Raw genomic sequence first — 144179 nt, forward strand, 5'->3', positions numbered from 1 at the left:
ATATATGTTGTCAAGACAGTCTCCTTTTGTACATCATTTTCTACCACAGCAATTTTACTTGCTTTCATGTAAGTTTCTATCATTTTTGATGCCATGCTTTCAATTCCTATACTCTATAGCCAGACAATGTTATGTTACAAATTTGGATGTTTCTGAACAGCACATCTTTATTTGAAGATACTTTTGCCACAGCTGCTATAGAACATCTGAGAGTTTAGCTCTACTAATGTAAGCTCACCTGCCTAATTTGCTCAGTCCTGTATTTCAGGATACGAATGTAGTAGAAGCTTCTCTGTAAATTTGATCCTTTTCCTATTAAACATGTGGGGTTTGCACTAAAGTGCTAGCTGTACCATCACAGCTGAATCTATTTGCTTTCCTCCTTGCCACGCCTGGCTATCTGATAAAATATTTTAAATGTAAAGTTCAGGTTTTATACTATATTCCTCTTTTCTTGACTCGAGCATATAAAAGTTGAGAGTATTTCATGCTTTGTAAATGCTTAAAATGTTTTGGGGAAACTAAGAGGTATTATTACAAGTACTCAAAACACCAATTCATGGTGGACTAATTCAAGATGATTTACAATAAATTAAGAGCCTTTTCTTTACATACATCCCTGAAAATTAGTTTAGAACTTGTAATGCAAGCAGACGTATTTCCAATTAATTGTGCTCTGTTTCTATTCTCTGACCTGAAAAATATGTTAGTCTAAGTAAATAATTCCTTTCTCAACACATAGTCTATAAGTTTGGTGTTTTTTTCTTCTGATTAATTAATTTTATTATTGTTTGTTCAATAAAGACTTGGAAGGGCATATGAAAAAACTATTTCCTCAATATTTATACTTTTTCTATTTTACTTCCCTCACACACATGCCTTTATACTGCAACACATTTGTTTAGATCTTACTTTTTCCCCCACCTAACACAAAATTCAGAAATCAAACACACACCTTGAGACAGTCTTACGTGAAGTTTGACTCAAAACTGACTGACAGCCATTCCCTAAGCAGAATAAAGTGTCAATATACACAGGAGTTTACTTTCACAAAGGAATGCACTCTGTCACATGCTCTCCAAATCTGGATCCACACTGTTTCATTACTATTCATGAGATTTCTCTGCAGATTTCCACATCTTTGATCATTTTGGTGCATGTCCAAGCTCTTAACTGGACTGAACCTAAATTCTTTTTCAACCTTAATAGATAAAGGCAAAACAACCACTTTGAAGGTAAGCACAGAGGACATAGAGGAGAAGAGTACGTGCTTAGAGAGGCAGATTCTCTCCTTCATCCTTATTCCTCAAATCACATCTTTATACTTCTATCTGCCACATGCAAGTGCATCACCTTGGTCAACAATGTCACTGCAGGTATCCTATGTGAAAATTTAACACCTTAAGGCACACTGGAAACAGTTCTTCATAGGACTGAAATTTTGGAAAGATATTCTTCACATTTTCTACATGAAGACTTCTTCTGAAAAGTCTAATAGAAAATTGAGTTTGAGGTACACAGACTAGTTCCTTTGAAGTCATTTATATAGGGAATAACAATCTTTTTTAAAAAAGAAAAAAACAAAAACCACAACAAACAAACAAAAACAAAACCATCCCTTACTACTTTGATTTTTTCTCTTGTTTACATATTAATAAAATTGGATAACTTGCCAAGGAAAAGTGGAAATTTTGTGATAGACAAGACTGGTTCGTAACTGCACATTAATTCTTGCTTATATGACGTCATCCAGCATGAAGAAATCCTGGGCAGCTTTCACTTGACTGAGTTGCAGATTTTTAATAATACAGACATCTCCGTTTAAGATACTCATCTAAGATCACTTTAAAAAAAACAAAAACGTTACCTCTGGGCACAATTTATCTAGCTCTAAATAAATGGCTGAAACAGGTCAGATGAATCATGCTTTATTTTTCTTCACTCACTATATAAATAGACTATAATAATTTGCATGATATGGTCTTTCACTGTAGACATACAACATCAGAGAAAAAAAGTCCACCTTTTGATTACTTTTAACAAAATCAATGGAAATGTATGGGATAATCCACTATTATGCAATCAAATTGGGAGAAATAACATTACATCAAGCTACTTCATAATACAAAAACAGTACTACAACCAAATGGTTTGAACTCTGTCAGCTTGTTTTCTGAGAAGAGTAATATTCATGTTGTTTTTTGGATATAATTACTATAAATTATGGCAGAGAAAAGAGGAATAAGTGGTAGGTTTTCTTTCAGTTAACTTTCCAACTCATGAACACCAGAACAGAGACAAATGTGCCACACAAACAAAAGAAACAAAGAAACAAAACAAAACAGGTCTTTCCTTTAGTCTTTCAGATACACAGAATTTTTTATCCCATGTATTAATTACTAATTTCAATCTCTTAGTTCCTTAAAAGATGTAGCATTTTTGTTAAATTCTAACTGAAATGCAGTGATGAAAATAAAAAAGAAACAAAACTGTTAAAACAGAGAGACAATAAGAATATGCTAAACTGTATTTGTTAAACAAAATCTTCTAACAGTTTTCATATACTGATTATTTCAAACATAAATTTACTAAATATGCTTATCTAACAATACACAATATTGTAAACAACAAACTGAATCTTATGAAAAGTGAATAATATGCTAAATAGGGGGAAAATATATTAAGGAAAGTTATGTTGCAAATAAGAGAAAGTTAAAACAAAAAAGGGCTTTCCGCTCCCTATTCCATTTCTTTATACCTTATTTTTAACCAAGACAGACCTTCAAGTATCTCTTTTTAGATCCTTTCACTGAGGATATAGAGATTTAATACCAGCCAGTGGGAAGTCAATAAAAAAAAAAAAATCTACAAATTTTTGTGGCTTATAGTATGTTAATGCATACCAGAAATATAATTTTGTAGCAAAGGAATCAAAATAGAGTGTAAAAAGATTGCCAATTAATTATTTCCCATACTATCACTAGAATTGTTTTTCATGAAGAACAGCATGGTACTACTTACCTGTGTCTTGACTTACAAAAGACTATTTGTGGAGTAAGCAGCTGTAGATAGTCATTGTAGATAGCTATGCAAGAGTATCAGTGCACATATATTTTATTAAACAATTTGCAAACTGCTTATGACAATGAATTCATAAACTAATATTTTTCCTATTTTTAATTTCGTATAATTTATTATGTAATTAGCTTGTATAATTTTAACAAATCAGCTTTTCTCTTTGTTGTATTTACTTCATTGAAGGTACACAGAATTAGTGAAAGTATTTTGTCATAAATCTATCTCCATATATATAATGTATGATTTCCTCCAATTCTTCATAAATGTTTGTACACTCAGAACATATCTGACTTTCTACTGTTTCTTTGCCTATAGTCCACAGTTCTTACCAGGACATTTAAATAGCATCATATCAAAAAATGTCTGTCCAGTGCAAGCACACCCAGAAGTTGATGAGTTTATCAATAAAATCAGACTTTTTGAATAAGATTATATGGAAAAATTTAACCAGCTCAAATAAACCACGTTAAATATTAAGAGAATAATAAGGCAGTATTGAACAATACTGTTATACAATTAAATTTTCAGTATGGCTATTATGTCCAAACATTGTAGTTATTGAAGGACTTAATTCTGAAAAGTGTTATTTATGCACATCTTTCCATTGACTTGAATAAACCTACTCATGTGTGCTTAACGTAGTATGGGGATTCTGCTTTAGATTCAATAGATTTGATTTCATGCTCTAATAACATTGCTGATTTATTTCTTCCATTAAGTAATCCTCTTGACTTTCTGTAATAATTAAATTCTGAGTTGTTTTCCAGAAGAGATGAAAGTGAAGCTATTTTGCAAAAAGGACTAGGAAAAAAACTTGGTCATTATACTTGTATATCAACACTTTATTAATTTATCACAGACACTTTCATTTAAAATGAAGAATTAAGACATTCAGCAGCTATACTTGCAGAGATAAACAAATTTATCAGATATCAAGTTTTTCTGCTAGCTTTATTTAAATCAAATTAATAAGTCTGTTTCATTCCCAGTCGTATGCTTATCATTCAATGATGCTTCTTTGTGGCGTTCTACTGTGATATTAAGAAAAGATTCTTCCTAGCAGTCTTATAGGCTTCTGACTATACATATACATATTCATACTTACATATCCTAACAATTTAGTAAGAATAATTAATTTCATTATGCATTGCAAAACAGCACTTCAGATTTGAAAATTAGAAGTAATTACATAGCCATTCAACAACACTTAGTTTCTGTTCATACACCATGTAACTTTGAATTATGATGATAGTTTAAGAGAATGCATACATCTGAATTTCTTCCCTTCAAGTGGCTTACCAGAAATGTGTCCCTGTTCCTTTCCCCTCCTCTGATCTCTGAACTGTACATATTTATAAATTTTCACATATTCTGTTCTTTTAATCTGGGTTAATTTTCTGATGCTTCCAGGACTCACTGAGATTCACGTGAAACCTTTCAAGTCTGCAACTAAGCTAGTTATATTCTTGAACTGACTTCCCTCATACCTATCAGAAGTAAAAAATTCCACAACTGAGCTCTTCTTTCAGTGTTCCACTCAAGTGTACAAACTTCATTCATTTTATTATCTAATAATAAGATCTGAAACATCTTAGCTGAAGCTATTTTCATGAAGAAAAAGATATCTTCTGATTCTCTAAATAAAAACTGAAGGGAAATATAGGAAAGTTTTGAAAAGAACACTATTTTTAAACTTCAGTTGCACTTAAAGGCTGAAATAAGGATCAATACACAAAGATAGGAGAAAGGATATGAAAAAAAAAAAGTGCTTCTATAAGTAAATTGTATGTCACAGAATCACAAAATGATAGACGTTGGAAAGGAACCCTAAAGATCATCTAGTTCAACCCCACTGCTCAAACTGGTGCATCTTGATCTGGTCACTTAGGAACACGTCCAAGAGGGTTTTGAAAACCTCCAGAAAAAAGACTCGACATCTCCCTGGGCAGTCTGTGCCAGTGCTCTCTTACCCTTACAGTAAAGTAGTTTTTCTTTATTCTTTCCGATATCTCTACTTTTCTTTTTCTCCTAGTATTAAAAATACCCCAAAATGTAGTAGAAGAACAGAAAGAAAAATATGAAACTAATCCGAATGGGGTTTATACTTATTCTATAATCATTCTGGAGATAGCAGACTGCATTTCTCTAATCCTTGTATTTTCTACATGACTTTAAGGTCAGAACACATATGTGTATGCATGTCTCTGATACAAGAAGTTCAAAATTACCATGCCTAAATTTATTTATGCAAAATATGTGTCCCCACTATGTGTGGTTTCCCAGAGTGGTGTTACTGCTACACAGGAAAGGCTTATACTTAAAACCAGGAGGATGCCTATGAGCGTGCTTGGACCAAGTCGCTCCTTTATGAAAACAGAAGGCAGGAAAAGGAACTGTGACTGCAGCACACACAGAGATCAGGAGTTGTCTCAGAAGTACAGGCTGCAGGCATGCAGAAAAATCCCTGTCATCATGAAAAATATCACCACAAACTTTCAGAGAATGTTATGTAATTAATTTACAGTTTTAACAGTTACGGAAAGTTGCTGGTTTGAGAGTAAGCACAATACAATATCCAAAGTATGTAGTGGGTGGGAGGAAAGTTTCTTTATTATTCCATTTATTTTAAACCCATTACACTCATTAGATTTCAGAAATTACCTAATTCCTATGTTCTTCATAAAAATCTAATCACTTTGGAGTGTCAACTTTAAGGAAGAGATGGCATTTGCACACCTCATTAGACTCACTAAACGAGATGCAACAGAATTGTTCTCTCTTCCATCTTTTCTTCTCTTTTCTCTTTCCTGCTCATCTTTTTTCCTTCCCTTTTGAAAACAGAAGTCAGTTCCTCTCATGGAGCTGAACCAGTCAGCCACACAATTTAAATATAATATTCAGTGGAGGAAAAGTAGTATTTTTTCCTCTTATAGTGGTAAAAAACCACTATTTTACCATTAATCATGTGGAAGTTATGTAGGTATATGTGTAAAAATCCCAATGGTCTCCAGTGGCCAAAGGAAATGAAACATTATTCTCCCATATGCATTGCTTTATATAACAGCAATTTATGCAGCAGGCATTAATTTTTATCTAGTCTGTTGCCTCATATCCCTGCCAGAAATTACGAAAGATCTCAAGAAATCATAAATGTCTCAGTTTGTCATTATGTCTCATTCCTAATCCCGTGTCACTAAATGTTAAGCTGCAGTCAAGGTCAAATTCTTTCTGACTGCAGAATTTTGTTGTTTTTTAGTTATAGTCAGTTCTCCCTCTTTTTTTTTTATTCTTTGTTTTTGGAATAAGACATGCTTAGCTTGCTTGCTAAGAAGCCTTTAAACTTTGTAGTGTCTTGACACAAGGATTTCTTTGGAAGTTAACAGAATTTTAAACTTGATGTCATCAGAAGAAATTTATCTTTTAAACAAAATCTTATCCTGCATAGTGTAGCAAGTGTTCAGCTAAGCTTGAGAAGGTCAGTAAAATAAGAGGAGCTAAGAGGAACAAAGGAAAAGAAATCCTGACACTGCTAGTATCAAAATCCATGGAGCACAACATCCACTGCCATCAATACTGCATGTAGTTATGGTCATTACCCCACAAAACAGGTCAAGTAAAAATGGAGGAAAAAAAAGTTTGAGAAAGATAATAGAATGGACAGATACAGAACAGTTTCTGTATTTAGAAATGACTAAATAAATTGCATTTCTTCAGTTTTGGATGAAAAAATAAGGGATTGTGGAGGGATTGAACAGATGCCTAGAACATCACAGTTGATATAGAGAAAGGTAAACAGTGAACAACTATGATTTAGCTTTTGATAACACAGAAGAGGGAATTCATGATACCACCACAGTCAGCAAATCAAAATCAACAGAAGGAATTACATTCTCCACACAAAATGTGATTAAATAATGAAACTCACAAGAGACTGAAAGTAAAAATCACTTCATAAGAGGATAAGATCATGGAAGGGATATCAATTCACAGACACTAAATACAGTGGTTTGGTGTAGTCTCTGCTTAATAAAGTCATTAATCTACTTATTGCTGAAAATTGGAGGGGGAAGAGCTTCTCCAGTTTACTATGGTGTTACATGCTTCATCTGTCTTCTGCTAGTGGGTATTTTGGGGGACAATTCATTGAGCTAGATGGAGAATCATCTCCCTCAATACAGTAATTCCAAGTTTAAAGAAAAAGAAGCAGTAAAGACCCAATTTTCAAAACCACTGTGGAATAATTTTACGACAAATGTTTTGTAAATCTGAACAGTTAGGAATGCTTATCTAAGTACGTATTTATATGACCAATATTCATCAGGGCAAAATGTTTTCAACATTTTGAATGCAGAACAAACAACAACATACATTTTACCCCACTATAACAGACATGAAAGGGCTAACTAAACTATATTAGTAAGAACACAGAATTGAATATGTATATTCAATTGAATATGTATTGAAGGGTATTGAATATTAATATTATCACTCAACACCTTTGTCCAGATCATTGGTAAAGATATTCAAAACAACAGATCCCAACAGTGAGCCCTGGGGAACATCACTCATGACCAGCCACCAAATGAACTTAACTTTATTCACCGGTAGTCATTGAAACATTATTTTCACCCAGGAAAGAGTACGTCCATCCAAGCCATGAGCAGGCAGTTTTGCCAGGAAAATTTTGTGGGAAATATTGTCAGATAACAAATATAAAGTCAAAGACAACATCCATAGCCTTTGCATCATCCGCTAAGTGGATAATCTTGTCACAGAAAGAGATCAGGTTAGTCAAGCATGATCTGCCTTTCGTAAATCCATAGTTTCATAAACCCATGCTGACTGGGCCTGATCACGTGGTTGTCCTATATGTGATATGTGATGGTAGTCAGGATGATCCACAGCCTTCTTAAGCATCCATGTCAAGCTGACAGGCCTGTGTTTACCCAGGTCCTCTTTCTGGTCCTTCTTGTAGAAGGATAGTACATTTGCAAAATCTTGTCAACTAGTACCTCCTCCTCCTCAGTTAGCCAGCACTGTTGATTAATGATTGAAAGTGGCTTGTTAAGCACTTTCACAATTCACTCAGTACCATTGAGTGGATCCCATCTGGCCCCATAGAACTGTGTATGTTTAAGTGGAACAGCAGGTCACACACCATTTCCCCATGGACTAAGGGAGTTTCATTCTGTTCCCCATCCCTGTCTTCCAGCTTAGGGAGATGGGTACTTGGACAACAGCTGGTTTTACCATTAGAGACTGAGGCAAACAAGACATTAAATACCTCAGTGTTTCTTCAACTGTTGTCATTATGTTTCCCTCTGCATAAAATAAAGCATGGAGACTTTCCTTACCTATCCTTTTATTGCTAATATATTTATAACAGCATTTAGACTTGTCTTTTATGGTAATAATCAGATTAAATTTGACCCTTCTAATTTTCTCCTTGCATAACCTCACAACAGCCTTGCAGTCTCCTGAGTTGTCTGATCTTACTTGATCCTTCTTCCAAATATCACTAACTTTTTTTTTTCTCGCTTGAGTTCCAGCCAAAACACTCTGTTCAACCAGTCCAGTTTTCTTCCCTGCCAGCTTGTCTTTTAGCACATGAAGACAGTCTGCTCCTGCACCTTTAAGATTTCCTTCTTAAAGAAAGTCCAGGGTTTATGAGCTCCTTTGCCCTTCTGGACTACCTCCAAAGAGACTCTTTCAACCAGGCTCCTAAATGAAACAGTAGTTCCGTTAAATCCCCTTTTTAATTCTCTAAGAATTGAAAAATCTATCATTTAATGGTCTGTATGTCCAAAACAGCCTCCAACCATCACATCACCCAGAAGTTCTTCTCTGTTCACAAACAACAGGTCCAATGGGGCAGCTTCCCTGGTTGACTCCCTCACCAGCTCTATCAAAGAGTTATTTTCCACACACTCCAAGAACCTCTCTCCTAGACTATTTCCTCTCTGCTGTATTGTATTTCCAGCAGACATTGGATAAGTTGAAGTGCCCCATAAGAAAAAGGGCTCGTAATTGTGACATTTTGCCTAGCTGCTTATAGAATATTTCATCTTCCTCTTCATCCTGATTGGGTGGTTCATGACAGACTCCCACCAGAATATCTTCCTTGCTGGACTTCCCCCTGATTCTTACCTATAAACACTCAACCCTATCATCACCATCATGAAGCTCTAGTCAGTCAAAATACTTCCTGACATATAGGCTTACCCACCACCTCTCCTTCCTTGCCTACCTCTTCTGAAGATTTCATAGCTATGAACTATGAACTCAAGTCATAGTTGTGTAAGTCATTCTACCATGTTTCCATGCTGGCAACTATATAAGAGTTTTCCTTCAGTACAGTGTCTTCCAGCTCCTCCTGTTTGCTGTCCATGCTGTGCACATTGGTGTAGATTGCACTTCAGCTGGGCTACTGATCCTATCATCTTTTCTATTTTTTTGGAAAAACCTTAACTCCTATGCAACTGTTCTCAGATACTTTCATGGTTTCTACCATACTAATATAACCTTTGTGTCTTTGTCACTGTATGGATCTCTATCCCTTACCTCCATGGAGATGGCAGAGGAAAGGCCCTCATTAGCATATCATCTCTTTAACTTTGATATGCTGCCTGCAGGTTTCTCTCTAGTGAGTCTGCTTTTATCCCTGTCCCCCTTACAGTCTAGCTTAAAGCTATTTCTATCTAACTCTTGTGCAAAGATCTTTTTTTTCCCCCTTAAGACAGGTGTATTTCATCTGTTACAAGAAGATCTGGTGTTGTGTAGATTGACTCATGATCAAAAAATCCCAAAATTCAGTTGGTGACACCAGTCTGTTAGCCAGGTATTGATCTGTTGGTCTTCCCATTTCTTCACTCATCATTACTTGCAAGTGGAAGGTTAGAGGAAAACACTGCTAATCTCTTAACCAGTTGATCCAGGGCCCCGAAGACTCTCTTGATTGCCTTTGGTCTTTCTTGTTGTGACTTCATCATTGCATACCAGAAAAAACAGAGTGATAATGTGAGGGCCTTACCTCAGATAGGAAGCTTCCTTAACTCAGACCTCAGGGAGAGAGTAAACTTCCCTAAGAAGTGGATACAGTCTGCACATTGGGCCATTTGTTCCCATCTGGAGGGAGTCTCCTACAACATTGACCATCTTTTATTTTTCATGGAATTGGTTTTGATGCTGAGCTTAGGTTGACTTAACCTTGGTGACACGTCCAAGCCAGATGAATCATCGTCCTTATTGTTTTGTTCCACTTATAAAGCCTCTCAACTATTATTTAAGGGTACTTGAGAAGGTGGGACAGTCACAGAGAAGATGCACTGGGCAGGAACTTGTCAACATTTTTCCCTATCTATTAAGTCACTGTGTTCAGACAGGCAAAGAGAGGACAGAGACTCCTCCATATTATGCATCCTGTCTGCCTATTGGGAATGTCAAGGGAGGGGACAGTAGTCACTCTCTTACATTTTGCGATGCTTCTCAACCTACACAGCTCATTCCGGAGCTCTGTCACTAAGCAGAGGAGTTCCCCTCCCTGCGCACACCTCCCACAGTGTGCTCACTGCTGCCCTCCAATACTGGCACAGAACAGGGCACAGCCTTCAGTCTGGCATCTCTTTGGCAGTATCTTCTCATTGGAGCTCTATCTGGGATATTGCATCACTAGTGGCAGGTGCAGAGCTTAGACAGGCCATGTCTTTCTTCCAAATGGATAGCATTTCTCTCTGGTTCAGCTGTCAGAGCTTCAACATCCTTCCTGCATGGCCCTCTGCATGAACTCCTATGCAAACTGCTGTGTCATGCCCTTGAACATGACACACCCCGTTTGTCCCTCCTTTTTGTAGCACTCCTAGTTGCTAGCATTCCCTAAGGCATACTCACTAGCCTGATTAAGGCATCCAAGTTAACAAGCTTTTTAAGATCTTCAGTGGCCAAAACCAATGAAACTTCCAGATTGGATGGCTCAAGGATAGATTATACCATAGGCCTGCCTGAAGCAAAGATTTGAGTCTTCTGGCTTCTAATTGATAGCTTGAAAAAAACTGTGAGTTAAGATGTGTAGAGGAACTTTCAAGTTGGTAGAAAAAGATATCAAATTTGGAGTCTTCTTCAAAAATGAAATTCTTTTTTTCTGTTCACCTCTAGTCCTTGTGATACATCATCATCTGCATATATACAACCAAGTGTTCATACCACTCAATCAGCATCTGGCTTTGAAGTATCAATGCCCTCAAGCCATGCAGGAAAAAAATACTAAACAATAATGACTTAGCAGTATTATCAGAAATAATTTCCTGATTATATCTTGTGCATACACTGCTATTACTTTCTTTTCTGGTTCTTTGCTTTCTTCTCAAATAATTTTTGTAGTATTATGGTTTCCTGGTCAAATTTCATTTCAGCATGTAATGTCAAATCAGAGACACAGATGTAGATGTTCTGGGTTGAATATTATGTCCTTTTATATCTGACATTCAAGGCACTAATGAAAACTCTGTGAAAAGCAAAACATTTGGCAAAATAAGAGCTGTTGCTCTTATGACCAAAAATCTTATGGCCAAAATGCCACATTTTTGGTGAAACAGAGAATCACAAAACAAACTATGAAAAAGGTAACTCATTCTCCAAAAAGGGAGTGTAAAGAATAGCTAGCAATTTTTAAGGGTATTAAGTGTTACTTCACCTCTTGTCGTGAACTCTCTTAGTTGTCCCCAAGAATTTCTAAATTCCTCAACTAAACTAATTAATTAAATACAGCCCTATTTGCCCTAACATGTAAACTACTCACCATCCACTACATTGCAGTATAGCTCTCTCTTAAAGTTAGTTTTCCCTGATTTAGAGCAAAAATCTGAATGAAGCCTGAGCATTATGGAAGTAAGAAAGGAAGTATGTCATACTGTGTCCTAATCTTGAATGTCTTTTGGTTTTCCTTCTTTTCTTAATGTTACACTGAAACTGAGTTGTCTTGCAATCTCATCTAAGCCATCTTGTCCACAGAAGAAAACAACATACTTGTAAAGCCCCTTTTCAACCAGAGAACCGTATTAGCAGAAGCAATTAAAGCTTTTTATCTAATTTAAGAAATCATAGATTTTTTTAAAAAAGAATAAACTAGTAATGAATATATAAACATGTGTCTATGCACATATACATATCTTTTTCAGATTTCTTAAAGTTATTCTCTGACTCAGTATTGAAAGATAGCATAGAGCAGTTCACAAAACTAGGGACAAAAATATTAAGCCTAAAAATGTGTTACCTAATAGAAGCAGAAATAGAATAGGGCTTTTCTGAAATATGATGATTTGAATAACATAGTTAAAAATCTGGAGAAAGATGTTCAGATACAGAAGTACTGTATCTGTTTATGTAACTGAATAATTAAAAAAAGGAACAGGAATGTGACACAATTTAACAAGATATGTTACTATATTATAAACTGTAACATCAGCAACTATAAATCTGACCTATAATTATAGGATATCACCGAGTGCAACTTGCAGAACTACAGAAGAGTATTTAAAATGAAGAGTGAATATTACACAAAGGTTAAAAAGTAGAATGATAAAAAAAAGTATTTTTTCATTTTCTTTTTTTTTTTTTTTTTAGCCTTGTCTGACATCTAGAATGTACAGTAGAAACAGGAGTTTTTTCCTTTTAATCTTAATCGCAAAACATAATACAGTACTTTCATATGCTTGAGCTCATAATTTTGGAAGAAAAGCACTCTGTCACACATTGACATTTACACATGGCATCTAATGATCAAGTTTCCAAAACTACTTCCTTCTAACACAGTTTTGCTGGCCACTCATGAACTAATCACTTGGACAAGGCAGCACGTAACTCATGGGTATCTTTTTCACTTTTTGTTTGTTTTATACCATTACCTTTTTAAACTCTTAAAGAAGCATCTTGCTTAAGATCACACATAAAACCGATGTCAGAGCTCAAAGTGACACTGTATGTCCTGAATTGTTTTGAAGATTTTTTTATTTTTTTACAGCCTCATTCATTTCTAGTGTAAGCCAGACTAATTTTATTACCATTTATCAAGTCTATATTTATCTTTACTGTAGTTTGCATGCTTCATCAATAAACATCAACCACTGCACAGTTACTATTCTTAATGTAAAGAAACACTAAGGTCAGTAGTTTAAATGTTGTACTGTAGGACAACCTGTCACTAGGGCTGGAAGTAAATAATACCATATCAAATAAAATGCTGGGTTTTCTCCCTTTTAAAAAAAAAATCTGCATCCTGAGATAAGTGTATTTGAGTTCACCAAATAAAAAAAAAATCACTTCTTTTCATGTACATGCATACATATAGGAAGAAAAACAAAGCCCTTGCATGTATTTAGTACTATGACTAGTTTTCAGTGTATTTAAAAGCATAGACAAACTAGAGTTTTAAGTATTACTTCATTAAAGTCTACTTAAAGTGGAATTCAAATCACACATACACACACAAAGAAAAAAAACCTCAACACCAATGAAGTCAAATAGGTACTCTCTGGTACTTAATAACCATCTCTTTAACTAGTTGCTTTTCCCTTTGTTTATACAAGAACGTGGACAGAACTTGAAGCCCAGGCTATACAAACAGGGTGATTTATATATTAGAGGTCTTGTCAATACAAAATCAATCCGGTTTGGTCCAAGACAAGAACTGTATTTTCAAGCAAGATCATAGAATCATAAGATCTTCTTGCAACCTAGAAAAAAGTATCTATAAAATGTTTAATGTTGTAACAGCAATTAGTTCTACTTTTCAGATAACTCAATATTTGTTCCAGTTCAGATATAGATATCTCCCCATCTAAAGTTTCAGGGGACTGGAACATCTTTCTTATGAAGAAAGGCTGTGGGAACTGGGGCTGTTAAGTCTAGAGAAGAGGAGACTGAGGAGATATCTTATTAACATTTACAAATACATTAATGGTGGGTGTCAGGAGTTTGGGACATCCCTTTTTTCTATTGTATCTAGCAACAGGACAAGGGGTAATGGAATGAAGCTGGAACACAAAAAGTTCCATTTAAATATAAGAAAAAAACTATTTCTCTGTGAAGGTGAAGGAGCCCTGGCATAGGCTGCCCAGAGGGGTTGTGGAGTCTCCTTCCTTGGAGGTCTTCAAGACTCACCTGGACATATTCCTATGCAACCTATCTAGGTTGTCCTGCTTCTGCAAGGGGTGTAGGCACAAATGTGGCTTGGACCAGCCAGCTTGAATAAAGATGGTAGGGACAAGTTACTGCAGCTGGAAAGCTACTTCCAATTATCAGAAACAGGTGCTGCAAGTTAATCAATTAGGCCCTGGGTGATCACATGTGTGGAAGCAGCATATAAGGAAGCAGCAAGCAAAGAAGGGTGGTTTTGAGACAACTCTGTTGGTTGTACTGTGTTGCCTATGTATGTCTCTGCATGTGCATTGCCTAGATTGTCTACATCTTTGAATGAGTATTGATTGCACTCCTACAGCATTTGGTGACCCCAATGTGATCAGCTGAATTTGTTGGATTAAGAACCCTCGGCAGAAAATCGCCTGAATTCCTGTTTGAAAAGACAAGTGAACCAATTACACTGGTATAATGGGAAAGATGATGAGCAAAGAGGAAAACCCTATTGACACCCTCCAGCATATCCTTGCTGAGAAAGGATTCAATTATGAAAGAGGGGATTTGTTAAGGCTTGTAAGATGGGGACAGGAAGTAGGTTTCTTCGTCTCCCCACAGGAAGTATATGAAATGGGTCATTGGCAAAATCTAGGAGATGTGTTGAATAATGCTATTGGCCTGTGTAACCTAGTATCATCCATTCTACAACAAAGGAGATAGGATTAGATGATATCTAAAGGTCCCTTTGAACCTCTATGATTCTAAAGTTAGACTTGAACCAAAATACTTAAAAGAGCAAGTGACAGCATAAAATTAATTCCTGTTGTAACTAAGTAAAAGTCACTATTAAATTAATTTCTTTCATTTTTCCCATTTAACCAGACATATTTGGAATTGTCATTCACATTTACAAAACATTCAGTGAACTAAAACTTACTAGTCTAACTCCAAACTGAAAAGGAAATTGCATATTTTAGACGTTAGGGCCATGATAGTCCTATGATAGTAGTCTAAAATACCAAATTATTGATGTCTTTTTCTTGATCAGCCTACTTAAGGTATTATAGTTTCACCTTTTATTTACAGAAAGATCTCTATGTTAGAGAAAGTAAGATCCGGTAAATCCTATGGAGAAAGAACCAGAAAAATGTCATAAGGCGATGCATCTTAGTACATGTCATGACAAAATGAGGCTGTGTTGAATGTGAAATTGCTGTTGACTAGTACTCACTTGAAGACTGACTGGTCAAATCAAACCCCTAATTGTAGTTAGCAGGTCACTTCAGCAAGTAAGTGATACCTCTCCATTTTCAAGACAGTAATTAAAAAAAAAAAAAAAAGGAAAGAAAAACTTATGGATAATGTATTGGAAAAACTTCCTCCCTTTCTATTCCACTCATTGCCCTAGTTACTTTGTATTTTTATGCACAGTAGAATTAGTAAGCATTTCTCTTTTTAGAGATAGCTTTTAAACAGTATCAACATTTCTCCTTTTTTTAATGGAATTTCAGGTAATCAATCTCTCAGCCAGCTTCAAAAGCTAGACATAATAAAACCCTATAGTTGACTACAAGTAAGAAAAAGTGCTATTTCAGTTCTCAACAGCAATGACAGAAAATAATATAGTATTTGTTTCAAAATATTAGCCTTTGTCAGTGGGTGGGTTGATACAGTCTAGACATCAGTTGCCCACCAAAGCTGCTCTATCACTCTCACTCCTCAGCTGGACAGGGGAAAGAAAATATAACAAAAAACTTATGAGTCAAGATAGGCACACGGAGATCACTCAGCAATTCCTGTCATGGCAAAAACAGATTCCACTTGAGAAATTAATTTAATGTATTACCAATCAAATCAGAGTAAGGTAATAAGAAATAAAACTCAAATCTTAAAACACCTGTCCTTCACTCCTCCCTTCTTTCCAAGCTCAACTTCACTCCCAGTTTCTCTCTTTTCTCTCCCTCCTCCTTCCTCCAGGGAAGGAAATAGACGTTGTAGTCACTTTATCACGTTATCTCTGCCACTCCTTCCTCCTCACAGGGAGAGGACTCCTCACAGTCTTCTGCTCCATTGTGGGTTCCCTCTGATGAGAGACAGTCCTTCATGAACTTCTCCAATGTAAGTCCTTCCCATGGGCTGCAGTTCTTCATGGACTGCTGCATCATGGGTGTCCCACAAGGTCACAAGTCCTGACAGCTCACCTACTCCAGTGTGGGCTTCCCATGAGGTCCTAGCTGCTTTGGGTGCATCTATATGCTCTGGTGTGGGATCCTCTCTGGGCTGCAGAGGGATCCCTGTTCCACCATGGACCTTTCATGGCTGCAGGGGCATAGCCTGTCTCACCATGGGCTGCACCATGGGTTGCCCATGAATCTCTGCTTTGGCACCTTAAGCATCTTCTCTTCCTCCTTCTTCACTGACCTTGGTGGCTGCATACTTGTTTCTCTAATGTGTTCACAGTCTTATCTTCTGACTGCTTATGGTATTGTGCAGGTTTTTTTCCCATTCTTTTTAAATACGTTGTCACAGAGGTGTTAATACTGTTGGCCATTGTCTCAGTCTTGGTCAGCAATGGGTCTGTCTTGTAGCTAACTGGCATTGGCTCTGTCAGACATGGGGGAAACTTCTAGCAGCTTCTGACTGAAATCACCCCTGTAGCTCCTCTGTGTCCAAAACCTTACTACTTACACTCAATACAGTTGCTAGGGCTAGATAAATTCTGCTTTCCTTGACATTCATTGTACATTTTAGTTACTTGGGCTACATGTGTTAACACATTTATTTTAATTAGATTTATCTGTAGTAATAATACATGATAAGATCATAGCCTTGGAATTATGTTCTAAAATTAATATTCTTCCATCAAATTTTATGTATGGAACAATATTTTTATTTTATATCTGAAGGAAGAGGTGAAATTCCAAAAAAAATATACACATTCTGTAGATTTTTTTTTTTCTATATGCATACCATTTTAATCTTCAGTGCCTTCAAAACAGAATGACAAGGTATTGCCTGAGGTATTCCAAGAGAGGAACAAACAAGATAGTGAGTTTTACCCAATTTAGAAGCTTCATTAAGTAAGGACTAATTACAACTGCTCTAAAGATTTATGTCTTCCAGAACATAAAAGATATCTTGAGATTCTGAATATTAAAAATTTTAGGTAGTTTTAATAATATACTTAAAAAGAGTAGAATAAAAAAATAGAGACTGATTAGCTGTGTTTCTCACTGTAGAAAATTCAGAGCAGCTATAATGTAATGAAAGGCTTTTAACTACTATTAGATGAGTTTTCTTGAGGATTAACTTTTTTTTTTTTTTCATTCTCACTTGAGGATAATTCACTATCAATAATCCATTAAGGATGAAAAAGAAAACTGAAGTTTGCAATGGAAAGCTTTCAAATCAGTATCAGCAAAACATTTTTTGCATATACTACTCCGTATTTCAAAGGAATTTCTCATTTTTACATCACTACATTTTAAACATTTTATGAAAATTTACTGTCCTAAAAAATAAGTAAATAACTCTAAGTCATTTTATGAACAAATGTTTGTTAAGCTTTAATATTCAGTTAGGCTGACAGGTACATATTCACCAATTTCCCTGCTACCAACATATTGGCAGATGTGTGTTTAAGAGATGCAGAAGATGCTCAGAGTTTATCATATAAAAGAGTATATCAAATACATCACTGAAACAGAAAATTAAACAGTGTGGAGAAACTAAAAAGGCCAGTTTTGACCCCTTTCCACTATAAATGAATAAAATAAATCTTGCATATGTTTTCCAGTCATTCTTCTGACAGGCTCTATCGTAGTCTAGGTTTTGTATGGTTATCATCTGTTTATACATTTATCTTAAAAAAAAAAAAAACAAAAAACAAATCCATAGTCAAATGTCACATATTTTGCAGTTTAATCCCTATTTTAAGTTTCTTACACATATAATTGTTTATGAAAGGCTGAGGGAGCTGGAACTCTTTAGCTTGGAGGAGAGTGATGAATGATCTCAGCATTATTTACAAATACATAAAGAGTAGGTGTCGGAAGGCTGGAGCCAGGCTATTCTCAATGATAGGACAAGGGGCAATGGGTACAAGCTGGGGCATAAGATGTTCCAAAGAACTGCAAGGAAAAATTTCTTCACTGTGAGAGTGATGGAACAAGGGAACAAGCTGCCCAGATGGGTTGTTGAGTCTCCTCTGGGGACATTCAAAACCCATCTCAATGAGTTCCTGTGTGAGCTACTCTAGGTGATCCTGCTCTGGCAGAGGAGTCGGACTAGGTGATATTTTTAAGTCTCTTCCAAAGATTTCCAAAGATGTTTAGAACGGGATAAACTAAGGCTAATATTTTCTTCAGAAATTTGCAAGTAAATCCAATCAAACCAGAATCCAAAACAAAATTAAGATTTCTCAAATTAGTAGAAAACATTAGTTATTAGTCCTCATTTCCTATGAGAAAGCACATTAGAAAAGAGGAGACAGCTGAAGGGAGATATGATCACTTTCTACAACTACCTGAAAGACTGTGTTGAAGTGGGGGTCAGTCTCTTCTCCCAAGTAATGAATTATAGGAAATATCCTCAAATTGCACCAGGAGAGAACTTTTTCACTGAGAGAGCTGTTAGACACTGGCACGGGCTGTCCAGGAAGGTGATGGAGTCTCCATTCCTGGAGATATTTAAAAGACCTGTAGATAAGGTGCTGAGTGACATAGTTTAGCAGTGGGCTTGGCAGTGTAAGTGGTTAAACTTGATGATCTCAAAGATCTTTTCCAACGAAACAATTCTATGATCCTACAAGGATGCTGAAGTCAGTATAGTGTTGTTAAAACATCATAAAGTAGACACTTCAGTTTTCCCTAAAGTGACAAATCTTCTCAAGTTCTCCAAAGGAATCATTTGTTCCTTTAATGGAAAAAAAAGAGTCGGCAATGTGCCCTCGTGGCTAAGAAGGCCAATGGCATCCTGGGACGCATCAAGAAGAGTGTGGCCAGTAGGTCAAGGGAGGTTCTTCTCCCTTTCTACTCTGCCCTCGTGAGGCCTCATCTAGAGTCCTGTGTCCAGTTCTGGGCTCCTCAGCTGAAGAAGGACATGGAAGTGCTGGAGAGAGTCCAGCGCAGGGCCACCAAGATGATCAGGGGAATGGAATATCTTTCATATGAGGAAAGGCTGCGGGAACTGGGGCTGTTTAGTCTGGAGAAGAGGAGATTGAGGGGTGATTTTATTAACATTTATAAATATCTAAAGAATGAGTGTCAGGAGGTTGGGGCATCCCTTTTTTCTATAGCAGCTATCAACAAGACAAGGGGTAATGGGATGAAGCTGGAGCACAAAAAGTTCCACTTAAACATAAGAAGAAACTATTTCACTGTGAGGGTGAGGGAGCAGTGGAACAGGCTGCCCGGAGGGGTTATGGAGTCTCCTTCCTTGGAGGTCTTCAAGACCCACCTGGACATGTTCCTATGTGACCTGATCTAGGTGAACCTGCTCCTGCAGGGGGGTTGGACTAGATGATCTCTAAAGGTCCCTTCCAACTCCTACCATTCTATGATTCTATGATTCTATGATTTATTATAAGGACAGATTAAAATGGGAAAGAAAGTTAAGATGTTCAAGGGGACACCGAGTACCTCAGAAGGCTTTAAATATGTTAACTATCTTCATTTAAATGAAAATATGTAAACTATCACTTTCAGATTTCCATAATAAAAAGGAATTTTAAGTAACTTAAAATGTCAAACAATACATGCACCAAAATAGTCTAAGGGAAATAAGAGTTGTTTCATTTTACAAAGCCATTTTGCTGGTACAAGAGCCCCTGTAGTATCTTAACTCAAGGAATCTGTAGGGAGGACACCTTCAGAAATTCCAGAAATAATTATTTTTAATCCAACACAGAAAGCTATCAGTAGGACCCTCTATCTTCACCAAATAATTTTTAAAGTAGACTGGAAGTATAGTACGAATGCATTCACTGTGACAGTTACATTTTAGTTGCATGTATCTGCTGAAATCTGTACAATCAGAATCAACAGAAGAGGACCTCAGAGTGTTGGTCAAGTGCCAACTGAATATGAATCAGCAATGTGCCCAGATGGCCAAGGCAATGGCATCCTGTCTGGTACCAGCAATCATGTGGCCAGTAGGACTAGGGAAGTGATTGTCCCTTTAAACTCATCACTGGTTGGAGACACATCTGAAGTATTGTGTACAGTTCTGGGCCTTTCAGTAAAGGAGGGACATTGTGCTACTGCAATGTGTCAAAAGAAAGTTAATGAAGCTGATGAAAGGTCTGGATAACAAGTCCAGAGTGGTTGGGGTTGTATAATCTGTAGAAGAGGAGGCTGAGGGGAGACATGATCACACTCTACAACTACCTGACAGGGGCTGTAGCAAGATGTGTGTTGGTCTCTTTTCCTAGGTAAGAAGTGACAAGAGGAGAGGAAACACCCTCAAATTGCTCCAGAAGAGGTATAGGTTGGATATTAGGAAAAATTTCTTCACCAAAAGAGTTGTCAAGCAGTGGAAGAGGCTGCCCAGAAAAGTTACTGGGTCTTCATTCCTGAAGGTATTGAAACGACATATAGACATGGCACTTAGGGACATAGTTTACTGGTAGGCTTGGCAGTGTTAACTTTTGGTTAATGATTGGACTTGACGATCTTAAGGGTCTTTTCCAACTTAAATGATTTTATGATTCTATAACTCTGTGATTCTAAAATACAGTCTTTTGGAGATTCAACAAAACTGAAGCTAATAAATACAAAATTCTGCTATATATTCTCCATTCTCTTTGCATGTAAAAGTAACAAATAACATCTGGTCCTTAAGACTTTAACAAGTATTTTTTTTCCCAATATGAGTGAAAATATTAGGCAACAAAATACCATTGAGATTTTCTATAAGCAGATATGTCTCATCCTTGCTAAATTAAATTAATTCCTAGCACTGTGTTGTTTCCTTCACAATTCAGTACCGTGAGGAAGTACCAAACCTGATATAGATCCTGCTTTTTGCAGAGTATCACTATATTCAGCCCTTGGAGCACTTTCACAGTGCAATTTCAAGCCAAGGTGCCAGTAAGGGCTGGGAGAAGTTACAGTGTGGAGTGAATCCAGATTGCTTAACAACTCACTCATTGCAGAGTAGTTATCAACAGCATAAATATTCCAAGAGTTCCCCTCCTCCTTTTGTTACTTTTTCACTGGAAAGGAATGATTGCTGCTGCTACTGCAACTTTATAACCCTTGCAATTGCTGTTATTATTTTTATGGAAGAAAATGACAAAACATTAGGTATTCTAGATAGAAAAAGGATACACGCTTTAAAGGTCAAGGGAAGTCTTACTTTTCTCACTACTCAAGAAAATGATTTTTCCTTTTACTAGTTCAGCTATCAACCAGAGAGAAGGAAGAAAAAAATAATCAGGTTAATTTACTCGTTCTATATATTTTTCTTTTAAGGAAAAAAAAAATATCTTGCAAGACGGAGAGTTGGGTTTTTAAATTTTCTTTTACACATTTCAGTTTGGAGAAAATATAACAAATATAAAGAGAGCAAGGTTGAATTTTGGCATAAACTGAGGAGGCACACAATTTTTTTTTTTTTTTAAATTAAATAACATGAATCTTTTGGTGTTCACTTAGCTTTAGAAGCTCAAATTCAGTTACCTCCGCTTTTGGAGAAAATATGATTTCATATCTTTCATGTTCCTGGAGGATTCCCAAACTGTAAAGCTACAGGAGATTTCAGAATAAGCCCTGTATAACTCATTACCCTGTTCAACCTAACTGTTGAATACAATAGTAGATGCAACAGTCTCTTACCAAGCCCTTTTTATCTCCTAGCAACATGTGGTAAATTAAAATAACTTCATGTATCAAAATTAGTTTTTAGTGCAGTAATTGCTATAATAGAATAATGCAAGTTCATTATTGATGACAGACATTGGTAGAAATTCTTAGGATGTCACTTCAATCTATTTTGAAAAACAGTTGGTTGACCAGTGAGCTTCCCTGTACAACTTTCTAATGCAAAGCAAAATACAGTTGTCATAGTACATGTTGTAGTCCAGCTGTAAGTTGTCATGCTCACATTTTCTCAGGCATGATGAATACTTAAGTAATTCACCTCAAGTAAAGCCATCTCTATAGGGAAATGGAGATTCTCATTCACTATAGCTCTCAAAATCAAAACTTTTTAAGTGAAAGAGAAGAACTAATTGTGCACCTCCAGCATCCCTGGAGTAAGAAGTAATCACAGATAACTTGGGAAAATGCTGCAGTATTGGTCTGTGAATGATGCAAACCCCAAATGTCTTATTCAACATAAAACTAGTAAATTATCTGTCAGTTGAAACTTACCTTTTTCATCAGAGAAACTACTTTTCAAAATATTTTTTTTCATTCCTATTCTCATTTCTTTGATTGCCAGAGTCTTCATAGATTTGTAAATAGAAAACAAAATAAGTATAAAAGACATTAAATATTGTCTTAGTATTTCTTCAAACTAGTACGTCTTTAATGCAATATCAGGTAGTATACATTCTCATATAATTCTCATTCTGAGAATTAGAACTTGACAAAATTAAAGGTGCACTTAAAAATCCAAGGTAATATAAATTGAAAAACCTTCAAAGGATATTTTTCTTAAGCTTTAATTCTCAAATTGGACCTAATGTGTTGGTCATGATAAAAACAATAAATAATCCTTAACATATAGCATTTTCATTTAGGTAGACAAGAGTCATGTTACTGATTATAGCATTGTAACAACGTGTTAAAACACATGCTATGCTAATTTGAGAGTTCTATTCTGTTTTAAGTCTAATTTTCACCAATATAATCATGTCCTTATATGATTAATATTAACACGAATTTTAGAAGGAAACAAGAAAGCCAGTCAGAAAACTCCAACACTGTGATATATCAAACTTCAAATTAGACCTCAACTTTATGCACAACTTGGGAAAAAGGAGAAAAAAAGTGATTCCTGTGCCTATAGTCATTCCACCAAGCAGTTGCAATAATTAGTTTATTTTCTGGTCCTGCCTATCACACTGACTAGGTGATAAGGAACATGTGACAAAATGCTGTCAAAGAAAAAATGTAGAATTGCAACTATTTAAGATTATCAGGAATACTGAATAGTATAAACCTCATAATCAGCTTCTCCTTACCCCATTCCTTCTACCTCAGCAACATTTTCTCCCCTATGATGCCTTCTGAAGAAGAAAAGAATAATACATGACTATTATAAATCTCCTCCTATTAGAATGTTAGGAAAAGCTCCTCCTGGAGTACTCAGCATATCATTATATTCACAGTAGGAAGTTCCTCCAGCACTCCAGCAAATCTGAGTATCAATCAAAATACATAAAGTAACATGTAGAAATGCTGTAATAGCTTTCATTCCAAGTACTCCTGGAATGTAAAAGCAGCATAGCGCCTTTGCTGCTCACCTCTATTACACATTTCACTGCACAGAAAACCCCAATGTCCACTTTCTACTGCTAGTTAGCTCTACAAAAAAATCCCACATCTGATTTCATTATACATTAGTCATTATATATTATTTCATTCATATATATGAGAATAGATTCATATATGTATATATGCATGTGTGTATATACATATATATATATATATATATATATATACACACACACACATGTAATATACAAACAATTATTTCTAAGAGGACTTTTGTTGCCTGGGGTGACCTGATGGCATATTTAGATACCTTCTGTCTGTGGATGATGTTTAAAATTGAGGCATATTTCTATGATTAAATCAGTATAGAAGGTTATAGGATTGTTTATCTTCCTTTACTTCTGATTTTTTTCCTGGTAATAATCATGTTGATAAGCACAGAAATTGTTACCACTGTTTTAAGCTGATAAAGTTCAAGGGCAAAATGATGTATACTCATAAAAAAGTGCCCAGTTAACTTATCACAAAGTGTGAACTCTGGAAAAATATGACACTGCTTACTACACCTAGATATTGTCTGAAACTACTTAAAGGTTTCAGGATCAGGTGTTTTGTTTTGTTTTGTTTTGTTTTTCTTTTACAACAACTTGCAGAATTTTATGATTGCTTTTACTAAAATCTTATAGTTGGATTTTACTATGGTTTAATGCCTTAATTTTTCTGCTATTTACTTCTTAAACAGTTTTCTACATGTCTATGTATTCATCTTGCATCATTATAAAAATAATTTGTTTTGCTGAAATCCTTCAGACAGTATTTTATTTAGTATATAGGAACTTGTGTAGTGGTTTTGCCTGGGCCAGGTTTTTAGTAGTGGGGGGGCTACAGGGGTGACTTCTTTAAACAAAGAGTTGCCAGAAGTTTACCCTGTAGTTCATATGTTAGGATCAGTCAATTCTAAGCTGGACTCTGCACCTGACCCAGGCCTGGCCAATTAGTGATGGAGGTAATGTCTCTGTGAATAACATATTTGAGAAGTTGCTGCACAGTTGCAACACTGCATCAGCAACAGGGAGTGAGAATGCGAAAATATCTATACTTACACCAAGGTCAATGGAGAAGAGAGAGGAGGGCACTTGGACATTGAAAAGACTCCCCTGTGACCTGTGGTGAGAACCATGCTAAAGCGAGTCGTCTCCCTGCAGTCCATGGAGGCCATCGGAAAGCAGAGACTTATTTGCAGCCTGTGGAGGATCCCATGCTGGAGCAGGTGGATGCCTGAAGGAGGCTGTGACTCTGTGGGAAGCTCACCCTAGAGCAAGTTTCTGGCAGGACCTGGGAGCTTGTGGGGAGAGAGGAGTCCACACCAGAGCAGGTTTGCTGTCAGGAGTTGTGCACGTGTGAGAGACTCAGGCTGGAGCAGTCGGTACCTGAAGGACTGTTGTCCTGGTGGATGACCCACATTTGGGTAGGGTGTGAGGAGCTGCCCCCATGGGAGGCCCCATGCTGGAGCAGTGGGAAATGAGATGAGGCATCATCCTGAGAAGAAGCAGCAGCAAAGTCCATCTGTAACAAACTGACCGTAACCCCCATCCTCCATACTCTGCACTGCTGGGGGGAGAAGGAAGGGGAACCCTGGGAAGAGGGAGGGGTGGGGAAAGGTGTTTTTAAGACAATTTTTAGTTCTCATCTCTCTGCTCTTATTGTTTCTAAATTAAATCAAACCTTTTTCTCCCTGAGTGTTTTGCCTGTGACGCTGATTGCTGAGTGATCTCTCCATTGCTATGTCCTTATTTCAGTTCACAAGCCATTTGTTATATTTCTCTCCTGTCTAGTTTGGGAGGGGGAGTGGTTGTATGACTTCATGGACACCGAGCTAAACCACCACAACTTATTTCTATAGATGCTAGCCAAAAGCTACTTCCCAACAGAATCAAAAGGGTGTGCAAGTAGAATATTTTTTTTCACTGAGAAGAAAATTATCACTAAAGGGAAAAAAACAGTACTAATGAATCCCAGCTACATAGGAATTCCTTCCTTTTCTCAGTCTCACTAACCCTACCTCTCTACCAACTAAATGTGATACTGTTTCTAAAACACATTAGATATTAATTTTTTACTTTCAGGTTCATCCTTAAAAATCTATATGAAGTATGTGTGAACATATAGCTTTAACACAAGAGAAAAAATATTTTAATTTCTTCCCTCAGAGTACTGCTTTTTGCTCAATGCTCTTCACTGATATTGTATCTCTTAGATATGGTGTCTGAAAATTGACATAGTGATCAAAGACGATAAAACATAAAGAGGAGAATTTCATTAAAGCCTTGTTTAAAGAAATAATCCCCACTAATTATGGAATTTGGACCACTATTTGTCACTGATTGATTCAAATCTAGCTCAGAAGTTAATTCCAATCATTACAAGCTTTCATTTTGTAATTCAGGCACAAAGAAGTTGCTGATTCCAGTCCAGCATCTAGTGGACAGGTTTCCAAATCATGAAAGCTACTGTTACAAAAGAAACTAGTTCTTCCTGTACTCAGAAATGTTTATGCCCATTTATGAGGCACAGTAGGAAGCATTCTCATGATGCTTATGCTGTACTCAGCTGATTAATTTTAATAACTGTTCCTCATAGCATAAACTGAAAAAAGCATAGAGGGGAAGAGAGGGAAAAAGAAGACAATGACTTTAGGTTCAAGAGTGCATCTTTGTAGCAATTTTCATAAACACCTAAAGTTAAAAAATAATCCATAGTAATCCTGACTACTGGAATATTTATTATATATTATTATATCTTGAGAATATAAGGAGCACAATAAATACACTTTGACTTTCATAATTTGGAGTAAGGAAAGTACTCTAGTTTGAAAAAAAAAAAAAGAAAAAATAAGAAAAAAGAGAAAGAAACTCAGTCTATTAAAAGACAAACCCTTGAACATGTGTCTTCAACAAAAGAGGAAATAATGCACTGTTAAAGATATAACAGTGGCTGTTGATCTTCCTTCTCTTTCATGAAATGTTTATTACTACATGGAGCAAAAAAGCAAATCAATATTCTGAGCAAGTTACACTAATTTTTCAGAGAGCACATTCTTTGAAAGACTCGTTTATAAAAAGTCACCAGAGTGAAGACATTTGGAAGAATTTCCCAGATCATCCAAAGAATAACATTTTTTTTTTAAATTCCAATACACACACAAAAGGCAAGATAAATGTTTAATCCAGAGAATTTATGATTCATCAGTTACAGTAAGCTTTGGATGATTTGGAGTATATGTCATATAAGGAACAGCTGAAGGATCTGGGACTGTTTAGGCTCGAGAAAAAGAAGGCTCAGTGAAGACCTTATCGCTCTCTACAACTACCTGAAAGGAAGTTGTAGCGAGCAGGGGGTCAGCCTGTTCTCCCTAGTAATAAGCGATAGAGAAAGAGGAAACAGCCTTAGGTTTTACCAGGGGAGATTCATGCTGGATATTAGGAGTAATTTCTTTACTGAGAGAGTTGTCAGGCATTGGAACAGCCTCCCCAGGGAGGTAGTGGAGTCACTGTCCTTGGAATTGTTTAAAAGACAATGTTGCACTTAGGGAAATGGTCTAGTGGTTGATAGGACTGGGACAAAGGCTGGACTCAATGATCTTAAAGGTCTCTTCCAGATGAAATGATTCTATGAATCTATGATAAACCCTGATTTTTACTTTTTCTTTACTTGTTTCCTTCAAAACAATTCATTTGCAAAAATCATGGCATGACAGAAAATGATGAATTATGGATACATTTAGCTAGTTCTACAAACTTACCTCATTCAGTTACTACCCTATTGTAAGTATTATCCTCATTATCAGCATAAAACCTTACCTTGGTGAAGCTCTAGTCTCTCTTTTTTCATTTTCAATAACATAAGTAAATAAAAATGTGAGCTCCAGCAGCATGTGACTGTACAGGAGCTGTATGTGACAGAAATTCCCTGCCAAAAAACAAAGAAGAACTTTTTAAAAATTCTCAGATATTTTACTTCCAGAGAAAGGAGGGATGCATCACAGAGTTGCTAAGACTGTAATGGCAAGGATATATGGGCCACTGTAGAAACAAGTGTTTGAATCTGAACAAATTAAATAGAGAAGTCATTGAAATTAGACTACATCTTACTAAGAGCATGATCCTCCAAGTGACACACTATTGCACCTATTAAAAATTTTAATTGCATACCATGTTTTACAGCAAAAATATTGGAACTGTTAATCATGGAAATCCAATAATGATTTCTATTTCTTATTGTAATATAACTGCTTTTTCATTCTGTTTTTCTATCAATAAGTTATAGTTGTCCACAATTCTGTACTGACTCCATTCTACTATCATCATCTTTATACATTTAAGCACTATTACCTATTTTTTGTGTTGTTTTTAATTATACAGACATATAAATTTTCTACTTTCAAATGAAAATACAGTTATTTCTGCAGAAATATTATTCTTCTTTCCTGACAAAGCAAAGGAGTTTCTATTAGCAAGACCACAAAGCTCCAGGTTGAATACAAGCCTGATTTGTTTAATGACTCAGTCTTACTATTCATATTTCATAATGCATGCTTTTGACATCTTGACTGTATTTAATTCTTTCTCATTAGTGATACACACAGGTCTCTTATCCCTCTTAGCAAAGATCAATTATTGATCTGCATTAATGTGACTGATGTAGCTCTCCCCTATCTATTAACCATGTGTTTTCAACCATGTAATTTAACTGAATTCTTTCCTCCTATTACAGTTCCTCTGTCACTTATTTCTGTAAAACAGTGTACTTGTTTTTATTCTGTATTCTTTGTGTTTCATTTTATCAGAAGAAACCCACCCTGTGCTCATGTTATGTTAGTCATTGCTATTAACTGTAGTAAAGGGAACTTATTAGATGTCATAAAGCAGTTTTCCAGCACATTATTGCAATTCAACAAATGTCACCATATTGGTTCATTCTAGCTTGTCTGAGCAACACCCATGATCCTGTAACTGATGCAAGAGAGTAATATTTTTCCTAAAACAATCAAGACCAAAAACCTGAGAGCTAAAACTGAAGTCCATGAGGAGAAAGCCCTGGTGGTGTTTGACGCATCTACCTAGACTGAGCTGGATAGTTAGGACACCTCAGTATAGGTAGACTGCAGTGGATGTCCAAACTTATCTCCATCTTTAAAGGTAAGCATCTGTGAAAGGTGTGCACAGGTTCAGGAGTGCATGAGTTGCAAAAAAAAAAGTCAAAAGGCTCTACAGTATTTGAGGAGCTGAGATGGAGATCAATAGGTGGTTTTGAAATCAAGTACCTCTAGCAGACACCATTGACGATGAGGCACCTTGGACTCCAATTACCTGAAAAAGCAGGACACTGCTTCATACTCCACCCTCCAGTGTCCTAATCAAAACCAAATACAAAGCAGTAATATCTGTTGATATTCACAAGCAAAGTCTACAAGATGAAACTTTAACAACTTCATCATCAACAGACATCAGACACTGTAAAAGTAAGTGACGAGTGCTCATAGTGAGTGGCTCCCTGTTAAAAGGCATTGAGAGATCAATTTGTCAACCAGATAAGGAGTTACAAGGGGTATCCTGCTTGTTGGGAGCCAAGATTCGGGATGTTGCTGAGACAGTTCCACGACTTGTCAAGAACAAGTCTTGTAGGCTACTCTGTATGACTGCTCTTCCATGCAGGTGGTGGAACACTCCTTTCTAGGAAGGGTAAGGAAATCCTTGGGACTAGGTTGGCAATCTTGTTAAAGTGGGCTTTAAACTGAAGGACTCGAAAGGCAGGGTGTAAAATGGCACTCATGTCAACCTATCCAACTGGGAAATACGTCAGGGCAACAAAAGCAGTGACAAATGCACCTCAGGTATATGCCAAGATGAGAGTCCAGAAGGCTAACCACACCAAGCAAAATTCTGACTGTGAAGGATCCTCTTGTCCAGGGAAATCTGTACACTAGAGTAAAACTCTGCAATGTCTGTATAGCAAGGCACACCATCTGGGGAATAAGCAGAAGGAACTGGAGATGTGAATATGGCATGACCTCATTGCAGTTACAGAGGAATGGTAGGATAGTTTGCATGGCTGGAGTACTGTCATGGATGGCTACGCACTCTTCAGAAAAGTCAGGCCAGCAAGGTGAGATGGTAGAGTTGATCTTCATATGAGAGAGCAACTGGAATGCATTGAGCTCAGCCTAGACAGAGATGAAAAGTGTGTTGGAAGTTTATGAGTGAGAATTAAGGGACAGGGTAATGTGAGTGACACTGTTGTGGGAGTTACTACAGGCCACCTGGTCAGGAAGAGGAAGTGAATGAGGCCTTTTAGAGACATCTGAAAGTAGACTCACAATTTTAGGCCTTGATTTCCCTGGGGGAATTCAATCGTCCTGATATTTGCTGACTAAGTCATAGAGTCAACCACGCGCAGTCTAAGAAGTTCCTTCAGTTGATGACAACTTGAAGAGCCAACAAGGAGGGATGTGCTGCTGAAGTTTGTACTGACAAATAAAGAAGGCCTGGTAAAATATGTGAAAGTTGAGGGCAGCCTTGGATACAATGATCATGAGATGATGAAGTTCAGGACCCTGCATGGAAGAAGCAGGAAGTAAGCAGAATTGTGACCTTGGACTTCAGGAGAGAGAACTTTGATCTCTTCAAAGATCTACTTAGACGAATCTCATGGGCTAGAACTCTAGAAGGTAGAGGTGCCCATGAAACCTGGTTAATCTTCAAGTGCTACTACCTCCAAGGAAGATTTTGTTGTATCCTGAACAGTAAAATATCAGGTAAAGTATATAACAGGACTGCATGAATGAAGAAGGAGCTTCATTTGAGCTTCCAACTCGAATGGAAAAAGAAAGTCTGTGGAAGGTGGAAAAAGGGACTGCTCACTTGGGAAGAGTATAGGAAGGTTGTCAGAGTATGCAAGGATGTAATAAGGATAGCTAAAGCCTTCCTGGAATTAAACCTGGAAAGGAATGTAAAGGATATCAAGAACTGCTTCAAACATTGGCAGCAAAAGGAAAAATAGGAAGATTTTGAGCCTACTGATGAATGAGGTGGATGTCTTGGTGATATAAGATACAGAGAAGGCAGAATTACTGCATGCCTTCTTTGCTTCAGTCTTTAGTGCTCAAAGCTGGCCCTGAGGAAGCCCTGTCCCTGGAAGATAAAAAGAAAGTCCATAGAAAGAGTTCAGCACAGGGCCACCAAGATGATTAAGGGAGTGGAGCATCTCCCTTATGATGAAAGGCTGAGGGAGCTGGGACTCTTTAGCTTGGAGAAGAGGAGACTGAGAGGTGACCTCATTAATGCTTACAAATATGTAAAGAATGAGTGTCAGGAGGATAGAGCCCGGCTCTTCTCAATAATGCCTAATGATAGGACAAAGGGCAATGGGTATAATGGATTCTTTGGAACAAGAGGTTCCAAAAAAATACAAGGAATAATTTCTTCACTGTGAGGGTGATAGACCACTTGATCAGGCTACCCAGATGGGTTGTTCAGTCTCCTTCTTTGAGTTCCTGTGTGACCTACTCTAGGTGATCCTGCTCTGTCAGGGGTATTTGGACTGGATGATTTTTCAATGTCCCTTCAAACCCTTAAAATTCTGTGTTTCTGTGAAAGGAAGACCTTCCCTTGGTTGATGTGGATTGGGTTAGGGATCTACTAGGCAAGCTGGACATGCACAAATCCCTGGGCCCAGGTGGGATGAACCCAGCAGTGCTGAGGGAGCTGATGTGATCAAAAAGCTAATTTTTGAATGACTGTGGAGCACTGGTGAGATGCTTAAGGTTGGAGGAAGGTCAATGTCACTCTAGTCTTCAAAAAGGGCAAGAAGGAGGACCCAGGAAATTACAAGTCAGTCAGCCTCACCTCCATCCTTGGAAAGGTGATGGAACAGCTCCTGGATGTAATTTGTAAGCATATGAAGGAAAGGAAAGGAAGGAAAGCATATTGTGGGCAGCTGATACGGATTCACCAAGGAGAAATCCTGCTTGACCTGCAGGAAATCCTGCTTTCTATGATGGCATGATTGGCTGGGTAGATAAGGATAGAGCAGTGGATGTCATCTACCTTGGCTTCAGCAAGGATTTTGACACTGTCTCCCATAACATCCTCATAGGTAAACTCAGAAAATGTGGATTGGATGAGTGAACATTGAGATGGATTGAGAACTAGCTAAATGACAAAGTCAAGAGGGTAGTGATCAATGACGTTGACTTGAGCTGGAGGCCTGTGGCCACAGGAGTTGGTTCTGGGGCCGTCTTCAACATATTCATCAAGAACCTGGATGAGAGGACAGAGTGTACCTCTAGCAAGTTCCCTGATGACACTAAACTGGGATGACTGTCTGATTCACCAGAGGCTGTGCTGCCATTCAGTGAGGTCTTGACCAGCTTGAGAGTTGGTCAGAGAAGAACCTCCTGAGGTCCAACAAGGGCAAATGCAGAGTCCTGCACCTGGGAAAGAACAACCCCATGCTCTAACACAGGCTGGGGGGTGACCTGCTGGAGAGTAGCTCTGTGGAGAGAGACCTGGGAGTCCTGGTTGATAATAAACTGAATATGAGCCAGCAGTGTGCCCTCATAGCCAATGGCATCCTGGAGCGTATTAAGAAGAGTGTGGACAGAAGATTGAGAGAGGTTATCCTTTCCCTTTTCTCTGTCTTGGTCATGCCACTCTGGAGTACCACATCCATTTCTGAGCTCCCCAGTTCAAGAGAGACAAGGAACTTCTAGAGAGAGTACACTGGAGTGCCACCAGGATGAATAGGAAACTGCTATATATCTCTTACAAAGAAAGGCTGAGAGCCTTGGGGATGTTTAGCCTGGAGAAGACTGAGAGGTGACCTCATTGTTTCTAAATACCTAAAGGATTAATCTCAGGAGAATGAGATGAGTCTTTTTTCTGTAGTGCCCAGTGAGAGGACAAGGGGTAATGGACACAATCTGGAACACAAGAAGTTCCACTTGAACTTGAAGAAAAATTTCTTAACTGTGAAGGTAACTGGCTCAGGCTGCCCAGAGAATTTCTGGAGTCTCCTTTGGAGGTTTTCAAACTGCACAGCAACTCCTGGATGTGTTTCTGTGCAACCTGATTGAAGTTAGCTTGCTTTAGCAGGGCAATTGGACTAGATAATATCTGGAGGACCCTTCTAACATCTACCATTCTGGGATTCTGTGATCAGTAGCAGGCTTTTCACCATCTAGACCATGACATGGAAGTTACCATTACTGCTGGAAGTTATAGTAGTGGGAGATAAATATACCAATTGCATACTAATAGTTAAACTTCCTTGCCAAAATGCAAAAATACCTCTTCACTACCATATAGGCAATGAGAAGTTACTTAAATTAAGTACCATTGCATTGTGACCCACCAGACCATTGAATTATTTAAGTTGCCTTTTTTGTATCTTTGTAAATGTCCAGACATTTTAGACAAAGACATCACTTGCATTTGGCATTTTCTTCTCTTGAACCAATTTGACCTTAAGCATTACATAGACAGAACACCTTCACATCATTTCAGTATCTGACAAATGAGAAGATATTCCCAAGAAAGACAGTTAGTCACGAAACAAGAAAATGAAAAATTTACCATGCCTCTTAGTAATCTGTTCCAATGGGTGCTTGCCCTCACTGCCAGTAGTTTTCATCATCTTCCCAGTTGGGACTTTACTGACTTAAATTTCCAGCTGTTGGATCTTGTTATGTCTTTGCTTTGCTCGAAGACCACTATTATCAAGTAATAGCATCATTCCCCTATGCAGTCAATTCCTCCTTTGCAAGCAGTAATTCAACATAATTTTTATATGCAGATTAACAACTCTGTGAGAAAGGCAAGCAGAAATACATTCAGTACATTCAAGTGGTTTCATTCCTTTTCACAATAATACTGAATTAATAGCTATGTTATTATTTAGATTATTAGTCCATAAATTGCAATCTATTCATATCCCACAGCTAAGCCGCATGTAAAAACACCAGGTGGCAAAAATCTGTATTTTTTCCAATTAAAATACATAAACATGCACAAAAGCTATAAGAATACTAAAATATGGAGCACCACTTTCAAAGGTTCACTGATTAGCCAAATTATTCTCAGGTAATATGTTATCTCTCTAGGAATCCTCATTTTATACTTTCCTGTGAGCAAAGTTCAATTTTTGCATTACTATTTTCCTAAATTAAGTCTACATTACTCTTCTATTCAGAAAGTTTCCTTTTAGCAATCAGCACAGGAAGGTAATCAGAACCCATTTACACAGAAAGACAAGTTAAAATCCATTAGTACTTGTTGCTCTGTACCAAACTTTGGTGTTGAATCTAAGTCATATTTCAATTTAACAAAATGAATGAGTGGTGAGATGCAAGTAGTGCATTAGGTTGCAATGATCATGTTCTGAATGTATTAGTTTTCTTTCAAGGAGACAGAATACTACAAGTTGACAAATCTGACTGGCTTCAAGACCCAAGCTGAATTGTCCAACTGCAGCTGATTTGAGGCTGCAGTGGTTCCAAGTCCCCAGATGGAGTTAGTAGTAAGGCTGCATATGTGTTCCCAGACAGACAGTCACACATTATACATATGCAATTGCACATGTATTTATATACACACATGGAAAGCCACACAGATCAGCATAAATGGAATAAAGCCTTTACCAGTGTTTATAAAAAACCCACAACTCTCTCACAAGCAGGAATAGCATAGATGGCCCGAACCTTCTCCTCCCTGACTGATCAGAATCAAGTTCACCACTAGAACAGACAAACACATATACACTGCCTTCCTCTCCATTAGTTGGTTATGGACATTTAGTCTGGTGAGTAGCTGACTCCCACACTGTAAGACTCCTCTAGCAACTGATACCTCAAGTTTTCAAGGTTTGTGCTGACTGCAGTTGCTGGCCTCTTACCCTACTTGAGGGCTAGTCTGACTTGTGGTTTGCTGAAATTCACCCCTACACAGAACAGAGATTGCACAATCCATATGGAGGTTGGATAGAAATAGGATTTAAGAACATAGAATAAATATAGAATCATAGAATCGATTAGTCTGGAAGAGATCTTTAAGATCAAGTCCAGCCTTTGTCCCAGACCTATCAACCACTAGACCATTTCCCTAAGTGCAACATCCACCCATTTCTTAAACACCTCCAGGGACAGTGACTCTACCACCTCCCTGGGCAGGCTATTCCATTGCCATACAACCCTTTCAGTAAAATATTCCCCGTAACACCCAGCCTGGACCTTCACTGGCACTACTTGAGGCCATTTCCTCTTGTTGTATTTCTTGTCACTTAGGGAGAGCAGACCAACTTCCTCCTTGCTACAACTTCCTTTCAGGTAGTTGTAGAAAGCAATAAGATCTTCACTGAGACTTCTTTTCTCCAGGCTAAACAATCCCACATCCCTCATACTCCAAATCCTTTACTAGCTTGGTAGCCCGCATCTGGATCCTCTCCAGCACCTCAAAGTCCTTCTTGTAGAGAGGGGCTCAAAACTGGACACAGTATTTGAGGTGCAGCTTCACCAAAGCCAAGTACAGTGGTAATCAATCTCAGTCAGGTATTTGTATTAGCCAGTAACCTGCATGCACTCAATCAACCTCTTTTACCTCATTCATCTCTCTATTTTCCTCACACTTGTTCAAGATAGACTTGTTCTCTCCTCACCTTCTATCCAGTGGCAAAGTTTCACACTCCACCATAATTCCATTAAAACATTGCATGTTTTACATAGTCCCCAAATTGTCTTCTCTTTACAAGTTCTATGTCCCTAAGAGGTAGTAAACTTTTTCTTTTCATAGTCTTTCAGGAATTTTCCTTCTTAACTCACTCTTGTGCTTTCACATCAACTACAATGATCTAAATAATTTGCCCTTGATAGTTTTATTGAGGGGCAAATTCAGTCTGCTGCTTTCAGTTTTTATTGTTTATACTAGGTTATCCCAATTTGTTCCTCTGATCCTTACTGGGTCTTTTTATGTATTGTGATTAGCCTTTAACCAGATTACCCAACAATGTATCTTGATACTGATGTCAAAATATCAAAAGAAAAAAAAACAGCTTTGTTAGAAATAGTGTAGGAACAACAATTACGCCTGAAAGAATTCAGTATCTTATATGCACGTTAAACACAGGTGGAAAGCAGAGTCAGGAGACTGTGATGAAACACCTATGTCTGCCAGACTGCGAAGAAATTAGTTGGAAGGTAATTCTGATAGGAGAAGATGGTGACAACCAACTCATGGATCAACAGCTCCAGATACACTCCAGACTCAAAAGAAGAAGATGGAGAAAGAGAAGTGAGCATGTGTGCTAATTTACATTCTAGATCAAGAAATTTTGACCAATCATTGTAAATGGCGGTGTATAACCTTATAACTTTCATGTATAGATACAGTGCAGAAATTTGTCTTGGGTTTACTTGATTTGTGGAAATACCTGGGTATGGGCAAACTTGAAATAAATAAGCAATGTCTCTCCTGGGTATGTGATTATTGGCCAGTTGCACACTGGGTAATGAATACACTTTTTGGACAATAACACTTGCTAATACAGAATTGTGTTACTCAATTACATGTAACCACAAAATCGCCGTGACTGCATTTTGGTGGTAGCATATAATGGTATTACTGTCTCTTTAGAAAATTATTTTTCTATCAAAAAAATACCCACTTGACTTGTGTAAACGTGCTTGATACATTCTTGAAAACTGTAATGGCTTATTATTTGAATTGGAAGGTAAAAAAAAATGAGATTGATTTGCAACAAGTACAATTCCAGATGTCTACAAAAAAACTTGATCACTGGAACAGCCTTCACGTATAACAAAGCTGTTGGAGCTGTCAGGAGAAATAAACTATTCCCACTGGATGCAAGACCCTAAGAGAGGTGAGGCTTCTGCAGCTCCATATCTGATGTCCAGCCAGCAACAAGTAAGTCTGAAGAAACATTCTCATCAGGAAAACACACAAAAGCATACAGATACATACACACACACTCACACAGAGTTGGTGGCACAGGTCACAGGCACACAAACCACTCATATAAACATACCATCAGCACCCTCATCCTAATCCCCTCTGGCTAGACAGGATGGAGGTCTACTAGTGAAAAAATATATATGTATATATAAAAGGTGAATCCCTCTAGCAACTGGACTCAGACACACAGTGTACCCAGTGGTGGGGCCCTGGAGCCCAAGGTATCCGGTTGCTTGCATCAGTATAAATGGATCCCAGAAGCTGCAGCCCTACTGTACAGAGCACAGAGCATCACACATACATAGAGCTGGGTCAGGACTTTCCAGATCCCGTTCCCCACTCCCCACCCTAGGTACTCTTGCTTCTAGAGGTGTCCGTGTGTTCTCACACTAAGAATCGGACCTAGATAGCTGCTCACTATCTTACTTTCGGGTCATTTCTACTACTAACCAACTCATCTGACTTGATCTTCACGGTTGTTCACACACATGCTCACAGATCTGCATTTGTTCCAGTCACTGGCACCACGGACACACGGGCCCTCCACTTTGTGCTCTGATTCCACTTACTGCACTCAGACCTCACTTCACACACAAAAGAGAAAGCCTCTATATAGGAAAGAGCTGGAAAGAAATTTCCATAATGATTAGGTGCAGGGCAAGAGCAGGCAAGACTACTGACCATACTGCATGCCATGATCCCTTTTAATCCCTCATCCTTCACTTGTTTTACCAATAATTCCTGCCCTAAAAAAACTAAATCCTGTGTAATATACAGAAACTGCTTTGCCCCTGCATCCTTGTAGTGGTTTTGCCTGGGCTAGGTTTTTGGTAGCAGGGGGAGCTACAGGGGTGGCTTCTTTAAACAAAGAGCTTCAAGAAGCCTCCCCTGTAGATGATAGGGTTAATGTCAGTTCTAAGATGGACCCCTCTGATGACCCAAGCCTGGCCAATTAGTGACTAAGATAACACCTCTGTGAATAATGTATTTGAGAAGGGGAAGAAGTTGTTGCATGATTGCTAAACTGCAGCAGCAACAGGGAAGGAGTGAGAATTTGAAAAAATCTACGCAGACACCAAGGTCAATGGAGAAGAAGAGGGAGGAGGATGCTTGGGCCCTGAAAGATAGATTCCCCTGTAACTTGTGGTGAGGACCATGGTGAGGCAGCTGTGCCCCTGCAGTCCATGGAGGCCACTGGGGAGCAGACATCCACTCGCAGGCCTTGGAGGAGCCCACGTGGGACCAGGTGGATGCCTGAAGGAGGCTGTGACTCTATGTGAAGCCCACCCTTGTGTAATTTCCTGGCAGGACCTGGAAGCCTGTGGGGAGAGAGGAGACCACATGAGAGCAGGTTTGCTGTCAGGAGTTGTGCTCGTGTGAGGGACTCAGGCTGGAGCAGTCGGTACCTGAAGAACTATTTTCCCAGTGGATGACCCACGATGGGGCAAGGTGTGAGGAGCTGCCCCCACGGGAGGCCCCATGCCAGAGCAGTTTGTGAGAGACTGTAGACCATGGGAAGGACCCATGCTGGAGAAGTTCCTGAAGGACTGGGGAAGGAAGAATTTTGCTGGGGGGAAAAGGAAGGAGAGTCTCAGGAAGAGGCAGGAGTGAGGGGAAGTGTTTTAAAATTTAGTTTTATTTCTCATCTCCCTGTTCTTATTGTTCCTTTAATAAATCAAATCTTTTTCTCACAAGTTGAGTCTGTTTTGCCCATGATGCTAATTGCTGAGTAATCTCTCTGTTCTTATCTCAATTAACAAACTGCTCTTAATATTTCTCTCTTTCTCATGTCTAGTTTAGGAATGGAAGTGATATTATGACTTGGTTGACACCTGGCTAAACCACCACAGGTATGTAGAAAACAAGTCTCCATCAATTGATCAATCAATCTTACAGACTTCTGACTTTTCCAGTGATACACCACAAAGTGCATTAACACAATACACTCACTGATTTGAACTATAACCAAATACAACAGCATAAACCCAGACATAGACTAAGATTCTACTGTAGAAGAAGATACTATAAAGGCTGATCAAGAAAATAATTTCCCCAACAGCAGACTGTGTTGAGATTGACTTGACTATGACATTTACACGAAAATTAATCACAAGATTATTTCCAGAATATTCACATAATAAAATTTACTTCACATGACATCTAGAGATGTCAAATAAATGTTATAAAAACCCTTTATAATCTATGCTAAAAGGAAGGATATTTTCTGATGGATCAATTAATTGGTGACAACAAAGAACTTTTCATGTAATCATGGAAACTTTTTTAACAGTAATAAATTACACCTTCCTTGAGGCAACATAAAATCAATGACTTCATAAGAAATTGTTAAAACAATACTGATGCTTTAAGAAAAACTCATTCAAAATATATGAAGGTTGTGATGTTAAGGCCATTATATTTTCATACATTTAATGATTTCATGGTATTGAGTTAGATTCATTTTCTTAATAATGAGTGTCTGTGTTGTTGGAAGATAAGGATAGAACTGCTTACATATATTTTCTGAGGAAAATCTGGATTGATTAAGAAACATGCTTGAGTGGCTAGTGAAAACTCAAAGTGGGATTATCGTTCAACTATACATGGAATGACAAATGTTCCTTATGCTAATTGTAAGTAATTGTGTCCCCAAAGCTAACTTTCTTTCAAAGGTGATGACAAACTAGGTTCTCCTTCACTGAGATTTTCATATCTTCAGCATGGAGCAAAGCCAGGGTTTGAGATATGGATGGCAGAAGATTAGACTCATGGCCACTCTATTTGACCTCCAAGATTATGAATCTCATATACTATGTAATACATTCTCAAGACATAGTCTTTGTTATATTGAATGTGAGGTATATAATAGAATGAAGACTATTTTTACTAGAAGTTTTAGAGGGGGAAAGCATTTTACACAAATTGTAAAGTTTCTTCTTGAGGAAAAAGCTCTTCTTCTTGAAGAAATATTCATTCTATTCCACCAAGGAAGGTTTACATTAAATTTAATTAATTTTCCTATTAATTTCACAGATGTACATAAGTATTTCAAGAGCAATCAATGTCATGACAAATTTCACCCCGGTTACTGGTCTTTCACTAAAATTATGAAGTTATTCTTCTCTCCTATCAGTACGAAACTAGAGAAATTCTCCAGAGTCACCTGGAAAAGATATATGAAAACTGAGTCTCACTTCATTATAAATTAACACAAACTTACATGAGTGTGGTGGGTTGACCCTGTCTGGATGCCAGGTTCCCAGCAAAGCCACTCTATCACTACCACTTCCAAATTGGACAGGAGAGAGAAAATATAATGAAAACTTTGTGGGTCAAGATAAGGACAGGGATATCAGTCAGCAATTACTGTCATGGGCAAACCAGACTCAACTTAGGGATAATTAGTTTGATTTACCAACAATCAGAACAGAGTAGTCTAATAAGAAATAAAAATTAATCTTAAAACTCCTCCCTCCACCCCTCACTTTTCCCAGGTCTTTATCTCCTCTCCACCAGTGTTGCAGTGTGACAAGGATCAGGGTTTCAGTCAGTTCATCACAAAACTTCTCTGCTGCTCTTTCCTCTAAGAGGGAGGACTCTTCACACATCCCCTGCTGCAGTGTGCAGTCCCTTCCATGAGAAACAGTCCTCCATGAAGTTCTCCAGTGTGAGTCCTTCCCATGAGAGACAGTTCTTCACAAACTATTCTAGAGCGTGTTCCTTCCACAGGGGATGCAATCCCTCAGGAACTCACTCTCACAGTGTGAGTCTCCCACCAGGTAACAAGTCCTTATAGATAACCTGCTCCAGTGTGGCCTCCTCTCTCCCCATGGATTCACAGAAACTGTCAGGAGCCTGCTCCAACATGGACTTCTCACAAGGACACAGTCTCTTTCAGACATCCACATACTCAGTGTGAGTTCCTTCGTGGGCTGCAGGTAGATCTCTGCTCTGTGAGAACCTCGATGGACTTCATGTGTGTATCTAGTCCACCGTGGTCAACATGGGCTGCAGGGCCAAGGCCTGCCTCACTGTGATCTGCCTCACTGTGACCTACATCAGGGGCTGCAGGACAATCTCTATCTCTGCTCTGGCACCTGGATCACCTTGTCCCTCTTCACTGCTCTTGGGTTCTGCAGTGTTGTTTCACACTCTCAGTCTTCACTTCAGATGCAGTTTGCATCTGCCCAGTGATGTTTCCCCTTTCTCAGTTGTGTTATCACAAAGGTGTTACCACCATTACTGATGGGCTTTGCCTTTGCCAGCAATGGGTACATCTTCTATTCGACTCCCACTGTTTGCATCTGACATAGAAGAAGCTTCTAGTAGCTTTTCACAGAAGCCATACATGGAGCCCCACTGCCTCCAAAATCTTGCTATGCAAACCCGCTACAATGAGCTTACTATTTAGCTAACTACTTTTGCTCTCTGATTCACCAAGGATTTGACTGATTGCTTTGGATAAAAGAGAAATTGTAACTTGTGTTTGATTTTTTTTTTCCATTTCATAAAAATTACGGAATTCTTTTGAAAATGTAGCCAGGTCATGACTTAAAATTTACCCTTAGTTGTCCTTCCATATACTAGGGAAGTCAAGTGTCATTAGCTCTCTTCTCCTTGTTATTTCTCCCCATTGGCTTATAATTCATTCTTAATGTTAATTATGTGTAACTAAAATCTACTACTGAAGATTAAACATATGCATCACTTTAAAGATTAAGCCAGAGGTCATAACAATTGTCAATAACTAAACAAACATGATTAGTATTAATTTAGCCTTAAGTACTAAAGCATCACTTAACATGTAAACTGATGAAGTTTTTACACATAAATTAACCAGTAGGAGATTTACCCTTTGGTGGCGCATAACTAGAAAGAGGAAATTCCTGCTGTGGCATCCTCTAGAAACTATTATTTTGTCAGAGAATTATTGATAGAGCAGATGAAGAATTTGCATTTTATATTTAATCATTGTAAAAAATATGTATGAATAAGAAAGAGAAATAGAGATGCTTTAGTTTTACTATGCTACTAAAACTAAAGACAGATGGCTACAAAACAACTTAACAAATTTAAATTAATATTTAAAGTGCTTTAGACACTTTTCTGAAAAAGAGAAAAAATAATGGAGGATACCATGATGTAAGTACTTCTTACAATGACCAGGTCAGAATGCATTAAAAGGCTATTCTCTGTCATTACTATGATCAATAAAAATACATTTCTCACTCTGACCATTAGGTTAGATTGGAGTTCAGTGAAATTTATTTAATTACTTTTAAGCTTTGGAAGCTTATATGGCTGGGCAGAATTTAATCTATCCCATAAAAATCCAAATTTGCTTAAGAAGACATTGATAGGCAAATTTAACCCCCTACTAGAGAAAAAAAAAATATATTTCCATGGAGCAAAACTTTGTGATGCTTTTTTTTTTTTTTCAGAATATCCTTGGCTTGATAAGCAAGGTGACTAGCAAATGATGTGGGACAACATTTTAGGTAGTATTTTCCCAAAACATTCTTCAAACATATCTTTTTCTCATTTATATCATTTATGTAGCTAAACTGTGAGACCTCTTACTGAAGCAAGTGTTAACCTAACTCACTTCCGCATTGAGTTTTCTCAGAACTAACTAATCTAAATTGCTGGCATCTGAAAACCTCAACCTAACTAATGTTTTATTAAATAGATTAAATACATCTGATCATGCAATCCTCTAACAGTCCAACTCACAATTTTAGCATATTACAATTCTATTTTCATCCTGTAAAATTAGCAAATACTTTGTTTTCTGAGATATATCATACTACTCCCACAACTACTCCAGTGTAATTTTTATTTCATTGACTTGTATCATACTATTCCTCTAAAATTTTACTACTCTCAGAGATTACATTCCTTTGTACTTACTCAACTCTAAATATTTAATATGAATTCATAAACCTCAATCCTTATTGAGTCACAAAACTCACAGAGAAAGCATCTGTCAGATCTGGGTGGGGTTTTCTGTGGGTTTTTTATGTTTTCTGACTGAAACATACTGTTTGCAAATGTACCTTGGTTTGATCACTTGTACTGACAGGAGGACTTGGCCAGAAGCAAAAGACAAAATTATTCTAATACACTAGAAGAATTCATGTTCACTGCATGTTCCAGCAGTGTCCTTCTCAAACTGAGCCATGAAAGCTCTCATACAAACTGAAAAATATAAAACAAGTCAAGTTCAGGCCATGATTTCACTGTATTGCCTCATGACTATTTTTCATGTTTCTTAGAATTATAAGTTTTCATTTTGTCAATTCGAAAGTAACATGTAGTCTAACAAAAAAAAAAAAAAAAAAAAGAGGGTTATAAAACAAAGAGTTTAGGCCTTGGAGGTAGGTTTGAGCCCATCTTACCTAGGTGTTGAACTTTCACTCCCTTGTAGCTCTGGATGTTTAGAACAAAGCAAGTTAGTAACTCTCTGGGTGGTCCTGGGTATTTAGAAAATATCAACCTTGTGCACGTTAGTCAAATCCCACAGCAACACAGTTGTCTACATACAGCAGCAAGCTGAAGGCCTGAATCCTAAAACTGACAACCAAGCTAGCAAAGAATTAATTTTCTCATCACTAAGGAGCTTATTTACTAACATAGAATAAAAAAATGGTTATCACAGGTATGCATGATTTTTTTTTTTTTTTTTGAGATAAGCAAATACATTCAGTGTCACAGTTCTGGTCTTACTTTTATTGGTTGCACAGACACTGTGAACAAAGCAGCCTACAAGGCATATCAGTGTTATATACCCTACTCATCCAAACCTAATGATCTCCTATAGCAAACCAGACTCCCCATCACAACCATTCTCCTATAGTTCTTTCAAAGAAAAACATAAGGCACAAGAGAATAGTATTAGTCCAGGTCTTTACTGGACAATACAAATCAGGGCATGCACCAAGAGGCTAAGATTATAAGCTACACAGTGAAATGCTCCTGTCTGACATGTAAAATAACCACTGAAATGCCAACATCTGCTTGAAATTCACCATGCCCCTATTCAGAGTGTTAAAGATTGCTATAACACCTTAGCAACAATGATGAGCAATTACTGGTAGTGTCTCAAAAGAGTCTGGTAAGTGTAGCAGGGCACTCTGCCTAGGGAAAAAGATACAAGATGAAGGTCATGCTGTTATTTAGTCATGAAGGCTGTTACAGATCGGCCTGACTTGGCTACCTCCAAGAATAATAGGAAGATGAGAACACTCCAGAGCTAGCAGACTGTGAAGTAGACACCTATGAGATAAAATTGTTGCTGGACACTAGATGTTCCTGATAGCTCTACAGAAATGTAAATTCAACAACAAAACAACTGACAGCCACTTTATTCTATAAAAGCCCTGTGTCGTTTCTGTGGTGCAGAGAGGATTTTTATATACTCTCATTCGGAGTGTGTATGAAAATCTTCCTCCTGGAATGGGCATGCCCCTCAAGTGAGAGAAAGAGAATAGCCTGCTCTCTTTGATATGTGTAAGTAACATCATTCTCTATGAAATAAGTATACTCTATAAAATAAGCTAACTTTAAACAATTCATTCAGTTAATAATAAACAGTAGCTACAATATTATTATCATGTAGTAAGTGTTCCTCTAACCCATTGCCTACTAAAACAGAAAACCTATATTCTTATCCTGATTCAAACTGTATGAAAAATATATTCCCAATTCAAATCATATTATTATTATTCTGTACAAATAAAGTTCTGTTTTTCTATGCTCTCTGAGTTTGCCATCATTAGAGGATTAGTGACAAGTGAAGTATCAGAAGATCCATCCACTAGCTTGACCTGTCTCATTCCTCTGCTGCAGGGGCAGCATGACTCTCAGCCAACCTTCCTGAGAGCTATTCCTTTTCCCCTCCCTGCCCTCTGGCTAGGTAGGTCTCTTCTCTCCCTTTCATACCTGTTCCAACAAGTTTTTGTTTGTTTACCTCCCTGAAGGACTCTTGTTCTGATTTTTCCCTGGAATTGGCACTCTCTTCCTACTGACTTCACATAGTCATGGCATCCTGACTATCCTTTTCAACACCTCTAGTTAGATGTACTTATTTATTGCCTCTGTATCTGCTCATCTTAAATTGAGTTCTAATTCAAAACTGAAGTTTGAAACACTGTAAGTAAAAAAGCAAAAAAAACCAAATATTGCTTTCAATTTTCCCTTCTAAATACTTAAGAAAATTTATCTGTCAAGGAATCAAGTCAGTTCACAGTAGAAAAAGAATAATCATAAAGCTCTCTACAGACTTTTCCCCTTTACACTACAAAATTCTTTTGTTTTTGGTTTTTTTTTTTTTTAATAATACAGTTCATCTACTCTCCCTCCATCTTTTTTTTTTTTTTTTCTCTCTACACTTTAGTTTACTCATTTTCACTGAATGCTATGGATCACTTCAGTCTGAATGCACATGGAACAGTCAAAGTGTGTGAGATTGTAGACTTCTACTCTGGATAATTTAGATAGTACACAGACTCAGAAGTTTGAAGAATTGTGTTATGGGTTCTGAGAGCTTTTAATGGGTCTCTCCAATGAGTATATGATATCCTAAACTGTTTTCATGTCATGACTTTAAAAGGAATTCCTCATGAAATACAGATTATTGGATTTCTTTACAGAAGATTGGCAGTTGAAATATTTTGTATAAGAAGAGATTGATGTGAAAAGAATAATACCATGTGAGATCAGTTTTCTCAAAACAAAGATGGCATTTTGCATATCTTTATTTCTGTTTTGTGTTAAATGCAATTAGAATTTAAGATCTGATTATTCCTCTGTGAGAATTGCTCAGTGCTAGCCTTTTACACACCAACTGCTCACTGCTCCCTGCCAACAAAGGCCCAAGGACAAGAAGATGAAGGAATCCTAAATAAATAAACTAACTAACTAAACTAGGTAACTCAGGATGTGGAAAAAAAAAAAAAAACAAAAAAAACCCCTCTCTAAATCCATGTAAAAATATTTGGGCTACAGCCTCGAGATTCACTCAAAAGTAGAATCAAGTAGAACACCACCCTGGTCATAGTTTTCACCTGAGTTGGAAACTGGGGCATTCTCAAACATAATTAGTGAGGGTGGCAGAAAGGTGAAATGAAAAAGGGAAGTGGTCTTGAGCAGTAATCGAATGTATTGCTTTGGTTTGTACATCAACAATAAACTTATAACAATAAAGCACTATAAGACACCTAGCAGTGGTCACTGTCAGTGTACTGCCTCTCCTAAGCTAACATCTGTGAGTTATCTGTTGCCAAACCGTGGCTAGCTGACAAGAACAGATCTCTAAATTACCATTCCAATTACACACAGCAGTGGATTTGCTATTGCTGGTCCATCTGCACAAATCATAACGTAAGCCAACTGCAGCTGCCTAAAAAAAGGTGCATCTAAAGATGCTAAACTCAAGTATGCTCAAGAAAAAGACCTTGTCTCCTGCTAACATTACTTTTATCAGATCCAAATTATTTCTTATTATTAACTAATCTGTATCTTTCCAGAAGTTGTTTCATACATGTGGAAAACATGAACCTTTGAACCATTTAGAATGCATGGTATTTCCACTGATGTCCAGTGATACCCTGCCTTTTGCCATGTGCCAGTAGACTCTTGGACTCTTCTGGTCCTCATGTAAGAGATCAAATATTGTAAATAAACTCTTTTAACAACTGTTTGTTAACAAACAACAAAACATTTGCTGTAAAAATTTTAACCACTCAGGCTGATTCCACAAAAGCCCATTTTGTAACAGGTTTATATTTCCTGAAGCTCTCTATATAAACTCAAGCATTTTTAAATCAAAATGCAAGAGATATGAAAATACTTTTAAGACATTTATAAGTTCATCAGTATAGAACTAATAAAATAATTTCTGTTTAAAACAAAACCTGTATGTGAGCTAACATCTTACATCACAGTGATAAGTAATGAGGAGTGAAAGTCTTCTCAGACACATGAATGAAAAAGCAAAATTCAATAAAAATAATCAGCTTTTCTTCCTTTTCCTAACTGGTTGCCAAAAACCTCATCCCATCTCAGTGGAGACCTTGGCATGGATCCTGTATAAAATCGTAGCATTCAATTTCCCATGCCTAGCACAAAAATCTTTTCTTTGTGTTGCAATATTCAGCAGGTAATTGTTTTGCACTGATCTGGAATAATGCTTTTGAACTTTCCGTTAGTATTTCCACCAATGAAAATTAAAGACAAATTTCCATCCATTTCTGAATTATCCATGAACACATTTGAACTTTAAAAATTATTTTATATTCAAACCTGTATGATGAAAGGTCTGAGTAGCTAGATGTGTTTAAACAGAAAATGATAGAGAAGAAGTTGTATATAACAAGACATACAGATGTCTTAAGGCAAAGATGCTGTTGTCCAGTGCGCTTTCATTTCACTGGCAGAGAAATTGAGTACTGTTTTTGTAAGTGACTTTCTAATAGGGGTGGCAGACAGCACTGGGGTCAAGCAGGGAAGGGCTTTATGAAGTTTGAGGCATTCCTCTGAGCAAGTCAATGAATTGCTCATGAGAAAAGACTCATCACTTCCCAAATGTATACATCTCAGCTACAGCCTATAAACTGCTAGAAAACATGAAAGGTTATGCAGCACTTCATCTGGTTTACTACTATATGATGCAGAACTGATAATCTTTTAAAATTAGGCTCTTATATCACTTAACTTTTTTAAAGTTAAACTAGAAACGTACATATGGTCTCATCACAGAATAAGCTCGTCACTGAGAAAAGTCAGTTATTCACTGACAAGAGTAATCTGCTTCTATACACACCCTTATACATGGATCCATGAGAACATGCACATGAAGGTAAGAGTTTATATGCATGGCTTATTCCACAATTTAGGATGTCACAAGCTACTGACATTCATCATGATGTTATGAAAAGTCGCAAGAGGAATAACAGAAATACTTTTAAAACAAAACAAGTGAAGAAAGGAAAGTAAACAAAAGGAAACAATGTCCAAACTAATGCATGACATTTTAAAACAGTAGGACAAGAAAGTGGAAAGCTTTGATGTAGTTCTTTCTAATAACTCTTAGTATCTGATAACTTCATGTAGCTTTTTATATTGCCATCTTTGCATGTCACATTTTTTCATCTTTCTTTTTCCCTGACACTATCCCATTATACCATGACTACCTGCTCTAATTACATAGTCTTCCCCACCTTTCGTTCATGAGACCACTGACTTTGCCTTTAATACATTTACTAGAGAGATGTCCCACTTGATAATACTCATAGGAACAAAGACCAATTACAGTGTTTTGCAGAATATTTCACTAAGTCCATATATCCTTTTTATTTGATAGGACTAAATCGTTCCCTCGCCTTTTATCTTTTTCATACTCCCTTGGCTAAAAATCTTCTCTATTCAGCAAGACAGCTTAACATATGCATGACTTCAAATAGATCTTGAAAACACTCGACCTGACTTCAGCTTTCCAATGCTTCTTCCTACAGTGTTCCTACAGAAAATTAACTAATGTTTTGTGGAAAATATGTGTGAACATATACATACAGACATACGGAAATATGTGTGTGCATATATAGGTAGCATTTTTAGAATAACTCCTCTTAACAACATTCTTAAAATGAACAAAATCCCACAGCTCTATAAAATAGTACATCATCAGTTCAACCTAACCTTGTTACACTGCTGGAGTTCAGACAAAGCAGTATAATTACACTATAAGAGGCTGATACATCCTACTGTTAGATCTGAGTGCTGACACATTCTTTCTTCTATAATTTTAAGTGATGCATTGTTGAAAATGTTGGCGAAAGTTGGGAATGTGCAACTGAACACAGGTTTTGACTGAGTTTGCTTTTGTTTGCAAACCAGTTATATATTTCGCTTCCTTTCCTCTCCCTTCCTCATCCCCCACATAATTGGTTTTTTACATTAGTCTTACATGCTGAAAAATAATGTCCTATACTCAGTCTTTCAGCAAAATATAAATGCACCTTGCAGACTGTATTTCTTGAAAAAAAAAAAAAAAACAAAAAAACAAAACCAAAACTCAAACATCTCTTTACTTAGAAGGTGGAAAAAAAATCTACATATCTTTCAAGAATATTTAAAGAAGGAAAGGTAGTAAGCAAAGGGTAGGGTGTAATGTGACATACATCCTAACGGATGAAACATCAGATGATAATATCCCATACTGAGCCATGGCATATGTAGTTATAGTTCCTACAGTACAGAAATTAGTTAAGAAAAAACTTGTAGAAAGTGGGAAAGCAGTGAGAAATCAGGATGAAGCAATGAAGATGATAGTCCAGCATGCCATGTCTGGTAAAGATTTACTCATATGCATTATCTTTGTTAAAGATACGTGTCTTTTTGTTCACAATCTGTTCATATAGACTGAGAGACAAGTAGGCCTACATGACTTGAACATCATAATTGCATATTTTTATTAAAAAATATTAAATACAGGTTGAATAGCATTGCTATGCCGTTTTTCTGCATGAATGTTCAAGTATACTATTTTTGTGTAAAAGACACAGTAAAAAGGAACTCCTCATGGAAAACGCTGAAGGAAGATAGTGGTTATTGTACCTTGACTCTACTTTAAATGCTTATTGGTATAAGAAGAGAAAATCTAGTAGAAGTTTATTACTATTGCAAACTATTGATTTTTCCCTAATTATTTTATTTAATGATGCAACAAGTTCCTAGAAAGATATGCATGTTATTTTATGTAGCATAGTTCAAATAATCAATCTATAAATGTAGTATTTATCTTTCTAATACAATGGCATTCAATAATGTTGTCAAGTTCTTCAGACAACCAGCACAATAAAAAACAATAAAATGGTCAATATTCTTTCCAGGAAACTACCAATCTTATTGCATTAGCAGTTTAATTTTTCTTGGAACTGAAACCTTTACCAGGACAAGACACAGTTCTAGTAGAAGGCAAACGGAATAAAAGATCACATTCAAGTATATGGAGACAATCTCAGGATGCTCCAGGATCTTTGACAGACAGATTCCAATCTATTTAAACTTTCTTGAAACAATTAAAGATTCATTTAACATGTAACAGCTTCCACTTGCCTAGATTCACCATTCAAGGTGATTATTTCTTCTATTACCATAGCAAATAAATCATCTCAATTTTCATCCTATCATTGAACTTTACTGTCCATAGGGAACATATTTACACTTATAGTTTGGATATGAACTGGAGTAGTTCTTGCATAGGTACTTTTCCCAGATTGTTTTCTTTTCTAGAGGTCAAGAAATCCCCCACAACAGCGAGTCAGATACCGTGAACCTTGATAAGACATAACTATAATTAGACCAATGTGTCAGTTTTGAATGTATCTTGCCAACATATAGTTATAACTTATGCTTGCCCTTTTCCCTTTTCTACTATACACTTTGCCTTGGTAACTTGAGGGATATTGCTATAACTTTGTGCTATCCAATGGTTTTATACTTCTAATTTGTTTCTTAATGAGACACTAAACCAGTCTCAGTATCTGCTACTCTCAGTTTGCCTTAATTCAGTAACAAAATGGACCGTACAGATATTTAGTCGTGTATATCCACTCCACCACTGTAAAACTAGAAGACTACAATAGTGACACTTCTGTTTGGTTATGAGCATGACACAAAGACAAGGACAAAGTTCATATATTCAACCTTTACAGTTTTATCATGAACCAAATCCATCTTTCTAACGCTCACCCTATACCGTCCAATTCATATTTTACATAAAAAACAAATTCCAAAATAATGAAGAACGATGATCTTTAAAACACGGCAAAGAAGTACAAGCCTACAACTTAGAGCAATGTGTTTCAAAGTGTTTACAATCTGGCCAGTAATACTTAATGTTTTTTTTCATTTTAAGTGCGCCAAAACCAGAAAAGATTGTATTATAGACTATACTACACATTGACAAATTATAATAGCTTAGCTACAATAAAACACATAGTAGTTAGGGCTGTTTTAAAATTAATTTCTTGTACTTGGTATTGCATATTTATAGGTTCTCTGTTTGTTTAGATTAAATAACTTTAATGCTGGACTCAACACACACAGAATGCTATTAACCATAGGAATAAATATTTGGAAGCTAAGGTTTTAAACATTGCACCAATATTATTATTCTACTTAATAATAGGTTTTTTCATTGTAATTTAAGTCAATTTATCTTGCAGTTAAAGTAATAGCATATAACTGTATAAAACTAAAAACTCTTTTACAAACAACTGAATTATATGGCGACATCACTGTGAACTGGCTTTATGATTCTATTTTTGCATTGTATTTTTATTTTGATTTTTTTCATCTGCATGTCTATATACATATAGTCATGCAGTTTATATATATATATGAGGGGTAGGGTTGGGGTGCCATTTAATAGCTTATTCAGGTTACATTGCTATGCTATGAAGGTTAAAGTTTTCAGCATGCTATTTTTCAACTGTTAGAAAGGGTTTGTAAGTGTTCTGAATTCACAGATCTCTACAGAAGCAGGTTAAGTAGTAGTAGTAGTAATGCAGTTCTACTGTAATGGGGGAATGTGAGATTAAAAATCTCACTTCTAATAAGAATTGATTTCCAAATGATTTTTCGGTCTTTCTTCTCTAAGCCAAAACTTTTTGTTATTTTGCAAGAAGGGATATCAGGATACATATGCTTTTTCTACCACTTTTTACTTCCAGCACATTGGTCAAACACAGTGGGTATCTCATGGCTTAAAGCCAAAAGGAGAGTTTATATACATTCTTCTCAGGGCTGGTCCTTCAACTGTAAGAGATGTAGAAAGAAGGATGGGGTAAAAAATGAAAAAAATTGTTGCCTTCTCATTCAGACATTCAAAAATACAAGAGATAAGAAAATAATCTCTGCTCTTAGAAATAAACTCACAGCCCAGCTTCGTCTGGAGGCAATGTTTACCTCACATCATGAAGGAAAACACACAATGATTGTTTGCTCTACCTGCTGTATATCACTGCCGTCCACCCACCAAGACTAGTTAGCAGCCTTTTTTCTAACCCACTATTTTAAATCACTGCAACTAGATCTTGCCTAAAATAGAGATATCTTTATAAATTCTTATATACCAGTAGAAATGAGATTAGTGTTATGGTAAATTTTCTAAAACTTAAAAAACATAAATGATCACATGCTATCTTGATTCCTCTGCATTTCTTGGGGCTGATTCTCTCCTGTGATGCTCAAAATATTCAAAACTTACTTTATTCTTACTAGGAAGGAAATCTTACATCCCATATTTTTATTAGAAGTTCTGTAGAATTTATAGAACAAAAATAACATCTTTCAGGATGACATAAATTAACTGTGCTGAGATTCAAATGTTTTCATCATTGAAACTGTGCTGAAGTGACTTCAAAGGATGACCTCTTGAATCTGCGACACTGATGGTCTACAAAATCAACATATTTTTGTTCAGCTAAGGAAATAAGCTGACACTTCCACATCTACAACTTCTTGTCCCCATTGGGAATCCCCTGCTCCTGCAGGGGTGTCCATAGAAGTGCTCTCAATTCAAAACAAAGCAATATTTTAAAAAAGCATTTCACTAGTTGAGCTTATCCTGCAACCTTACATACAGATATATGTCTGCAGGTATCTGTCAACACCGCTGAGTAATAGAAAAATGTTAGGATAGTTACATCACTGAACAAATTTTCCAGTATATGCAAGAACCTACACTTTTATGTTACAGTCAGTCCATTTGCATTTTCAGGTAGTTTTCAGGAGGGGACAGAGGATGGGTGTAGCTTAAATTAATTTTAAGCTCTGGAAAACAAGAGAGCCATTAAAAATGGTTTGCAAGTCTAACTAACCAAATTTTACAACACATCAGTCGAAGCCACTTACAGATTTAATATGAGGAGTCTGACTGACACCCACTGTGAAAAAAAAAAAAAGGTGAAGTCATAGTATTTGAATGACTGGCATTGAAACTGAATCACTGGTAGCTCATATTTTATTGTCTGTACAACAGTTTATCCCACAAACTAAGGAACACCGAATTATCCAAAATTTGACAGCTGGCAACTTCTTTGTACTGAGGAAAAGAGAAATAAAGTCTCCAAGATGGTTAAGTGTACTTTGGGACAGACAGCCTAAAGTGCAATCAATCATTTTCTGGTCCTGTATTGCAGTTCTAGAAACACATAAAAGTCTTTCACATCTACCTAACTGATATCTCAGTACATTTCCCTGCTGTATTTTAGGAACCAAGATCTTCTTGTAAAGATGAGCATCATAATTTGGCATCCATACTGAGACATTTTTGAAGGTTGAACTACTCAGTATGATACTACTGTTCTTGGAATATGTTTGAGTGACTATGTTTTGTATCCTTTTTCTATGCTTTATTTTTATCTAAAGGAAAAGCTACATATGGTGTTGCAAACTGAATGTAAGGAAACCAAACCACTCCCCACGTATTATTTATGCTGTAATAAAATTGTATCATTAACATGTATGCAGATATCTTCCTCACAGCCTTTCACTCTCAACTGTCTGCTCCCTTCTGAGTATCTTCTCCTCAAAAGGGCAAAAAGCCATGAGCCTGCCTCTCATCCATGTCTGCGGTATACTACATTTACAGAAAGCATAGGACTATCAGTGTATGCAATACCTCTAAGTACCTATGAAACTAAGCAATATGAGGTTTTCTACCCAGGTGTTTAATATATTTATTAGAACAACGGCATGTTCAACCATTACACTTGTTCAAGAACAAGTGAAATTCCTACGCCATTATCTCATGTGCCTTGTTAGACATATTTGCTAGACAATCTTTTTGTTCTCTAAAAATACATTTGAGTTTCTTCACATATGCATGCAATGGCATTACATAGTGTTCTAACACATAGAAGTTAAAAATTAAATGTAAAAATTTCACAAATTCATACTTCTTAAATCACAGACTTACACCAGACATATTAATTTCTTGTGACATTGATCTGGCTTCAGCTGGGATAGAAGTAATTTTCTTACTAGTAGCTGGTACAGCGCTAAACATAGAGAACACAGTACTACTGAGTAGTACTTGCACAACATCAAGGCCTATTCTACTTCTCACCTTGCCCCATCAACAAGAAGTTAGGAAGTAACATGACCAGGACAGCTGACCCAACATATTGCACCAAGGAGCAGAAGATGGACTATGTTTCCATGTCTGTCCTAGAAGATGACTTGCTCTAGAAATTCTCTAGACAATAAATACTGTTTTATGAAAAGATCAAACAGGAAGCTTTTTAACTGTATACACCTGTTTTCCTGGATTTAGTAGGCTTAGGACTCAAAATTTTATAGAACACTCTGGAAAGAATGTGCTATTATTGTTAATCCCTTTTTACCCCTGCAATTTTTCAGGAGTTAGAGGATAAGAGGGTGTCAATTGATTAAAAATAAATGCTCATCTTTTCCTTTGTTGTGCAGTATTTTTAAAAAGTAATTTTAATGGAAATAATTTAAGACCATAGCACACTGATGACTTGTATTGAAATAAGCAAATTTTTTAATTAGGCATGAGATTAATAGAGTAGAAATTAGTACATTGTGTTTTCTAAATGCAGTATTTCCAATCTCCACATGCAAGTTATCATGAAAGCTTTTTAAAACATAACTAGATCTCATCACTGTAAAATATTAAAAATACAAAAAGAATTTAAAAAATATTTAATACAACTCTTCCCTACTAGACTATAATATATGTGAAAAATTGTCTATCCTTTTATGTAGACATTGAAATGGAAGTGTTATTAGACACGTGTAAAACAATTGATGCAAGACGAACACTAATTCTGAATTAAGAAAAGTATTCTTCAGAAAAAAAACAACCAAATATGTAGTACATTCTAAATTAATTTCTTCTTACACAAATTCTTCTGCTCTTAATTAATTTTGATGACAATAAAAAACCAGCAAAACATTAATTTTAGAAAAATAAAAACAATAAAGCTTTACTATGTTATTGTTTTGTTATACTTGAAAATCTCAGGTATTTTCATAGTCAACTTAAGATTTATCTACCCACTACTTTTCATGTTCAGCTATCATGTTTCAAGTTATATCCATTTCAAATGTTAACTACCACTAAATTTCTAGATGCATTAGGCCAAGACCTACAAGGAAAAATTTCACCCCTTCTTGCTCAAAAGACAGACATCAGAACGGGACTAGTCAAGCCTTAAACTTTATAAACTGCACTCATACATCAAGTAGGACCTACATGATATAGATGTCTCAGCGACTATAGTGAAGTTCAGAATAAAACCACTAAAGCTAAGAAATGCCAGTTTTTAAAAGAAAAAGGAGAAAATCCATACCAGTGGATTATTAAAAAAAAAAAAAAGTAACTTTAGGATTACAATATTCCTTAACTAAATAGGAGTTTGAAAAGTCTATTTTAGGATTGCTGAGGCACACAGTGTATTTGAATACATAAAGCACTACTTTGAGCAAAATTACATTAATATACTGTAACATCGAGCTTTGGCATTAATATATATAATGTGGCTGTAAGAGCCTCTTCAATTTAAAATTTGTTAGTTCCACCTCTCTAGCGGTAACTCAATTCCAGTCACTGATGGCGCTCACATTCTCTGAGCTGCAGGCACTGTCAGTAAGCAGCTTAACCCCAATAACAGAGTGAGAAGCAAAGGTAAGTTACAAAATGCAGAGTTTATACATCCATAAGACCAGATGAAAAAATTGAATACATTTGCCTCTCAAGAAATCCACAGAAACGGAACCACACAACAGCCAAGGCAGGAAGATGCTACTCCAGCTCCCAACTCCCTGCTCTGAGCAGGATCACACAGAACAGGTTGCTCAGGACAATGTTGAGTCATGCTTAAGTTTCTCCAAGGACAAGGACACCACAGACTCTCTTGGAAGCAACATTTAGCTGGATTAGTCCCCATTTTTTTTCCCCTCCTTCAAACACATACATTTTTTCCTTTATTGACAATTTTTCTTAAAGTAAGCATCAGTATATAAAAAGAACTCCTCAGTGAATGAATTACAGCTTAAAAAAAACCACTCAAATACTTAATTTCCAAAGCTGGATATCAAGGCCTGTTAAATTCCTGACAGAAAGCAAAGCATTTTTCAGTGTACACATCCTAAAGGATAAGTTTTAGTTGGCCAATTATAAACCAGCAGTATTTTAAAATGCATGTTTCCAGAAACATCAAAAAAATTAGACGTCTCTGTTCTTAAAGGGAAGCTGCAATACATTTCAGATTTGACACTTTCACTGCCCATCTTTTTTGGATTAAATAATTCAGAATAGTAAAAAAATGCAAATTGTTTCTTCCAGGCAATGCAAAACTTCATTTTATGATGACTATGCTGATTGTTTAAAAAGACAAAAGATCGCTCACTCTGTGACCAGAGACTTCATATGCCCTGCATTTACTTCATAAGGCTTACTGAGAATCGCCTAACAGAGGAAAGAGAATCCTTTTTTCAGCTGGGATTTGCTCTTCAGTAATTTCTGTTTATTCCTTCTAAAGTAAATTTATACTTAATCTCCTTTTAATCACAACACATTCTGGACAGTGTATGTCTACTTTCCCTTTCTTTGCCAACAATGCTGCTGCTAAATACTTGTGCAATTAAATGAAATTAGGTTCCTAATTATTTAGGATGTCATTGAACAAAGTTTTACTTTCACTTTAGAACACTGAAATCTTTGAGGTCAAATGTGGAATTTTTCCTTTCCAATATTACCTAGTCCATAAACTTATCCTTCTTCCTCTCCTCAGGAAGAAAAAAAAAAAAACCAAACCTGTCTGTTGCATTTGCTTTACATTGAAGAGCAGAGCTACATTCATGTTTTCACCTACAATACTCGAACTCACCACTAAAAAATGGTGTATATTATATTTCATGCCAACACTTATGACTGTTTTCATATGAAATGACTGAAGATAAGGAGCCTCCAAACAATGAAATTCTGTGTATACTTTAACTTCTTCAGGTACAACTTCACCAGTAATCAAAAATTACAGTTCCACCAGTGTTGTTATTTATAATTCTAAAGCAAGGTATATTCTGAGACAATAATATTCCCAGTGTTTTTGGAAAATCATGTCTGGGCAATCTATAAGGACTTAAAATCTCTAGTTGAGAATCGGTACATAGTGGCAGAATATATAATGGCCAAGATACTACTGATTTATTTATGTTACATTTTCTTTGCATTCCTGTCATCTGTTACAAATACAAGACATAATGCAAGTACTATCTTAAACACCCAGAAATCTGAAGCCAACTTCGGCCTCTTCAATGATCTACTTGGACAGATCTCATGGGATATGATTCTAGAAGACAGAACTGCCTCTGAGAGCTGGTCAATCTTCAAGCACTACTTCCTCCAAGCCCAGGATCAGTGTGTCCCAATGCACAAGAAAGATGGAAAAAGAAGTAAGAGGCCTCCATGGATGAGCAAGGATCTACTGGGACAACTCAGGTAGAAAGCAGCCATCTATGAGAGGTGGAAACAGGGACTGGCTTCTTGGGAAGAGTATATAGGAAGATTGCCAGGGCATGCAGGGGTGCAACTAGGAAGGTGAGAGCCCTTCTAGATTTAAATTTAGCCAGGGATGTTAAGGACAGTAATAAGGCATTTTTCAAGTACATCAGCAGCAGAAGGATGGCTAGGGGGAATGTGGGCCCGCTGCTAAATGCTGAAGGTGGCCTGGTGACTGAGGATGCAGAGAAAGACAAAGTACTGAATGCCTTCTTTGCTTCAGTCTTTACAGCCAAGACTGACGCTCGGGAAGCCCAGTCCAGCAAGGATAACGGGATGGCGAGGTTAGCAGAGGACTTGCCCTGAGTGGAAGAGGAAGAGGTTAAAGACTTATTGGCTAAGCTTAAGGCTCATAAGTCAATGGGTCCTGATGGGATGCATCCTAGAGTGCTGAGGGAGCTGGCTGATGTGATTGCTAAGCCTCTGTCCATCATTTTTGAACAATCAAGAAGGACAGGTGAGGTGTCTGAGAACTGGAGAAAGGCCAATGTCACGCCAGTCTTCAAAAAGGGCAGGAAGGACGACCCAGGAAACTACAGGCCGGTCAGTCTCATCTCCATCCCTGGAAAAGTGATAGAATAACTCATCCTGAATGTTATCACTGAACATATGAAGGATAAGAGGGTTGTCAGGGGGAGTCAACATGGATTCACCAGGGGAAAACCTGTTTGGCCAACCTGATATCCTTCTATGAGTGCATAACTGGCTGGCTAGATGAGAGGAGAGCAGCGGATGTCATCTACCTTGACTTCAGCAAGGCTTTTGACACTATCTCACACAATATCCTCATCAGAAACCTTAGACAGTGTGGCTTGGATGTGTGGACAGTAAGGTGGATCAAGAGCTGGCTGAATGACAGAGCCCACAGGGTGGTATCAATGGCACAGAGTCAAGTTGGAAGCCTGTGGCCAGTGGAGTTCCACAGGGATCGGTTCTGGGGCCAGTCTTGTTCAAGATTTTCATCAACGACCTGGATGAGGAGACAGAGTGTATCCTCAGCAAGTTCGCTGATGACACCAAACTGGGAGGACTGGCTGATTCCTCAGAAGGCTGTGCTGCCATTCAGAGGGATCTCGACCAGCTTGAGAGCTGGGCAGAGAGGAACCTCAAGAGCTTCAACAAGGGCAAATGCAGAGTCCTGCACCTGGGAAGGAACAACTCTATGTACCAGTACAGGCTGGGGGTCGAACTGCTGAGGAGCAGCTCTGGAGAGAGAGACCTGGGAGTCCTGGTTGATAATAAACTAAACATGAGCCAGCAATGTGCCCTCATGGCCAAGAAGGCCAATGACATCCTAGGATGCATCAAGAAGAGTGTGGCCAGCAGGTCGAGGGAGATTCTTCTCCCTCTCTATTCTGCCCTGGTGAGGCCTCATCTGGAGTCCTGTGTCCAGTTCTGGGCTCCTCAGCTCGAGGGACAGGGTAGTGCTGGAGAGAGTCCAGCACAGGGCCACCAAGATGATCAGGGGACAGGAACATCTTTCATATGAGGAAAGGCTGCAGGAACTGGGGCTGTTTAGTCTGGAGAAGAGGAGATTGAGGGATGATTTTATTAACATTTATAAATATCTAAAGGATGGGTGTCAGGAGGTTGGGATATCCTTTTTTTATATAGTAGCTGGTAACAGGACAAGGGGTAATGGAATGAAGCTGGAACACAGAAAGTTCCACTTAAACATAAGAAAAAACTATTTCACCATGAGGATGACGGAGCAGTGGCACAGGCTGCCCAGAGGGGTTGTGGAGTCTCCTTCCTTGGAGATCTTCAATGCCCGCCTGGACATGTTTCTATGTGACCTGATCTAGGTGAACCTGCTTCTGCAAGGGAGTTGGACTAGATGATCTCTAAAGGTCCCTTCCAAACCCTACCATTCTATGATTCTAAGTGTTAAGGCTTGAAATCAAGCTTTTTTACTGTACAGTAAATTTGCATACGTCTTGTCTCAGACATGCTAACAGCACTGTTAAATATTTATGCTTTAATTACAGTGCTATCTTCCTTTTCTTTTTATGGATTTATTTAATCTTCTGATCCAATTCATGCAAATATGAGGGTGAACAGTATTCTGATACAAGAGAGCTGAAAGACATGAAATGAGGTATAGGGAGTAATTCTCTATTTAGAATAGTGAATATCTCTTCAAGCTCTCCCAGAAGAAACATATCACATGGAAGAAAGATAAAACTTCTTGGTTACACAGATTTTTGTCAAGAAGTACCTAATTATCCACAGCAATTCTATCAGAACAGTCTAGGAACCGCAGTTTCAATGGAAACGAGCTAGGTCTTCAATTGTTTTGGAATTTTTTTTTCTACCAAAAACTAGTATGCAGATCCCACCTCCTTCCAGTATAGAAGTAATTTTTCTTTCAATAATTCAGAAACTGAAGATCACTTTTATCCCTTGCAGTCATTTCACAAAAAAAAAAAAAAAAAAAGACAAAAAAAATCCCCAACAACAACAAAAAAACCCACTAATAGTCACATATGGGTCTGTTCTCTTTCCTCACTGGGACATAATATATTTCTTATTCTGAATTAGAATTCTTAAATATTCATCTCAGATATTTCATTTAGAAGGAAACTGGAGTTAAGTGAAGGAAAAAAAATCTCTTTTCCATTTTCTCCCTAATATAATGTAACAGTCACTCCAGAGTACAGAAGGCTTCATTTTACAACGCTTCTTCTATTATCACGTCATCAAAAAAGTGACATTTGAAGTAGCATCTGAGGGCGTTTGCATGGCAACTGTAAAGAACAATGAAGTGCTTTGTTCCTGAGAAATTTTCCAAGGCCTCCATTAAGAGTACAGAACTTCCTCGTAAGGTTCACTTCAACAGAGGGTTCCCACATTCTGTGTAACTAGAGCTGTTAACTCTCTTAATGCATGATGCCTTACAGAAGTAGCATCACATCTTATTGGTCTGCTTTTGCGTAAGGCAAGAAATGATTAGTCTTATTCAATAGGATTAATTTAACATCAGCTCAAATGACCACAACATTTTAAGTACCACTTTCAACAGTATCATAGTATCTTTTTTTTCACGTTCTAAATATCAACCTGATTCCACTCTATCACTTTAGCCAGAAATCTTACTTACATTTTCATCTGAAATAAGAATAGATAAAGAGATTTAATCTTTTTAGAAAGGCAATGAGGATAATAACCCAAGAACAGAGTATGACTTGAAAGTAACAATTTCATCCTTCCATCTTCAGGGATATAATTGATAAGGGAAACTAGATAGTGCTCAGCAACCATGGTATGCAGTTACTATCTGTGCCAATTTTGGCTGCATAGAGTTAATTTTCTTCATAGTGGCTAGTATGAAGCTCTGCTTTGGTTTTGTGATTAAAATAGTGTTGATAATTCAGGAGTGCTTTGGTTATTACTGAACAGTGTTTACACACAATCCAGACCTCTTCTACTTCTCACCCCACCCCATCAGTGAGTGGGCTGAAGGTCCAGAAGAATTTGTGAGGTGATACAGCTAGGGCAGATGACCTCAAGTGGCCAAAGGGATATGCCACACCAAATAGCATCATACTTAGCCTGTAATTCTGGGGGAAGGAGGGGGAAAACATTTTGAATAATGGCATTTGTAATCCCAAGTAATTATTATGTATGACAGAGTCTTGCTTTCCTGGACATGGCTGAAATCCTGCCTGCTGATGGGAAGTGGTGAATGAATTCCTTGTTTTGTTCTACTTGCACACGTAGCTTTTACTTTACATATTACTCTTCTGATTCTCACCTCCATCTCACTTGGAGAGAGTGAATGAGTGACTCTGTAGTGCTTAGTTGCTGTCTGGGGTTACACCATGATATTGTCTTTCACATATGTTTTCTTCTGAAATGAAGTTTCCTAGATGGTGACTGTGAAAAAAAAATCAAAGTTCTCAGGTTTCTGTTTGAAATAGATAACTTTGTACTGTGTTGGGACAAGAAGAAGTTTATAAACAAAATATTTGACCTAGACACATAAACTCTCATTTCAGTATTCATAAGACAAACAAAAATTGATCTCTGAAGACATCATTCCTACCCTATTGTTTTCCTGCATATGAAATCTATTTTACACAGACAGGAACTTCATTACACTTTCCTTTCCTTTGCTCATCTAAGTGGAGAAATTCAAATTACTTTCAAACTGAGGTGGCAAAATGCCTTTGCTGTCACTTTGCTTTAGGTTATTCTAATTGCCACTTCTCTGTTGTATTGATTGAAACATCCAGAATTCAGTTCTGTAAACTGTTAAGAAAGTTTCAAGATCTTTTAACTTGAGGTATTAACCTAAGCATCCATATTTGTATAAAATGGTTCTACAAGCCTTATTTACTTTTCACATAATGAATTATTGGTTTAAACATAATTTAAGATGTCCTGATTTTTATATCCATTTTTATGGTAATAATAGCTTTGATAATACCAAATTATTTATAAGCCTAGCAAATCTGAATGTGAAAACATTCAGTTCTTCCCAAGATAGTTGTTAAAGCTAATCAACACTGCTACTGGAAAAACTTCAAAATGCACAAAAATACTTCTTTGACATTTTAAGCCTATCAAAGGAACACCATAGTTTCATACTTTTTGAGATAAAACTTCCTTCCTGTGTCTTATATTTAGGAAATTTCTATAGAAGCACTGTATCAAATTGCTTTTAAAAATGTCATTAACAGAGTACCAACTCTTTCTACTTTGAATTAGAACTTGTAACTTTTGAGCAGATAAAGTTAGTATTAATATTTCACTCACTCATTAGTTCCTTTTGCACAATTTTGTATTACAAATTCATAAAATCATCGAATTAACCTTTCTTGTAGATGACTGTCACATAACCCTCAGTCAACTGGGACCTTCCTGGTTAGCCAGAGCTGCTGATAAATGATGGAAAGCAGCTTGAGGATCACTTTTGCCAACACCCTCAATACCACTGGGTGGAAGCCCAGTGGCCCAGTAGACTTCTGTGTTTCTAAGTGTTGTAACAGGTTGAATATCATTTCTCTTTGGATTATGGGGGCTTCATTCTGCTCCCTACCCCTGTCTTCCAGCTCAGAGGGCTGGGTATTGGAGAAAACTCATCTTACTATTAAAGACTAAGGCAAATAAAGCACTAAGTACCTCAGCCTTTTCCTCATCCTTTGTCACAATTTTCTCCCAAGCATCTAATAAAGGATGATGATTCTCATTTGCCCTTCTTTTTTTGCTGCTGTATTTACAGAAACATTTTTATTGACTTTTATGGCAGTAGCCAGATTAAATTTTAGCTGGATTTTGGCTCTTCCTACCTCCATTTGTGAAGAAGGTAATCACCCATATTGCCAATGAAATTGCAGTGTAAGCACCAGCATTGAGCACCAGCACTGACCTCAGTCTATTTACATGAAAACAAAATGCACAGAAGTTCACATTACAGTAACAAAAACCTTCCAAAAGTTGCTACACTCAGAACCCTAGAGATTGCCTCTTAATCTTCTCTTCTGCTTCTGACACATCTGTATTACCACTTTTCAGGTCAAAAGTTGATTAAGATATTTTTCTTCTGATAATTTTGGTTTGCACTTATGAATCAGGTTTTCAAGAGCTTCATTGAGTTGGCTACTGAAGACCATATAGAGAAGGCTTGCAAATAACATAAGTTTGAAAACTCAAAACTGAAATGCATATGTTAAAAATTCAGTTTCTATGAGTAACATTATGGATTGTTTCACAGAAGATGAAAGACCCCCATCTCCTGTTACAGCAACTGTGTGATTTCATTAATTCACCAAACCTCTAGTCATCTTCAAAGTCAGAGTGTATCCTCAGTAGATTCTTTCAAAGGATAAGATCTTGGAATTTGCTGAACAGGTTAACTGAATCTCAAGATGTAATCATATTTTTAAAAAAATAATTGTGTTTCTTTATCAAGTGTAACATTACATCTTTAAGTACTTGTTTGCACAAAGGGGGCAATTTTCAGTTGATATCTTGCACTACCAATGTATAGAGAAAAGGGGTTTCTTTTCTTGCTCTTAATTTGTTTATTGTGCTTTCCTGGAGATTAGAAAGAGCTATAATAAGAGAATTCCTAAAGGGTAGAAACTCAGAAAATGGCAAGTCTTTTGTAACTGACTAGCTCAGGGGAGAAAACTAGGAAGTTTTCAAAAAGTAGAAAAATCTTTTTTCAATTGCGTCATATTATAAATTCATTCATTCAAACAAATGCATATTCCTCTATAACTAGTAAAATGCTAGAAGAGTAAAAATGTCTTTTATGTAAACTCATCTATTTGCTAGAAATGCTGCGCAGGTGGGGTTTTTTTAAGTGTTCTTTTTCTTTTTTTTTAGCAAGGACTTCAGTGATTTAGAGTTCTACCTGTGTTACTATCACTTGTATCTAGCAAGGGTATATAGAGCAAGCACTGCATCAATATAACTCCATTGCTGAATGATATATTAATGATTACTATAGCTGTGACAGAAATACATTAAGAATATTTCTACTTAAATTTTATAAGAGTAAATCTGAGACAAGCTTTAGGAGCTATTGACACTTTACAAATCTGATATATTTAGCTGAAGCTTGCTTTGGGGTTTGGATTAGACGATCTTTAGAGATCCCTTCCAACCCCTGTGTGACCCTTACATGCTTAAAGCACTGGTTCCGAGGAAAGGTAAACCATTTTTTTTCATTAGTAATTATTTCTAGAAAATTTAGGAAATTTAATTTGGAAATGAAATCCCAATTGCAGGAATACATGACATCACTGGACTATGCACCTACAGTTTTCATGCTATTCCTGCATGTACTGATAAGCACAGACACATTTCTAGAGCTTTCAATTGATTCAACTATTTAACTTTAAAGACCTTAGTCAAATTTAAATATAAAAAGATTTGTCAATTATATGCACAAGACTCAAATTAGGATTTAATTATATCGTGCGTAATATTATTTTACTGTATCACTTGGAATTTCCCATACTGGAGACAGAAAATCTGCATTATATTTGTTGAATTTAAAATTAGGCAGGTGCTTTGTATTGGTGTCATGGTTTGACATGACAGCCTTTTCTGATAAGGGGGAAGGGGCTGTAAAGATGGCTCCTGGAAGAAGTTACTCACCAACTCTCCTCAGGTCTGAGCCACACCAACTTCTGGGGCTGAACCAATTAGATGCCTCCACTATCACTTTTGAAGAAGAAGCTGGAAAAGGAAGTTTCTTCCTCCATCTTCTTCCTTCTTCTGTCCCTTCTTCTTTTTCTTCTGACTGGTGGTGGTGTAAGGAGTAGGAACAGTGAGAGAAACAACCATGTGGACTCCAAGGTCATTGATGAAAGAGAGGAGGAGGTGTACTGGAGCAGAAACTCCCCTGCATTCTACAGAGAGAACTGGTGAAGCTGAGCTTTATTTTAATTTTTTTAAAGACCCCTCATCAGCAGTAGAGATTCATTTTGCTAAAACTGGCCCCAAACCAGGGGCAGTGATTTTCTTCATTAAAGGCCCCGAGCCAGGGATAGTGACTATGGCCGGAGGAGGCTGTGTCCCGTGGGGGGAATCCAACTGCTTCACTGCAGACCCCAAGCCAGAGGAAGTGATTTTCTTCTTTAAAACTATGGCCAGAAGAGGCCGTGTCCCGAAGGAGGGACCCTTTATCGCTATGGTAGGAGCAGGCCATGTGCCTAGGAAGGGACCCAATATCCCCAGCTGTAACTGTGGGAAGGAACCCACGACAAAGCAGCTCATTAAACTTATGCCCAGAAGAGGCCTTGTCCTGAGAGAGAGATCCTGTCACTGCAGAAACTGCAACCATGGCAAAGAATCCACACCAGAGATGTTCACCAAGGACTGCGTTCCGCGTGAGGGACCCTGTATCGGCAGAAGCGGCAGATGTTGGGAACAACCCACACCAGAGAAGTTCGTTAAGGACTGTATCCCTGGAGAGGAACCCAGTTGGAGCAGGGGAAGAATGGCAGGAGTCGTCCTCATCTGAGAAGATAGAAGTGGCAGAGCCCATCTATCAGAGACTGACCATATTCCCCGTTCCCTGCCCCCCTGAGCCATTGAGAGGGGAGGAGGTAGAGATACTGGGAGCAGTGAGCTGGGCCTGGAAAGCAAGGAGGGCTGGGAGAGGGAGATCTTAAAGTGCTGGTTGTAATTTTCTTATCATCCTACTCCCTTTTTGCTTTTATTCAATTCTGTTTCTTGTAGAATAAACTTTCCTACTTTCCTCTCTAAGTCGAGTACTGGAGTCTGTTTTGCCCAGAACTGTAATTGGCAGCGAGCCCTCCCTGCCCTTGTCTTAATCCACAGCAACCTTGCTTATCTTTTTACTCCCATTTGGCTGGGGCCTCTGCCATCCTAACGAGGGTGCAGGTGTCATGCTGCTGCCGTGCTAGCTGGGCCAAACCACAACAATTGGGTATCATAAAATTGTTCTATACAAAAATAAAGATTCTGACATGGTAAACTTTTAAAAGCTAAATGTTTACTCTTAGTTTTAACTTTCTTGGACCTCTTGTAGTGTAGTCTGTCTCCATCATTGCTAGAGGTTCTTTGCCTCTTTGGTTGTAAAGGTGATTTGTCATCTGAATCTTTACCTGCTTTTCTTTCTCTTCTAGATTTTGTAACAAGCAGCAGAACACCGGCTTATTGCTGGTCAAACTAACAAAACAGGAAAGAGCTATTAAGCAGCTGCAGTCCTTAAGACTGACACCCCTTGTACCCACTGCCTATGCTCTTAACCACAGTCTCTTCCAGATTGTCATTTACACATACTCATGTTAAAACAAGGAACATAAGTTACAAGTTAAGCATTTTCATCATTAAGAAATTCAAATTCTTTCACATCCATTAAGTCACAACTATATAATTTTTTAGGTTCTATGTCTTGTTACTTTCACCTACGAAGTATCACTATCTCCAAATTAAGCATTTAAAATAATCCCTACCAGTCACATGCACCAGTTCAATTAGACCTCATAAAGCAATTACTAACTAAATTAAAAACCAAAGTCAGGCAAAGATGAGAAGGAATAACACATTCAGTTGGTTTCTGAAATTAACACATACAAATAACTGAAAGAAAAATAAATGTCCATGCATATGACAAAGACGATACTTTCACGATTTAGGGAGAGTTCTCAAGTCCATATAGAGAGACAGGTATTCTCTCTTCAATGCTAAACCACATTAAAGCATTTAAATGACATACACAATGCATAAGGAAATTCAAGTACCTCAAATGGGATTCTTATTTGTCAGATTCTTGAGAAGAGATATCTCTTAGCTTTGGTGTTTCTTTTTACACAGCCTCCATCCTGATGATGCAATTTCTTAAAAAAATTAGAACACAAGCACAATAAAGGAAAGCATGGTATTACAGATCAGACATGAATTTTGTTTCCTGTTTATCGGTATTATGTTCTATCTTTGGCCAAAGGCTCCTGAGGCAGGTAGAATTACAGAAGTGTGAACCAGAGGCCTGATTATTTTGAGGCTTCCTTCTTGTTTTTGTGAACTGTTTATCTGTTCTATAAGACCTCAACTTCAATAGGAGATGTTAAACTATCGTTTCTCAATTTCAATCAATACTGTAATTTAGACCTTAGATTTAGGAGACATGAATAAAAAATCTAAATCCAAAACAGTTATTACAATGCTGTAAATCAAACAACCGTAAGTCCTAAGCTTTAGCATGGTGAGTTACCCTTGAAAATACTCAAACATCTGAACTCAGGTTTTGAATACTCAAACAGCTGAACTGTGTCCTCAGCAATCTGTTCTAGCTGACTTTGCATGGAAGAATAGGATTGGGCTAGACAATTTCTAGACATCCCTTCCAACATCAACCACAATGTGAATTTACTTATCACCTTACTCAGAGCAGGCAAAAAATTTCAGCAACCTCAATAAAGCCACTGTGTAATCACCCAGCCCTGCCCTCTGTGCTTGCAATGCCACTTCCAAGATGAGCTGAACCAGTGACTACTGCCTTACTTCACTGACTCTGAATCTGTCTCTTGGACAGTAGTACATCCAAGTTTGCTTTCCAGTGATATGGCATCACTCCCTCTGTACACGAAAGTCCCAGCATAGAATGCACAGGTAGTTTTCTTTGTATTTCTAATTTATATAAACAGATTTATAATGATAAACCTTTACATATGATTGCTGAACCTGCAGTAGGAATACAGGGTGAAGAGCAAATCAGAAACCATGATCATTTTCGAGCAAAGGGGAAAAAGGGCCAGAAAATGGCATGCAGAAACACTGATAACATGTATTGCCCTTAACTCAGTGGTGATACACAAATGATTTTCCCTTCTTTTTTTCCTCATGTTTGAAGAGAATGTAAATGCTTTTTATATCTTATTACTTTCTCCGTATTTCCACTTAAAATCACAATATTTAATATGTTTGTTGTTTTCTTTATTGCTTCCTAAAAACGCTTCTGTATATCTTGGGTTTGCACTCTTTAAATCACCGTTAATTTTGTGGTTTGCATTTGTACTCTTGATGCCTCTGATATTATCTTGCACTTACACTCTCAAAGCTTTTATAATCATTCTGTGGCTGTGCTCTCAGCAGCCCTTGCTATAGCATTAATGGGAGAGGTGAACTGAATTTGGTAAATTGCTCCTTCTCTTCCCCTTTATGACTGTGAGGCACGTTTCCAAAAGCATCTGAGTAATATTAGCTCAAAGCCTCTTATAGAATACAGAGAAGGCTGAGAACTCCACTTCGCTTCAAAATCTACCCTTCTTATTTATGCTATTGTACTTACAGTTAAAACAGTAGTGGCAAGTACTAACTTACCTGTTACTGCAAACCTATCTGTTGCTTATCTAGTGTCTATATTAAATACCATCTCTAAGCAGAACACAGTGACTTTGGCAGATATCAGAGCCAAGGTAATGGGAACCATAGTCTCAACTTAGAATACAAAAACTTGGAGTGCTTTACAGGTGAGATCTTACTTTTAATCCAAGCTTCAAATGCAATATAAATGTTCATATAGATGAGGAAAATACCTCTATCTCTGACCCATGTTTAGTAAAATTACATGTCATATACCAATGACAGATGCTTTTATAATATTTCAGAGAGACTCATAAGATCAAGCCCCACACTACCAGTCTGTGTAGTTTGTAAATTCTAGTAGCATAGAAGCATGAGAGCAATACTTGTCTCTTCTGGCAAATAAATATTTGTGAACTTGCTGAGTGCAACAAAAGAGTGCACCTTGTACAGACTCCTGCACCATAAAGTGCCTCTGAATCAGAAATGGGCTGTGCTAATTACCTGCTGTGATCCCCACACATTGTAGTTCTCACTAAGCTCCAGTTTAAGCATACCACTATGGAAAGACAGGCCATGTAAGTGTCATGTAAGAAGCCTCATGTATTAAGAACTAAAAACAGATCATCTTTCTGCTTACAGTCTTCTGAGGAGCAAAATGCAGAAATGAAATTCAGATTAAAATACCTTCAGCACATCATTAAAAAGAACCCTTTAGCAATTCTCCTTGTTTTCATAGCAACTATGGCATAACATATTTTAGTCTAGTTTTCTGATATAATTTGTTTAGCTTTGTTTCTGTGCATCTTTATATAAAAGCCTTGTTGTTTTCTTTGCCTTCTCTGCTCTCAATAAATTGCCATGCTTCTCAAAGAGTTTCAGGAAAAACAGTTCCTTGCTTAAATAATTTTAAGATGCATGTGAAATAATTATTGGAAAAGTAGTCTTCTCATAATGAACACTTTGTAGAGCAAAAATCATCATATTATACCAGTTAGCAATGTAACGTATACAGTATGATACAGATTATGTCCTAAAAGTGGAATTGTGCTATTAATGGGAGAATTCTACAGACACTGGAAGGACTGAGACTTCATTCTGAAAGTAACTTTTTGATCACTTCTCAGGAAGGAGAGTTTGCTCATTCTGAAATTAAAAATACATCCTCTTTGTTTTCACTGTTAAGAGGATTGAGCACTAATAGATAAATGTATCACATCCTTTTTTAGCTCTTGAATTTTAGCTCTCATTTTTTCTTAGCTTTAGAAAAAACTGAACTAATTTGAACACAGAAGCACAAATAATTACAATGTATCACATACCTTTTGTTGCTCAGAACAAACACTGCATACTCAATTTCCCTTTTCTGTGAGACAGAAGAACACATAAACATTTTACAAAAATATCTTCCTGGGCTAGATACTGTGTACCAGTATGAAACAAACCTGCAAGCAGCTGTACAAACAGGTAGGCAAGTGATATAGTTTAAATAGGGTTGGGCATCAAAACCAGATGAGCCACAACTGAACACGGTAGTGTTAAAGTAGCAGAATAAGTTAGTTAGCAGTGTAAAAAGGTTAATAGTAAAGAGAGTACAAGCATCAGAAGTATCAAGGCTGAATTATCATGTGACTTGAATTGGCATATGCTTAGTTAAAACTGCTGAATATCTTCCTTTGACTATTTATCACTAAACTGAACAAATTCAGATCTTGTTATTAATCTTTCATATAGATGTGGGAAATCCTTATATATTTGCTTATATAATCCCTGTGATATCTGCTTTAGGAATCATTTTATCAATTAAATTAAACATCAGAAATTAGTTAAGTCTTCTAACCTTACTATGCAGAAGGTAAGTTTTTGATTACCTCTGCAAACACTACTGTGACAGGATACATTAAAGTTGATATATCCTTCTATTAACACATAGCGTTGATATGTACTGCAACACTGCACATAAAAATACTTGAGAATTTTAGAAATAGAAATTGGTCACTATGCTGATTTGGAAAAATATCTGTTTCAACACTTCTTCATAACCCTCTTATTTTATAATGTTTATACAGATGCTCATTACTCACTATATTGTTGAACAGATTTTGCATAATGCTAAGATGCTTTTTTACAAACATGTTCTAGTATAGACTTAGAAATCTAAAAATTTTAGTGTTCATATATTAGTGTAATCATTATATAATAGTGCTTTAGTAGTCTACTATTGATTGACAAGAATATATGAAATATGATTATAATGAGAAAGGATCGTTTGTTCCTCAATGCAGCTTACAATGTAGCAGAAACTTCCTTTCATTTTTTTAAGATGATCTTGACTTTACCTAGTTAGACATGATGCAGCAATATTAATTCTACAAAGAACACAAAAGAAATCCCTTTACTCCTTAGTCTCCTAGTTGATACATGAAAAAAACCCACCAGAATATCAGCTACATTTATAAAATGACTCATATAAAAGAGTAACAAAATGTGCAAAACATGTTAAAAGCCACACATAGAAACACCAAAGGGAGTTGAGACACTCCTCACATTACGAAAAATATGAAGTAATGTTTCATTTACATATAAATATACACAAGTATATACATACACATATGTAGGCAACTAGTTACACACATATGTATGTATATGGTCACTGTGAGTATATTGTCATATTTGATCTTATATCATCACAATGAATTATGTAATATGACTAATCCAGGGTCTATGAGGCACCTGCACAGTCTCTACTTTTTGTCTTCCCTAGTGTCTGTTTTTTAGGGTTGTCTAGTGGTTTTACTTAAGAAATTACAGAATTTGATTTGAACATCTGGATGTTTCACATTGGAAAGACTCTAGGTCAGAATAGTTAAAGGCTTTCTTGAACCTTCGTGTTCATCACAAGTTCACATGAAAGCTTAAAACGATGGAGTACTGGAGACAAAGTGAATCAATAGTTTACTTATACTTGATTATCTCCAATACTCTCTACAATATACTGGTAACTCAATAGTCAAAAAAAAGTTTCACCAGTTCCAGGACCCTCAGTTCAAGAAGGACAGGAAGCTGCTGGAGAGAGTCCAGCGCAGGGCCATCAAGATGATGAAGAGACTGGAGCATCTCCCTTATGATGAAAAGCTGAAGGATCTAAGCCTCTTTAGCTTGGAGAAGAGGAGACTGAGAGGTGATCTTATTAATGCTTACAAATACATAAAGGGTTAGTGTCAGGAGGATGGACCCAGGCTGTTCTCAATGATGTCCAATGACAGGACAAGGGGCAATGTGTACAAACTAAAACATAAGAGGTTCCAAAGAAATACAAGAAGAATTTCGTCACTATGAGGGTGACAGAGCATTGGAACAGGCTGCACAGATAGGTTACAGAGTCTTCTTCTCTGGACACATTCAAAACCCACCTGGACAAGTTCTGGTGTGACCTGCTCTAGAAGGTCTTTCTCTGGCAGGGGGCTTGGATTAAATGATCTTTCAGGGTCCCTTCCACCCTTAAGATTCTTTGTTTCTGTGATTCTGTGTTTTAAAACCTGTATGAGATATGTGTAGTGGAAGAAGGATTTTGTCTATTTTTAATGAAAAAGTTTTCTAATTTCTTATTGTAAGCTGTGTTGGGATAAAAATAACTGGTTATCAGTATTCTTCCAAATAGCTTTCAAAACAAGTATTTATATTCAGCTGAAGGGTAACCATACCCAATATTCAAAGCCATATACTTCCTGTTCAGAGAATTAACTGAGGCTGATATAATTAGTAGATGAACAGCAATGTTTCCTGATTTGTTCACATCTCCTCACCAAGATTCAGTATTGCCCTCACCTCACAATATATGTAAATCAGATGCTTCCTTATTTAATAGAATATCATCATGTGGGAGATGTTGGAAACAATTAAAGCTGTAAGAAAGTAGGGGGAATCAAGGGAGATGTATGCATTTCAGATGGTTCAAAAGGGGAACACGGGGGATTTCTTCACCAAATATGCCTATCTCAGCCTTTGGACTTTCAGTTTATATTTACAACAAACATGAATATTCATCACATTTCCAGGAAAGGTCCACCCACAGTCCCGTCTTGGTCCACTCAAGTTATGCCTCTGTCTTGCTTCTTTTGGTGTCCTCTTGCTTCCTTCACTGGTCCAGTGAAGGGATCACTTAATCCAACAGGGATCACTGTTGGATTAAGATCCAAACATTCCTTGCAATATATCTTTATTCATGGGTCCTTGGACAGGATGAAAACTGGCCTAAAAACTCTGCCATCCCAGATAACAGTTTTGTTTAGGGCTAGGCAGGTCTTGTAATTATCAGTGATATACAATGTTCAAATGTTCAAGTGTAGAACTAACGTAATAGCTTAGCCATAATAATTTTGTTTAGGTACATACCAGTCTTGAAATTATCAAGGCTAAGCAATAGTAACTTTGTTTAGGTACATAGCAGCCTTGAAACTATCAGCACTAAGCAATAGTTCTGTTACAAGAAATAGCTGTGTCTTTCTAATAGCTCTGTTTGTGGGGTATCAGACTGGCAGTTTCATAAAACCATATGTGCAATTTTCTAACTAATATTGTAAGTTTTAATAAGCAAGCTTCCATACCTAAACTTACCTATCTACCTAGGAATCAAGTTGTTGTTAAGTAGCACTTACCTTAAGTTAAGGATTTTTCAGCTTCCCATACTCTGCCAGCAAGACGATGTGCAAGAATTTGGGAGACAGCATGGCCAGGACAGCTGACTCAAACTAGCCAAAGGGATATTCCATACCATAAAATGTCATGCTCAGTATATAAACTGGTAGGAGTTAGTGAGGAGGGATAGATCTCTGCTCAGACATCAGTCAGTGGATGGTGAGCAACTGTACTGTGCATCACTTGTGTTATTTTCTTATTTTTTATTTGTCTCTGTGGTATTCCTTTTCATTACTATAATTTTAATTGTTATTTTTATATTTTAGTTCTTAAACTGTTCTTATCTCAATCCATAAGTTTCACTTTTTTCAATTCTCCTCATCATCCCATGGGAAGGAAGAGAAGTGAGCAAGTAGCTGCAAGGTGTTGGCTGGGATTAAACCACAATACCATAGTTGCAAAAAATCATACAGGCTATGAATAACAGATCAACTCTACATTCAATATGAAGTGTTTAAGCCTGTACTTACTTGGTTTGGCATAGAAGGCTTCCTGATAGCCTGTTTGTGAGAAAGTATTCTCCTAGAACACTCTATATCTCAGACCTCTTTCATCATCAGTAGTATTTACTTTGTGAATACACCAGCTATTACTCTTTACCTCCTTTTGATATTCTGTATAGAGTTTTGAGTGATTTAATCTTCCATCTACACAAAATTTAAAAAAAATCAAAACTAAACTAAACTAAATTAATTTAGGAAATAATCTCATCTTTTTATAACATACACATTAAACATATAGATTAAATAAATATCTTGATGATGCAAATGTTTATCAGATTGTCATCTCCTCTAAACATTTGTTGCAGCTGCCTGCAACAATAAAGTCACGAGTCTCTCAGCATTTGTTATATACAGTGTGAAGCAAATTTCCAATGGGCTTTTTATTTCACATTAGTCTGTAAATTAACACACATTTATAGTAAAACAAGGATTCACTAAGGGGAAATGCTGTTTGAACAATCTGATAGCCTTCTATGAGGGCATAACTGGCTATTTAGTGTAGAGAAGAAGAGACTGGGGAGGAATCTCATTAGTATTTATAAATATATAAATGGTGGATGTTAGGAAGTTGGGACATCCCTTTTTTCTACTGTGTCCAGCAACAGGACAAGGGGTAATGGGGTGAAGCTGGAACACAAAAAGTTCAATTTAAACATAAGAAAAAACTATTTCACTGTGAGGGTGACAGAGCACTGGCACAGGCTGCCCAGGGAAGTTGTGGAGTCTCCTTCCTTGGAGGTCTTCAAGACCTGCCTGAATGTGTTCTTGTGTGACCTGATGTAGGTGGACCTGCTTCTGCGGGGAGAGTGAACTAGATGATCTCTAAAGGTCTCTTCCAACCCCTACCATTCTATGTTTCTATGATTCTATGATTCTATCATTCCCTACAGAGATTCTAATAGGAATTTGCACTCTATTTTAACTCGCTCTGATGTCAACATTCCTCCTGGAAATGGAACATTTCTTTTTCTCTTCAGATATAAGAAGTAAAATCAAATATATGTAGCCATTCAAAAGTAATTATAACAATATACATATGAATTCATATACAATCTTACCATGATGAGGGAAAAACCTAGTTAAAAAATCTTTATATTTAGTCCTGTTCTGTGTTGGTGTAGTGGTTTTGTGTGGCTAGATTTTGGAAGCAGGGGGGCTACAGGGTTGGTGTTATTTTTTTTAAACAAAGGGCTTCCAGAAGCTTCTCCTTTAGCTGATAGGACTAATTAATGCCAGTCAATTCTAAGATGGACACACTGCTGACCAGGGCCAAGCTCATCAGTGATGGAGGTAACACCTCTATGAACAATGTATTTGCGAAAGGCAAGAAGCTTCTGTGCAAATGTAAAACTGCAGCAGTAGCAGCAGAAGGGAGTGATAATGTGAAAACAACCTCTCCGCAGACTCCAAGGTCTGTGGAGGAGAGGGAGGAGGTGCCCAGGCACTGGAGGAGATTCCCCTGTGAACTGCAGTGCAGCCCATGGTGAGTCAGACCCTACCCCTGCAGTCCTTGGAGGCCATAGTGGAGCAGAGATCCACTCATAGCCTGTAGAGGACACCACACCAGAGCAGGTGGATGCCCAAGGGAGGCAGTGATTTCATGGGAAGCCTACATTGGAGCAAGTTCTTTGCATGACCTGTGAAACCATGGAAGAAGAACCCATGTCAGGTTTGTTCTTCCTGTGAGGGACTCACGGAGCAGTCTGTACCTGAAGGATGACCCATGTTGGGGCACCCCATGGGAAGAACACATGCTGGAGCAGTTCTTGAAGAACTGTAGCGTGTGGGAAGAACACATGCTGGAGAAGTTAGTGACTCCTGTGGGGAGGGACCCCACACTGTAGCAGCAGGAAGTGTGTAATGAGTGTAATGAACTGACCACAATCCACATCCCCCATCCTTCTCACTAGTGGGCCAGAGGAGGGATGAGGTGGGGGGAAGGTGTCTTAAGATTTGGTTTTTATTTCTCATTTTCCCTGCTCTGTTTTGATTGTTCATTAATAAATCAAACCATTTATCCCCAAGTTGAAACTGTTTTCCCCATGACAGTAACTGTTGAGCGATCTCCCTGTCCTTATCTCAACTCATGAATCTCTCTATATTTCTCTCTCCCTTGCCCAGGTTAGGAGGGGGGGGTGACATTATGACTTTTTGGGCACCTGGAACACAGCCAGGGCTAAACCACCGCAGTTGAACAGATTTCATTACAGTTTTGATGAGTGGCGATGGCTATCTTAACCATCAAGATTGTTGGAGATAGAGAGCAGAATATAGACAGAAACACCATTACTATTTCATTACAAGCTATTCAAATGGAGAGAGAAAAAATACCCAAATTTATGGAATTTATCTACTCATACTACAGCTCTTAAACATGAGTGTCCTGCATGACATTTTAATGTAAATAAGTCAGAACGTAAAAGTACACCTAAATCCTCCACATATTTGTATGTTTAATAAATATGCTCTCAAAACATCTGAATCTACAACATTTGATAACGGATATCAATACTCTTGTAAATGCATGAGGGAGAACAATATAGAATTATGTGTATTGTAACAGGAAACATGAAAACATCCCATCATTTGAAAATGCAGAAGAGACACAGCCAATTTAAAGAACCAAAGAAGAAGTCATGATGAACAGATAATGCTATATATTCTCTGCAGACAAGACATGAATCTTTCCTAAGATACTGTGCCTTACAGATGACAGTACACTATTCAAAACAATATTTGCACTGCTTTGTGTGATATCAATGTTGTATAAAGAGTGAACCTGGAGGGTAATTCCTGCTCATAGGAAATTTATTTTGCTGCTATTGCAGATTTTCATTCCTTTTCTTGCATTACAGCACCAAGATGCTACCTCAAAGAAAAAAAAAAGTAAACATATGTATGAGAAACTACTTGAACTAAGCAGAAGTGATCTATGCAACCTGTTCTTTTCTGCTAAGATGAAGCATTCCTTCACCTATACCAAAGGAGTACTATGAGTATAAAAAGCATCAAATCATCCTTTTTTTCCCCCAAACACGAAACTTTTTTTGATGTAGCAAATCTTGCTACATCTTGCTATTGTTTACATGCTACTTAGTGGCTTTTATCATCTAGTGACTACCATTATAAACAAGTTTGAAGTTTTATAACTGTCAATATGATGTGGAGAACATATTTCTTACATTTTAAAGTACTCTGTGAATTATTTCAGTTCACATTTATGTATTTATTGATTGATATGAAAATTATGTTGATATAAAAGAAATTAATCCTAAATTCATAGGAGAAAAAAAGCTTTTAAAGGAAACTAAGTATATATGGAGTTAATGAGAGATCAGATTGTGTTCATTATATATATACAGCAAATATTGACAATGTTATGAAATATTTTTTTACATAACAGTATCAATATTACACTCTAAATGAATACAATTCTAGTTTGTTATACTACAGTTCATATTTAAAAGTTAGCAGATGATTTTCATTTAACTACTGTGAAAATTTGCATGAATTACATCCTACTGTAAGAATTTTAGAGTTTTGTTCTTGAAAATAACATTTAATAGTGAATTTTAATACATTTATGAGGATTTTACTAGTATTATTAATATAATAAAAAGCAAATAGCAGACAAAAGCTATCCTTTTAAAAGTAATTATGGTACTACATGATACTACTTGCTTTCAAGAAACAGAGCAGACTGTTCCTGCGATACCTAGCTGACATTGTTCCTGCAAAAGACTCATGCTGCATAGGATGTAAAGTCAGACCTTAAATTAAAAGGCCTCTTTCAAGAAAGCCATCCCATTCTGAAGCTGTGACATTTATGTGCATGAAGTCTACAGCACTGTCAGTGAATGAAGCTACCTAAAGAAGAAAAGGACAGCATTATCATCAAAACTTATGATACTCATTAAGTCTTTTGATAAGCATAGGTGAATTTGATTGCTTTTCTCAGCCGGTAAGATAAATCGTAAAACCTACATACAAAATTAACAAGATCACCTCAAGAAACTAATGGCTTCTTATTGACACCCCTGAAAATCAAATGGTCTTCATATATCACCTGGGGATTCATCACTCTTGAGTAATGTATTTACCATCTGTGCTCATCCTGAACTACTTCTGATAGAGTGTCTGAACTTCGTAAATATTTTTGGGTAAACAACTCTCATACTTCCGTAGATAAGTGAACTGAAAATTATTCACAGCCCCATTTTTCTAATATAAAAGTAATAAAAGCAGTCAGACTAAAAGCATACTTTAGCTCCATAAATGTTGCTTAAGTTCCTATAAAAGGTCTCTAGTTTGCTGCATTAAACCAAATGGGATACCATATACTTCAAAACCTACTAAAATATTCAGATTCTATCTCTAGTTTTTATCCATTTCCAAGGTGAATGCTCCTGGTATAGCATTCTTTCTGCTCTACAAGTCTAGTCATCTGAATGCCTGAATGCTTAAACATCTCTAGGGAGAAAGCAACAGTCAGTGCAAAAAAGAGTCTAACAATTAGTTTACTAAAACATGTTTTATTCTGGTATAAAAACCTAGAGAGGTTAGAGAGAAAAACATCACTATTCTCACTGTTTCCTTAACCTTCCAAGAGAGCCCCTCCTTACTGTTCTCCTATTCTGATAATGGCATCTTCCTCGAGAAACTGCATCTCTTCAATCTGTTAGTGGCCATTTATATCCTGCTTTTAATACTTGAATTTTCCATCACCAGAACCTCTAATAAAACTGCTGGGAAATAACATAACTATTCTGCTGTTAACCCTCACTGTCTCCCAAAGTGAGATTACTTAACTTGTTAACACTTTGACAGCCTTCTCAAGGATTCATCCATAAACCCAGGTCTGTCACTAAGTGTCAAATCGTAAAAGCAAAACCCATTCTGCAGATGAGACCAAGACATTGCAAAAAAAAAAAAAGTTAATTATTTTTTCAATATTTCTATTGAAATACAGAACTATTAAGCTGACATTTTAATTATATATTAAAAAAATGTAACAAGTTTCCTCAGTTTTGAGTAACATGGCTTGAGGGAAATGTACTGCTGTTTGTCAAATGCAAGACACAGAGTTACAACATAAATAAAAAAGCTACAGATGTGCTGTATTACCAAAAAAAGAGGTGGTCTTGCATCTTTTCAGACTATAAAGGGAGTTTGCCAAGTGTTGCACATTACCACGGAGCACTTTGGAGAGAGAAAAGACATAAACTACTACCTAAAGTTAAAAACAGTAATGTAGTACATTATCACTGTTGAATTCCTCTCTTACAGAGCACAACTACTATTCATGGCTCCATTCAGTTGGGAGGAATTATATTCATTTAGAATAATGGAAGTTATCTGTACAAATGAGTCCATAGAAAAATAAATGACATTATGTTGCACTGTCAATACATAATGGTATTGCCATATTAACTTTTGACAAATCTATTTTAGAACCAATATTCAATCAAAGCACAAAGTAAGTAGCAAATATATCCCATCAAGCCCTTAATGCGTTTAGATTTTGAGGAGAGAACTGTTCTTACTCTAAGCAAGTTAGATCTATAAACTGAGCACAGAATTAATTTTATACTAGGAAATTACTGTTTATAACAGGTTATACAAGGCACAGAACCACTCTCATTCAAATAGACGGAATGAAGTTAATGGAAGATACAGTATATGAAGGGGGGCAGAAAGCACATCTTATCTGTGCAATGACTTGGTCTTTACAGGTGGTTGGATAGAAAATTATCAACTATTATTTTCTGAAGTAATAAATCCTAATATTTGAAGAAAGCAAGAACAGATGGATTGCCACTTGCCACAACACAATGAAGATTTAATCTTTATGATGAGCAATTCACTCTTTACATAGTCACTATACTACCATTCTAGTATTAAGTCCCATCATCTTATTTTAAAACAGAATGGTTTCCCACACACTTCAAAATAGTTTGCTTTTATTTTTCTTGATGTCATATACAAATTGCTCTAAGATATGTTAGTCTTACTTAAACTATGTATTGTTAAGAACTAAAATCAGAAAAGAGTAATACTGTTACAGTGATTTGAAGTGCATGCTTAGGTGCAGAAATTTTAATCAAATAACCTAAAACCTTCCTATCTTTTAGGAACAATAAACTCGTTTGCAAAAATAAAAATATAATTATGTACATTTACAACCATGATTTCTGTTGGTTTAATGAGAAAGGTTTCATATTTTGAGTTGATGAGCTTCTCCCACTAAAATATACTGATAGGTAGGTGAATACATCTGTCGGTTGTTAGGATAAACATTTATCATTAACCATAACATCTTCCATAGTATGGCCTCTTAACATAAAAAGGACCAGAAATGTGCAAGTAGGAAACTTCTGTGGCTCAGTGCTATTCCAAACCGAATCTCAGACAGCTGCCTTTCGAATTCCTAAAGTCTTTGCAGTCTGACTTTATAGAAATTTTTGCTGAGGTACAAAAAGAATCCAGTATATGACTAATTTTTCCTCAGTTACCCTTTGTTTTGATGTGCTCAGCCTGTTAGCATCTGTAGCATAAGCCCTCTAATTCATAATCTTATACAGCAGAATTATCAGTCTAGTAAGAACTCTTTGTTTGCCTAAACAGGTCCTTGCAAAAAAAACCAAAAAAAAACCAAAAAAAAACCAAACCCCAAAACAGCTGCTATTTTTTGTTTCTTTGCTTCTTATTTGCTTACTCAACTTTTTCATTAAGTACTTTATCTGTGTAAATAATCACAAAACCAGTAGAGGGTGTTTGAAGAATATTCAGCATAATTTTAGGCTTTGTAAGAACAATATAATGTAGTCTCACTTTTACATTGCAAATTTCATCTCCTTTTTAGCCTGTACATCAACTCTTACAACTTCAACTCTTTGGATAGAAGCAAGCAACTCCTATATCCAAGATTTTTGCATATCTGTCTTTTTGTTCAGTTCTCAGTTTTAACTTACTTTCATTAAAAAGCTTGTCAAATATTCACACCAATTTGCAAGTGCACAGACCACCTCCTGGAGCACTGCAAGGAGGTGAAATAAGAATAGAAAGAAGCACACAGTGAAAGCCTTTTACATTTCTGCAAGTTCAGGCTACATAAGGAGTCATCCTTCGTATGCTATTCTCAATCATTGTTCAATGATCCTCTGGGTATTTAGGAGGGAGAAAGAAGAATATATTTGTCTATTTTTTCTGATGTGTCTTTGGTTCTTTTGCATTCATATCAACCCATATAAATGAGAAGAATCTGAGAACATGAAAAAGTTTCTTCATTAAACAAATTTGAAGATAACTAAAGGGATTCATCATTTGGAACTACTGAAATAAGTAATTTTTTTCAGTACAGGAATATCTTAAATATTGAGAATTTGAACAACATCAGAACTATTTTCAACTTTTAAAAAAAGTAGTTAAAATAATGATTGCAATCTCATTAACTAGAATCACAAAAAAAAGGCTGTAACATGTTGAATGTGTACACAAAAATTGTTCATTTTAAATAATAAATTTAGAGTGGTTTGATCACAGAAAGTAGTTATCTGTGATTAATTCTGATTTAAACCTACAAATTTATAGAGGAATATGTTGACTCTTGAATTCTTCTCAGCCTGCAAAAATACAGGAACAATTTTGAGGCAAATCTGTGCTTACATGTGCAACAGGAACAGATTTATCAGAAGAGTTTTAAGGTATGTATTTAAAGTGTCTTTCTAATTGAACAGAGGTATTGAAGCTGGATTCAAAGAATCACAAAATCTCAAGGGCTGGAAGGGACTTTGAAAGATCATCCAGTCCAACTCCCCTGCCAGAGCAAGATCACCTAGAGTAGATCACACTGGGACTCATCCAGGTGGGTTTTGAATGTCTCCAGAGAAGGAGACTCCACAACCTATCTGGGCAGCCTGTTCCAGTGCTCTGTCACCCTCACAGTGAAGAAATTCTTCCTTGTATTTCTTTGGAATCTCCTGTGTTCCAGCTTATACCCATTGCCCCCTGTCCTGTCATTGGACATCATTGAGAAGAGTCTGGCTTCATTCTCCTGACATCCACCCTTTATGTATTTGTAAACATTAATAAGATCACCCTTCAATCCCTTCTTCTCCAAGCTAAATAGCCCCAGCTCCCTCAGCCTTTCATCATAAGGGAGATGCTCCAGTCTCTTCATCATCTTGGTTGCCCTGTGCTGGAACTGTCTCAAGCAGCTCTCTGGGCTTGAACTGAGGAGCCCAGAACTGGACACAACTGATCAGATTTTTTATGCAAATCTTTAAAAAATAAGAACTTGTTTAATTCTTTGTTGAAACAGGTCTTTAGCCTGGCTTAGAAATATGAGCAACTAATGATGTCTTGGAAAAATATGTGCTTCTCTCTACAAAAACATGTTTTACTGCACAGGGACATTTTCCACAATGGTTTTTTGTTATTACTGAGTGTCATGCAATATTCAGAAGTTCATTTGATTCTCATTTCAAAGGGCTATTTCCAGACCCAGTTATGGAATTCTCTTCAATTTCGCAGCTTGGTAACTGCTGAACTTTGACATTTGTGCAAGCAGCATTTGAGTGGAGGCAAAAATACCTTTCTCTTACAGAAAAGCATAAAAAATCTTAAGTGTTTCTTGAATAATAATGTTAAATACAGAAAATATTAAATAAACAAAATTTAATTCTCTGTGTAAATTTGAAGAGAAAAGGTACATGGCTAGAGTAGAATTAATTTCTTGTTCAAGTATGCAAAATAGGGTCTTCTAAATTGAATATGACCAATGACTTCAATTAGCTCAATAATACTTAAACTAGCTTCAATTAGCTTCAATAATACTTAAAAAATATCAGATCATCCACATTCATGTCTAGGTGAGTTAGAACATTAAAAACTAACAACACTCTTTCCTTTTATAGGGGCATTTTGGCAGGTGAAGCAACTGATTCAGTGTTACTATTCGAGGAGATGCTCTGCTACTCATAAATAATCAATCAGTCACTAGTGATGTGACAGTCAATGGCAGGCTCATCTGTAAGGATCATGAGACAATAGAGTTTAAAGATGTAAAAGGAAGTCAAGCAGCACAATAAAGATCCCAGTCTTGAAGAGAGAAGACTTTGGCTTGTTCAATGAACTAATTCAGAAAGATTCCATATTAGGTTGTTCTGAAGGACAAATGAGTCAACAACAGCTGTTTGAACTTCAACAGTAGCCTTTTCAAAGCACAAGAACAGTCTTGTCTTATGTGCAAGAAAATACACAAATATAGCTTCCACTAAATGAAGAACTCCCAATCAAGCTCAAATGCAGAACAAAAAAGAAGTCTTCAAACAGTGGAAATCTGACAGAGAACATGGAAAGAGCTGAGATACTCAATGCCTCAGTTATTTCTATCAGGGCTGTTGTCATGTATCTCACATCTCTGGTGATAGTAAAACTTAGGTAAAAGTATTACCCATTGTAGAAGAGAATCAAGTTAAGGACTGCTTAAATAAACTGATCATACACAAGTCCTGAGACCCAGAGATGATATATCTAAAGGTGCTGAGGTGTCATTAATTTTCAGACCATTCTATCATCTCTGACAGACTCTGGTAACTGTGGAAGGTTCCTCATGATTAGAAGTAGGCAAAAGTTACACTGTAAAGTGAGAAGTGAAGAAAGCTACAAGCCAGTCCAGTTTACCTCAGTTCTGGGAAGACTATGGAGTATGTCATGGAAGCTATTGCCATAGATATGAGCAAAGAGAGAATGACTAAACTATGTTACTATCTCTAAGGGTAAGTAGAATTTTGAACTTCATTCTCATCACAATCCTAGACTTGTCATGCAAGTTAGCTATGCCACTTTTTACTCGGTCACTTTCTTGTTCCTTATAATAAATATCATTGTACACTGCACCTATCGATGTTTTAAACTAATCCAATTAGCACTGATAATGTGATCCAGCTCTTCAAGAAAATAACTCAAAACTCTTTCCAGTGTCATTTTCTGAAGACATCTTTTAACTATCGTATTAAATAATGATCTTTATAGAGGTGAGTGACTTAATTTGTGAACTTCAGTTTGTTTAGCATCTCTCTTGCTGAAATGTCACATTTAAATTAGTGTGCACACCATAAAAGCAGCCTCAAATCATTAAAAAATTCATATTCAAAATAATTTCAAAGTTAATAGAAGCTGATACCCTTAGCCCATTATTCCCTACTCCAGCAGAGTGTACATTGTCATTATAAAAATAGACCATTTCAAATTTACATTGGTCATTTCAAAAGCAATAGCTTTCCCACGCACCCTTACATTTTTGCTCTGGGCAGTCATTCAAGGTCTGTCACTTGACTTTGAATCACTCCAGTCATCCACAGCTTTTCCCTTAGGCACTTGAGAAGAGTCATACTGTGGGCAGTCCTCACAAAAACTGAATTCAAGTCTACTTTCACCATGAATAGATTTAATGTGTGTTTTGACTTTTCTGACAAGTCTTCTAATTAGGCATCTGTGAGATACAGTTCTACATAAAGTCCTCTCCCTAAAAGGAAAAAAAAATTCTGCTTTTTCAAAACCATCTCTTTATAGTCAAGCGATTAGAATCTTGATTGTTCTTGCATAGAAAGAAACAGTACTGTAATCTCAATTAAACACTGATTTGTCTCTTCCCAGGAGCAAAGCAGTCTCCAAGACCCACTATTGCTTTTTCCTTCATGTCAAAAATATTGTTAATGATACCAATTAAGTGACACAAATGTCATTTCTATATTTTTTCATTCCAAGTCAGTAAAATTGCAATTGGAAAAAAAAAGATTTAGCAACTTTAAAAGAGTTTAGGGAAATAATTATTTGCAAAATGGAAATACTGCATAATATTTAAGTGCAGTGAGTCAGAAGGTGTTCTGATAAATGAGTTGGCACAGGGCACTCATGAATTCTGTGCTGTTTTTTTCTGATGTGACTTTGCCTGGGTAGTGCTGTAAAACAGACATGTCATTTTACCCATCACCTTCAGTCTCTGCAATTGATAGAAACAAGAAAGTAAATTAGAAAGAGTGGTAGCTGTCAATTAGTTTATTTTCACTTTCATACATAATTAGTTTTATAATTCTCTTAATATGCTTGAAAATTACATTTCTCTTTTCAACATTCCTTACATAAAAGTTGAACATTTTTTTCTGTTGAAAGCTACACTTCTTTATTTCTAGTGGAAGAGAAGAAAATTTGGCTTTTATAAAATAATCTTCCACTTTCTTTGTCAGTGAATGCTGTTGTTTAGTCACACAAACAAGAACTTGAACTTCCTTCTTACAGCATAGATAGGCAACTATGCTAAATTTCTTACTTTCCTAGTATGACCTTACTTTGTGTGTATGAAATATGTTTGCAAATGTATTTCATTTCCTAGCAGACTCTTTCCATGTTTGAGTACTATTCGATCATTCTCTTTTGTCTAGCATCACCTTAAATTGGTTGAGGAAAGATTAGTCAATCACTGAGAGTCAACTGTAAAATAAACTTGAAATTATCTTCTAGCGAGACTTAAATCTGTATTGCTTACAGGGTGAAAAACTATTAATGATACAAAAAACCCCCACATATAATGGATATAAACATATAGTTAAATGTCAATGTGAGTTTAATATTTGATTTAAGCTAATGCTCTGGATAAATACAGTAATCATACAGTCAGGTAAACAGTTTTCCCATGGCTTTTCACTGCAAATTTACCTCTGGCATTGTTTCCTGAGGCATATGGAAACATCAATGACAGTCTCCTGTAATCGTCCTATGTATAGCCTGTTGTCAGCATGTGCTGCAAATACAGATACATTCAATCCATTTTATCTCAGGACAGATTGAAAAGAAAAACATCAATAAATCAATCTTTCTTACTAGTTACAAACACACACAGAGAATTAATGTTTCTTTTGTTTTCCCAGTGCTACTTTGTCTAGGAGTTCAAAAATCCAAGGACATTAATTAAAAAAAAAAAAGGAACCAGAAAGCCCCATGAGATTTTCTCGGGTTATAAAATGCACCAAAAGATTCTGAAAATCATGGGAAATACAGACAACCACAAGAAATATTAGTAAAGTGTAATGCTCTCATAACATAAGTAAAACTTAGAATACAAAGAGGGAAAGTATGTTGTAGCAACTAGAATTTAAACACTAAGGATTTTTAAGCTAGCATGAAAATTTCAGGTAAAGAGAGTTTCTTTAGAAAAAGAATTAGAGATTTCTTAAACCAAAGGGATTCTTTAGATTTAAAATAACTTCCTAATTTTTACTTGGCATGATGAATGATCAGATGTCATTGAATTTCAAGCAAGTCTCATTATCCTACTGACAACTCAGGAGAAGAACATATTGCTTCTGGCCATGTCCTGGACAGAACCACAACGGTTGTTGAAACAGTTGGAACATACTTTTGCTCTCTGTAAAGGCAGAATAGAAATCACACTCACCACTACCATGTATCACAGCTGATATGAATACCTATCACATCCTGTTCTTTCTGTTATATGATCATCAAACAACCACATTCACTTTGCTTTAAGTAGAAACATGACAATAGAGTTATTTGCGTTTTTGAAATGTATTTGTAATCACTACACATCCCTTTTTACTGCCTGCCTCATATATCTCCTTGAAAGGAGAGGAGGATCAGAGGTAGATATATAAACGAGTCTATGGTAGGAAACCACAAGAAGTGATAGGATTAGATACACTGAGCACCTATATACACCTACACTCCCCCTCCATATATGGTTATCACATCATTTATTTGTTGTGCAAAAAAAAAGTTTTTCTTTGCACTTAGCCCAGTTTTTTAGTCCTGAATGAAAACCTATTAATCTGTTCCCTGTAGCTGGACTTCAGATGATGATTCAGTTGACTGTTTCTGAAGGAAAAACAGGCAGACTAAACACATATGTCACCATTGGTTCTAGGTACATGATTGCTACCAGTTAGGCATATGCTACATTTCCTGGCCAGTGCAGATAGAAGTAAACTCTATTACCTTAAAGTTGCAGGTAGATAAAATAAGCCCCAAAATAAACCTATACTATTTGAAAATAAAAGAACACTGTTAGATGGGACTAAGATAACTAAGGGAATAGGCAGGAAACAGATGCCTGTGACATTCTTTTATGGAAAGATGATGAAAATGTAAGGTAAGTGATAGGAATTTAAACATCTTAGATTAATTAAATCAAAATTTATGAGATCTTAACAAAGACATAACCTGGTGGACCACTACTGTAAAAAGTTGTAATAGGGTTGTGTGGAGCCACTTATGTTTGGTAACATGGGGAGGAGGCTGAAGTGCTACCCCTGTAAGAAATTCTCAAAACATCCCTTGGCTCAAAGCTTTGGACTCACCTCTGACTTGGCCAGACCAATCTGGCACCTCTTACCATATGGGGAAGGTGGAAGAATAGGGCAACATGGAGGCTACTATACACATCTCACTGTCAGAGAAGGAGGAAGGAAGGAGAAACACTGGACCAGACACTCGCTGTATCCAGTGGTAAGAATGCAGCCTGTGCCCCTGCAACCCATGGAGGGTAATGGAGGAACTAATGATTGCCAGCAGCTCTGAGGACTCCATGCCCATGGGATTGATAGCTGCAGATAAGTGGAGATTTGCTGTGGCTCTCAGGATGAATGTATGTTGGAGCAGCCTGTGCAGGACTGTCCAGTGTATGAGAGATCTCATGCTGTAACAAAAAGGACTGGCGAGGAGTCCTCCTCCTTAGAGGTGAGACAAGCTGCAGGAATTATCAGGAGAGGATTTACTGAAACTCCCATTCCCTGCTCCCTTGTACTGTTCAGGGCAGGAGAAGGTAAAGAGACTGGGATCAGGTACTTGAGCCTGGGAAGAGAGGAAGAATGCAGGGAAGACAATTTTAATGGGACTGGTCATACTTTTCATCATCATCTTACTCTGCATTGTTTTTTTAGTTCACTATTGTAATTAGACTCCTCCAAACAGAAGGCAGTAAAGAGGGCTTTGCACTAGAACCTTGGTGAACTAATCTTCTCTTAAAGCTATTATTGAAAAACACTATTTCTAGAATCATAGAATGGTAGAGGTTGGAAGGAACCTTTAGAGATCATCTAGTCCAAACCCCTGCTAAAGCAGGTCCATCTAGATTGGATCACACAGGAATGGGTCCAGGCAGGTTTTGAAGACTTCCAAGGAGACTCCACAGCCCCCACGGGCAGCCTGCGCCAGTGTGTCGTGGTTTGGTCCAGCTAGCACATAAGCACCATGACAGTCTCTCGCTTGATGCCCCCATTCACCCCCACCCTCGTTAGGATGGCAGAGGCCCCAGTGAAATGGGAGGAAAAAGATAAGCAAGGTTGTTGTGGATTGAGACAAGGGCACGGAGGGCTCGCTGCCAATTAGAGTTCCAGGAACAACAGACTCCAGTACTCAACGTAGAGAGGAAAGTAGGAAACTTTATTCTACTACCTACAAGAAACAGAATGGAATAAATGCAAAAAGGGAGTAGGATGATGAGAAAATTACAACCAGCACTTTCAGATCTCCCTCCCCCATCCCTGCTTTCTTCCCGGGCCCAGTCCACTGCTTCCGATATCTCTACCTCCTTTCCCCTCCATGGCTCAGGGGGGTAGGGAATGGGGAATGTGGTCAGTCTCTCATAGATGGACTCTGCCACGTCTCTCTTCTCAGATGAGTACCGCTCCTTGCATTCTTCCCTGCTCTGACACGGGGTCCCTTTCCCGGGACACAGTCCTTAACGAACTTCTCTGGTGTGAGTTCTTCCCAACAGCTGTGGCTTCTGCTGATACAGAGTCCCTCACACAAGACACAGTTCTTAATGAACATCTCTGGCATGGATTCTTCCCCACAGTTGCAGCTTTTGCAGATACAGGGTTCCTCCCATCGGACACAGCCTCCTCTGGGCATAATTTTCATGAACTTCTTTGGCATTAATTACTCCCCACAGTTACAGCTCCTGTGAATATTGAGTCCCTTCCTTGGGACACAGCCTCTTCCAGTCATAGTTTTAAGGAAGAGAATCACTGCCCCTGGCTCGGGTTTCTTAGGAAAATTACTCTACCCCTGATTTGGAGCTTCTAGCAAATTGAATCTCTGCCCCTGGTATGGAGTCATTATCAAAATAATCTGCCACTGATGCTGGATCTTTAGCAAAATGTAAACAAGTCTCAGCTTCACCAGTTGTCTCCATAGAATGCAGGGGAGTTTCTGCTCCAGCACACCTCCTCCTCTCTTTCATCACTGACCTTGGAGTTGCAATGGTTGTTTAACCCATTCTTCCCACTCCTTGTACCTTCACCATCTGGAAAAGAAGAAGAAAGGACAGAAGAAAAAAGAAAAAGGAAGAAGTCTCCTCTTCCGACTTCTTCTTAAAAAGTGATTGTGAAGACGTCTAATTGGCTCAGCCCCAGAAGTGGGTCTGGCTCAGAGCTGGGGAGAGTTTTGAAGATCTTACAGGATCCATCTTTATAGCCCTTTTTCACTTTCCAGAAAAGGCTCTCATGTCAAACCATGACACAGTGCTCCATCATCCTCACAGTAGTTTTTTCATATGTTTAAATAGAACTTTTTGTGTTCCAGCTTCATCCCATTACTCCTTTTCCTTTTACTAGATAAGATAGAAAAAAGCGATGTCCCAATCTCCTGATATCCTGACATCACATCAATCCCCAGCCTGTACTGGTGCATGGGGTTGTTCCTTCCCAGATGCAGGACTCTGCACTTGTCCTTATTGAATCTCACGAGGTTCCTCTCTGCCCAACTCTCAAGTTGGTCGAGATCCCACTGAATGGCAGCACAGCCTTCTGGGGAATCGGCCAGTCCTCCCAGTTTAGTGTCATCAGCAAACTTGCTGAGGGTACACTCTGTCTTCTCATCCAGGTCTTTGATGAAGATCTTGAACAAGACTGGCCCCAGAATCGATCCCTGTGGAACTCCACTGGCCAAAGGCCTCCAACTCAGTTCTGTGCCATTGATCACAGGGTTTCACTCATCACTAGGTTTCAGATTACCCCTAAAATCCATGTACAGTTTCTTCATAAAGGATTTTTACCGTGTTTGCAACAGTTACTACTCCTTTCACACAAGTGAGTGAAGCCTTATCATCAGTCAAAAAAAAAAAAAAAGTTATCAGAAATATAGGCTAAGAAGTAACATCCATTTTTGTCTGTTTAGGCTTTCCTACACCTGAAGGCTGAAGATGGAGATGGGTTCAATGTTTTATTTAATAAGATTGAGTTGTATTCCTAGAGTATAGTGAGAATAAACTGGAATATTGAAGGAGGTCATGTTTCCAGCCATGTTAAAGCTTCGAAAATTAAAAAAAATCCTAGTATGTCCTATATAAGTAGAGTTCAGCATGACTTTCAGGACAATTCTGTGTTTAAAAGTCCTGCGAGGCAAGAAAAAGAATACACGGAAAATGCATTTGTAGTATTCCTTCTCTGAAAGAGTATATTAAGTGAAGCTCTTTGGTGATCTTTTTGGTTCTGTTTTTTGTTATGCTAATCAGTGAATTGAATAATGATGTAAAATGTCTTAGTACTTTTTCAGATGATAGTGAGTGGGAGAACAATAATGTTATGTATTTTCATTTCTTTATCGCTATAAGACTTTTGATCCTAAGCTGCACCACAATGAGAAGTTGTCACTGGTATTACATCTAAAGCTCAGAAATGTATGGTTAGTAAGAGTACAAAATCATGGTAACCTCAAATCAAGACTTTTTTCTTGCTGGAGATGAAGAGGTAGAATAAACTACTGTTGCAGAAGACATCTGACATAATGTACTCAAAAAAACCAACTCTAGAAGACATTGAAATAAGAGTAGTCTATCACCAGATTGCTATGTAACTTTCAAAATAAATGAGGCATACTTCTGTCAAAGCAAAGCTATCTAGTCATTGAAGGGTCATTACTGTGTAGGCAGTGTACCTCTGCTGGCACGGAGAAATAAGAATACATTGCCTGTAATGTCTTTCCTTTCAAAGTAAAAGAAACGGAAGGAGACTTTGGTCATTCTTGGTCCAGTAACTCTAGTCTGTGTGCAATAAAAGCTTTATCTGCTACATGAACTGTGGTAATGTAGCAAATGGCAGTTATGGTGCATGTTCCCCTTTATCCTATATTCAGAGTGAGTACAAAGTTATGGACTTGCACTGTATGGAAACTTCTGAGGAAGGAAAGATTCTGTCACAAACCAGTGCCATAATATTAAAACTGGTACAGGAAGTCCATTTATCCGTGCATTGATCAGAACTAGGGCTTAATTACATGCCTTAAGACAGATTTCCTGTCAGTCAAATCCCAGAGTGCTGTGGGCCAGAGTCTGTGATTGAAATACTACTTTAAGTGCAATTAATACCTCAAAATCTCATTTGAATACTCTTGACCTAAGGCAGTGTCTAATAGAGATGTCAGAAGACTTACCTTTTCTCAAACTGTTCTTTTGTTATCCCAAGGGGCAAACAACAGGAAGCCTTTCTCTGAATTATTATAGTGCATGTCTTCATTTATATTTTTATATTAGCACATCCTATGTCACAACAGATCTTGCATCTTTCACTGAACATGATGAGCTATAGTAACCACTCCTGTCAAATTTCCTTGAAATATGTGCAGTACTGACATAATCAGTATTTTGTTACTATGTCAGTGCAATAATGTTAATAATTGTTATAAATTACAATATTTCATTGTGGCTCTAAAAATGTATCAAATAGGTGTTTCGCATGTCTGTAAAAAAACCCAAAAACTAACTTACTGAGTATGTTTATATCAAATGTTATATTTTTAGGACATGATATTTGGAATCAGAGTGGTTCTTCAAGTGCCGGAAAGAAAGATTAATATTTATGAATCTTTTTGTGTTAGTGTTCATGATGGTAAGCACTAAGTAATTTCTTTTCTTTTTTGAGTGTTTAAAAATAGTTAAGTATAAATAAGTATGTTTATTATAATAGTGTAAGAAGCCATCTATATAACTTTGCAAATGGCCTAAAATACTAGTTTTATAATTCTGCTCCACCATCAATTGTAAAATAGTTGCTCAGTATGCAGACATTAATTTAATAACTATTTTTATCACATTGTTGATCAAAGCACTCAAAAAGGATGAAAGCATTTTAATAAAATCTACGGGGAACAAATTTTTGTTCTGCCTTCCTGAGTCAGTTCACTTTTCTTTATGGAGTACATGTTTTTCTTAATTAGATGCTTTTCTGTGCTATTCACAAGGCTACTCTGTGTGAAATTGCCTAAATATTTAGCAGAGGAATTAGAAATGTTTTGCTACCAAATGCACATGGAATGTGCTGTGAAGCTTATTCTAGCAGGAATGTTGACAGAAATTACATGACTCAGACTCTGAAGGTTTTCAGTCTACTCTAGTAACACTCCTGCATGATCATCTGTATCTTGCAGCTGCTTCAAGTTTAGGTCACGGGATGATTGGTTTGCTGGGAGCCTTCTCTTTAATTATAGGTGTAGGTTACTTGAAATATTAATTTCAAGTATCATATGCAATGGCTTTTTCTGTATTTTATTTATATTAATTTTGACTTATCAAATATGATTCTATTCTTGAATACATCTACCTTGGTATATTTTTCAATATATAAGATGAGCTGAAGTAACCAGAAATAAAAATAGAAAATTAGTAGAAATAGCATCAGTTCTGCAGATTAAATATTAAGTAATAAGGAGAACTTGAATTTTGGCTTTATAATTTTGAAATCTGGTTATTTCATTAAAAATAACATAGTACTTTTATAAACATAATTACAGATCCTTAGAATTTCAAGAGCTTTTGTATTTACATCTCAAGATTCAGTTTTGAAGTTTGTTCAAAGTTCAACTTACTATAGGAAGTTCTATCACATTAAAATATCTGCTTATTAGGCATCATCATTTATGAGAATACTGATGTCCAATACAAAATTAAAGTATGGCATGGACCAAAACACATTAGTAAATGGTAATATTAATTAACATTTTCTAACTGACAATGACCAAAAAAGCCAAAGATATTTTATTCTTAAAAATCACTTTTTCTTTTTTTTGAGTACTAGAAGATTTGGAGATATACATCTTTGGAAATAAATAATTTGTAGAATGCAACATTTTCTTTTTCCATAGTTTTGAAAGATTGGAATTGCACAAGTGGTACTTAAGTAACAAAGTCTGCAGAGTGGCTTTTAAGCTGTGTTATCTCCAGTTGCTTCCTCCAGAATCCCTTTTTCCTTAGGTCTCTTTTAGTCATCAATCCTGCTTGACTATCCTGATAGCCTTCACAGAATCACAGAATCTTAAGCGTTGGAAGGGACCTTGAAAGATCATCTAATCCAATCCCCCTGCCACAGCAGCACCACTTAGAGTAGGTGACATAAAAACCTGTCCAAGTGGCTTTTGAGTATCCCCAGAGAATCAACAACCCATCTAGACAGCCTGTTCCGGTGCTCTGTCACCTTCAAAAATAAATTTTTACTTGTCTTTTTTTGGAATCTCTTCTGTTGTAGCCTGTACCTGTTGCCCCTGTCTTATAATTGGGCATTATTGAGAAGAGCCTGGCTCCGTCCTCCTGACACCCACCTGCTACATAATTGTAAACATCAATGAGGTCACCCTTCAGTCTCCTCTTCTCCAAGCTAAAGAGCCCCAGCTCCCTCAGTGTGTACCATGAGAGTATAACTGTCTGGCTAGATGAGGGGAGAGCAGTGAATATCATCTACCTTGATTTCAGTAAGGCTTTTGACATCGTCTCCTATTATATCCTTTTACAAATGCTCACACAGTGTAGTCTGGATGAGTGGACAATGAGGTAGATGGAGAACTGGCTGAATGACAGAACCCTGAGACTGGTGATCAATGGCAGAGTCTCCTTCTCTGGAGGTCTTCAAAATCTGCCTGGACATGTTCCTGAGTGACCTGATCTAGGTGGACCTGCTTGAGTAGGAGGGTTGGACTACATGATCCGTAGAGGTTCCTTCCAATCCCTACTATTCTGTGATTCTGTGAATCTGTGGATTCATCAGTCTTCTTGAGATTTTTACTTCGCATAAAGATTAGCAATCTGGAGACCCCAGAGAGCAGTGGATTATCATCTTGAAAAATTTTAGTAGGATGGAAGTTGTAGACCTGGGGTTTTTTTTCAGAAAACAATTCTAATACCACTCCTTAGAGATGTAGCCTTCCCTTTTTTCTACTTCTTGAGTAAATCTTCTCAATTTGTTGTCTCTTGGATATAGTTGGGACATGCATACCATTTATTACTCTTATATATACCACAGGAAAGTATTACTTTGACTTTTATTGTTTTAAGTACTACAAATGAAAAGAAAATGAAAAAAAAAAAATCTGGAGTTGATATTAACCACATAGCACATCAATAACATATACTTTTGAAGACAGAGGTTGCATCTTGCTTTCTCAGCTAAAAATGAAGAAAAATTGTTAATTTGCAGTTCTTTTGATTTTGTTGCATTTGCATACAGAAGCCTGTTTTGTCACTGTTCACTATTGTTGAATCTGTTCTTGAACACACTGCACCTTGGTCCTCTGTGGAAAGATTGACCTCTTTAGTTAATGAAGATTACACAGAAATTAAAGTACAGTGTTTATTAGCTGAATGTCATAAGGATCACTACATAATTCCAGATGGTTGTGAGAGTTTCTCATATGCTTAATAGACGTCATGACCCTGCATTAGTTGAAATGGAAGTTTGAACAAGGGGACAAAGGGCCCAGCTTTCCACTCTAGTTTACATGAGCCAGGGTGAAACAGAGACACACATCCCCTGGAATAGATAGGCATTCTTTTAAGAGACAATTAATGATTCCACTCTTAAAAGATTGTCTAGTCTGTCTTTGAATATTCTTCTGATCTATTTTGCAGGTCTAGCATCCCACGAGTATAATCAAAACATAGTGTGATTAAATGTATGAAATCAATGAGAATAAAGATGACTCATCTGAAAACATAACAAAATTTCATTTTTAAATGAAATTTAAGTTTAACATTCTTATAGAAGCAGAGAATTGCCAATGCAAATTAATGCCATTGAACTGATTTCTTATTAATTGGCTGATGCCAAATAATTAATCATTGACTGGATATGTAGTTTAATTTTCTCAGTTAATGAAGGACAGATCATTTTCTGGAGGAAAAATCTGGAAATATTAATCACTTCTAAAACCTACAAATGCTCTGAAATCTGTGTTAGTTTGGAAAAAAAACATAAGAATCATTACTTTTTGGAGAAAATATTAAAGGACATCTGTTACAAATGCAGTATTTTGTCTTTACATACACTTTGTACTTGATTTAAAGTGATTTATCTTTTACAGGAGTAAAATTCAAGAGGAAATTTTCAGAGTGCTTGTGTTTCAGTTCTGAAATACATATTCGTTTTCACTATGTTCACATTTTATACGGATCCTAAAGGAAAAACTTCAAGCAAAAAAAACAGTTATGGGTCTTAAGTGGCAAATAACCAGCAGGCCACCTTCTGAGGGCTATTTTGACTTTGTAAGCAAGAGGACATTTATGGAGTACCAGATATCAGCTAAGATCCTTGAAGGGAACAAGAAGGTTACCCAAGGATTATTTCAGGGTTAATGATCTCTAATGAAGCAGCCAACATATAAAGTAGAATACTCTGTGAACACAAAAGTTGTGTGAAAACCGTGTTGCTTGGTTACACAGATTCTCTGCATATAAGGTCAGAAAATGTTTAAACTTAATTAAACCTAGGTATGTTTATCAAGGCTAAATAGAATGAAATGTCCTGGAAAGTGTGTGATGCAAAAATAACATAACCAGTATGACCCAGAATGTTTTAGGTCCTTTAAAATCTTGAAAGGCAAATAGTGCTTAGGTAAGTGTCAAAGCTCTGAAGGAGCTTCCTTGTCACAGCTGTGCTTGTTGCCTTTGTTATCCTGACCTGTGAACTCTCTTCTTGTGTTAATGTCGGATCTGCTTGGCAGTCACCAGACTGCTCTGATCCTGACTTTACAGTTTGAAGTCAAATCTGCCTCATCATAGTCTCCCATGGATGTCTAGGCTCAAGGCTCGGCCCCCTCCACCCAACCTGCCCCACTCCCTCTGTATCATGCTGGATGGGCCCTGAGTAGCAAGGCCCATGCTCTGGCAGCCCAGTGGCTTGGAAGCTCCTTGGCTTCCAAATTCCCCACTGCTTAGGGACCAGTTGGCCGCATGCTATGGCATGAAATAGCTGTATTTCTATTTATTATCAGCGGGACATGTGACATCAGTAAGACTTGGTTTTAGTATCTGAGCAGCTGATTGAGGTAACCTGGGGGTTCCTGGAGCGTGGGGAGCAGAGGAGAAACGAGGAGAGCTGCTAGGAGCTGGTGGCTCCTCATGAGGGGCTGGTTCTGCTAGGAGGCAGAGCCACAGGAACTGGGGGGGATTTAAACATTCCCCAGGGAGTGTGAGGGTGATGGAGCTGGGGAACAGGCTCCCCAGAGGGGCTGTGGAGTCTCCTTCCTTGGAGGTCTTCAAGACCCTCTTGGACATGCTCCTATGCGACCTGATCTAGGTGACCCTGCTTCTGAAGAGGGGTTGAACTAGATGATCTCTAAAGGTCCCTTCCAACCCCTACCATTCTATGATTCTATGATTAAATGGCAAAGAACAAGTTATCCTAACAGGGAAACAGAGCAAGGCAGGGAATGCAATAATGAGCACTCTTCAGCCATACCTCAAGATGAGATACAGAAGGCTGAACACCCAGAGGGATTATCAAATCAGATGTGGGTGTTGATGCAGGTCATTGTGGTCACTGAGGTGTGGTGGGACAGCTGCCATGACTGGAGCACATGGAGGGCTATGTATTGTTTAGGAAAGAGACCAATGAGGCAAGGAGGTGGAATTGCTCTCTCTCTGAGGGAGCAATTAATGTGTATTATACTCTGCCTGGATGGGGATGAGCGGTAGGTTGAATGCCTGTGGGTGAAAATTAAGGGGCAGGGTAATGTGATTCTGCTGTGAGGGTTTGTTACAGGCCACCTGATCAGGAGGAGGAAGTGGATGAGGCCTTCTACACACAGCTGAGAGCTGCTTCACAATCGCAAACCTTAGTCCTCATGAGGGACTTCAACCACTTTGATATTTGCTGGCAAAGCCACTCAGCCAAGCTCTCACAGTCCAGAAGCTTCTTACAGGTTGTTCATGACAACTTCCTGTCCAAAGTAGTCAAGGAATCAACAAGGAGGAGTGTGCTGCTGGACCTTGTGCTAGTAAATGAAGAAGGTCTGGTTGGGGATGTGAAGGTTGGAGGCAACCTTGGCTGCAGTGACCATGAGATGGTGGAGTTTAAGATCCTATGTGAAAGAAGGAGGGAATCAAGCAGGATTGCAACCCTGAACTTCAGGTGAGTTACCTTGATTAGATGATCTTTTGAGGTCCCTTTCAGCCCTTGAGATTCTGTGATTCTTCAAAGAACTACTTGGAAGAATCTCATGGGATAGGATCCCAGATGATAGAAGAGTCCAAGAGAGCTGGTCAATCTTCAAGTGCTACTTCCTCCAAGATAAAGACTGGTGTATCCCCAGAAGTAGAAAAGTGGGAAAATGAGGTAGGAGGCCTCCATATATGAGCAAAGGTCTGACTGGACAAGTCAGGGAGAAAGTAGCCATCTATGAGAGGTGGAAAAAAGGCTTGGTTGCTTGGGAAAAGTATAGGAACTTTGCCAGAGCATACAGGGGTGCATACAGGAAGGCTAAAGCCCTTTTAGAATTAAATCTGGCCAAGAAAGTAAAGGAAAATAAGAAGGGGATAGAAGGTAAGAAGGTACAGAACATCAGCAGTAAAAGGAATATTACAGAGAATGTGGGACTGTTGATGAACACAGAGGGTGCCTTGGTGATAGAGGATGCAGAGAAGGCTAACTATTGAATGCCTTCTTTGCTTCAGTCTCTACAGTCAAGGCTGGCCTTCAGGAAACCCAGTCCAGTAAGGGCAGTAGAATGGTCTGGACAACAGAGTACTTTCCCTTGGTGGATGAGGAAGAAGTTAAAGACTTGTTCGGCAAGCTTAATGCTCATAGATCAATGGAACCTGATGGGATGGATCCAAGAGAGTTGATGGAACTGGCTGATGTGATTGCTAAACCACTCTCCATCATTTTTGAACATTCATGGAGGACAGGCAAGGTGCCTGAGGACTGGAGAAAGGCCGATGTCACTCCAGTCTTCAAAAAGGGCAAAAAGGACAACCCAGGAAACTACAGGCCCATCATTCTTACCTCCATCCTTGGAAGGGTGATGGAACAACTCATCCTGAATGTTATCACTAAACATATGAAGGACAAGATGGTTATCAGGAGAGTCAACCAGGATGCATCAAGGGGAAATCCTGTTTAACCAACCTGATAGCCTTCTAAGAGGGCATAACTGGCTATTTAGTCTAGAGAAGAGGAGACTGAGGGGAGATCTCATTAGTATTTATAAGTATATACATTGTATACAGGCTGTAAAGATGGCTCCTCTAAGAAGTTGCTCGAAACTGTCCCCAGCTCATAGCCAGACTCAGTTTTTGGGCTGAGCCAACTAGGCATCTCTGTGACCACTTTTTAAGAAAAAGAAGTCAGAAGAAGAGAGTTCTCCCTGTTCTTTCTTCTTCTGTCCTCGCTTCTTTCTACGCTGGTCATAGTGCAGTAATTGGAAGAGAGAAGCAACCATACTGACCCCAAGTTCAGTGACAGAGGAGAGGAGGAAGAGTGCTGCAGGAGAGACTCCCATACATCCTATGGAGGGCAGTGGTGAAGCAGAGATTTGTTTGCACTTCATAAAAAAATCCATGCCAGGGGCAATGACTATGCCCAGAGGAGGTTGTATCCCATGGGAGGGACCCTTTATTTGAAGAAGCTGTAGCTGTTGGGAGGAACCCACGCCAGAGAAGTTCGTTAAGGTCTGTGTCCCATGGGAGGGACCCCACATTAGAGTAGGGGAAGGATGTGAGGTTTTGTCCTCCTCTTAGAAGAGAAAAGCAGCAGAGACCATCAGTGAAAGACTGACAACATCCCTTATTCCCTACCTTTCATGCATTGAGGGGGAGGAGGTAGAGATATCGGGAGCAGTGAATTGAGCCTGGGGAGAAAGGAGGGGTGGGGGAGGGAAATCTTAAAATACTAATTATATTTTCTCATAGTCTTTCTCTGTTTTTTGCTTTTTGTTCTGCTGTTTCTTGTAGGTAGTAGAATAAGCTTTCCTATTTTCCTCTCTAAGTTGAGTAGTGGAATCTGGAGTCCTGTGTCCAATTTTGGGCTCTCCAGCTCAAGAGGGACAGGGAACTTCCAGAGACAGTCCAGCACAGTACCACCAATATGATCAGGGGAATGAAGCATTTATCTTATAAGGAAAGGGTGTGAGAACTAGGACTGGTTAGTGTGGAGGAGATATTTACAAATATCTCAATGGTGGATGTCATGAGTTTGGAGCATCACTGTTTTCTGTTGTATCTAGTGTCAAGATAAGGGATAATGGAAAGAAGCTGGAACACAATAAGTTCCATTTAAACATAAGGAAAACTATTTCACTGTAAGGATGATGGAGCTCTGGCACAGGGTGCCCAGATAGACTATGGAGTTACCTTCTATTGAGGTTTTCAAAACCCACCTGGATGTGTTCCTGTGCGACCTGATCTGGGTGGATCTGCTTGAGCAGGAAGGTTTGAGTAAATGATCTTTAGAGGTCCCTTCCAACCTCTTCCTTTCTGTGATTCTGTGAACTGTCCTCACCAGAAGCCTTTGATCTCTCTGTATTAAAATCTGTTTCTTCCATGACAATATTCCTCTTCAGCACCAGATGCCACTTATGCTTCCTGAGAAGCTGTTGAGCTACTTTCTATACAAATCCTGGGTTATATACAGGCAACATACAACCCATGGTATTGAGGAGGTGAGACTGCTGGATCAGGCAAACTCACCTTCAGCACAAGGTGACATGCAAACTTCTTATACCAGGGGCTAGAGGAGATGGACGAGCAACCTGTTTTGAGCTAGTTTGCAGAATGACTCTAATACAGAGCTAATGAGGTACTGTAGTAAGTTTACACAGGAAGGTTTTAGTAGCAGGGGGACCTACAGGGGTGTTTTCATTGAGGTGACACTAGAAGCTTCCTCTATATCTTAAAGAGTCAATGCCAGACAGCTCTAAGATGGACCCCTGGCCAAGGCTGAGCCCATTAGCAACAGTGGTAACACCTCTCTCATTGATTTATTTGAGAAGGGGAAAAAGTCATCACATAGATGCAAACTGCAGCTGAAGTGAGGACTTAGAATGTACTGGTAGTAACTCTGCAGAGCCCAATGTCAGTGAAGAAGGAAATGCTCCAGACACTGAAGCAAAGATTCCCCTGCAGCCTGTGGTGCAAACCACGGTGATACCCTGCTCCTGCAGCCGTGGAGGCCATGGTGGAGCAAAGATCCACCTGTGGCCCATGAAGGACCCCCACACCAGAGTGGGTGGAAGCACAAAGGATGCTGTGACCTTGAAGGAAGTCTGTGATGGAGCAGGCTAACCAGCTCAGGGACAGGCACAGGAGTAACAGGTACTTGCACATGAAAACCACATGTTTCTCTTAGTCACCAAACAGCTATTCTCCCACCTAAAACTGGTATCAGCACTTCTGATTTATCTCAATACTGTTCACATGCCACTACCCAGGCCTAGACCAGAGTTTCAGAAAGATGTTAGCACATTATGAATCCATCCACTACAAGGCTGAATTTCACAGAATACTGAAATGGCAACTGTTGTCTTTTGGTTACACTTTGTGAAAGATAAGACAATTTGGTATCAATATCTTTGAAAAAGAAAACAAATTCTCTTTGTTTTCTTTATTTTCAAATTCCAGTTCAAGTTGCTAAAATATTAGAAATGAACACTTTATTACCATGACAAGACATAATACCTCTTAAGAAAACGTGTTTCTTTTCTCTGTCATGTCTTCATCTCTTTCTTGTTCAGTAGACATGATATGAGCTTTGTATTTATTATTGCTAACTATAGTTAGAGAATACTACATTTGTGATGACACTGCCTGACGCTGAGCTACCATACATGCAAGAAGTCTGAAGCCTTTATCCTTTATTCCAGTGCCAGTGTGTGGTACTTTATACTTCTGTATTATGCAAGGCAAATATCTCCTACAAATCTTCTGTATACAATAACTGCTCATGCACATTAAAAACAAAGCTCTTCCAAAATAACTCAAAAATTGAAAATGTTCCACGCTAGTGCTTAATCAATACACCAGCCTCAGAGAATGCTGATGTGGTAAACAAAGCATTTGCAATTTTATTAATTGACAATTACCTTTGTTCACATATTTGAAGATGTATTATTTTTTTACATTTTAATTTTAAGTATTTGCTTAAATGAATTAAGGTAGGGCTTCTCTTTACTTTTACAACACTTCAATTACATGCCTTTTTTTTTTTTTGTAGATAAATAGAAGTGAATTATTACTTTAAGAAAAATAAGATTTATTTTGTATATGACAACTATCTTTAAATAACAGCTACTCTTCAAGCATTCTGACATCACATCCATAAAACTTACCTTATTGTACAAAGGAATGTAACGACTATTGATCACAGATACTATGAAAGGAAGATTTAATATTTTGTATCTTGGGGATTTTACAATTTGCTTACAAATGCAATTTGAAGCATACAGAGTATTCTAAGATGTGAGATTGCTTTGTAGTTTCTTTAAATATTTTCACTCAAGTAAGCCATTTGAAATAGATTAAGTTCTAAAACTACACAGAAGAATAGTGCAATTCTGAACATTAGTAAATAAAAGTTGACTATGTTTTATAAACTATTGAATTCCTTGCTGCTGGCTATCTTCTTCTTGTTCAATAATGTTATGATCAATCATTCTCTGCTACGTGTGCTTAGCAGATGTCATTACTTTGCTCTAATGACTGTCCTTTTCATTCTTGTGAATTTCAACAACTTCTGATGACAACTATTTCAACACCAAACTATAAAAGCACAAACAGATTATGTAAGTAAAATATCTTCCAGAACAAAGAGTGAGAAAAAAAGACTGCTTGTGGGTATAATATTTAATTCATAGTTAACTGTGCTAAAAAGTGACCCTGGGAGTAAGCTATCAAAAGGAAAATAACCCCTCAACTCTAACTGGACCTTAAGGTTTTGCTTTAAATAGTGACTTATTACTCAAAGTTTTAGCAACTACAAATGCAGTGATGTGAATATATCCTAAGATGTCAATATAATTCACAGGTTTATAGACAATAATTTATTTAATCCACTCTTAAGTAACAAAGGGATAATACTAATTTTCAAATAATAATTCTTACAGTAACAATTTATTATTAAAAACTGCTTGTGCACTGGTTTATAATTACAAATGAGAGCAACAGAGGATTATTTACTGGTATACTGAAAAAGGAATGGCTGGAACTACTTGTCTCTGAAATACATTTTAATCACCTATATGTAAGCTAGTGCAATTTGCCATATTTAAAGTACAATGACTATGAGAAGTTGACATCTGTCTCTAAAAGAAGGAGTGACCAAAATGCTACAGCTGAGCTCAGTATCAAAGTTTTATCTATTTCAGCATCAGATCTGTCAGAAAGACCTGTGATGGAAACTATTTTCACTTGATATCAACAGGAAAAGCTGTATGCTAGATAAACACCATTGGTAAAATTTTAGGGTAAAGGTAGAGGAATAAATCTTTCTACAGTCTATATTCCCAAATCCATGGAGTTACATTTATCTCATAATTATAATTGTACTGTACTACTCATTTCCTCCATTTACATTACTGGATGTAAATGATACATCCAGTGATACAGTTGTCAACACTTTTACAGTTAGAAGACCCATGTGTTTACTAAGTAAGAAGTGCTTATCACTCATGGAAACCATCATGACCAAAGCACAGTTTGGTCAGCCTTTGTTTCACACTATAGCTGCATCCAGTCAGGCTAGTACTCCAGACTACTTCTAGAATCAAGGAATGGACACAGCCTTTTCTAATTGACTGTCCATCTGTCCCTCCCTCTTAAAAACTGAAGAATGTTGAGACTCCGGGTTGTGCTGACTGCCTAAAAGACTGAGAATAGCTAGGCCAAAAGGAGCATTCACATACCTCTAATACAACAGTACATTGAACCCTTACAGAGGCAACATAGAAAACTTACTCTAAATCTATTTGGGAAAATAACTTCTGCATTCCTGAGGGGTTTTACTGTACAATGCTAAGAAACAAATTGAGCTAAAGGAATATCTAAAATAAACCAGTCAGAACCACATTCAAACACTGCAGAATAATTTACAGGCAGCAATTGTAATGATGTGATCTATCATCAGTGAATATAACAATTTTTTTTTCATTAGCTATTCAGAGTTAATTTTAACAAATCAACTCATGTTTAAAGCTCACTGTACCAAGTAAGATTGAACCCCACATCTATGAAGAATATTTGACAAAATAAAAGTTTCTGACTTTCGTGAACATTTTATTGTTTAAGGTGAAAGAATTAAACAAACGCAAGTTATGCTTGTTTGACAAGTTTATATGTTTCAGTTCATATGCTAAAGCTGTCTTAAATTTTCAGAAATAAAACTGTACTGTTTTGAAGCCTGCTATCAGAATTACATAGCTCTGAGCAGCTTCACAGCACATCTACAGATTTTCGTTATGGGTAGCCATGTTCTTGCTTCTTCTCTGAGACTGAATTATAAAACAATACTAGCAATATTTTCATCAGTATGCAGACTTCATTGAGTATTTTGCTGGAATTAAAATGACTGAAAGCTCCAAATGTGATACAAAAATAAGGAACCTTTATTGTTTAACTTATGAAGTAGCCCACTTCTCTGAATCTTTTGTCTAAAAAGGCAAATACTTTCTACAGAATATTAGAACTCACAGGAGCTTTTAATAAATTGGAGTTCAACACAAAAGTGTAAGTAGGTTCTAGCTTTAAGTTTCCAATAGATCTAAATAAATTAATATTTCCTAAACCAGAAGACTACATATTGATTTGATAATTTAAATGTGATCTCTTAATGTAATACGTTGAATTTGAGAATATCTAGATTGAGCCCTTGAATTTGACACACTTGTGTTACAATAACATGTGCAAACATATGTAATAAATGAATGTCCATTTAATTTCTCCAAGGACCCATTTTCCAAGTATAAAGTAGGAATAATAGTTCTTCCTCTATTTGCCTGTCTCTGCCTAAGATTTTATAGTACTCGGTACTTTGAAAATTAGTTAGTAAAATTGATACCCCAATCTCTAGCTTAATATTAACTACAACTCAAATAATACACTACAAAAACCCTAAGAACTCCAAATTTGTAGAAAGAAAATACTGAGACATTATCTTGACGCTTTAGAGCACCTTTCCTAACTGAAAAATCCCTGAACTGAAAAATCTAACCATATTTGAAGAACATTCATACTACAGAGACTTCAAACACACATAGATGCATCTTATCAAAATTCATTCCAATCCATTATAGCCTTAAATGTTAAAGGAAATTGTGAATTGTATCATCATAATTATTTAAATTAGAGCCAAGATGGCCACATGCAAATCTTGATCCTAATGACATCAATGAGAAAGCTCATATAATCAGTGACACATAAGGCTGTCTACATTAAGCTTACTTACATTCAATGCAGCACAACAGATCTGAACTACACTTAAAAAGTTTCCTTTTCATTTAAACATAATAGTCTGTCAGACCTGCAGTGTCAGAGTCACTTTACCAGGAAACAATTAAACTAATTTCTGTCCTTTACTCTTGTCATGATTTGCTTGAAACTCTCCCCAATTCTGAGCCAGACCCACTTCTGGAGCTGAGCCAATTAGACGCCTTCACGATCACTTTTTAAGAAGAAGCAGGAAGAGAAGGGTTCTTCCTGTTTCTCCCTTCTTCTGTCTCTTCATTTTATGGCTGGTGGTAGTGCAAGGAGTGGGAAGAATGAGAGAAACAACCATGTGGACTCCAACGTCAGTGAGGAAAGAGAGGAGGAGATGTGCTGGAGCAGGGACTCCCCTGCCTTCTATGGAGAGGAATGATGAAGATGAGATTTGTTTACGTGTTGCTAAAGACCCTGCATCAGGGACAGCGACATTTTGCTAAAGACCCTGCATCAAGGGTAGTGACTCACTTTGTTAAAACCCCAAGCCAGGGACAGTGACTATGGCCAGAGGAGGCTGTCCCCCATGTGAGGGACCCCATATTCACAGAAGCTGTAATTGTGGGGACGAACCCACAACAAAGAAGTTCATTAAAATTGTGAGCAAAAGAGGCCTTGTCCCAAGGGAGGGAGACTGTATCTGCAGAAACTACAACTGTATGGAAGAACTCACACCAGAGGTATACATTAAGGACTATGTCTCGTGTGAGGGACCCTGTATCTGCAGAAGCCATAGCTACCGGGAAGAACCCACGCCAGAGAAGTTTGTTAAGGACTCTGTCCCATGGGAAGGACCTCGTATTGGAGAAGGAGAATGCCAGGAGTATTCTTCCTCTGAGAAGAGAGAAGCGGCAGAGCCTGTCTGTGAGAGGCTGACCACATCCCCCATTCACTACACCCCTGAGCCATGGAGTGGGAGGAGGTAGAGATATTGGAAGCAGTGAGATGGGGCCAGGAAGAGAGGAGGCATGGGGGAGGGAGATCTGAAAGTGCTGTTTGTAATTTTCTCAAAGATTCTATCCTCTTTTTGCATTTTCTTCTGTTCTGTTTCTAGTAGGTAGTAGAATATACTTTCCTACTCTCCTCTTGTAGTCGAGTACTGGAGTCTGTTTTGCCAGGAACTGTAACTCGCAGTGAGCCTTCCCTGCCCTTGTCTGAATCCACAACCACCTTGGTTATCTTTTTTTTTCTTCCATTTTGCTGGGTCCTCTGCCATCCTAACAATGGTGGATGTGAATGGGGGCACCCAGTGAGAGACTGTCATGGCGCTTCTGTGATAGCTGGGCCAAACCACAACAACTCTTATCTTGCCAGGTCCTGAGAATTTAATCATAAGTAAATGCATTTTTAAGCACATTAACTTAGGAAATGATCTGTAGGAACTGAAAGCAATATATAACGTTCAAATCAAAACAAAAACTTGGGATTTTTTCTCACATGTTTTAACCACCTAATCTAGAGAAAATAAGGATCATACTGTTAATTTAGCATGTATTGGACTCTGAGCTATCCATTTAAAAATCTTGGAAGAATATAGTAAAATAGCTTACCTAAAGTGACAGGATGTTCTTCTGTTTACTTTTCTATGTGTTTTGTTTATTTTTTTAAAGGAGACATATTTTTGGTGCCAAGAGACCCACAGTTAAACTTCAGTTGCTTACTTTAAATTTATTAAGCTTGATGGGAGTAAACACAAAGTCTATGCTACTCCTGGCACCATCAATCAAAGTGCTAGATGGTAAAACATTGCATCTTAAGCTTCTTCATTAAGAATTCCTTGTGTGTTACTTAGATGTTCAATGCATACTGATGCACCTGTGGATGAGGGAAACCAGTGTGATAAGACAATGATTTATTTCCTCTGAAATCAACAAAATATCAAACACTGTGACAAATGAGAGATCTAGTGGGACTAGGAAACATTTTATTAAAAAGTCAAAGGCCTGATTACCTTATCTTCTGTAATTTATCACTCTTTTCTCTAAAGACACCATCTTTGCAAAACAACATAAGAGGTCTAGACAGTTTCTGTAAATTGGCCTTCTAAAGCTGAAGTAGTACTTGCACCACATGTAAGGTTATTCCAGAATCACAGGAAGTGAATGTGAATGAAAAACTATCATGTTGGAAAGCTGCTTTTTCCTCAGAGAAAATCAGCTATCAGAAATACCTTTTACTTCTATAATATCTTTAGTCACAACTACATAAAACAATAAAAATGTCTTGGGGTTTTTAATTATCCACCATAACACCTAGTAATTATAATTAATATTAGGGAAACTGAAAAAAACATGAGCATAATCTGGTGGGTATTGTCAGAGAGAGCACCACCAGAGAAATGACGGACACCAATATGGTTAGATCATAACTCAAATTTTACTAACAAGCATCAGACTTTTATAATCATCAGCAAAGCTAGCATGTTTACACTACTTCTAATTGGTCCTTTCTCTAAGAGCCAGCTGCGCTTTCTGTAATAAGCCTTACCGTTTCACATACTGCTTCAGCCTCCTCCTTGCTCGAGCTTTTTATCATGTAGGCATTCTTTCTTCTTCGTTTCTCACAGTTCAGAGCTACTCAAGGACAATCTCCACATTAGTTCTCAAAGCATGGATTGTTCACTGTTACCAGGTGTCCTCTATCAGATAGAAATTCCTTCATAGGGCATTAGAACAGTAGGAACACAAGAACTCAAAATATTCCTCATAGAGTAAAATCTATCAAGTGTTTGATTATGACGAGTAGGCATAAAAACTTACTGAATGTCCTAGATAGAGTTTTTCCCCCCCACGTGGTAGAAAGGCACACAGATGTAAAAAGAGTAATCCAAAAAATAAAATTCCCTGTCCACAAGGTCTGAATGGTGTGGTGGTCTCTGACCAAATGCAGAGTGAACTAGCTTTGAAAACATGGCAACATTATTTCTCTGCCATACAGATAGAATAGTAGAATTATAGAATATTTTCAGTTGGAAGAGATGTTTAAGATAATCGAGTCCAGCCTTTGTTCTAGCCCTATCAGCCACTAGACAATTTCTTTAAGTGTAACATCCAACTGTCTCTTAAACACTTCCAGGGACAGTGACTCCACTACCTCCCTGGGCAGCCCCTTACAATGCCTGACAACACTTTCAGTAAAGAAATTCCTCCTAAGATGCTTTTTTTCGTAAGTGAAAGCAGCTATTTTGAGATTTTGACTAAACTTCTCTGAAATTAATTTAATACTTGTAAAATTATATTTCTGTAACTGGAAAAAAATTATTAACATTTTCCTTTTCAAATTTAAATAGGTAAATGCATAAAAATTATCTGTCTCTAACTTAAATTATAAAAACATCAAGTGTGCTGTCTCCTATGAAAAATCTTGAAATTTTTACTGATACTGCCAAAATAAATTCCTTTCACTGATGAAACAAAATGGCCACATCCATAAAATCATTTCTCTCTTTCAAAACAGTGCAGTATTTAAGCAAGGAAAATGACTAATATATGAAACATTTTTAAGCTATGAACTAAAAAATAAAATTCAAAAAACAATCATGTAATTTCTCAAAAGGTAGTGGAGAATTAATTAAAATAAAAAACTATAGGTAGGTTCTTCCATCATTACTCCACAGATAATATCGATTAACACATTTTGAATTTGTAAGATCGGTGACTATATTAATATCTTTTCGGTGATCAAGCTGCCAAAAATATTCTATTTAATCTGAACTTTTATTTTAACCACATTGTTCTCCATAATGCTGTTATCTTCCATCTTGCTGAATTATCAGACTACAACTTCATAAACCTCTTGACACCTACCAGCTGTGCACAACTGTAGAATTTTAAGTGACCAGGTTATATTACAGGTGTATATCAATGGCAAAGGAAATTCTCAGAAGCCTTGAAGCACAACAAAACATACCTTTGCCCATGTTTTGAGAAGCAGATAAAAGTAAGCAGTTTAAACAAGCTAGAAATGGAGTCCCACTGGAAAGCTCCGAGAAACCTAATTGGAAAGAGTTCAATAGTCCTAGTAAAAAATTACATCTACACTTTTCACAAATAAACAGAACATCACAGATTAGTTCTGATTATTCATTGGTTGTTGAGTCTCCTTCTCTGGAGACATTCAAAACCCACCTGGACAAGTTCCTATGCGACTTACTCTAGATGACTTGCTCTGGCAGGGGGGTAGGACTGGATAATCTTTCAAGGTCCCTTCTACTCCTTGAGATTCTGTGATCTGTTATGTACTTACAGCTGTAGACATACTCCTTTGTTTTTAATGTGTGTTGAAAAAATTCTTCCCCCTTCCACAATCTTTAAAGCATTTCAATTTTGTTCTGATCAAGTTCTTTTGATATAGAAATACACATTCAAACATCCTACGATTCCGTTCAATGGAAACACAACTATATTGGAAATAGTTAAAAAGGAACAGCTTATTTATACAAATGTGAAACAGACTGTATCTGCACAGGTTGCCTGTAAGATGTTAACCTATACATGTAATACTCCTGTACTATTTATTACACGTCTACTATGCTTTTCATTATTTTTTTAAACTGTGCTACATTTTAATTTTTTTTCTCCAAAGTTTTATGGAGAGAATATAAACTATATTTTTCTGGTATACTCTAAAGTTTATAAGTACAACAAAGCCAGAGACACATTTATTATTTAAAGAGCACTCATCCAAGACTATGATGCCAAAAGTTTTTAGTAACTATGCTTAAAAATGTGAAACTAAACATCTCAGAACAAAAAACAATAATGTAAAACACAAGAATATAAATAGATTTGCTACCAGTTTAGAGTAGGGAAAAAAAAAAAAATGAACAGAAGACTTTTTCAGAGATACTGAACAATCAAGTATTTTGTTATATAAGGAAGATCTTCATTCTCTGCTCTGTTAACTAAAAGCCCACAATTTAAGATAATGTAGTACCAAGATTCTGCCTAATTCCTATTAAAATCTATTGAAGTCAAACACCTACTTAGCTTTTAGCACAGTTGCCTTTAATGTACAGAAAACATCTCAGTCCACACAACTGGACAAAAAGTTCATAAACAGCACTCATTTTTTTGTGGGTTTTGAGAGTTCTGTCTCCCTGCACCAACATATGAAGGGACTTATTAAAAGCTAGTAGGTCAACAAACTATTATTTTTTTGTTTAAAAATGGACATTAAGTAATAGAAAATAATTATTCAATATTTTAAAAATGATATTTGCAAGGTTTGTCATTGAAAACCCAGAAGCAACGTGGAGCTAACTGCAGGTCTCAGTGATGCTCACTCTGAAGTTTCTGTTACAGGAGTCAAGTAATTGCTGTTATCTGTTTCATATCTCACAAAGTTACTTTCTTTCAATTGACAGTAAAACAGGACTTAATGTAAGTACATTTACTTCCAACTCTTAGCCAGGTACAGTATATGAAATTATAATGCAGTATAAAGTATGTTTCTGCTGCTAAACACATAGAAAATAAATTAAGATACCTTTTAGTTGTGTGAATATCTTTTATGATTGCCATTAGTGTTGGTTTCTAAAACTACCTGGGTAGTTTTACCAAAATAAGTTTCTTGCACAATTATCAATAGTTTAACATTTCCTCCATGGAATATATACACTCACATGCAAATGAAAGATTTTTCTTGTTACTGACTGGATAAAAAAGAAAATGTAAGGTTCAATACCATCTACACTGATGAAAAAAATTTTTCTTAATATGTTGTTATAACAATAGCTATATCTCATGTACTCAGAATTTCCAGTAGCTTAAGAGGAAGTCTCTCTTTCTTACATAGACTTGCAGAAGTCAAAGGTGAGAAACAATTAAATGTAATCCAGGTAGTATGCTCATCTCTTATGTGAAGGAAAGCATATCACAGAATCACAGAATGGTGGGGATTGAAAGGGACCTCTAGGATCATTTAGTCCAACTCCCTGGTAAAGCAAGTTTACCTAGATCAGATTGCAGAGTCTTGCCTTATCTTCTCATCAGCCACCCTTTATGGTGTTTGAAGTCCCCCATGAGAGCCAGGGCCTGCAATCATGAGAGTGCTTTCAGTTTTCCCTAGAAGGCCTCTGACTTCCTCTCCTGCTCAGATGGCCTGTAGTAAACTCGCGTCATAGAATCATCCCTTTTGGTATTCCCCTTAAACTTACCCATAAACTTTCAATCCCATCTTTATTTCCACCTAGATAGAGTTCAGTACATTTCAATTGTTCTCTCACAAAAACAGCAGCTCCTCCACCTCTCCTAACTGGCCTATCTTTTCTGAAAAATACATAGCTGTCCATGACACTACTTCAGCCATGTGAGCTACCCATATGTGTATGGTTCTAACATACGAATCTTCGGTAGAAGCCTTGCATTGTTTCACATTTTTTCAGCATTGCTTTCTCCCAACAAAGACTTGAGATAAATAAATAAAAATAATAGTTTTATTTGTTTTCTATTATATAAATAAACTTTGTTCACCAACACTTTGTTTATTCTACATTATTTTTCTTGAATCCATATTTAAGTTCATATATTTAAAAACGAGATGCAAGAACCTCAGAAACAACAAAAAGTTCCCCAAAATGCTCTCAATTTTAAACTTATATCAGTTTCCATTCCTTTATCTCATTTCATCTTCATGTACACAAATGTAAGCTCATGATTTGCTTAAAAATGTATCCTGTGAAGATGGAGTACAGTATGTTATACTTGCTTACATGAGTCATACCACTTAGGAGCTATAGGAACATAGGTACAATGTGTTCAGCATTAGAAATATTTACCATTAGAATATGTGGAAAATAATAAGTTCTACATGATGACGTTTCATTTGGCTCATTTTCAGCAGAGCTCTTCCTAGTTACAGTTGAGTATGTTTGCATGCTTAACTAAGTGCATTAACATTTTGGTTTAGATCAGGAATACACTTTTGAGCCAAACATCTCTTACCATCTTTTGGATTGCCTTGGTTTGCGTTGTAGAATAGCCTCAGAGGACAAAATTGCATCCCTTTTGTATTGAAGTAAATCAACACTGTACTTAAGAAGGATCTAAATCTTCAATTGCTATTGATAGGATGAGAATAAAACCAGTCTGAGGTAAATCTCTTGAAATGTGCATTAATACATAAACATAAAGATTTCAAGTCTTGAACCACAAATTGATTTGTTCTGAGTTTGCTCCTGCTGTACCACACTACTTGCTAAGGAAGACACTGCCTTCACACACCAACATCAAACCACAGTATCCTCAGTGAAGTTGCTGGCGATACCAGTACCCTGATGATACAGTGGTAAACATTGAGGCAACCCCTATACTTTGGCTGGCCAGCCCTGGTAATTGAAGAGGAGCTCTCTACCTTTCCAATTCTGAGAGCTCATTTCTTGGATATGGAGAAAGTGTCCTAACACATCCAGCAGCTCCAAGAGAACATGTCATCTTCTCCCTTACAGGCTGATGTCTCAGCTATCCTAAGTGCCATATGGAGTTAGGGAAAAGGAAAAGGCAGCTATGGATGCAGGCCATGTGCCACCCTGTAGTTCTACATGCACAAGCACTGGAATGCTATGAGGAAGAAGGGTAATGAAACTACATGGTCTTCTAGGTTTGAGATAGGTGAATTGTGAGAAAACACAGTGGCCAAAAATTGTGCATCCAGGAAGGGTAGATGTTCAGATAGATGTTAAGAGTGATCATATCGTCTCTTAGCCTTCTCTTCTCTAGGGTAAGTATCTGCACCTCTCTCACCTACTCATCATAAGACTTGTTCTCCAGACCCTTCGCCAGCCTCATTGCCCGTCTCTGGACATGCTCCAGCAGCTCAGTGTCCTTGTAGCAAGAGGCACAAAAATGAATACAGAATTAGATATCACTGAATAAAAAATGTGACCAGGAGCTTTCCCTCTGTAGAAAATTACGGATCCAACTCACAGCAGAGGTGTAGATATGGCTGGGCCACTATTTTTTAGCAGGACATTGCTGCCTGACAACCTTATTCTAAAGATCTGTCACATAGGTGCTTACAATCCTGAAAACTGCAGTGCTGAACATCAGGACAAATAACAGGTAGACCAGGCTACTGTAATTGAATTAGCTCATCTGGACCTGGACTGGAACATTAGTGCGAACTACTCATAGCTTGGTGAGCCCAAAAAAAATCAGGATGTGTAGGAAGAGGCACAACATACAGTTTTTTGATCAAGAGGTGGACTTGACTACATGTGAATGCAAAACATGTTGCTATAATCAAGCAAAACAGAAAACATCTCTCTGACATAAAGGACAGCACTCAGGTACCAAAGCATTAACACCTAATAGATCAAGAATATCACATCTCTATTGAACATGCTGATGCAAACATCGTGTGCTTGCTGTGGTGCAGATGACTTACTACATGGTTAGAACATACTCTGTAACCGATATTACTATCCAAACCCACCTTGAGTTTTGAAAAACAAGTTTGTTGATGACATAATACCCAACATATAACTGAATAAGACAATGGGACTCATTTCTGAAACCACTTCATAGACAATCAGGCCAAAAACCACAGCATTCACTAGGTATAACCCATCCCCTATCCTGCACTAACTGCCAGGAAGACCCAATGATGCAATAGACTGGCAAAGACTGCATTGAAAGCAATGAGTACTGGGACATTCAAGTACTGTGATGCAGTTTTACTAGAAGATACATGTTTGGTTAACCTTAGAACATCTGCTAACAAAACTGGTCCTGCTCAGTTAAAACTCCTGTGTGTTGTGGAAGGACATATAGCTCTTGTGGTAAACCTAGGGAACAGGCTGAGAAAGTGTGTTACTCTTTCCTTGGGAAAAGGCAAAGCCATTCATGGGACTTATTTTGCATAAAGTCTCATGTACATTTGCTAGTTAATGCAGGAGGATGTAGAAATCTGATACATAACTTTGGAAGACCTAACCCTAAAGGAAAAATAATCCATGATTTGAGTTGTCACCATAGCTGTATCCCATTGAAAAGTACCACAGTAGGAGTTATCTTACCCAGTAAAAGATGAACCTTGTAAGGAACATGTTAAGTGCAGTAGAGATCCAGCCTGAGCTGGCTTCTACATCCAACAATTCAATACATCATCTCTCTCTCCTCTCAAATGACCACCACAAAAAATAGAGTCCAAGTCATAAAATTCTTTTTTTCCCATGCCTCTGGAGTTGTGGGACAGTAGTGGCATTAGCAAAAGACCAGTGACTACTTACTTGCTGTCTGAGTTCAACTCACCAGAGCTTTTTTTTTCCCAGTGTCAGATTCCTGGTATCTTCATTCAAAGTTTAATTGAACAGAGGATGCTGGAATAATTTTTGTTCTGAAAATTATTATTTTGGGGAAAGTAAAAGTAGCATGCCTTTAAATACCTGCAACTTTGTCAATTTATGCTTTAGTGATAATTTACTGTAAAGTCTCACACATACAAACATGCATATGTAACTTTCATGTAATGAATTATTTTTTTGGTTCTTATAGCACCTGTTTTCCTACTGAGTTTAACAAACAAGAGAAAAATCAGTTAGATATAAAAATCCAATACAGCTAAAACCTAGCTTAACCTTAACTCCCTTGTAAACATCTGCTCCTAAAAATTGTCCACTCTTTAAGGAATTTTAAGATTATCAGCAAGCAAATAAACATCTAAATAACCTTTATTTCATTTAACTTCCCACTGAAAGTCTCTGGGATATGTATTTCCTTCTCACTTTCTCATCTTCTTTTCTACTCCCTTCTGTCTCTTCCAAATTATTTCTATCCTGCATGCATGCCTCGAAGCACAAGCTGTTTGCCAGAAAACTTGTCCTAACTTCAACACTTGACCAAAGTCATAACAGCTATTCCTGTAAGCCCCCATCAACTAACCTAGTAATTAACCATCTGCTTCCTTGAGGGCTGATGTCACTCAGCATAAATCAGAGAATGTGTCTTCTTCTCATTAAAGGAAACATTTAATCTGCTCATTATTAAGTAAGATACTTGGGATTTTTTTCCATCCAAAATAATGCAGCACACAAATAAAGATACTGAAGGTACTACCTTTTCATCCTCATAGCTGGACATGCCTCATAGATTTTTTGGTATGTCATACAAATATTTAACAATCTGGATTTTAATAAGTATGCACTCCTGTGATAATATAGGTAGTGAAGGGATTGAAAGTTTCATGCCATATGACAACAAACATTTGAAGGTTGTTCTACTTTATCTTGGAACTAAAGCTGAAAATTTTTTCCCTGACAGGGAAGATTTTTTTTTTTCTCCTGTCTTCCTACAAAACTTTTGCCCTGATTACTGACAACTACCCAATTTTCTGTAAGGCTGAAAACTCTCCTGGGATTGTTGATAGCATGAACTGGACAACAAAAACTGAAGTGCCTACTGGATTTACCAACATTCCGCCAAGCTGTCTGGGAGAAAATGAGGTAAGTTTCCTATAAACAATTATTTCTTTCAAGCAGTCTGTACCTTATTCCCTCAGGAGCTATGCTTTTTACTATGTAATTGATTCTGACATGAATAAAACACACAGACATGTACAGACTAAGCTTTAGCCAAATTAAAGTAGAATGATCCATTATCCTGGAGATGCAGCAGTCATTGCAGGATCATTTATGGTAAGATTTTTCCAAGGAATATATAGTTTTAATGATGATTCAGGTCACAGGAAAAGTGTAACGCATAAAATTAAAAGAATTTTGTAAAACCACAAATCAGTAATACCAATAGAATCCTAAAAGAGCCTGGTTAAAATATGAATAATGACTCTTCCATATTCTTCCATGATAATGTCACACATTTTAATAGTATGGTGATATCCTATTTCAATAACAAGGAGAAATTAAGTGATATATGGGAGTCCTACCCTAAATTCCTGTTACTTATATCATACATCCTTCCCACAGTTGTCTTAGCAAGGACTCAACCTTACAGCACAATTTTGTCCTAGACAGCAGTGTTACAAATGCACTGGAAGAAACATAAAGAAATGTAGAAATAAGTAATTCTACCCTTGAAGATTATGGGTCATGACTGCAAATAAGTCATAAGCCTGAGAAGCCTAAAAATACTTGTTCAGCATATCTGTCAGTACAGCTTTTCTTTATCTATACTTATGTAATTTTGCCTCAAAGAAGAAAGCTCTAGAATTTCTTAGAATTTTCATTAGTGAGAAGAAAATATCTCTTATGGAAAGACACTGCAACAGACTAGGAGGATAATGCACACAAAACTGCACATTTTCTTTTCAGTGCAGGATTTGGAACTTCATAGGTCTATAAAAAGGGATTATATAACATGGAAGTTGCAGTAGGAAGCAACATTATTTGACCACCTGGAAAACCCCTTGTTATCCTTTACAAAATCAGTAGGCAGTTGATTTTAGGTAGCAGGTAAAAGAAAAACCTCAGCAATGATAAAACAAGGTAAAAGCCTGCCTTCCTCAAACCTCTGTACACAGAGTGAGTTTAGAACATCAAAGATGCTCAAGAAGGCTAGTTGCTCTTTAAAGACCTCGAAGCACAAGAAACATCCTCATGCTGGAGAAAACAAGCAGACATATCAGGAGATAGTGTATGGCTAAAGCAGGGAACTCAAGAGAGACATGTAGTGCAAAAAAAGCAACTATACAGAGGCAATTCAGAAATGCTGCTCAGGCATTTAGTGATCATTTTACAAAACTAAAGCTCTTCTGCATCTGGGACTCATAATGAACATAGTAGTAACAAGAAGAGTACTGCTACAAATACAAGTAAGACTACAAGTCTCAGTAACTGAAGCGTGGGCTCATTACTGCATGAGCCAAGTGAACTAACAGCAGACAAATTAAGGATTAGGTACTCAATATTTTCTTTGCCTTAGTTTTCAACAGCAAATCTTCTAAGGCCTTTGTGTTTAGTGAAATTTCAGGGAAGAAAAGTACAAGTAATAGATGGGGGTTGAGTCAGGGAACATTTGAGAAAGCTTGACCTACACTAGTCTGTGGGATCAGATGAGCCACATTCATTATAATAGAGACACCTCACAAAGTGTCTATAATCTTTAAAAAGCTGTGAAGATTAGGAAAGATTCAGATCTATTGATATATCCAGTGATACAAATAATTCAACTTCAGAATGGTAACATTTGATGTAGTAAGAGAAAAGTCTACATAATCATCTAAGGAGAACTGGTATTTTGCAGATACTGGAATACATGAACATATAAGACTGATTAAACTAGTGAAATAACCATTATCTGTAGTAATTGAGTCCTCTGCTTGTCATACTGATAACTGAGAAAATCAGGACAATGAAACAAATGTTAAGATAGCATTTCCAAATCTCTAAGGAATTAAATGAAGTTTTTTACAATCAAAACCAAAAGCTACAAGTCTTGAACTAGTCTTCCACATCTAATTCAATATGAGCTTCCAATTTTAATTTAACACAAGCAGCTTGTGTATCAATAATACAAAGAAAAATGGAAGTGAAAAACTACTATTAATATGATATACAGACATAAAACAATAATGACAAATTATTCCAGTCTCTTTTACAGATCATACGTTACCAAATTCATAGCTGAAGAATCCCATGTGGTTTATACAAATGAAAACCTAGTCTTTAGAATAAGACATTAAAGTTAGATATGTGTGCCTTTACTTTCATAGAATTCACATTTTAGAACATGAATTAATAAATGTAATTTAAAAAAAATACTGGTAGATAATACTTTCAGTATTATCTTGCAAATGAAAGGTTTAATAAATTCTCTGGAACTGCAAAGCAGCAGAAGCTGACTGTAAAATATCTCACTGTAGGGTATTTAAACATTTCAAGCAAGAAAGTTTCTCTCTTTCCTGGAGCTAAAAGTAGAAGACTGACTTTTAGAAAGGTTAATAACACCCAGTGGCATGCTTTCATCCTTATATATAAAATATGAGGATGACCAGTTGTGATGGAAAGAACAAACAGCAGCAGCTATTCTTTAAGGACACAGACCCTTCAGGATTCTGCTCTTCCATCATTATGATGAAATCTGCCTTTAAATCTGTCTCCAAGGATGATAAGATGCACATGTGCCAACCTATGCCACAAATCCTGGAAAAGGCACTGAGTGTAAAGGGAAACAGCTAACAAATTATTCTTTTGATAACTGTAGTTTTTTTGAGATGATGGAGCTTGTACTTTCCTGCACTAATCACCTTAAGGTCTCAGGGCACTTACATTATTAAGTTCATGTTCTCACAAGAATTATTCTTCCACTAGCTTACCTCCTTATAAATCCCTATTGAAACCCTTAACTAAATGAGTTTTTATGGATTTCAAAACTCCACCTGTTTTAATCAATCTTAGAACACAAAAGATAGACTAAATTATACCAAAACAAATAATTATTAGCCATACAGTTTCCACAAAACAGTCTTATACTCTAGTTTGGTTAGTCAAAATACCTATAGCTTGCATTTGTTACATGTAACTCACAAGTGTAATACAAGGGCCAATAATTAATCCTGAAACAACATAGATTTTTCTTCTAAAAATTGCCTGAATTCCAGACTTAGATTCAAAGCTCAGCTACTCACTATGTAGAAGTGCTTATGCACTATGAAAAGAAGACTTGAAATAAAACGAATGCTGAAATTCACATGTCTATATCTTTCTCATTTGGTATTATAATTCTTCTCAAATCTATGTTTGCTGCTGACATTATCTGATGTGCACCTTCCCCTTACTTTTGAAAGCTCTTCCTCTACCACTACTGCCAATACTGGAGAAACCAAGAGTACTGACAAATGAATAAAAAATTAAGACCCCGATTCTCACTATACTATATTTTTAAGTTTCATTATTAAGAGAACTAGTTAAGTGCATTCTTAAAAGCCAATAGCATCCTATTGAGTATTTTTAAAAGATAAAATGCTTTTGCAGTTATACTACATAGTAACAAATTGTAATATCTCCATTCTTGGAGGAAGAAATATAGTTTGTTTGTTTGGGGTTTTTTTTTATATGATATGATTTCCGGTGATTCTACTACCTTAGGTGGCATAATCTCCAGAAAACATTGAGCAGAAATTTTTGAAAAACAGAATTATTATAAATTTTTATAACTCTATTTCTAAAAATGTAGAACATGGTCATTATTGTTGACATTGCTATCAATGCACTTTCACAGTTTCTTGCACATTTTAAAAACTTGTTTCCTTTCTTTCTCATTTGTACAATTAGTCTCATTGAATTTAAATTCTTCATATGGTGGTATGAAAACAAATTAGTGTTTGATAAACATAGTTATTTATCTTTGTTATAATCTTTAACAGCCTGTTGTGCAGCAGAAGTTGTCAAGAGTCAGTATTTGCTGGCTGTTACGAGCTATTTACCATAGAACTGCATTATTATCAGCACAGATGTCACTATGAGTCACTGGTGATATGAAAAAGACAGTGTCACTCATTTACAGTTCTCATAAGACACAAAATATCTTCCTATCAATGCATTAAATGACACCGAACTATTTTGAAATATTATGGACTTATCAAAAAATTTGGTCAGCCAATCTCTACAATAAATTTCACACAGAGAAATCGTTGTGGTCATGTAGGATTTACTGCAAGACATCAATGGAGTTAAGCTTTCTTAAGTACACAGAAATTCCTCATTTGAATTTTCATGCAAAAAATGCTTACATGTCTCACAACATATCTGTACATTTTCATTTTTCCAATTAGTTATTTTATTGCAATCCGTCATTGTCTTACTACAAAGCAGAGTCTAACCTACAGAAACAAAAGCTTCGTAACTCACTTCTCAGCTCAACTGATTCCCTAATCCACCACCTGTTTGAGTTTTTTTACATAGGCTCCTCAAGATGTAGCTTTTTCCAAAGTGAACATACCCTTTTTCATGTACTAATTCTGTGATTTATGTAGTTGAAAGATGATGCAGTCAGATTTTTGAGGAGTGTACTTTTTCTTCCAGTAATACAACTTTCATTTTGTGGGACCAAATCCAATTCCAGTTTAAGTAAAAGTTTAGCCTTCAACGTTAATGCATAATATCATTTTTGCTGCTGAAGCCTCCCAAAAGGGAAATCTCAGGCAGAATATTACATCTTTTGTTTCTGTTTTGTTCAAAAAGCATCATACAACTGTACTTGAGTCAGATGCCTGCATTCAAAATATATGAATGGACACAGCACTTCTTATTCCCACTTGAAACACATCAAATAGCTGATTCATGATTGCAAAACACTCAAGGCACCTGTGTAGCCGGATCTCACTTCTCTGAAAGACCATAGTGCTTGTTGCTTGAGCTGTCAGCAGGTGAGGAAGGCAAGATCTTAATGAATGAAAGTTGCAGGTAGGATATTGAGGTCTGAGATGCAGTTGCTGTAGCAACTGCCAAATATCAATCTTTTTCACTACAGAACATACACTTTTTTTTCCTTACAAATGTAACAAACTAGTCATTTACCAAACTAAACATTGTTTGTTTCAGTAGAGATGCAATACTACCTGTTTTAGGCTTTTTTAAAATTTTGATGTTTATGTTTAAGACTAAAATTAAATCTATTTATACGGGTGAATTTATCTTTTTTTTTTTCTTCTATTACTAAAAACAGGAACTGCACATGCAATCCAAAAGGAAGCTCCATTTCCATTCTCATTTCTAACCTATAATCTTTCTCCAATTACTGTTTGAATTAAATATGATGTACTCAAGTTGGGCATTCAAATAAACTTAATGTAATGAAATTCTGGGATACTCCTTATGTTAACCTCATTAGCATGAGATTAATGTAGTGATAAATAGATTGAACTGTCTTTAACTGATTACAAACTGAAAATGGAAAACTAAAGAATTCCCATCACTAATTTAAATAATAAACCAATTTCAGTTTTCTAATGAATTTAGTGTGATATGAAAAATGTATCTAGCTTTCAGTTAAACTAAACTGCAGTTCTCTTAACTCATTTTAAATACAACTATGTGTTTTCTTATTTCAAGTGAATGTTGTTACATTTACCTCTTATCTACAATAATTAATCTCCTTATTTTCTCATATAAGCTACACCATGAATCAGTTCTCTGAGATGGTGTAACGTATGATGAAGGAGGATTATTTTCTACAACTCTGCCCATAGAAGAGAAATGTGGAATTCTCATCAAAAAGGACTAGAAAAGGGAAAAGACTCCTGCAATCAAGAGAAGAGGAGAATTCTAAGTGGAATCCATATATCTTCCAAATTCAGTGATAAATACCTGTTCAACATAATTTACACTAAAATACTTCCTGACACTACTAATAAAGTGGATGAAGTTATTCTGTTATGTAGTTGGAGATTTACACTACTAGAGGCGGAGTATAAATGCAAAGCATTTTCCTTAAGATAAATTCCCCAAGTAGAAACCTTCTAATACAGAATATATCTGTCAGTCAGATCTTTGATGGTTTAGTCCCATTGCATTCTTCTTGTGTATTACCAGTAGTTTTTATCTTTACCATATATTCCTTAATTATTTGCATAATTTTCTATGTCCAGATCGATGAATATTGGTTCCTATTTGTAGATGCTAAAGTGCTGAAAAGCAAATAGAGAAATAAACATATATTGGATGAGGTCAAAAACTTTGTTTGAAAGACTTTTAGAAGATTTATGGAAGTAAAGTCTAGATGTATATACACAAAGCTGTAACGTTAAATATAAAGGTATTCTCTTTTCTCCTCAAATTTATATAGATGAGTTTGGTGTTAAGACAGCTCCCCACTTGAACCAGCTTTTCTTCACTTTTAGATCTGGCCTCACAACACACCAAGTGGCAGGGTTTGATCTCCTAATTATGAGTTCCATTAAATCCCAAGTTCTGCTGAGAGATCTGGATTCTTGCCAGTAATGCAATCTGCAACATCAGTCTTACAAGCTCCCAAAGTAAAAAGTAGACCTATTCTGACTCTACATCAATAAAGAAGACTTCTTTTTTTTTTTTTCCTTATGAAATCATGCTAGCCCTTAAATTCTAAGGCTGATTCTGAGACTATGATAGTTGATTCAAGGGTAAGCAAGATGAGAACATTACTGTTTCTGTCAATTTATGCATGAACACAAAGAAAAGCCAGACACCTTCATGGATTTTAAGATTTCTTTTAATATTTCCAGAGTATGACCCCAGAAAAAAAAAAAAAGCTACTATACTTGAATTTTTTATTAAACACTATAAAATGAAAATTGAGAAAAAATATATAGTCATATTTGTATCTAACTAAAATTATAGAAATCCTCAGTTTTAGAATTTAATAAGTTAATTCCAGAGCTGAAATGTCAAATTGCTTCAGTCTTAAATCCACTACAAGACTGTATCATTTCATAGAATCATATAATCATAGAATGCTAGGAGTTGGAAGGGAACTTTAGAGATCATCTAGTCCAACCCCCCTGCAGAAGCAGGTTCACCTAGATCAGGTCACATAGGAACATGTCCAGGTGGGTCTTGAAGACCTCCAAGGAAGTAGACTCCACATCCTTCCTGGGCAGCCTGTTGCACTGCTCCGTCACCCTCACAGTGAAATAGTTTTTTCTTATATTTAAGTAGAACTTTTCGTGTTCCAGCTTTATCCCATTACCCCTTGTCCTGTTGCAAGCTACTGTAGAAAAGAAGGATATCCCAACCTCCTGACACCCACCCTTTAGATATTTGTAAACATTAATAAGATCTCCCCTCAGTCTCCTCGTTTCTAGACTAAACAGCCCCAGTTCCCGCAGCCTTTCCACATATGAAAGATGCTGCGTTCCCCTGATCATCTTGGTGGCAATGTTAAGAGTTAAACATTCTCTATGATTTACTTTTTTAATTCCGATCAGTTTTGATTGGAATACATGGAACAGACTTGATTTTCAGGAACTACAGGCTGACATGTGCTCCTGTGCTTTTCTGCTTTTGGGTTTTTTTCAGGAACAAGACATCATAAACCCACAAAGCCTGTGCTTATTTACTTCTCATAATTATTCAGGAAATTAAGGTAGGTATATTTAGCAGAAGATATTTTTATAGTTCTCATTTAAAAAAATCTGCTTGAGTTGCTTCACACAGCAACTTAGAATCATAGAATCATAGAATGGTAGGGGTTGGAAGGGACCTTTAGAGATCATCTATTCCAACCTCCCTGCAGTAGCAGGTTCACCTGGAAATTTGATACAAATTTCCACAGAACTGGAACACTGGAAAATAACTTAATGGCTAACCGTGTCAATCCAATCAGTTTCAGTTAAATAAATTCATTGCAAAGGAGTCTTCAAACTCCACTTTGTATATCCCATAAGGATTTATTTGATTAGTCATGATTAAGGCTGATTTGTCAATTCTGAATTTAGGTAAAGACCATAATGTTTTTTTCTATTTGGCGTACTTCATAAAGATGTAGGGCTTTGATCAGGACCATTAAAAAAAAAAAAGAAAATTAAAAAAACAAAACACACAAACCAAACAAAAAAAATCAAAACCCAAAACTCCAAACAAAACTAATCAATTAATTCTTCACTTGTGGTGATGGTTACAGTCTCAGGAAACTAACTAAACTAGCATGAGGTTATGCAGTCTTATCACAGAAAACAAAGGGCTCCTGCTAGAGTCAGTGTTAAAGACTTATACACCCATTTTCCCCAAAGATACAAAACACTGAAGACAAAATGTATTGGCAGTTGAAGCTCAGATAATGATTCTGCTAGCTTTGTACTTGCTACATGTATCTCACTCATGAAAATGAAGTCTCCATGACTTCAGATGCCAGGAAAAGTAAATATTTGCGTAGTTGGACTAATTTCTTCTTCTAGAAAAAATGTATTAACAAGCAGCTGCCAGATCAACATCTTATTCAATTTTCTTAATGCCTGTATGTTTTGATAAAGCCTGTGCACCAAATTTAAACCGCTGAGTGCATGATGTACTTATTCTTTTATGCCAGAACTCATTTTAAGCCTCCATAAAAGTGCTACTGCATTCCTCATGAAAAAGCAAAATACATAAATAACAACAATTAAAAAGGCTAAATGCTATTTATCTCTGACTTGTATTCCCCATCAATAAGAAAGTTACCAGAAAACAGCAAGAGTAGTCTAAATACAAATTTTACAACTCTAAAGCTGTATGGCATTTGTGAAATCTTTTACTGTGTTTCTAAAGCGTGATAATGGTAGCTTATGATTGCATAACACACTGTATGAGATGTTTTTCTGGCATTAGTATATTACTTACAGGAGTTGAGGGGGCAATAAAAACAAGGAAGATGGAATTTAACGCAATGTATCTATAAGAAAGATGTTTTTTCCTTTCAGCCATTAATAGTGACCACAAATTAGAGCACAAGTTCATGATAGTTATCCTAGAATTGTTGTAAGCTGAGAAACTGCACACAGATAAAATACCTGAAACATCCTCCTTTTTATTAGTGTTCCATTTTTATGTATTTCTTTTGGGTAAAGGAGTAGTTCTTATGTTTGTTTTCTGTAAGAAAGTGATTTTGATAAGGCTGCATGATCATGGAATGCTGATGCACTAACAAAATACAAACTAGAATCCAATCTCAAATATTCTTACCACAATCTTGGAGACTCATAGAATCACAGAACTTGTCCGTGTGGATTTTGAATGTCTCCAGAGAAATTAGGGTTTGGAGGGTTTTTTTTCTCTCAGGATTCCCATGTAAAGCCTAAACTGTATTTTTCTTTCAATTCTTTTTTCAATAATAATAAAAATAATTAGTCAATTTGTACAAATTCTAACTTTTATGAACCACTGAAAACAAGTTATCAAACAGTCTTATGAAACTATGGGGCAAAACAGGATGATGCCACATTAAATAGTCACAGCAACAAGCATCCTGACATTGTAATCACAGAAGTAAATTTTCACTTATGGGTCAATCTTTAAGTTATTTCAATTTGAAGTTTTCATCCACCCCAAAATGACACTGGAAACACATACACCCCTGCATTACCATATTATGGTAATCTTATCTGCAACTGTTGGGAGAATGCAAACATAAAATACAGTCTACAAACACAAGTATAAGACTTAGAGAAGAACATATAGCATGAAACATTCTCTCTTACCAATTGTGATAGAAGTTGGACTGCTGCACAAAATTTTTTCACTTGGAAAGACATCCACTAACATGAAACAGGTTTTTTCCCTGGGCCTGAAGAAGTACTTAGACACACAAGTAGCAGTACCATCCACTACAAAAGTTCGTAATGCTATTTGTCAGTGGTAATTGACAGAAGGAAATATTTGTCATTCCTCAAATAACTAAAGTAATAAACACTGTAATAAGCACATTTATCATTGTTTACTTGACTTGCTTTAAGGACTTCCACAATTCTCATTCCAGCAGCCTTAAAGAGTATCACTCAACTCAACCATCTGAGGAACTTCAAAGATACACATAAATTTCCGTGAAAGCCCACATATTCTTTTCTCAGAGATTATATACTCTGACAATGAAACTATAACTTCTCTGTAATTTACGCAACCCAAGTACTAAAGCACAAAAGTAAAGTAAATTAGAACTGATAAGGACTTCCCATTTGGAAAATTTATGTTATTGTTCTTTGATTTGTTTTCTCAAATCCTCTATGAACTGACACAATTTTTATAGGAGTCTTGTGGTATGCAGAAATTTAAGTAACTCAGATGCACAATAAAACGTAGTAGATAGTCCTACTTTGTAATTTGCTTTACTCCATTTCTACAGTGTTAACAATGAAAGTAGGCACGTTTTGTAGCAGCAGTTCAGAATAAGAGTGACCTTTAGAATGTCCTTGTTCCAGTAGAACTCATTCTCAGAACAAGATGACAGACTACCCTCATGGGCACCTGAAAAACTTAGGAAACCGACTGCTACAGAAACAGTACAAATTTGAAAAGATAATTAAAATAAATACTGCTAAGTTAGACTATATGTTTCTTAGTTACATAACTCCTTCAACAAAGTGAAAATTACAGTATTTTTCAAAAGACAGGATAAATACAAAATATTTGTATGCAATTCAATGTTAGACTATGTGTTTCTTAGTCACATAACTCTTTCAACAAGGTGAAAATGAAAGTATTTTTTGGAAGCTAGGATAAATACAGAATATTTATATGCAACTTTTAAGCATTTGGTTCTATTTAGCACTGTATTCAAATCAAACTACGAAAACAGAAGAGGCAGTCATGTTTTACTGACAAGCACATCTAAACAATACATTCCATACTTTTCCCTGAATAGAGGTTAAATAGTTCTGATGAATAACTAAAAGAAATTCAATTTAATTACATTTGAATTATGTTGAAATAAAATCTCAACTCTTTAAAGGATTCATTTAGGCTAAGCATCAAGAAGCTTTTAAGGTACTGTTGAAGAACTGGTTACAGCTAGTTTGAACAAGCATGAGTTACTTCAGAGATATTATCCTTGTAAAAAGCATTTGACTTTTTGTAAATGAGATTGTTAAGTAGCCTGTAGACCAGTAATTTTCCCTTGGAAGATTTTAGTGAAGGACCATGCAATCATCAAAATTGTTGTACTAGAAACTACATACAGCCGCAGCCCAAAAATTCCAGCCACTGGAAGAACCCAAGGTAAAAGCATTAACCCTTTTCTTTTCCAATACCAGTACTTTGAACAGCATTCCCTTTATTTTCAGACTGTAATGGAGTCACAGCTCACAATAGGTGCAACTTCTGTGATTACTGTTCTCTCTTAGGATGAAACCAGCACTTCAGAAACTTAGTCACCTGTATGGCAAAAACTCATCAGGATTTTCACCTTGGACAATCCAAGATTTTATGTTCGAGACACCTAATCTGGGCATATGTAGTAAACAGTTTTCTATAGTCCTGTTATTAAATATATTTATACATTTAAGATTATTCCATTTGGCTAACCAAATATATCGGTAGACTTCAGGAAAGAAGTGTGCCAGTACAACTATACAGATTTATCTTAGAGTGAAAGGTAGAAAATCCTCCTGACAATATTCTCTGCTTCTTAAAACACATTTTGTACTCTAATACTATACTAAGACACAATGTCATTTTTAGGGAATGCTTAATATTAATCACTGCTGGTGAGAGCAAATGAATTATTATTTGACCAGCCTGATTCCAGACTTCATTAGAATACCACACAGAAAGTGTATTACTTCTGCATAAATATCTTCATTAATTTTGTTGCAACTCTTTCCTAATTCTGGCTGAGAAAGCTGTTTATGGACCTTCTTTTCTTTGCTTACTTTCCAAACTGCATATCCCTTATATCATAGCTATGGTACTCATTTAATTTTTAAATTGTATGGGCTTTTTTAAATGCGCATTGATGAATACTGTCACAAATCACCAGATCCGAGCTTCCTAAGAACTACCTACTAAAATGTTCAAAAAAGTAATACTAATATTTTTGTAATGTTACTAAGTAAATCCAACATTGAAATATTGAGCATTCTCTGTCTGGAATTCCAAAAGGGGTTAGAATGCTGACTATCATAAAAGAACAGGTAATAAGCTGAAACTACTTATCACCATACTTTCTGGATACTCTAGAAAAAACATCTGGCATCCTCTCAATACTATTATCCCTAATTTGAAAGCAATAGATATTTATATATTTCCCTCTTCATCCACAGAGAACCAGTTGATGAGTTGAAAGCACTGCATCAGCCTTGTTTTAAAAGTACCTGCTTTATCTCCCAAGTGAATCAGTTTCCACTTTCACACATTTCATAACGAGACAGTAGGTTTGGTCAAAAGCCCTCCAGGCTTTTTAGTCGTGTTTCTAGATATTTTTTTTTATAAAAAGGACTGAAGTATGAAAGTAATGTCAATAAAAGGAAATTAATGCAATACAATCATGTGAGTTATGAGAAAATGTATAGTTTGAAAGGTTTAAGAGTTCTGTAAAAAGTTTGCCTATATAACTCTGAATGCCAACAAAAGAGTACATTGAGGTACAGATTTATTCCATTTCCTCACCTTTGCAAGAAACATTTGGAGTTAATGCAGTTTGTTCAATCACCATCTACAGCCCCCAGATAAGTCCCGGTCCTCAGACTTTGTACCAAATAGTCACTAAGTTCATCGATTTTTTACAGAAACTAATCAGGGACCACCTGTTCAGATGAACATCTGACAGTTAAGTGTAGTATTCCAGAAATTAAAAGGGAAAAAGAAAAAGAAAAACCCTACCTTGGGAAACCTGTAGTTGGGAAAAAAAAAAAAAAAAAAAAAAAAGATGTAAATCCAGTTTTTCTTCATTTTAGATCTAGCCTAGTGTCGTGATTTTGCCTAGCCAGCAATGAAACTGCACAACGCTGTCTTGCTGTTTACCCTCCATCCACCCCCACCCTCCTTAGGACAGCGGAGGCCCCAGTGAGATGACAGGAAAAAAAATAAAATAACCAAGGTTGTTGTGGATTGAGACAAGGGCAGGGAGGGCTCGCTGCCAATTACAGTTCCAGGAAAGACAGACTCCAGTACTCGACTTTGAGAGGAAAGTAGGAAAGTTTATTCTACTACCTACAAGAAATGGAACAGAACAAGAGAAAAATGGGAGTAGGATGATGAGAAAATTACAACCAGCACTTTCAGATCTCCCTCCCCCATCCCTCCTTTCTTCCTCGGCCCAGCTCACTGCTCCCAATATCTCTACCTCCTCCCCCCTCAACAGCTCAGGGGGGCAGGGAATGAGGGATGTTGTCAGTCTCTCACAGATGGTCTCTACCGCTCTCTCTTCTCAGATGAGGATGACTCCTGGCATTCTTCCCCTCCTCTGATACAGGGTCCTTCCCACAGGGACCAGAAGTTCCTTCAGAAGTTCCTCAATGAACTTCTCTGCTTCACCAATCCTCTCCACAGGATGCAAGGGAATCTCTGCTCCAATATACTTCTTCCTGTACAGCCCCTACCCCATTACCAGAAATGGCTTCACACAAAACCATGACACCTAGCCACACAGCTGTCAGAGCCAATCTTTTGAGAGACTTGACTGTAGGAAATCTGATTAAGCATATTTCGAAAAAAGCAATGTATTTTACCCTAACACTGGTCTTCCTCAGTACACACCACAATGAAAATTATAAAGCCCTGTGAAAAAAATGAGAGCATACAATGCTACATGCTTCAGAAAGAGTATCTGGAAAGCTGCCTGATGGAAAAAGGGTCTGGAGATGTTGATCAACAGTCATTGGCAAGAAGGCCAATGGCATCCCGGCTTGTATCAGCCATAGTGTGACCAGCAGGACCAAGGAAGTGATTGTTTCCTTGCACTCAGTGCTAGTGATGCTGTACATAGAATACTGTGTCCAGTTCTGGACCCTTCACTGCAAGAAGGACATTGAGGTGCTGGACCATGTCCAGAGATGGACAATAAAGCCGTTGAAGGGTCTGGAGAACAAGTCCTGTGAGGAGTGGCTGTGGAAGATGGGGTTATTTAGGCTGAAGAAGAGGAGACTGAGAGGAGACATGATCACTCTCTACAACTACCTGAAAGTATGTTACAGTGACGTGAGCATTGGTCTCTTCTGCCAAATAACAAGTGTCAGGATAAGAGGAAATGGCCTCATGTTGTGTGAGGGAGGTTTATTAGGAGGATATTAGGAAGAACTTTTTCACTGAAAAGGTTATTAAACACTATCACAGGCTGCCCAAGGAAGTGGTAGATTCACCGTTTCTGTAGATACTTGAAGATGAGGTACTGAGGGACACGAATTAGTGGTGGGCTTGATAGTGTTAGGTTAGTGGTTGGACTTGATCTTAAACATCTTTTCCAACCAAAATAATTCTATGATAGTATGATTCATCAAACTGTCATCTGTGGGTTTATATCGTTTTTACTTAAAGGATCTGACAACAGGTGTTGTGTAAGGAGGTGTGGAGTCTTCTTTTCTGGAGTTTTTCAAAATCCTCCTGGACACGTTTCTGAGTGACCTCTAGGTGGACCTCCTTTAGCAGAGAGGTTGGACTAGATGACCTTTAGAGGTCCCTTCCAATCCCTATCATTCTGTGATTCTGTGAAGAAACTTTGCAGTTTCTGTTTTAAAAATCCATTCAAAACTGTATTATTGCATCCTGAAAACTCCATTTGGCTTCATATTTTGCCTCCTGTTATCTTGTCCATGAAGGATAGCGGATTTAATAACTTTCAAGCAACAAGTTATCAGAAATACCAGCATAAGAAATATTTAAATTAGACATTTGATATGCAATTCTTCACTTCCTATTAAATGTCTTGAAGATTTTGTTGCCCACTTCAGCAAACTGGGTTATTCAAGTCATGTTTTTAAGGTGTTTTCTTTGATGTGCAAATAAATGAAAAATTTCAGATAAGAAAATTCAATATATTTTGTGTACTTCAGCAAATCAAATAGATGAATTGAGGTTATTTTGTACTGAGAGCAGAAAATGTCAGAAAGCATATTTAAAATTAAATGTAGTAATTGTAGGAAAATGTGTGTTAATATGCTATTATAATAACAACAGGAGACTACAGATGAAAGGGTAGAAATAAATTTAAAATATCTCTGCTAGTTACAACAACATAGTGAAGAAATATACTTTTTGTTGGCATGAAATTGTTAGACAGACTAAAAAAAAAAAAATCAGAGTTTTTTCTTGAAACTTTAAGTACAACAAAAATCGAGGTAACTTTGTCTAAATTACAATATCTATAAAAAAATCATGTCTGATTATAATGATTAATTAGTAGTCGACTTGCACTTTAAGCAGCCTAAATAAGGCTAAAAATATAAAAGTTCTGCTGAGCTATAAAAGTTACTTATTTTTGTACAGTTCAGCTATACAATTGGGCTAGATCTAAGTTACAGAAAACATAGATGTTCTTGATTCTTAACCAGGTCACAAAAAACCCTATTGAGACAGAGGAAAACAAGTCCCAAAAATAACTGGGTAAAAAGTAACAACGGTCACATCAGAATCATGACATTCTTATGGACACTACTTTCTGGAAAGCTACTCAATAATTACTTTAAATGTGTTTGTGAAATGAACAGTTTAAGAACAAAAGTCTCAGCATCATAGATAAGATTTTCCCTTATAACTTGTCTAGGGTGCAGGATTTAACTCAGAGTTGAGACTTGATTATTCTGGACAAGACTGCAATCTCTATAAAGTCATCCATCCAAATCCTGAGCAGAACTGAGATTTGTGTTCTGCTGTTTCTCCAATTCACTCTTAATAGTGTCAGAATCATGAACCAATTGGGTTTTTTACTTTTTTTTTTTTTTTTTAAGCAGATGATAGGGAGCAGCACAACTGCAAGAAGTCTGGACCACCCATATCTTCTACATCTTTTTGTGATGACAGCCCCAGAAAGGGTACACATGGCTGTAACCCATTCAGTTGAAGAGGGTACCTGTAATTGCAAGGATTAGTTATAAAAGGATATTTTGGTTGGGTAAAATTTATTGATGTTCTAGAAGTCTTTAGTATTCTGTTTCATCTATTCTTTACTCTTATTGACCCCAAATGTGTACTTCATTTAGTGCTGGCTAATTATGCATCATTGATAAATTGCTAAATTAATGAAATCCACTTGATCCTGATTTGGTTAGCTACACTAAGCAAGCAGTGTTTTCCTATGACAGGTGCCAGATCAGCAAATGTAGAAGTGATTTCTAGAAATCAGAATTCATGCAGGTAAATTTTATTTTCTCCTTGTGTTTTTGTATGCAGCTTTAGCATCTGTAGCTTGAATTTGAATGTGTAACTTCCAGAGTTCTGCTACTCACATTTAGTGCAATGGCCTTTCTCGAGTTGTGCAAAATTTCTAAAGGGGAAAAAGCTTTTTTTCTGAATGGTTAAATATATAAAAAAAAGAAAGAAAGAAAAAAGATAACAAAGTAGAGGATCATTTTAAGTAAAATAACTGCTTGAAGATGGTATTTATCTGAAGTTTCTAACAAGGTAAGACACAGACAAGTAGGTAGATACCTAACTATATTCCAAATATGAGGTGAAAGATATCACAGATCAGCTAGAATAAGTTAGAAATCCCGAGGTAACCAAAAGAAAACAGATGAACATATCTCCACAATTACCTTATGTAGTACTTCCATATAGCTACAGTGACGCATTGTACTGCATGTATTTAGGCTTCTCAGACTCCACTGTCTTATTGTGATTAAACAGTTGCTCACTGCTAAGGTGAGGAACTGATGATATAATTTTTGTAAAATGAAACTGTTATTGATTCATTGGATTTATATTTCTTGAAAGTTTCACATGAGCTCATACTTCATATTATGATTCTACATTGTTTCTATATAGAATGTGTATTTCTGACATTTAGGAGCAGAGCAGTGAAAGAGAAACATCCATTTTCCAGGAAACATAAGGTCTCTGTCTGAATTCCTTGAGGCATAGAAGCAACTTGTTAAAGAACTTAAAAATTGACATCTGTTTCACAAAGCTGCATGGAAAACACTGAAGAGAAAGCATCCTAAATAATGCTCAAGGGAAATGTTTGTTCATAGAGTCACTGGTCTGAATTTCTGGTATCTACCCTTAAATGGCAGTTAACAGAAACTCTTCAGGAAGGGAAAAAAAAAATCAAGAAAAGAAAGCTAGATGATCTCTAAAAGTTCCTTCCAACTCCTACCATTCTATGATTCTATGAATATAAACCCAAAATGTCTTCCCAAAATAATATGCTGTCCATGAAAATCAGTAAAAATATGAAAAATGCCAGAGACTTGCTTTTTTTTTTGCTTCTAGACCATCACCTGTGGTACTTCAAAGTCACCAGGGATGTTTAAATTGCTGATGGAAAACAGCAGTGATCCAGATTGCAGTATGCTCTAGCAGCTTCTAGATGCTTCAGTATTTAGAGGCATACATCTGTCTGATGCTCTTGGCCTCATTCCACTCACTTGTACTGAGATGAATACTTCAAAGATTTAGGTGTGATACAATATCAACTTAATCTACAGATGGACTAATTTGTAATGACGATGGGAAAGTTTAAAAGTGTCTTTTAAATATTTCAAAAGCAGACAGACAAGATCTGTCAGGACTACCTATAACAAAAGTATAGAAGGTGCATTCAAGAACATTAGAGACATAAGCAGAGAAGATATGCATTGCTCCTAATAGCTCAGTATGATAGGAAGATTGCATATGTAGTCATTGAGGAAGACAGAGCAGAGGAACTAGGCCAATTTGTAGTCCTATAAGAAGGAATTATTAAAGCAATCTCATAAATTGGATGTGGAATAGTACCATTCACACAAGAGCTCTGAGGTATTCACACAACAGTTGCATAACTACAAATTGTGTTAGCTATCACTGTTCCAGACAACTACTAGGCTTGCCAGAGTAACCTTTCTTTTCCAGGTAGACAGATGTCATAACAATATTGAGTACACCACTAAGCTGAGTGTGTGATCCTAAGATGGCAGATAAGCTTCAGAGTAAATAGGTGCGAGGTTGTAAACAAAAGAACAAAATATCTCTAAAGCATGTCTATGTGATGATGACCTCTGAACTAGTAGAGGACTCTGGATCTTGGAGTCACCATCAGCAGTTGGCTGAAATCTTTTAATCAAGGTATGGTGGCAGACAAAAAAGCCACCATCATGCTGGGTATCACTGGAAAGATTACAGAGAAAACAAAACAGAAGTCCACACTACAGGTAGTTCTAATCTCCATGTCATGATCTCTGCCTCATGAGGAAAAGCTATAAGGTTCTGTAACCTTTCGTTTTGAAGACCAAAAAGCCGAAGGTGATAAGATCACATATCAAAAAACATGAAGGTGTTGTTGAGTGTAAAATTGTTATGAACAAATCCTGCAATACTGAAAGTAGAGGGCACTTACTATCAGGTTTAAGAAGGCTGTGAACTTCTGAGTCTTGCTCCTATCAGGTTGTGAAGTCAGGCTGTGATGGCAGGTTCAGAAGATGTTGGACAAATCCAAGGACCGCAGATTCATAAATGGATTTTAAATAGAACTAGGCAGGGAAGTAACCTCTGCTGCCTGTAACATAATCCTGGATGTTAAACGAATTAAGAGAATGAAAGGCAGACAGTGAGTAGGATCTCAAGATAAACAACTTCTCCTTTTGTCACTGTGCAAGGGAAAATGGACTGCCTAGATCACAAGCCTGACTCAGTAGGCCATAGATTAGGTTCTCATTTGTATGAATCAGAAATAAAATCAGTGTAGGGTTTTTTTTAAAAGGGACTTCTCTCCCTTTCTACCTTAGTTATGCACAGCTGCACCTATTCAGCTTAGAAGCGAAATGGCATGCTTCAGTCCCAGCCTCTGGCTTGTGATCAGGCATTTAGGCCCTCTAATATGAAAGCAAAGCTCCATTTTTCATGCAAGTTCATGTATACATTACTTCTAAGTTTTAGAAATCAGTTTACAGAATATCAAGTGAATTTTAAAATCTACTGCATTTTTACAATCCTAACCTCCACTGGCAAGTTGTCATAGTTTAAGCCCAGCTGGCAACAAAATACTACAGAACTGATCATTTACTCATGGGATGAAGAGGATAATCGGATGAAAAAGGTAAAACTTCACAAGATAAGGAAATTTAATAGAACACGAAGGGAAAAGAAACAGCCATAACATCTGTAGAGCAATATACAAAGTGATTGATGCATAATGTAGTTGTTCACTGCCCACCGACACCAAAAAAAGCTACTGCTCCCCACCCAACTCTCCCAGTTATATACTAAGCATGATATTACCATGACTGAATAGCTTGGCCATATCCTCTCCCAACTTCTTGTGGAAATTAATCCTATTCCAGTCAAACTCAGGACAACACAAGTTGCTTCTAGAAATGCTAGCTCTGCTACTGTTAGATCAGGAACACTGACTTGAGGAATTAAACCTGGGATCAAATAATAAGTTTCTATTCAAAAATCAAAAAGGCATATAAATTATTTAAATTCCGAGCTATAACATCAAGTAGGTGATTGTTGAAAATACCTATGTAGCATTCAGGGACAACAAAAAAACAATACATCGAAAGATTTATAGGAATTTTCTTCTTTGGGACTGAGTAGGGAATGGAAAAGAAGAAAAAAAAAATCACTTTACCTCAAAAACAAGTCCATTCATAAAACTGGATAAAGATCAGTTTGTTCAAATTGATAATGAGCATATGTTAGGTTAACAAGAAAATTTTAACACATGCTTCTTTCATATTTCTTGATCCTTTTTCCCTACAGAAAGATGGCAATTCTGGGTTAGATTTTTTTTTTTTTTTTTTTGACTAGCAGCAATACTTTTGAGTATTTAATCATTTGAATATTGTTCTCTTTGTCATATTATACCACAAAACTTTACCAAACACTTATCCACTTTATGTTTTCAGGCTTTTCCCACTTGTTTAAGACTTGATACTCTCATCCTGAAGTGACAGTAATGTAAGACCTCAATCAGCTTCAGATGTTTCCTCCACTAAATGACATGCATAAGAACACTTATCCTATATGAATAAAAACAATAAAAGTTAAATCTAGGCTTACAAGCAAGTCTGTACACCAAGAAGTAAAAAAATAGGCAGGCAGTTGGTAATAAAAAGAGTAACCATTACTATTCTTTAACATCTATACTATGCTTAAATGCCTTTCAATAAAGTAAATTTCCAAATACTCTCTATATTTTATGTGACCACAGTATCAGTAAAGATTAATTGGAGTTAAATTGTTTAATAATACTCATCCACAGGACTCAAGAGTAAAGGGTAAAGTAGAAGTGGAGGAGAATGTCCCTTGCCCTGCTGGCCACACTCTTCTTGAAACACCCCAGAATGCCATTGGCCTTCTTGGCTACGGGGGCACATTGATGGCTCATCTTCAGTTATCAACCAGGACACCCAGGTCTCTCTCCGCAGAGCTGCTCTCCAGCAGGTCAATCCCCAGCCTGTATTGGTGCATGAGGTTGTTCCTCCCCTGGTGCAGGACTCTGGTGCACTTGTCCTTGTTGAACCTCATGAGATTACTCTCTGCCCAACTCTCAATCCGGTCGAGATCCTGCTGAATGGCAGCACAGCCTTATGGGGAATCAGCCAGTCCTCTCAGTTTGGTGTTATCAGAGAATTTGCTGAAGGTACACTCTGTCCCTTCATCCAGGTCATTGATGAAGATGTTGAACAAGACTGGCCCCAGAACCTGGCCCTATGGAACTGTAATGGCCATGGGCCTCCAACTTGACTCTGCTCTGTTTATCACCACCCTCTGGGTTCTGTTGTTCAGTCAGTTCTTGATCCACCTCACCATCCACTGATCCAAGCCATACTGCCTGAGCTTTTCTTTGAGGATGTTATGAGCGACAGCGTAAAAAACATTGCAGAAGACAAGGTAGATGACATATACTGTTCTCCCCTCATCTAGTCAGCCAGTTATACTCTCATAGAAGGCTATCAGGTTGGTCAAACAAATTTTCCCTTGGTGAATCCATATTGACTCCCCATGATAACATTTTTTTGCTTCATATGTTTAAGAACATTGAGAATGAGTTGTTCCATCATCTTATAGAAGTTCAATGCATATATATATATATATATATATATATATAAAGAGCATGACCCTCCCCTGACCAGTTTTTATCCTGCTAAACTTTTAAAAATTTTACTGATGAACATTGTTTCATGACTTTTCTAAACCTTATAGTCCTTGCCAAAATACTTATTTACGACACTTATTTTTCAGGACAAACACTAAGATTCCTGTATTTGGTGTTCAGTTGTAGGATGGAAGTAAAAAAACAAACTCTGTTTAGAGACTCTAATAAACACATCCATCCTTGGTAATCTCTGGAAAGAGTTAACTACTGGAACTCAATAAAGATAAAGCAGTCTTCAGATAACAACTTACACTTATGTTTAATGCAATCTCAGAGCATTAGTAGCAAAAGATAGATTCTTACAAACACTAAGTAGGGTGTAGGTTAGTGGTGGTTTGTTTTTTTTTTTTCTCAGCTCGATTATTGGACTGATGGGTTTTATTAAAATGCAGAAACCTTTCTCATTAAGTAAAGGAGGACTTTATTTTCACAAAGTAGTATCATTTACACATTTTTTTAAAGATGGATACACACACTTAAGTTTTTGCTGCTTTGTCAGTTAATGGGAATGCTGAACAATAAAATTTTGAGCCATATAATCCAAAAAAACCACTATATCCCTTCTTTGTGGTTTAAAACTACTTTTGTTCCTCACAGGAGGTTCACATAAAGTGCATGGTATATTTGCTTTTATGTCATCAGGCTTTCTATATTTCACAGATAGAAAAGCCCCTCCTCATGCAAAATGTAAGCCATTTTTCCCCTGTTTACTCCGAGATTCATTTTACAGGCTTATTTCTGCCATTTCTGATTTGTAAAGAGAGCTATTTCCAACTGTGTTATATTCAGAATGTTTACTCCAAGAGTGAATAATAGCAAAAGGTCTCTTTAGGCAATAAAGATCAAATTGTGTTAAGTTAAACTTCATTTGATTCATCATAAACAAGAAAGTGAGCTAGATATGACAGTTGCCTCAGTAATGTTGCTAAAGAATTTTAACTAAAGCATTTGGTGGGGTACAAAGATTCCTGATGCCTACTAGTCTTTAACAGCAGTGTTATTAACTGAAGAATACTTAGCTCTAGAACAAGAACACTGAATGTATCTTGGTACTTCTGGACTCCAGTTAAGCTTTCCAAGGCCAGCTCACAAGACTCCGAAGTTTTGATGCAGACAAACCTAGAAGAAAGTTACTAAGATTATAATCTGTAATCTGATTCCTATGAAACTCTTTCAGACTTTAAATGTGACATCTTCAAACTTTAAAATACTTTGCCTTTGTTTTTGCCTTTTTCTCATCCCTTTTTACATACACCTGCTTTGATTTCCTGATTAATTCCTCTGCACCTGGGGAGGAACAATCCCATGCACCAGTCCAGGCTGGCAGTTGACCTCCTGGTAAGCAGCTCTGGAAAAGAGATTTGGGAGTCCTGGTTGGTAATAAACTGAACATGGGCGAACAATGTACTCTTATGACCAAGAAGGCCAATGACATCTAGGGTGCATCAAGAGTACATCCAGAAGGTCAAGGGAGGTTCTCCTCCCCATCTCCTTTTCCCTGGTGAGGTCTCATCTGGAGTCCTGTGTCCAGCTTAGGGCTCCTCAGCTCAAGAGGAACAGAGAACTTCTGGACAAAGTCCATTGCAGGGCCACCAAGATGATCAGGAGACTGGAGCATGTTTCTTATGAAGAGAGGCTGTGGGATCTAAGACTGCTTAGCTGGAGGAGACTGAGGGGGGACTTCATTAATACTTACAAGTATTTAAAAAGTGTAAGTCATGAGTGTAAGTGTAAGTCATGCAACACTTTTTCTGTAGTGTCCAGTAATCACTAGGGGTAATGCACAAAAGCTGGAATGCAAAAAGTTCCACTTAAGGAAAAACTTTTTTACCGTAAGGGTGAAGAAGCTCTGGCACAGGCTGCCCAGAAAGGTTGTGGAGTCTCCTTCTCTGGAGGTTTTCAAAACCCACGTGTATACGTTCCTGTGTGACCTGATCTAGGCAGACCTACTTGAGCAAGAGAATTAGACTAGATGACCTTTAGAGGTCCCATCCAATCCCTACCATTCTATGATTCTATGATTTTGATTCCATCAAAGCTTTTTGTTTCTAAGAATAAAACAGGGAAGTAAACTATTTAAAAGATTTTTTTTTTAAATTTCCTTACCTATTGACCAATTAAGCAACGATATAGTGTTAAGATTCTAGCACTGTAATGTGTTATGATATACCTTGCTCTTCAGAAAGTTATTTGGCTTTTCTCTCTTCTGAATTCATTTAAATACAGCTAAAATGTGTGGGGTTTAAGATTTATAAAACAAGGCTTTCTCAAATCCCTCAATCAAATTCCTGTTTTTCAGATGACACATTTATCAAGTTGAATCATCCTTTCATCAGTATTTAGGAATGTAACGTTGAGATTATTTGACATAATTACAATATTTATCTTACAGTTAAACCAGTTTCTCATCATGCATGTAATTTAGTAAATGCTTAAAAAAAAAAGACTAGGAACTAAAACTCTGCATTTTGGTTCCATATCCAGAGAGAGAACTTCAATGAAAAAAATCCCAATTTTTGCAATTTCTGAAGCATTGCATCATTTCTTGGTATAATGATGTTTGTTACAATATGATAGTCATTTTACACCTACAAACTTCCATCCTTACAAGGGAAGGAAGCTATAAAGTTAAAATCATATGCTACATAAGTCAGTTCTAGCCATAGATCTACACCACAATGCTTTAATCAAAAATAGCAAGCAAAAAGCCTCTATAAATATGCTGAGAAAGTACCAGTATAAAGAACAAAAAAATGAAAAATCATATCAGAAAAAAAGAAAAAAATCTTTATTTGGTATATATCACTAGTCTCTAAATGCCTCACCAACTGAAAAGCACATAGGTTATACTCTCCTTTTCAAACTGAGTTGGAAAAACACTGGTGTTCACTTTTGAAGGTATTTCAATGATTTACAACCTGACTGTGTAATGGCTAAATTCTCTGTGATGTAAGCCCAACATCAGTGAAATTTGTTGCAAGTAATTCTTATTCCTCTATCTAAGCAGTTTCTGGAATAATATAAAGCATCATAGAACCTATGGAAAATAAATAAATTCAACATCTACAAAGATACAGTCACAGGAGTGTATTATGGAATCATTTTTTGTACATCAGTAAAAAAAGAAAAGCCTGTCATAACATTTGCTGCAAGTTTTATGTCTCTTCATTCAGCCAAGATTGGCCTCTGACACTACTACAAAACAAGCAAGTTCAAACTAAGCATGTATTTTCTTTGCATCTTATTTTCCAGCTGTCACCTTCTCTCATTTAAGTGGAAGCTAACAGGGAAAAAATGCTTCATATTTGTCACTTTTTTTGAGTGAACATATTTATTATGCCATGTTTTCACTGTAGAACAACTACTGATCAGACAGTTTCATAGCATACATAAACCCAAGACTGCGTAACTTTTGAAAGCTGGAAGGTGTCTCTGGCAATAACTTAGTCCAATCTTTTCTTTAGAGAACAAGCACACATGTCCAGGACAATGGCCAGTCAGACTGTATTGATCTCCAAGGATGAAAATAGCTCTCAGGGCAATCTGTTCAGCTCTTCAGCACCATCACAGTAGAAAAGGGGTTTATTATTGCATTTCATGCCCATTACCTCTTCTCCTGTCATGCCATATAGAACGACTGACAAAAGCAGTCCATTTCCTCACACACATTGACAAACCTTTCAAATCCTGTGTCACACGGCTGAAGTATACTACAGAAGACTTTGAGCCCCAACAGCCAAATCTTATGGCAGGGTGAGGGGAAAACACTGAGACCATTATTGGACTTTTAGTTAAAGGTATAAGTAAAGCAAACATTTTTTAAAAGTTTCATACAGTGGTAACCCTACCACATCTCTGGAGACATTAAATGCAGATTGCTTAAAGCTGACAAGCTGGACACTCCACATGAGTGACAGCCATGAAGCTATGTATACTGTTAGTTCAATCAAGAGCATACACAAATCTGGTGGGAAGATGGAAAACTCACGTAATAGTTTCTAAGTTGTCTGACCTTAATGAATAGAAAAAAAATCTATAGGTTTTGATACGAGCAGATAAGAAAGAACTACTCATGTAGATTGACCGTTATATAATGTGAACTTGCTGCAGAAATCCTAAGCAGAATCCTACGCAGGACACACCTTTATGCTGAGCACGTGTCCAAGAACAAATTTCTGAATTCTAGTATTGACATGCTCTAGGAATATCCACTCAGCACGTGATACCCACACTCTCCCTTGTTGGTGAAAGAAGCAAAAAATTGTTCTTCTGGTTTACTTTAATCGAATCAGATTAGAAAATATAGCAAGATGTTGATTAAAAGCATATAAAGATATGTAGGAACCCCAAAACTTATCATTGTTTTTTTGAGAAAACTGCACATTTAGAAAATACTTAATTCCTATTTATTATTATTTTTTAAAATTTAAAAAGCAACAAAAGCAATGAGAAAATCTAGCCACTAGTTTATCATCACTTTATGGACAAAGTAGAGCTGGAATGCACTCATAGAACATGCTTTGCAATTGATCTCTTAGCCTTCAGTCCAATAGTTTCTCCATTACTCTTGAAGACTGACCTTTCAGTGGCATGTTAAAGTATTAATAGTTTAAACAGTAAATGTAGCAACACCATTCCTCTGTTCTACTGCATTTCTACTTCACATAGTATTACCTCTAGCTGTCAGCGTTTTTAAATTATCTGCTTTCTGTAGGTAATGTTTTTCTCTACACTAACTCGAGAAATACGAGACAGCAATTTTTCTGCCTTTTTTTTATTGTTATTTCAAATTAAGACAATATGTAAAAATTATATTCCAAAGCACAAACTATTGGATATGATTAAGATTACGAGGATTTTATGTTCATTTTTCTTGTATTTTCTTCCTTTAAAAAAAAAAAGTCTAAATAACTTTCTTTTTGAGATTTTGAAGGTACCTAAAGCTTCCCACACAATCTGAAAGTCCCAGATATCTCACAGAAACAAAAAACAACATTAATTTCAACTTCTAACACCCACATGCATCTCTAAAAGTCTTATCTATGTTACTCAAAGTACTATAACATATTTTGATAGCATAAAATAAGATAAATGGAGCAGTAAACAATTCAGAAGACACAAGTATGTCTATGGAACAGTTAAGTCATGCCCAGAAGATGATAGTAATCAGGGTTTCTTTTACTGACTAAAAGCAGGGGAGAGAGAGGTCCATTATCATACTGTTAAAAGAACAGAATGTCAGATATGTTTCCCTTTACAGAAGGAATAAGGCATCATCACTTGTTCACAGAGAAGTAAGTGAAACTGAGTAAACTGATGGACAATTTGCATAGTCATGAGATTCGTTAAGACCGAGAGAAACTGTAGAGAAAAATAGATTTTCTTTGAACTGCCTATCTCCTACCTGACTAGATAAAAGGATCAGTTTTCCTGAACTAACTGCCTTAACTTTTTACTGCTATGTCTTAAAAGGTTATAAGAGATAACCTCTGATAAGTGTAATGAGGAATAATTGAAGTTAATAGATTACTGAAAGCTTCTTGAACTATTGCAAATTTTTGATTGCTGGACCTGAAAGGGCCATAAAAGTACAGGTAAAATGTACAGGTTAAGACATCTGTGTTATTGTGTTCTCTTTACTCCACATACTTACTCATTCCCTCATGCCTTCCTTATCTAAACTCATAGAATAGGACATCATAGGTAAGACAGTATAGGAACCATCTCATACCAAGCTGAATAAGCAGGGAGAAGGAGAGAATCTTGCTAGAGATAGTTCATAGTTTTAATGAATAATCGTGGCTGAAGGTGTTTAATCCTTTTCTTTTTTTCTGTTCAATTATCCATTTCAATAATAAAATGACACTAGCAACCCCATATCACAACCACATTTTCTAGTATATATAAAGTTTCTGATAAACAGGATATGTATCTTAACAGAAAGATAAAGCTGTGACTATGACAAATTCACATGAACTCTATTACTAGCACTTACTTATAAGTGGACAGACATGCAAGATTGTGATTTGTAAGATAATTAGTTTTATCATAAAAAGGTAGATAAAATTCCATGTTACATATGATCATTCAGTATAAAATAACTATGCTTGTAATAATTCCTCTTTGTTCCTTCAACAAAAAAAAAAAAAGAAAAGGTAACGTTCTGGGTCATTTTTTCAACCACTAACATCCTGTCATCAAAACAGACAAAAGATATATGGACTAAGACAAGAGAGAGAAATTAGTAGATTCCTTTGTACCTTAATGACATGACACCATGCCGTTTCTATGAATAAAGAATGTCGTTATTATCAATTACTATCACTATTTTACATAGAAGTTCAAAGACTTCAAGGATGAGAAGTTGACTATTGCTTACAAGGAAGTTAGACAAAAGGCATGAAACTCCAGCACAACCCTTCTTAACCCAGCAGCAGATACTAAAAGCTTTCTTCAGCCACCATAACTCACCACTTACATGCTTCCATTAATGACAGGCATAATTACCTGAGAATCCTCTATTCTACCTCTAATAAATACTTTGATTTAGCTTTAATCACTGGATTAAGCTATTTAAGTTAACCTGCCTGCAGGAACTTAGAGTATGAAGAGAAGTGTACCTATCTCTACTGATCGAACAGAGTGGCAACTCCTCTGACAAAAGGGTAATATTGAACTGATGAGCAGGAAAAAGTTAAATAGCTGTGCCATTGCATAAGTTGGCCATCTGTAATGTAACTCCGTCTAACACAAAGTTAGAATATATGGATGCCTGGAATAAATGTAAAGTTGGAATATATGTGTGTTTCAGATAATACTTTCAAGTTTTGAATATATTTTAAAAGAAAAGTAACAGTGCTGTGGGTTAACCCCAGTAGTCAACTGAGTACCACACAGCCACTCAACTCACCACCCCAGTAAGACCCATGGATAGAGATAGATAATTCAAGTAAGGCAAAAACTACACATGCAAACAAAAGCAGAAGGGGAAGTCATTCACTGCTTTGCATCAGCAGGCAGATATTTAGCCATCTCCTGGAAAGCAGGGCTCCATCATGAGTAGTAACACTTATGTGTGAAAACAGATACCATTTAACTCAGAGCACCCATGTTTCCTCCTTCCCTCAACTTTTATCAGTAAGCATAATGTCATATGGCATGGGATATCCCTTTGCATACTTGGCAGTAAATGGTGGGTGTCAGGAGCTTAGGACATCCCTTTTTTCTATAGTAGCTAGCAACAGGACAAGGGACAATGGGATGAAGCTGGAACACAAAAAGTTTCATTTCAATAGAAGAAAAAACTACTTTACTATGAGGGTGATGGAGCACTGGAACAGGCTGCCCAGAGGGTTTGTGGAGTCTCCTTCCTTGGAGGTCTTCAAGACCAATCTGGACATTTTCCTATGTGACCTGATCTAGGTGAACCTGCTTCTGCAGTGGGGTTGGACTAGGTGATCTCTAAAAGTCCCTTCCAGTCTCTACCATTCTATGATTCTATGATAATCACTCAATCTGAAAATTATTTTGCAATTCAGATCCATTTTGTTACAGATTTTGTGTAATCACACAGCCTGTAAGCCTAGATGAATTTCTGGACATTTTCTTTAATTATGGTAGTATGGAATACTACTAAATTAACAGAAAACTTTCCTTGATTTGCTCAAGCTCATGTAATTACAAATGAATAGTAAGAAATTGTGGGTGGAATTTCAAGCACCTTCAAGAACAGTCCTTCCGATTGTCTGCTCCAAAACCTTATCTAGCACCAAGGTCAGGCCACCAGGCCTGTAGTTCCCTGGATCCTTCTTCAAGCCCTTCTTGTGGATGCATGTTCCATTTGCTAACTTCCAATCAAATGTGTTGTGCGCAGTTAGCCATAACTGCTGATTAATGGAAAATATCTAGGTGAGATTTTCTGTCAGCATCCTCAGTACCCTTGGTGAAACTCATATGATCCCATAGACATCTGTATGTCTAAGTAGTGTAACGTCATTATTTCTCCTGGGATTATGAGAGAATTGAACTCCCCATCCCTGTCCAGCTTGGGGATCTGAATACCCAGCTAGTAACTAGTCTTACTATTAAAAACTGAGACAAAGAAGATATTAAGTACTCAGTCTTTTCCTAATCAGTATGTTTCCCCTCACATCCAACAAAGAATGAGATTCTCCTTAGCCCTTATCTCACTGACGAGCATTGATGAGACAGTCAAATACTCTAAAAAGAGAGAAACAGGATTAATTGAAGAAAAACTTGCCTCCACAGCAGCTCTTTTGAATTAAAATTATTATCCCTTGTTCTATCATTACAGGCCCTGCTAAAAAGTCTGTCCCTATCTTTCTTATAAATTCCTTTTAAGTAGTGAAAAGCCAAAACAGGGTCTCCCTGGATCTTTCTCCAGCTTGAACAAACATAATTCTCTCATCCTTTCTTCATAGAAGAGGTGTTCCATCCTTCTGATCGTCCTCATGACCTTGCTCTAGACCTGCTACAATGGATCCACATCTTTCCTGAGGGCTCCAGAGTCAGACATAGTATTCCAGGTACA

Source organism: Colius striatus, chromosome 1 (genome assembly GCF_028858725.1).
Source record: "Colius striatus isolate bColStr4 chromosome 1, bColStr4.1.hap1, whole genome shotgun sequence".
NCBI classification, from domain to species: Eukaryota; Metazoa; Chordata; class Aves; order Coliiformes; family Coliidae; genus Colius; species Colius striatus.